Source organism: Squalius cephalus, assembly GCF_949319135.1.
Source record: "Squalius cephalus genome assembly, chromosome: 23".
Taxonomy (NCBI): Eukaryota; Metazoa; Chordata; class Actinopteri; order Cypriniformes; family Leuciscidae; genus Squalius; species Squalius cephalus.
Window position 1 is genome coordinate 15,558,953 of NC_137144.1, and position 144,179 is coordinate 15,703,131.

The window sequence follows — 144,179 nt, forward strand, 5'->3', positions numbered from 1 at the left end:
TTTTCATTAATAAATCTTGTTTTTCAATAAAACAACATTAAAGTCAGAAGCAAATTATTAATTATCGCTGACTTCAGAATAAATCTTAAATTTTCCCATTGGAAAATCTTGTTTTAAGCATAAACATGTCTAACTTTAGTATTATTATTATTATTATTATCAGTATTATTTATTAAATTGTAATATTAACACATTTTAATATTTACTATAATAGTAATACAAATAATAATAATGAATTGTAACCATAAAACTGGCTAACTTTAATATTTACTAAAATAAAAATGAGCTGTAACAATAAAACATGCTATCTTTAATATTTGCCATAATAATATAGTAGATATAATAATAGTTGTTGTTGTTGTTGATAATAGTAATAAAAATTAGCTGTAAACATAAAACATGCTAACTTAAAATGTGCTATAATATTATAGTAAATATAATAATTAAAATAAAATAATAAAACATAATAATAGTATTAATAATAATTAACTGCAGCCAAACAATTGCTAATGTTCACGATGATGATGATGATAAACCATAACCATAAATCTTGCTAACTTTAATATTTAACTAAAATCTTGCTAACTTTAATATTTACTGTAATAATAATAATGATTATTGTTGTTATTTTTATTGAATTATTATTATTTCTTTAGATCTTCATATAGATTTAGAACAACCTGATAAGCCTGAGAGATTCAATTATGACAGAATTGTAATTTGTTTTGGGGTGAACTTACTGAAAGAGCATCTTGTACATTAGGCAACACTTCCAAAGTCTGGCACAATCAGACAAAGTCAAACCTCTACTGTCGGGCGAATGCCGTAAACAATTTTCCTTTAGTTGTTAGGAAGTAAACTATTCTCCGCAGGATGCCTGATGAGAAGAATCCAGGAGATCGTCTCACACTGTGCAGGGGAATGTCACTCACTCTCAAGAGCCAGTTACCGTTCCTCATCAGCATATCAACCACTGCACATAATCTCAGAAACAAAACACATTTACATACTCGTGTGTCAGTCATTCATAATCTTGAATTTAAATAATGGGGAGAAAGGTAAGTGGCAGGTGAAATATGGAAGAGCTGGGGTGTTTATGGGTCTATACGTGATTGGTAATTAAGCTTGGGCTCTGTGTGGGTAATGTGTGTTGATTACTGGGCACTGACCAGTGAGATGTGAAGGACAGAGAGAACGGTGGCTGCTGTGAGGGACCTACATTGAGTGCTTTTAAAGAGCCCGAGTCTCTTGTAAGCACAGAGGCATCCATATTTAGAGCCTTACGGGACACGTTGCATTTTATAATTCGTATGCCAGGGTAAGGTTTGCATCTTTTCTGAAAGAAGCAAGTTATTATTAAAAATGAATCGCAGAACGTTTTGTGCATGTTATATGCAGTTTTACTGTAGAAATGGCCAAAAAATCTGGTAGCAACCAAATTTACTGGTTAAATTTAAGTCAGATATAATATTTAATATGTCTAATGCAACCTAAGTAATTTTGGTGTGATCAGGTTCCTGATCATGAAGATGATATTCAGAGTTCAGTTCAAGTTCCTTTTCACAAAAATCATTTCTACCCATTCCTTGTTTTCTTTAAAAAAAAAATGTGAAGCTTATAATTTTATTAATGAATTTGTCTGTTAAAATTTGTGTATTAACAGTGGTTTTAGGGTTCAAGGTGTTATGTTGTCATGGCAATGAAGTTGTTACATTTGATATAACTTTACACAGAAAAAGTTCTTATTTTTCACACTAAAATCAGCAACGAATCACAAAACTCATAGTTCGGATCATATTATGGTTTCCAACATTCTTTAAAATGTATTTTGTGTTCAGCAGAAGAAACTTGGAACAACTTGAGGGTGAGTAAATTATGACTGAATTTTTATTTTTGGTTGAACTATCCCTTTAAACATAATTTTGATATCATTTTAATGTTTATAGAGTCATTCCATTGACTTATATTGTAAATGCCTCAATGTAACCCAGATTTTTTCCTTTTTTTAATAAATGGAGGGTTAAGCGGTAATTAATTTTGCGGTAATCAACATAATTCCTTTAATGTGCACAGCAATTACATTTCAGTTATAAATTGAATACATTCATAGGGGATAACTGGCGGAATTTTTCAAATGTGCGCTGTAGCGGACTAGCCTTGAATTATCCAAAGGAGCGTGAGTCAAATGTCATCCGTAACCCTTTCCCACCAGGCATGAACTCTCGAGGTATGGAAGTCACAGCCAACAGACTGGATCTCAGCATTCCCTTCCTCCCTTTTGTCCCAGGAGTCTGTCTGTGGCGTCCATCCAGGCCACTCTCGCAGGTAAGCTCATGCTGTATCTCTGCTCGGGACCTATGCTCCCTGCCATCTGGGCAGGTGCTGCTCCTATGTCCTATCCTCCGATTCGTTTAAAATCCCGGCTGGTGGGTCAGTGCCCCGTGTGTGGCGGAGTGCTGATTTCAGCTCTGAAAGGGGCTGGGGGCCAGAAACCCCTCCGTGAGGAGAGATCGTAGCATGACATTAAAAAGGCTTGTGGGTCAGACTTCATCATAGGTCTAATCAGAAGCGTCCTGCTTATTCAAACAAAGGCTGCCCCCTACGTTTTATTTATATATTTGTTGTTTGAGCTTTAAATGTAACTCCCTCTTTTTTTTTTTACATTACCATTTATAAGTTTGGGGTTTATCAAAGTATGGACAGACATGTATAAGATTCTATTTCAAATAAATATTTTTTATTTTTTATCATCATATACAGTGCTATGCATAAGTTTAGACACCCATGCTAAAGTTGACTAAAAAGAGGAATAAAAAATCATCTTTTGGAAATTGAACTTAATGCCTTAATTTAAAAAATGAGGAAAAATCCAACCTTTAAGGACACCAATTTTCTTTGTGAATGAATAATGTATGGTAAATAAATAAATGTTCTTCCTTAAAATACAGGGTGCATAACTTTGGACACCCCTATGTTAAATTCCCATAGAGGCAGGCAGATTTTTAAGTATTTGTAAAAAAAATTTTTTTAGGATACTATGCATCCTGATAAAGTTCCCTTGGCCTTTGGAATTAAAATAGCCCCACATCATCACATAGCCTTCACCATACCTAGAGATTGGCATGGTTTTATTTCAGTTAGCCTAATAGCTGGTTTGATTTGCATTGAGAGATGATCTTATGGAAAGTACTCCATGCCAATCTCTAGGTATGGTGAAGGCTATGTGATGATGTGGGGTTATTTTAATTCCAAAGGCCAAGGGAACTTTATCAGGATGCATAGTATCCTGGATCCATGAAGTAACTGGCCTTTAAAAATAAAACTCTGCCTGCCTCTATGGGAATTTAACATAGGGGTGTCCAAACTTATGCACCCTGTATTTTAAGGAAGAACATTTATTTATTTACGATACATTATTCATTCACAAAGAAAATTGGTGTCCTTAAAGGTTGGATTTTTCCTAATTTTTTTCATTAAGGCATTGTTCAATTTCCAAAAGATGATTTTTTATTCCTCTTTTTAGTCAACTTTAGCATGGGTGTCTAAACTTATGCATAGCACTGTATATATATATATATTATTTAAATGAATAAGTGACTATGAATATATTAAAACAATAAAATTGAAATCTAAAATACTAAAAAACACATAAAATCAAGATTTCTTTTTGATTATATCCAAGCAGTCATATTTACAGTAAAAATTCTGTAAAATGATCTATATCAGGGAGCTGTTGAATATTGTGCTGGAGAACGGGAAGCCACAAAGGTTGAGAAGCACTTGTCTGGGGCACTAAGTGAGCCAGAAATAAAATTGGTTCATGACGCCCTTGGGTCTAATTTACTGTGTATACCGACTTGAATGAAATACTTTGATTTTGACAATCACTTTGCCCCTTCAAACCACTAACCGCTGTGCACTAAAGTGCTATTGTGATTTGATTTATCTACAAAATTCTTTTTCATTTAAACCGTCAGCCAATCCAGAGAGGTAAAATGACACCTTCTCCAACCTTTCTTGGTGGGTAAATTTGACCATAAGAGAGTGCATTAGTGTGCATTGGAGCATTAAAAGTCTGGCATTTTGGCATTGGATTACATTCAAACTCTGTTAAGCGGTTAGAACTAATTGGACTCTCTCTCATTTCATTATCTAATGTCAAACTAAAGAACTGCTTTAATGCACTTAAAGACTTTTTTAGAGACTTAAGGCACGGCGGCTGTAATGCGGCTGTTAATATTCCCACGTGCAGGTCCTTTAAAGACGTGATAAATGGTGTCTAAACCCTCAGCCAACATTAGCGATTAGCTAGCATTCATCAGTGCCCTACTACACCTGAAAAGCAGCTATTAGCCTCCAGGCACCAAAACACATATAATAAATGCACCTCCTGCAACCTAATAATTTATACATTTGCAGAAAGCCAAAATAGCCGACCTGAACAACCTCGGTGTGTAAGCCAGCGGTTTACAAAGAAGTGACAAATATATCTCTCTCTCCATTTGGATACGTCTGCTACAGAATGATCAATAGCACAACATATTTGCCTAAAAGTTCTGGAAGAAAAAAATAAATAAAAGCTAGTGAATAATATGAAGATGTTTGCGAAGTGGTTTATAGCTCGAGCTTTATAAACCGTTTACTTCAGCTCTCCGTTAAAGCAGTATTCCAGTTAAATACAAGTTAAACCCAATTGACAGCACGAATTTTCACACGCACAAAAAGCAATAAAAGTAAGGCATTGACAATGGAAGTGAATGGGGCTCAATCGTAAACGCTAAATGTTTCATTTGTAAAGCCACAAGACTTTAACAATATGTCTGACATTTTCTGTGAACTCGTAATATTCTTTTACGTGTTTCACACTGTAACGGTCACCAGTGAGAGTGGCCGGGATAACCATCAGAGGGCACTCCAACCCGGACAATCACCACACATCCACAAACTACATTTCCCACAATCCTTTGCCCAGACTAATCAGCCATGATCACATTCACCTGTATGTCATTAGCTCACCCCATATAAGCCTGGTTTTCACATTCATTCCCTGCGAAGTCTTGTTTAGTGTCTCTACCGCAATTCCTCTGTTCTTCCCGGTTTCTTGGATTGCCCTTTTTACTTGTGTCCCCAACATGTTTGTTTGTTTGTTTGTTTGGACTGCTTACTTTGTGTGTATGACCTTTTGCCTTTTATTTGGATTACCCTTTCAAATAAATACTGCATTTGGATCCTCAACCTTTGTGTCTCAGAGCAGTACGTGACACATACGCTCTGCCTTCGAATTTTAAGTCCTTTAGATACAAAACCCTTTTTGATCCCAGAGTTTCTAAGGCATCATATTTCTCTTTGCGTCTAGAGTAGCCACCTCTTGTGTGCAAATGGATAATAAGGTGATAATTTCCCCCCAGCCTTGCTCATTGTATGCCAAAATAGAAATTTATTTTCTTGCACGCACTAGGGCCATCTTCAGTAAAGCAGCAAAGCCTCTCATTCTCATTTCCTATTCTTTGAATTGGGCTTGCTTGTCCAATCAAAAGGACTATGGACTCGGTGCTCCTCTCTGTATGACAGTGGATTACGGCTTTTGTCGGTGATGTAGCTATGCTGTATTATGCTTCTCTCAACAGTGGGTTGTCCTCAGAGAGTTTGTCCTTTTTGAGTACACTCGCACACACACACATGCACATATGCATACACACAGTAACACAAGCTCAATAATTGCTGTTTGGCCAGGCCTGAGGGTGTTAATATTAAGCTGGCATGAAGCGGAGAGACTGCCATGAAACAGCATTTGTTAAAGTCAAAGTCCTGCTTTGGTCAGCAAAAAGAAACCCACAAGCCTTTCACATATTTGTCTTTTTTTTCTTCTTTCTGAAGTCAGTTTTGAAAAAAGCTTGTGAATATTCCACAATGCTGTCACATCTTCTACAAAAATGGCATGTATCAAAATGCAACCCTGCCACACAAACATTAAAATTGAAACTGTATTAATAGAATTAAAAATGTGCATATTTAAGTTTGGGGTTGGTAAGATTTTTTTTTATGTTTTTACAAAGAAGGCTCTACACAGCTTCATTTATTTGATCAGAAATACAGTAAAAACAGTAGTATTCAGTATCAATACTCCAGTCTTCAGTGTCACATGATGCTTCTGAAATCATTCTGATTTGCGCAAGAAACATTTCTTATTATTTATCAATGAGGAAACAGTTGTGCTGCTTAATATTTTTGTGGAAACTTTTTTTTTTTTTCATGATTCCTTGATGAATATAACTTCTAAATATTGAAATATATTCAAAAAAAATTCTACATTATAAATGTCTTTACATTCACCTTTGATCAAAATTAAAACAATTTTGAACAATAGAGATAAATTAATGTAATTAATTTAAATCTATGCATTTGGCTGCCATTTTTATCTATAGCAACTTAAATTAGGATATACACTCACCTAAAGGATTATTAGGAACACCATACTAATACTGTGTTTGACCCCCTTTCACCTTCAGAACTGCCTTTATTCTACGTGGCATTGATTCAACAAGGTGCTGAAAGCATTCTTTAGAAATGTTGGCCCATATTGATAGGATAGCATCTTGCAGTTGATTTGTGGGATGCACATCCAGGGCACGAAGCTCCCGTTCCACCACATTCCAAAGATGCTCTATTGGGTTGAGATCTGGTGACTGTGGGGGCCATTTTAGTACAGTGAACTCATTGTCATGTTCAAGAAACCAATTTGAAATGATTCGAGCTTTGTGACATGGTGCATTATCCTGCTGGAAGTAGCCATCAGAGGATGGGTACATGGTGGTCATAAAGGGATGGACATGGTCAGAAACAATGCTCAGGTAGGCCGTGGCATTTAAACGATGCCCAATTGGCACTAAGGGGCCTAAAGTGTGCCAAGAAAACATCCCCCACACCATTACACCACCACCACCAGCCTGCACAGTGGTAACAAGGCATGATGGATCCATGTTCTCATTCTGTTTACGCCAAATTCTGACTCTACCATCTGAATGTCTCAACAGAAATCGAGACTCATCAGACCAGGCAACATTTTTCCAGTCTTCAACTGTCCAATTTTGGTGAGCTCGTGCAAATTGTAGCCTCTTTTTCCTATTTGTAGTGGAGATGAGTGGTACCCGGTGGAGTCTTCTGCTGTTGTAGCCGATCCGCCTCAAGGTTGTGCGTGTTGTGGCTTCACAAATGCTTTGCTGCATACCTCGGTTGTAACGAGTGGTTATTTCAGTCAAAGTTGCTCTTCTATCAGCTTGAATCAGTCGGCCCATTCTCCTCTGACCTCTAGCATCAACAAGGCATTTTCGCCCACAGGACTGCCACATACTGGATGTTTTCCCTTTTCACACCATTCTTTGTAAACCCTAGAAATGGTTGTGCGTGAAAATCCCAGTAACTGAGCAGGTTGTGAAATACTCGGACCGGCCCATCTGGCACCAACAACCATGCCACGCTCAAAATTGCTTAAATCACCTTTCTTTCCCATTCTGACATTCAGTTTGGAGTTCAGGAGATTGTCTTGACCAGGACCACACCCCTAAATGCATTGAAGCAACTGCCATGTGATTGGTTGATTAGATAATTGCATTAATGAGAAATTGAACAGGTGTTCCTAATAATCCTTTAGGTGAGTGTACAGTAAATTTTATATTCAAATTTTATAGTTTAAGATTACATTCCCTGGCAATTTTTGACACCGTTGTTAGTCAAATTAAGTTATATTTTATTCATTAATTATCAATACCACAATGACATAATTTTTGACAATAAATAAATAATTCAATAAATATATTGATTGTTTTATATCATGTTACTTCTCTCTGATACTTCATAGAGCAAACTAACACAAATTTGTGTTGCACTCCAGTATCTATAGAAAGACCAGGCTGGTTTAGGACAAGAGCTTTGGGACTGATTAATGAGATTTCAGTTTTATCTTTGTTGAGCTTGAGAATGTCCAGTTAAAATCAGCTTTAAATTAGAGATGCAGGCATTTAATGAGAGGCTGGAAGGATGTGATAATGGGAACTAAAATATATGTTTGCGTCTTTGACATAATAATAGAAATGGACCCATAATTTTGCATTATTTCTCCAAATGGAAGCATGTAGATTAAAATGAGTATAGGGCCCCGGATAGATCCCTGGGGGACGCCCTGCCTAACAGCAGCGGTGGAGGATTTATGTCTCTGAAAAGGAACAAACTGCTTCCTGTCATTGAGATAAGACATGAATCAGAGGTAAACTGTGCTAGAGATGCCAGTGGCTGAATAGATACGCGTAGCTTTTGTTTAAACAAATGCATCATTATCCTCAGGTTTAACTCTCCAGGGATCACTTTCCTGTGATTTGCTAGTGCACTGCCTACTTAAATGCAACCTCTTTTGACATCCTCAGTGTCTTGTAAATATGTGATAAAAATGTGTCTGCTTACAATTTAGCATTTGCATAAGAGTTTCAAAACAACAGAGGGATGTCATCAACCTTGAAATGACTAATCAAAAAGGATCTTACAGAATCCACATGCATCCAATGCTTTCATAATTGCCTTGTTCAGCACATTAACGTTTTTGTTATCTCTCCTCATCTTTCATTTCTGTTTTTATTAAAGTTGAATTTGTTTGTGCTTGTTATAAAGTACAAAATAGTGTCACACTAAGTCCCCAGAGAGTGCGAGACAGGCCCGCTGTTGCTCGACAGGGTGCATATCTGTAACCTTGATGTCAAATGCTTATTAGCACTTGCTTCTACTGTTGCCCTTCTCAAAGCAACTGCCAGCACTGAGAGCGTTGAATAAATGCACCCTCAATGTGCTCTGACAGCACTCAGCACTCGCTTAACTGTGGCGTTTGATTATGTGCTTATTATATACCAGTAAACAGATGCGTGGACTGGTGAGGCTGAGAAGGCTGATGTGATTTGACAGGCTCTAGAAACAGAGGAACTGAGTAGACAATGGGAGGAAGTGAGAAAATGCATATTTCACAAGATTGAAATATGCATTTCAAGCTTGTGTTTCAATCTGGATTCAAGATTTCACACTGTACGCTGATAAACTCTGAAAAAATTTTCATTTTTGGTTTGACAAATCAAATGCAATAGGTTTTAATAACTATCCATGTGTGGAAGTGTTACTACACTGTAAAAACATTATTGTTGGTTTAACTTAAAAAAAGTAAGTTACCTGGTTGCGTTAAAATCTTAAGTTAATTCAATGAAGGAGATTGTTTTAGTAAATAGAAACTCAAAATTTTGTTATCTGAACCACATTAATTATCTAAGTTGATTTCACAAAAGAAAAAAGTTGTGATAACAAATCATGAATTCATTTTTTACAGTGTACTGAATGTAGATTTGTTCTGCTTGTCTTGTTCTGCTTGGGATAGTTCGTTTTAGTAAATGTAGAGATAGTAAATGTTTTACTTCTTCCATAATTTACTCACCCTCATGTCATTTCAAACATGTATTACTTTCTTTCTTCTGTGGAACACAAAGATCAATCTTAAAAAATGTCTCTGTGAAAATGAAAGTCAATGTTCTACAAAATATATTTTTTGAACGTCATTCAGATTTGGAACAACATGAGGGCGAGTAAATTATGACAGATTTTTCCTTTTTTGGTGAACTATCCATACATTTTCTGAAGCATACAGAATATTAATTTACCAGTTTGTCAGTTTTAACTGTAACACTCTGAATACGCTGAAACTAAAAGTTATTGGGACTGTACAATGTTCATGAATATTTAATGAGTTGAGCACTAAGGCAGTTTATGATTGGTTGTCTGCATGGTAAATGGGACTTTTCTTGAGTGGGAAAGCACAGATGTCACTTATCAACGTCAAAATGTGTGCCTAGATCTATTTTGTATTTTAGTGTCTGCTGTGTTTTTTAAAGAGATCCTTAAACTTTTACCAAACAGTGAAATTTCTAAATAGGTTAGTTTACCCAAAAGTGGAAACAAGAAAAAAAAAAGTCATAAAGGTTTGGAGCAATATGAGGGTGAGTAAATTACAGAATTTTTCAGTTTTGGGTGAACTATCCCTTTAAAGGAGACATATCATGCTTTTAAATCGTTCCTTTTTACATATAAATCATACATTTGTAGTCTATATAAAGCGGAACTGCAATGCTTGGGTCTGAATTCCTCATTATTATAGCTCCACAGGCCCCTTTTCTACCCCTTTTCTGATGTGCGTCTGAGAGCAACTCGTTTTGGTGCGGTCTCTTTAAATACAATTGAGACACTTCATACTCCGCCCCCTCTCCAGGATACAGAGGTGACACTCGGTTCAACTCCACCCCGTTCGGCCATTTTTGTAGTTTGATAGCAGAGATACGATTATCTAGCGGCACAGAAACTTTTTATTCACACGTTATTAACAAAATGTCAACAACGGAAGACTTGTCCAGCCAGCCTTACATGTTCGAGCCAGAGTCGGAGCCGGAGCGAGATGAAAATGAAGACGAAGAACCTGCAGAACAACGTCTTCATATGGATGTATCGCAATGGTGTGTTACTGTATTTACACATGAAACTTTGGTCTTCCGACCTTTTACCACCGTGTCGATTTATTTTGATTAATATGTGCGAGGGAGAGAGAGCAAGACAGGGCCTAGTTTGGAGACGGTGTCTTGTTTACATTTTCGCCTGGCTCCGAAGAGAGAGAGAGTGCGCGTGCGCGACCGGGTCTCTCTCTCTCTGCTCGTTCTTTCAGTTAAACATGCGCCCTGTCACAAGCGCACCAGTTCATCTACATTAGACGGTGTAATGAAGCGTGTGGGTTACTACATTCAACAACCGAACATTTTAACTTGCCCTCTCGTAAATTCTGCATCTTTTAGCTTGGACTACAAAATTGCAGCGAGAAATAAAAATGCCGGATTGCTCGAAGTGTTGGCCTGGAAGTCAATGTCCTTATTTGGCAGTTCCGCTGCAAATACTGTGACGTAATAGTTCACAAAACGTCATAGATAACAGAAAAATCGGAACAGGTTGAAAAATAAGGCCAAAACAGAATATAAAGATATCAACGAAACACCTGAAGAGAATAATTTCAACTTTTCTGTACTTCTAAACACTCCAAATATACAACAAAATGCATTTAAGGGCTAAAAAAGTGGATTTAGCATGATATGTCCCCTTTAAATAATTGACCAAACTCTAATTTATTGACTGTTTATTCCAACGTCCCACCCATTTAAGAGCTCACCCAATAAACAAAAAACAATTTGAAAGCCTAATGACTAATGAATCTCATCTGAGCAGGACTCTGAATGACACATTCAGAGGCTGTTGACCAGTCAACATTGATCTTTGTTTAAAATGAATGGTAAAAGTATCTACAGAGATTCCCGTTGAAGAAACGTTGCCTAACAACTCTAGCATTCTAGATCCACAATGGAAATACTTTCAAAATGTCAAGTGTGAAACATTGCTTAAGCTGGGGTTAAAAATGAGGTTTAAAAAGACATGTTTCCCCTTTCTGCAATCACCATGAGTGGGATGTGATGTTGTTTCCAGAAGAATATTTTCACTCCTCTGTTTTCTGTTCTCTTTGTTCTTTCTCTTTTCTAAAGTCTTAGAACTTTGATGCCCATTTTGTTCCGTCCCCCATTTCCATGTCCCAGGATGATTTGTGGGGCTCACTGAAGGGCGAAGTGGGATTCCACCAGGTTAAAACAATGAGTGGGAAAGTGATAGATGAACCGACTCCAGCCACATTTGTCTTCGGTTTAACATTTTCTTGTATCAATTGTTTCAGGAAAGCTTGCTTAATATGCATTTCTGAGCGTCCTGGTGCTGAAGGAAGGAATGAATCAACTCTGGAACAAAAGAAGAATAGCAAGACGATTTGGGACTTCAAGACTCTAATTACAGTTTTTCTCGATTGCTTAAATACATTTCTTGAAACTATGCCTCGTATTCTCAAAACTATAAACACAAATCCATAACGTCTCACCCAATTCCCCAAACATCCTATTTTCAGGTCAAAATGAAGCTCTCCACTCAAAACCATTCACTCTTGCTGAAAAACCAAACTTTGCCCTCAGACAGGACACACAAGCCCTCAAAATCACACACACTACAACATAGTCTAAGACACTGGTGCAATAAATTCAAAGCATCATTTACAAAACTGGTAAGTTATGTTGCTTGTGGTTCCCCCCCTCACAAACCTTTTCACATGATGAACACAAAAGACACAACCAGTGGATACATTGGCACATTTTTATTCATACACAGAAAACACACACACACAAAAACATTTTTTTTTTCCTGTTTTACTCTTTTTTTTACTCTTTTTTTTTTTTACTCTCTCCTCTAAATTTTTTTTTATATTTACTTACAGTAAGATGTGTGTGACCAACATATGACAGTAAAAGAGCACACACAAACCATATTCTAATATGGAATTCGAATTGTATTGGAATGGTAAAGAGTGTTGGGACGTAACAGGAGGGCCTTCACTCAAGGATACAATATGATGGACACGTCTAAGAATGTTCCACATATGGTTGAAATACCTAGAAAGATAACATTCTGGGAGTCAAGACTATAAAGGAGAAAGGATGCCCTCCCTTCACTGTCACACTCTGCAGCCACTCTGTCTGACTGTACAACTGCTGGCCTTTTCTTGCAAGAAAATAAACCTCATCAAAGACTATTGGAAATGTTTGTCTCTTATTCAGTGATAGAATTTTGTTTGCCACCACACCTCCCTGAAGGTTCTCGAGGCGACGGTAAAGCGACTCAAATTTGGCCTTCCTCGTAGCCCAGCCTCCCTCATAGTCATACCATTGATAAAGACATGGGCAACTAGAGTGGCTTGAATTTCATCTGAGACTGCTTGTCTTCTTGCCCTTCCTCCTCCTCATTCTTATCCCTCTTCCTTCATGTCTTTCTGGATCCATTGTTCCAAAACGCAATAAACTGATTTGGGCCCTTTTATATATCTATTGAAGGTTCTGATTGATGTGTGTTAAATTTTGACTCTTAGTGTTTCCACCTGGGTAATTGTGTGCTAACTGAGCTGAAGCTGTGCTGACTTGAGTGAATGATATTGAATGCTAGTGCTTTCTAAATGACAACATGGTCTAAGCAATGAGAAATGAAGGGATTTGTGTGTAGAGTTTTGCAGTGTCAGTTCAACAAATCTGACTCATGTGTCAAAACAGGGAATAGTGTTTATAGTTTAGTGAAATGGGTGTGCTTTTTGATAAATGGCGTTATGGTTTTGAAATTTTAGTTCAAAAGCCTGGTTATAGTGTTTAAGCAATCGAGAAAAACTGTAAGAACAAGGTACTTCATTCTGTTACCTGTTGCAATGAGAGCTTTATGACGAATCTCTGGCCGTTAATACTATTTAAGATTGCCCAACTAATGTCTCACGTTGAAGTAATTGAAGTAAATAGTCAATTATATTGTCCAGCTCTGAAACTTCTTGAAATATTGCATGACATGTTTGATTTTGTAAAACTGGATTCATTGTCTGTTTATGAAGCCAATAGTGAACCTTCTCCATCTACAATGGCATGAATTAAACTAATGGCTTTGGAATAAGACAAGGGGCATCGGGACAATATGGAAGCGCGCTCGTGTGCAGCCATGTGCAAAATTGATATTTCACAATATCTGATTTATCACGGGGCTCATTCTGTTTAGCGTCATTGTCTGTTTATATTCACTTATGTTTTGCAGTCTGAAGATTGTCTGTTTATGCACAGAGGTCATAGACAACTTTACAATCGGACAGTGTACAGCCGTGATGAATAGTCAGTTTTGACAGTGAAATGGATACTCTAATCTATATATTGACAGGTAGTTGATAAATGGCATGAAAGGCAGGTGTTCACTGATAATGAGCCAGCAAAGCAACCAGCTGATTAAGCTCCAACTTTGATTCCAGAGTTCGACGTTCTTTGATTCATCCTTTGGGATGACAGCATAGATGAATGGAAGAATGTCTCTTGGTAGCTACTTCTGGGTCAAAGATGTATACAGTTTTAGTAGCATCGCTACAAATAGTGTGCAGAAAACAACATTTTACCTGACAGTGTGTCTTGGATGTTACATATTATCTTTTTTTCAATTGCTTGCCCAACACTGGATGTATGTACGTGCTACTTTCCTTATATTTATGATGGCACTCTTGTGGGAAGTGATGTGCTTTCAATATAAACATTATTCTTTCAATCAAATCAAAGCCAGTTATTCACGCTACAAGCTTTTATGGAGGGAAGCGGATACGCATCAAATCTTTCGCCGCAATAGCAATAAAACGACACGGCCGGGAATCCAAACTTGTAAAAACACTCCCAAGGACTATTGCTGTTCCAGAAGGTGCCTGTGGTTCGGTCCTTATGGGATTGCCTGACGAATAAGAAGAATGATGAATGGACTGTCTCGGGGCTAATCTGTCTTCTGAGGGGTTAAACAGCATTCAGTTCAAACCTTGCTAACTGTTCTACCGTTTGAAGACAACATGAAAGTGCTTTGTTGTTTTAGCTGTGAAACCGTGTATGTGGACGCACACAAAGCTCTCTTTTTTTTTTTTTTTGGGCTTTTCTTTCTGATATCAGGGCATGCCAGACATGGCAATTTAAAAGCTAGAGTCTATTACTGTGCAAATGAGCGAGATGGTGCCATCTTTTTGTTTTTCAAAGATATCTTCAATCAATTCCATTTTTTTTTTTTTTTTTTTTTTTTTGCTACTTTACCTCAAAGTACATTAGTACTTTGCATATTTAAAGTGAAACAGAAATGTGTCACAGGTTTGAAAGCATTCCTGATGTTTGAACATTGAAAATTGTGCAATCTCCTGTCTTCTGCTGTCAGTGAATGGACATTTATGTTTATAGTGATACAATTACATTTCCCAAGGCTAAAGCAACACTTGAAGAGCCTTTGCATCAAACTATTATAAATGTAGGCTTTTAGATATAAATGAGGCAATTAAAAGATGTTTATAAATGATATGCCCCGGGGTTGATTTGCACTCTGTGTATATCATGAGAGGTGAAAGTTCTCAATAAAATATAAATATAAACCACTCAAGTGAAGCAGCTTTAATTAAAACACAGCTGCTGCAAGGCCAAAGACAAGCACCGGTGCAAAATGACCAGTGGTGGCTTTCATCACTTCATCTATCATTTGATATAATTATATATTTTAGATTATAAAATAATGAATAGACAGTAATGATTTTTCTCTTACAAGGGGGAGACTTTAGAAATTGGGCTTTAAATAAAAACATCCCTGTAAGACACTGATTTCTAAAGGTTCACTGTAAAATGTTCTTAATCAGTATTTTTGTCTTTTCTTCCCAGTACAAAATATCAAATCCTCCTAAAATACTTTTGTTTTACTTAAGAAGCAAAATTACATTAGAAACGAAGACTAAAAAATAATCATTGATTGTTGATTTTTCTTACTCTATTGGCAAATAGTTTTCAGCATAAATCTGAAATCAGCATCAATTTATTTTACAAATAAGTAATTAAAAAAATGAACAATTTATTTATTTAAATAAAATGTATATTTAAAAAAAATACAATTATATGTGAATTAAAAATTGTGAATACATTTATAATGTTACAAAAATAAGTCTATAATCAAATAAATGCTGTTCTTTTGAACCTTTTATATATATATAAAATATATGTCATATATGTCTAAAGAAACTCTTATAAGAGGTCATCGTACTATAAGAAAATCCTGTACGTTTCAGAACTGAAAACTTCCTTGTTCGTCCAAAAACAGCTTTTATTGTAACCAATAAAAGAAAGGAGAATAAAATGAACGCCTACTTCATCATTGCAACTTTAGCCCCGCCCACTGGTGTGTTAGTGAGATGACGAGGAGAGAAGAGCCATACAGGATCACTGGACTAAAAATAACATTACCTTCCAAAGGATCCTAATGCTAGGAATATGGTTATTTATTTTCAACAATGTGAATGTCTCAGTTGAGCATTATTTATTTGTATTTGGTTCATTTCACTGTTGATTCTTTGGAAAATCAGTCACAATTTCGGTGCAGGGTTTGCAAACAGACTTTTACGATATGGACTCGACAGTATTTCCACAACGTGTTCATTCTAATGCCTGATCTGTGACCAGTGATTTCTGATATGTTTTGATTCATGTACAGTCAGATGTTCTTTGTCTATGTGGCAGTAAATCAAACCAGTGACTAAACGATCAGCTTCAAAAGTACTGATTAAAAATGGTTTTCATCCAATTGTCGATTTACAAGACGACTGCTATGTTTTTAGGAATTCACAATTAGGACGAGTGATATGCATTTTTCAGGTTCCATTTCACAGCCACATTTATTTGTTCAGCCCGTCCCTGGACCCGCAGGAGGCTTTTGTGTTGACTTCCCCTCTGCAGTCAATTTCCCACAATCCCAATATGTGGTTGAGGGGTAAAGAAAGGCAAGCTGTTAATTGATTGGCAGCAGTTTGCATATACAGTACTGGAAAAATGTCACGTCAAGCTGTTTGGGTGACCTAACTGGCTCTCGGTTAGAGTGACTGAAGAGGGTAATTTATCATTTGACAGTCTTTAGAACGGGCTGTCCGTGCTGTCTCGCTATTGTTAGCATCAGCGGTCAGCTGTCACGCATGTTGGATTAGCAAGCATAGATGAGCGACTCAGCAGGATGGACACAAGCAAGGCCACACAAGGAAATGTCAGAGGAAGACAACCATCGCATGACGATCAGAGGCAATGATTAATAATCTGTGCTGAGAATGTTCGAGAGTGGCTAAAAGTGTTATGATTTTGAAAACGATGTAGATTTGTAGAATGTATGGTGTCTTTTAATTTTTTTTTTTTGAAAATGCCATGTCATAATACTGTAGCCTAATTACGAGCTGACTCCGTGACGTTCTACTCGGAAGCTGTTCAAGTCGGAGTTTACAAGTTGTAAAAAAATTCTGACATGGAGTGAATGCACCCAAAGCAAACAAACATTGAACATTTTTGTGGTTTATTTTTTCAACGCTTTGCTAAATTTGTTGTAGCTCTCCTTTCATCCAATAATTGCAATAAGCTTTGTTCTTTATTTTTTATATGAAACAGAGTCTCAGCTAATACATTTTGTCAATTTTATTGTGAAATTCAAACAATAAATACTGCTTTGGTGATTGCTGTTGCCACCTCAGTTCAAGTGAAGCGCCACTAGTTACAGCACGCAATAAACATGAATGAACATCAGAAGGTATGTTGAAAGATACAGTACAACTTTCCGAAATCCGTTTCATGCCTCATGCAATCGCTAAATCAGTGTTTTAACCGTGGAAAGACGTCTTTAAAACAGCTTGTAAACAATGTCACGTAATTTTACATTTACCTCAGAAAAGCCATTCAATGACCATAAACTCTATAGTTAGAATAATAAACTCTTGAAATCAGCATTTTACTAAATATATGCACTATGTTGCATATTTATTATAATTTGACAATATAATTAAACTGTAAGATTCAATTAATGTAGACCACTGTTTAAATGTTTATATTTTAAAAAGCTAACTGAAACGTAATTTTATCACTAAAAAGTTATTATAACATTATTATTGTGCAATTAAAAATGTTTACAAATCAGTTGATAATTTGAACCTTTAAAGTAATATACCAACTGACAGGCTTCCCTGTTTACAGATTCTTTTCCTCGAGAAAAATTGATGTACTGTACCTGATATATATCCAAGTGAATCCATATCGTTTTGAATTCAATTGGATTGCAAGCCTGTGAATCTAAATCAAATCGAATCGTGAACTTTGTGTCAATTCCCAGTCCCATATTGTGCACCCCTAGGCCACTGTAGCTCAGTCGAAACATATTAAATGTCAAATATTGGAAGTTTCTTTAGGGTCATGACAATGACATCGCTTCGGCTTGTACTAAATATCCTGAGCTGGAAGGATGAACGAGGTGAAGAATGTGAGTATGATAGAGAACGAAATGAATACACTGACATCAGGCTCTTATCAGATGTTTCCACCAGGACTTGGAGACTCCTGGAAATGAAGACTTAGAGACCTCTGTAGCAAAATTAATGTTCCCATATCTCCCCGTCGTCAGCTGTGGCATTCGGTGCACCTCCACCCTCGCGCCAGTGTTCCTCTCTGTGTTCCAGCATTAAGTTCATATCTCCCCTTGTCATAAGCATCCCATTCCCTCTCACCTCTGCTCTTTCCAATCACTCTGTGCAGTGAATGGCAGCGATGTGGAAAGGTGACATTCAGGTGTCTGGTGAATCGTAGACGGGAATCAATCAGTTTTGGTAGATTCAGCTCAGAATGACTTGCGGTCAGAGGAACGCCGCCTTGCTGGTGTGCATCTCTATAATCCTATTTTGGATTACCCCTTGCGGTTCAGTGTTTTGCTATAGCGCGGCTGACGCTGGAGGATGCTGTTTTGTAGCATTGTGTATTACAGCTAAGCGCTTTTACCTCTGACATAGATACTGTAATGAAAGGTTTTGGGCTTGTTTTTGTAGAAAAGTCTACAACTACAGGATGTAGGAGTAGCGTGAGCTTAGGTGAGAGTAGACGCCTCTCGCCATTCAAACAAATAGGGCTGGGCAACAAACTCAAGCTCCTCTGACATTTCCCTTTAAAAATTCTCAGTTTAGACGGTGTTTTGTTTTGCTCCTCTTTGCTTCCACGTTCATCAATACGTCATGCGTCGGGTCAGAGGTCACTCTTCGCCAGAACTACATACGGCCGTCACGTACAGCCAGTGATTCTAGTGTATAAAGTTATAAATATGGATATTTTTCTTACAAAAATGCATTGCTTTGCTACAGAAGGCCTTTATTAACCCCCTGGAGCAGTATGGATTACTTGTATGATGGATGGATGTGCTTTTTTTGGGCTTCAGTTACTATTCACTCCCATAAAGCTTGGAAGAGCCAGGATATTTTTTTAACATAACACCGATTGTGTTTGTTTGAAAGAGGAAAGTCATACACACATAGGGCCCTATCTTACACCCGGCGCAATGCAGCGCCAAGCGCGACGCAAGTGTTTTTTGCTAGTTTCAGTCTGACGCAGTTATCATTTTCAAGTCCTGCGCCACGTTGTTTAAATCGCAAATGCATTTGCCTACTTGAATGCCCATGGGCGTGCTGGTCTGAAAACGAGGTGTGTTCTGGCGCATTGTTGACGCGTTGCTATTGAGGCAATTGAAATAGACTGCGCCATTGACCAACTGAAACCTGGTCTAAAGTCAATGGCGCAATATTTTTTTTGTTATTTAATGAGCACGTTAGTAATGTGTGCCTATAAGCGGGTTTACAACGCGCGTACACTCTGCTTATTACACATACAGGGACGCACAGCAGCACACAAACATGCCAAATATTTAAAATAAAAGGATTACTATGTAAAAGATTAATATTGTGAACAGAAAGATATGGTGGAATCCGGCTTGTCCCGTAGATGGTCTGCTTGCGCACTTTAACTCGCGCACGAGCAGTTCCGTTTTCCGTCTTCGGTCTTTCCACTATCAAATTCCGTCATGTAAATAGCGAATCTGCCATGGCACGAGCGCAACTCGCATTTAAAGGGAATGGGAGATGAGACTCTGATTGGTTTAACGCACGTAAATCCCAAAACACACCCATTACTCATTATGAGAATAGGGACAACCCTTTTAGACCATGCGCCTGGCGCACCGACCATTTTTCCCATAGTTAAACTAGCAAAAGTGGATTCGGACACGCCCTAAGTGAACTTGCGCCGTGCGCTTTAGACAATAGGCCCCCTTGGATGGTTTGAGGGTGAATAAATTATGAGATCATTTTCATTTTTGGTGTTTTGACAAAGGCAGGAAGTTTTTTTGCATTAATGCAACATAATAAAGAGCAAAAGATGCACATTAGATGTATAATTGATGTTTATCTGTGTATTTAATGAGGGAAATGTAGTTTGGTCACACAAGTCTGTCCACTCGTAAATCAGCTAAATGAATTTAGAGTTTTCTGGCATGTTGCATTACTATTCTTCATTTATGGTACAGAAAAAATATTTTAACAAACTAATTATGCTGTCAACATTCATAATTAAATCATATTTCTTCAGTAAGAATTTTCTTCCACCACCATGATTTTTAATTGACATGCCCCAAACCCTGTATAGCCTGACATATGAAATAACAGTCAGAAAAATCTAATTTTTGAAATGAAAGAGTTTATTGACAAAATATTTGAAAAATAAAAGGTTTGCATGTGTGTATCATATGTGATGCGTCAGGTTTTATGGCTCATATAGTGTGATATAGTGAGAATATGGAGCTCATACTTTAGGGAGAACAAACACGTCAATTTTATTCAGAGGCCCAAACTGAACAAAAATATGCAATTTTGTGCAGATCCTGTTATTTTTATGGCCAAAAGTAAGATGAAATCCTGATAGCTTGTAATGTAAATCAATAAGATCTTTATAACAGTATAGCAGAAAACTTACATAAAAGGCATATAAATATCAGATGTCACTCTATGATATTTAAATATATGATCAAAGCTCTGTAGTTTTGAGGAACAAATAAAGTTCCTCAAAAACCTGATGGGTCATATTTCATACTCGCATTTTAACATGTTTTTTCTTCAGTTCAGTAAGTGTTCTTCTTGAAATATTACTAACAATATAAAAGTCATTCTTATGTTTACTTTATTAAAAAACATTAAAGATTTCACAGCAAAAAATACACATGAACAATGACCTGAATGTGAACGTTTTAATAATTATACTAAAAGACCTTTTACTTGCAAAAAACGTATAAACTATCAATCAGACGACAGAAAGCATGTAGTAGATCGTGTACAACAGATTTCAGCAAAGTTTTGATCATGTTGATCATTTATGATCAAGTATGTTTATAGGGATAAGTCTATTTATTGGCTTTTATGTGCGCTACAACTTGTACAATCATTCCGACGTGATTTGAATGCACTAATCATTTCTGATTACATGATCTACACCCATGCAGAATCACAAAAAAGCCACGTAAAGACTATGACAAAATATGAGATGTAGCCTTGTTGTTTTAAGAAACATTTCTAGAACTAGTTATGCACAGAATTGTATATTTTTTAAGATATTTATATAATCTTGCCTGGGGGCTCACAAATTCCACGGCCAGCCCTCTAGATCTGTGAAATTCAGTATATGTAGAAAATTCTCCATTCATCCTAAAGATTAGCTCTCAGAAGCTGAATAACATTGACATATCTTTGACCTTTAGTTCAGTAGCAATGGCAAATACGTCATGCTTAAATGAGGGAAGGAGAATCTTTTGTTAGACATCATTTGTTATTGTATAGGATACTCCAGGACTCGTTCAAAGACTGTCCCTTAAGAGGTCACACTGTTATACGCTGCATCCATGCTTCATCGGTCCTGCTTATGCTGACCGTGTATTCAGTGAACAATTCAATTAATTCTTACAAAACATTACTTCATCCTGCGTGACCCTCAAAGAACTTGCCTGAATCCAAAAATTGCCTGGGCAACACCCTTCAGTGAGGAGTATGCTTGGTCCCATCTCCCTCAACAAAGTCACCGCCTCCTCTTCATCTTTATGGTCTCGTATGAAGGACCCCAAGGGGCTGAGGGTGGACAGGGTGACAATCAGGTTTGGAAATTTGGAAACACATTCCAGACCTCTTTTGAGAATGGGGACACTGGCCAAAAATGATTAATGGCGGACGTGTATGACTGCTTGAAGGGCAGACCATAATTCACCACAAGGACCCGGAGGAACTCGAAGCAACATCCGCCTAACTCGTGAGCAAACCGCAACCCTCCACTTCCGTTCATCTCAGGTGCAAAGTTGTCGTCCTTTATGTGTGCAGTTGTTTTTATCATGCTAATACATAATTGCCCACTCGCAATTATCGATAATTGCGGGGAGTTCTCCTTTAGTTTTGCCTTAATCAGAAATTTGCACTATAAAAAGGGTCCTGGGTTTAGATTTCACACAATTACACATTCACTGCTTTTCATCTCTTTTTAATCTCCTGCAAATCTGAAACATGGAGTTTGTTCACAAACACAGCTGAGACCCGACGATTTGCTTTGACATTTTGCTAAACGAATGAAGCAATCCCATCAATGTTGTGCCTCTGTGTCTACTGATTAAAATCATTTGAATTGCAGATGACGTCTTTGTCTAAAGAGTTCAGTAAACAGAGGCATCACGTTGATAGGCACGCCAGTTTTTAATTGAAATAAGATCGCCGTCCGCTTTGAGCCATAATGCACATAATGACGTGTGACCGCAGAAAGACTTTTTTCGTTTATCAAATGTGGCTGTAATGACTGCGATAATCCGGATTATTTTGGAAATCTATTATAATCTGTGTCATTCAAAATTATTTCCAGAAAACTATCAGCCGAGGCGCGGGGTCTACGAAAATCAAAGTGCCTGCCTTGTTGTCCTTTCATTCTTTTTCGAGTCTTTCTGCTTAGGCGAAAAACTGTGGCTAATTTATTCATAGCTCAGCATTTAGTACCTCTAATCTATGGCTGATACTGTTACTGATGCTTGTAATTGTATGATATTGTTAAAGCTGGTTTTCAGGCAGGGTGCTTATCAGGGCCTGTTTAGTGTGCAGCTTGCGGGAAGGGAAGCCCAAATTGAGGAGAAATCAACTGCCGCCTTGGTAAGCAGGGTCGGAATTACCGTGATGGACTGAGGCTGGATTTCTCTCCCATGCATATTTTTGCCCATTGTCACGATCCTCGTCCCTTAATAGGAGCTGACAGAATGTAAATGGGATTTTAAGGGAACTGGCAAAGTCTGTAATTTTTCTCATTTAGTCCATGGATGAGTGAGCCAAGCCGGTAAGATTTGTATGGGAATTTGAGATGGTTCAGTGCGACATGTCAAACCCTGATTATGAACTCAAGGGAGCCTTTTTACCTTAGCCAGTCATCTTCGTTTCTTGCCTCCACCTTCCTTGCAGGTTGTCTAAAAAGGGCTAATTGTTCACGATGACATTTTCAGTGGATAAAGTAGATATCAGCAAAATGACACAAAAGATGACTAGACAACACTCTTACTGCTGAATAGAAAATGGCTCCTTTATAACAGGATGAATCAAATTAATTAATACGCTACAGAGTAAATCCATAATCTAGCATTTTTAAATGTTTCAAAGCAGTAAAAAATCAAACCACACCCTGAAAACTCTGCCATTGGTTAAACAAACTGATTGCTCCGCCCCAAATTCACGTCATTGGTTGAGCCTCTGTTGTTGTGGCTGGCTGGTTGGGATTCTCAAAACAAACTTACAAAAACACCACAGATTCACAGTGTTTACACTTTTTATGGAAATCGACCTACAGATGTCTAACAAATAGATGCACTTATAGATGTCGGACAGAACATCTTCAACATCTTCATCTTTAAGTATGAAGATCCCACTTCGTGTGACATTCAAAAGTTAGGGGTTGGTAAGATTTTTGTATATTTTTTGAAAAATGTCTCTTATGTTTGCCAAGGCTGAATTTAATTGATTAGAAAATACAATAAAATTGTTTTATTGTTAAGTATTATTACCATTTAAATGACCTTTTTTCTATTTGTATATATTTAAAAATGTTATTTATTCCTGTGATGACAAAGCTGAATTTTCAGCATCATTACTCTGTGTCACAGTGTCACATGATCCTTCAGAAATCATTCTAATATGATGATTTGCTGCTCAAGAAACATTTATTATTATTACCAATGTTAAAAACAGATGTGCTGCTTAATATTTTTGTGGAAACCGTGATGTATTTTTTTCTTTGATTAGTTTAGTGCATCCTCACTGAAGAAAAGTCTTTAAAAACAAATGTACTGACCCCAAACTTTTGAATGGTAGTGTATATTAGTCATTTACTTCAATTATAAGTTGTCAAGACCTTCTGAAAAACAAAGAGAACAGCAGCATTCAAACGTTCAAACAGGTCTAGTGAACAACTCTCCCTGTATGCTATTGGTCAAACATGCAGATAGCTCCGCCCCAATCACTGTTGCTATATCAGGCTTGTTGAATTCTCAAACAACAGTTGTTCTAGCATATATTAGATTCAGGTTTAAAGGGATAGTTCACTTTGAAATTAAATTTTGGTATGTTTTAGCTTACCTCAAGGGCATCCAAGATGTAGGTGTCTTTGTTTCCACAGTAGTTTCAATTTTGATATTTTTAGGTCAAACCGTTCTTGTCTCTCAGTCGTATAATGCAGGTCTATGGTCACTATCTCAAAGAGCATGCACAGAGAAGTCCAAATTAAACAATTCCCCATCGTAAGTACACATTGATGGCCTATGACACGAAACGAGCGGTTTGTGTGAGAAAACGAACAGTATTTATATTGGTTTTACCTCTTGTACACAACCACATCCAAGTGATCTGAGGGCGCGCGCGCTTCCGGCGCTTTCTTCTTCTTGTTTTTTTTTTACGGCGGATCGCAAACAAATATGTGCATTACCGCCACCTATCTCAGAAATGGACTATTGACACTTTCCTATACTTCTTTAACCTATCAACCGACATAAATTCCCCTTATTTACCCGCATAGAGGCTTCATAGAATGTCATCCGGCGCTGCGTGTTCAGCTCCTCTGTCCACTCTCAGCCCCCATGACAGGAAAAAAAAAACACGTCCAAGTGATCTGAAGGCGCGCGCGCATCCTGGTGTGTGACGTGTGAGCGCTGCGTAAGCGCCGGAATTAAATGAGTTTTTTTTTTTTTTCCTGTCATGGGGGCTGAGAGTGGACGGAGGAGCTGAACACGCAGCGCCGGATGAAATTCTATGAAGCCTCTATGCGGATAAATAAGCGGAATTTATGTCGGTTGATAGGTTAAAGAAGTATAGGAAAGTGTCAGTGGTCCATTTCTGAGATAGGTGGCGGTAATGCACATATTTGTTTGTGATCCGCCGTAAAAAAAAAAAAAAAAGAAGAAGAAAGTGCCGGAAGCGCGCGCGCCCTCAGATCACTTGGACGTGGCTGTGTACAAGAGGTAAAAACGATATAAATACTGTTCGTTTTCTCACACAAACCGCTCGTTTTGTGTCTTAGGCCATCAATGTGTACTTACGATGGGGAATTGTTTCATTTGGACTTATCTGTGCATGCTCTTTGAGGTGGTGACCATAGACCTGCATTATATGACTGACAGACAAGAACAGTTTGACCTAAAAATATCAAAATTGAAACTACTGTGGAAACAAAGACACCTACATCTTGGATGCCCTTGAGGTAAGCTAAAACATACCAAAATTTAATTTCAAAGTGAACTATCCCTTTAAGTATGAAGGTCCACATTTTGTGATATACAACCAAAGTAAATGATTAATGTAGATTGTTAAGATCTTAAAAGCAACAATAAAACCAACAGCATTAAAAAAGATAGCTCCGTCGAAAACTCGCGCCATTGGTTGAGCCGCTGCTGCTGTTTCAGGCTGGTCGCGACTCTCAAACAAACAGAAAAAAATGTTTTGTAAACACTTTACAGGGAAATCAACCTACAAATGGCTTACTTGGTTGTCTCTGCACATTAAAATGAGACAGAAGAAAGTATTTTAGCATATTTTAGCTTCAGGTTCAAGGATGAAGGGCCACGTTTAGTGACATACAACCAAAGAAAATGATTAATGCAAGTTGTTAAGATCATATTAAAAGCCTCAATAAAGCCAGCATCAGTCTCCTTCAAACCCTCATAAACACTCATGATAGTTTTGGGCCGGGGGGTGATATTGTGGGGCACTGCGGCTGTAGCTGAGAGACGCCGTGTGTAATGCAGGCTGTTAGTGATGTTAAATGAAGCTTGAAGCCTGGCTGACAGCAGCATTCCTCCACAGGCTCGGCGCTGAGAGAGGAGGAGAGGGGCCAACAAGGGCAGAGTAATGGTCTAAGAGAAACCACGCAGGACACGGCGCTCGTTGCGGCGGACGGGCCATTATCTCATAAGGGCCATTATCTTAATGGGGTGACCGTCTCGATATGACAGATATCACAGAAGGACTGACACATAAACAGTTTTTATAAGATGAATTTACCAGTGTACAATCTCTGCGGTAAAACACAATTGACCCATAGCTGTATACTGATGTAAATAACCTTGTCAAGGTGGGTTACAGTTGTTTTTTATGTGTGTGTATATTGTTGAATGTTGTTACAAAACAAAAGTTTACTCACAAATACATAAGTACACGATTTTCCTTCCTATATTCATCCGCGATGAAAGCAATGCGTAAATAACTTTCCAGGACATAACGTTTTTCAATTCACCCTTTATGAATAGGATCACATTGTCAGTGTTAAATAAGGTTTGCTACAAAGGTACATCATATAAAACTGTTAAATATATATATAACTTTATGACTCTGAAAATACATAGGATGGTCTTTCACGAAGCGCAAGTCTCCGCTAGTCTCTTCAGGTCAGGTAGATAATGTTCGGTTCGACAAATCGTCTGCCGCGCTCGCTACGTTTCCAAATCCTGACTGATTTCAGTCCATTACACAACAGTGGTAGCAGAACTGCAATAGAAGAAAAGTCAACAGGTTTGTTGTAAACGTCTATTTTGCGTGTGCTCAGTTGGAAAAACTCCTTACAAAGCTCATGTATGTGTTTTGTTTTTTTGAAGCAGCTGATGTGTGTATTTTGTGTTCATATTGGAAATCCTTCCCCACAGAAATTGTTTGTCCGTATTTCTTTGGTCTGTAAAATTTCAATAGATCCTTGCACTTTTCACGATCCAAGTCGCAAACTATCCTGCATTCGTCATCGCACTGATCACTTGCCCGTTTTGGCATCGGCAAACAAAGCGTTGGCCGGTTCCAACTCTGATTGACAGCACAGGGGGATCCATTCCTCACGGTCCACGTAAACTCCATGACGAGAGGTCCTCACCCCTTATCTTATGAGACTGAAGGACTAATGGAGAGACTGACAGACAGGGCTAACAGGACTATGATGAATGCTCCCCTCCCCCGCACCGCTGTAGCTTTGGAGAATGACGAGGTTCTTCCATACGTTGCACCTCTCTTGGGAAAATCTTCCCCCACTGGCGTCAGGATACCTGGGATTTAACAACACGACAGTTAGGGTGCATAACGCAATCACTTATGTATTTTGAGAGGTTCTGGTGTTGTCCCAAATCCAACCCTTGTTGGACTCTAACCAAGGATAGACAAATCTTCAAGGTGTGGAAAGGCAAAAATTCATTCTTTAATTTGAATAAAAAGCCCTCTTGATGTCAGTGATATTAACGGCTAAATTATTTTTAGTATCTAATGAGAAATCTGTAAAATAGCTTTTTGATTGTAGTCTTAAGCATCAAAATAAACATCTTTCAAATTATCTAACACATACATTTATATAATTAAAACAACAAATATGGACATTATACAATGTCATTCTGTCTGTTATCTTGCTGTTAACAAGCTAAGTGATTAACCTGCTCAGAGAACATATCTTACACAAGTTACTACACATAATCATGGACAACGTTGGCCATCATTCAATATGTTTCTATATAAAGTTGCGAATTTAACTTTATGCGCAAAATGAGAATCTCGCATAAAACATTTGCGAATAAAGCAGCGTTTCCATCCGGTGAGTCGAAGAGATCAAAATCTTCACTTCCTGGTAAACTGCCGCTAAATATATAATAAAAGCTGGAGAAGCCATTGTCTATGATAATTTTTGCATATAATAAATTACTTGAATGTAATAAACACATTTTGGAGAAAGGTGCCTGCGGTTTGGGAATGCAGTCGTGTAAGACAGTTCTGGAAGGTAATCATACCAAAACACTTTGACGACAGACTTTGCTCAGGCATTTCAGAACAACATAAACAGCACTTCAGATGCTGTCCAAAAAGATTGGTTCACTGCATAGACGTAATTTACGGGTGGGACGGGTGGGACATGTCCCCACCACTTTTTGCCAGGGTCAATATTGTCCCCACCTCTTTTTAAAACATCGCGCGGCAGGAATGTACCAATTCTACAAATAAATAAAACATCTCCAGTTAACTGGCAGAGCATTCATTTCGTTCGTTTTTTTAAATAAGAGACTATCTAGAGCTGAAATGTGTTTTTTAAATCAAGTGATCAAAGTGCTTGTTGCCGCTGCGATCAGTGGCGCGGATACAGTGTTTTCTCGTGTGGCTCGCGCACACGCCACACTGTCTTCACTCGGACGCGCGCTTCAATCCATTGCGGATACTCTCTATTCGTTCTGGTGAAATCACAAAACATAATGCACACAAACGTGTCCTTGCTTGATATACAACCACTGATGAACATAACTGGTTTTGATGAGAAAAAAAACGATACGAGTGCGGATTAAAACCCAGAACCTCTGACACGGTTGGCGAAAGTTCTACCACTGGACCATTAAAGTACACGTTGTTCAAACAGGCGGATCTATGTATTTATTCACACGAAGATTCTCGGCACTGACAACATATATTAGGCTACATCTCATTAAATGACAAATTAAACCCCATGTAGCCTACTATTTAAATCCATTGCTGGACATCGTAATGTTATTGTACATATATCTGATTTAGCATTGTATTAGCAACCTCCACCCCACCTGTCCCACCCACTTTTTAAAACAAAGTTACGCCACTGGTTAGTCCAGTTATACTATCCCATCGCAAAGTCACATGATTTTTTTTTTATGTGCATCGAGGAATTTATTCGGTAAATGCGTTTCCATCGTAGTTTATGTGCATGTTTTTTTATCGGATAAAAAATGTATCCGACTCAAACGAGCGCATACGTTTTTTATACGTTTCCATCCAGCAGTTTTTTATGCAATATCCCAAAATGCGCATACAAATAGGTGGATGGAAACATAGTTATTGTTAATCAATTGGGGTATTTGGCATGACATTAGCCTTTTTGACAAGCAAGTCAATGTCCTGAGTTGTTGTTTTGTTTTGTGGCACTTACTGTGGTTGTTTTCACTCGGCCTCCCGGCTGCGCACACGTCCAGCCCGTTCTGTTTACCAATAGGTCACAGCCTTCGTCATCCAAACAAGGCATCATCTCACACCACTGTCTGCTCCTGACAATATGCGCTGTTAAAAGAAGAGGAAAACAAATATAAAGGGGAAGTTAAATACGCAGAACAACATTCGCAACCTATTTTACCTCTGTAAGTCTATAGATTTCTTTGTGAAACAGACACGTTAAATTTAAATTAAACGCAATTAAACAATCTTATTTATTAGCTATTATTTGAATCAAAGCGTGGTCTCTATATGACTGCCAATTGGTGCAACTGAAATTCAAAAGAATTTAAATTATAGTAGAAAGTTTTAGCATTATATATGAATGCCATTAAGGTCAAGTTTAGTTAATAAATATAAAATTGTCATATGACATAGGTCATTCAGAGGTCAAGACATTGTAGAATAAAGACATTTCATGCAACAAAGGAAAAGAGCAATGAAAGAAAAGAGCTCCAGCACTTGGCCTAATATCCTAAGCCTTTCTCTTTGAAACAGATCGCTAAGGTCCAACAGTGAGAATTTTTCCTGAGGTAAGATTGTTTTTGCACTTAATCAAACATAAATGTCTATTTATAATAACTAGGGCACCCTTACATGTTCATTTGCATACCGTGACACCCCAATTGGCCCTTAGAGAGAGAGAGAAAAGGGAGGGAGGAAAGGAGGGAAACTGAGAGAAAATGAAACAGAGAGAGAGAGAGAGAGGAAAAAACAGTACATTTGTGAGGTAGAGAAAATGATAATCAGAGTGAAATATAACCCAGGGAAGCAAAAGTACATAAATATTAGGGTGGCAGAATTTGTACGTTTGGAGAAAGGCTAACAAAGTATTTGGAGAACAAGTAGATACAAATGGATGCGAAATGTCATTCTCACCAAAGGAAAAGGCACGTTCTTAAAGGTAAAAAATAGTTGTAGGGATGGCTTCCAAACTCAAAGTAGTTTGTTATGTAGTGAATGTTTCCCTCACAGCATCTACTCTAGGGACTAGCTTCCGCTACTAATCTCCAGCATTAGTATTCACTGTTATGCCCTGGGCCATAACGACAAATAAAAGAGCCTTTCATGCAAATTTGGTACGTCTTCATTCTGTAGGCATGATTCACAAAACTGTAGGATGCAGCCAGTGGTGCTCTAATCTACGCTTTGAGTTTATCATACTATTTAACATCGGTCTTACATGTATTTTTTTTATTTATAATTTTTTTTTTTTATTCAGGGTTGGGTGCGGGTTGGTTGGCTTGATTGGTTTTATATTGATTGGAGGGCTTGAACAGAGTATGGTTAAAAGGAGTGCATAAAAGTAAAGTTTGTCAAGACAAACAACTTTGTTGTTTTGACAAAGCCTTGCCTGAATGCTTAAAATAGTTTAAAAAGCCTTTATAGAGAGTTGGATAGACAGATGGATGGATGGACAGACAGACAGATGAATAGATAGATAGACAGACAGACAGACAGACAGACAGACAGATAGATAGATAGATAGATAGATAGATAGATAGATAGATAGATAGATAGATGGGTGAATGGGTAGATAGATATGGATAGATGGGTGAATGGGTAGATAGATATGGATGGATGGACGGATAGATAGATAGATAGATAGATAGATAGATAGATAGATAGATAGATAGATAGATAGATAGATAGATAGATAGATGGATGGGTGAATGGGTAGATAGATATGGACGGACGGACGGACGGACGGACGGATAGATAGATAGATAGATAGATAGATAGATGGGTCAATGGGTAGATAGATATGGATGGATGGATGGATGGATGGACGGACGGATAGATAGATAGATAGATAGATAGATAGATAGATAGATAGATAGATAGATAGATAGATAGATAGATAGATGAATGGGTAGATAGATATGGATGGATGGATGGATGGATGGATGGATGGATGGATGGATGGATGGACGGACGGATGGACGGACGGATGGACGGATAGATAGATAGATAGATAGATAGATAGATAGATAGATAGATAGATAGATAGATAGATAGATAGATAGATAGATAAGATAGATTGATAGATAGATGGGTCAATGGGTTGATAGATATGGATAGATAGATAGATAGATAGATAGATAGATAGATAGATAGATAGATAGATAGATAGATAGATAGATAGATGGGTGAATGGGTAGATAGATAGATAGATAGATAGATAGATAGATAGATAGATAGATAGATAGATGGGTGAATGGATAGATAGATAGATAGATAGATAGATAGATAGATAGATAGATAGATAGATAGATGGGTCAATGGGTAGATAGATATGGATGGATGGATGGATGGATGGACGGACGGATAGATAGATAGATAGATAGATAGATAGATAGATAGATAGATAGATAGATAGATAGATAGATAGATAGATAGATAGATAGATAGATAGATGGGTAGATAGATATGGATGGATGGATGGATGGATGGATGGACGGACGGATGGACGGATAGATAGATAGATAGATAGATAGATAGATAGATAGATAGATAGATAGATAGATAGATAGATTGATAGATAGATGGGTCAATGGGTTGATAGATATGGATAGATGGATGGATGGACGGATAGATAGATAGATAGATAGATAGATAGATAGATAGATAGATAGATAGATAGATAGATGGGTGAATGGGTAGATAGATAGATAGATAGATAGATAGATAGATAGATAGATAGATAGATAGATAGATAGATAGATAGATAGATAGATGGGTGAATAGATAGATAGATAGATAGATAGATAGATAGATAGATAGATAGATAGATAGATAGATAGATAGATAGATAGATAGAGGGATTAAGGGAGAGACAAACAGATTGAATTATAGTCCATGCTCTTCATTGGAAGTATGTGGTATTTTTTGATGCAATTTGCTCTCGAGGAAAACCGTAAGTCAGATCCGAATGTAAAGTAATAGCATCCCATGTCAGGATGAAGGACATGAAAAGCTGAAAAGCTCTAGGAGCCGTTACATTTTATAAATGTCTGGTCTTGCATTAGGGATTTGTCAAGCCAACACACTGTAATAATGATGCCCCCAAAACCCTTTATTTCACAGTAAAATACTCAGCTACTCCGAAACCCCCCCCCACATCCCACCTCTAACTCATTCTCTGCTTGTCTCTGGTATTACGTTGGATCACTCCAGCCTTCAATGATGCATGCCACATGACAGATCATCAACATTTTAACACTTTAACGAACTAAAGTCAACAAATCCACAAACAACAGCTGAAGAGAGTCCTGTCAGCACAACACGTAAGCTCTCAGACTCGCTCTCTAATGAGCTGTCCTCTGTCTCCTGGTATTGAGCATTGAGACTGTCACTCCACTGATGGCAAACAGACTATGACAGAGTGCACAAAGTGCCTCTCCGAATCAACACATCAAAGAACTCTGGGAACTTCGTGGTTTCGGTCAAAGGGGCACAAAAGTAATATTAAAGTTGCTTACAGAGAGCAAAAAGTGACATTGTTCAGATAGTATGCTTTTATCTGATTCTGAATGGAAACATCTCATTCTTGCTTATAATTTATATAACTCAGACTATAACAGATTTGAATTACAATTTCCTGTTATTGTTAGATGCTGGAAATTGAATCTGTTGAATTGTAATCTGTATATTTGAAGTATCCACACGTTGGGACTTAAATTAGAAAAAGGCAAAAACAAATATCAAAATAATCCCTGCAATCAATTCTTGCGAGAAGACTTTCTTGCTAACTATTCATGCATCTCTAATGCTGGTACAGATGGCATCTAAATTGTGACAGATCACTGAATACCTCCATTATCAAACCCAAAATTATTTCTTTTTTGTATACATAAAATATGCAGTGTGCCTTTTTAGCCGTGGCTCCGCAATTCACAAATATTTAATCATTAATCAAAATGATTCAATACAAAATGATTTGCATTTTCTGAAGGAAATATCAGTGCTTGAAAGAATAGTATGTTTAAGATGTTTTGTTGGATGTATATGAGAATGAACCCACTAAATGACATGGGTTTTTTTCAGTGTAAAAGCAGATGCACTAATCACAAATCAGTATGCAAATTTATTTAAAGAAAACCAATCACAATGAATATTAGCCTACAGTTAGAAAATTTAAAAAAATAACTAGCTGGAATGTTACAAATGAATCGTTTGATTTAAAGATTTGAATCTTTTGAAATGAATCATTGAAACTGATTCACAGAAATGAATCAAATTTATAATGTCGCTTTTGCGACTTAACTTTAAATCAGAGACACTATTTCAGCATTTATTAAAAAAGATTAAAATCATCACAATAGTGCTTAGTTTTTATATTTCCAGCAACATCACTGTGAATATCATTGTGAATATTAGATATCTTGCCTGACCCTACATGCAAGCAATGTAATGGTCAAATTCTGGGTATTTTTTAAACCTAAATTTGTTTTTTATAATGGGGTCTTCACAATGTTCAGAGGAAAGGTAGATCCAGTCCTCAAGGCCCTGTCATTCCTGCCCCAGTTAAGACTTTAGCTGTGACTGATGACCGATGCAGAGGCCAGACTCGAGATTTATCGGGACAATAAATGAGATGGGCTGCTCATTGCAGCGGACTGCGATTACTCAAACGTTTGGCACAGAGGAGAACATCAAACATCTGTCCATACATTTTTACAGCAGACACTGCTTGAGAATTCTATACGTTTAACAGTCACGGTAATGTCACACACTAGTATTCAGATCAGCTTTGCTTACACAGGAAATGTCCATAATTTACAAGTAGCACATGCTCTTCTTTATAATGAATTCATGAGCTTATTCCAAACAGTTTCTTCACCAAGCCCCTTCTGTTCTCAATGTTAAGCCCCCCACTGTGATGAAATCAGTGAGGGGATTTATGTCATAAATTGCCTAGATAATGAACTGGATGTGAATAACAATTAATATTTTCTATCTATTGTTTTACGCCAGTATTTTCTGCACCGCTTTTAAAGACACTGCTGAATCTTTTATTGCACATTTTCCACTCAAAAACAAACCACGACCAGTGTAATCAGATTCACGAACGAATAAATCTTAGATGAGTTTGACAAAAAGGCTCACAAGTTATTGTTTTAAATCAGCCTGAATGCATCTGAATAAAGAAAAATCTAAATTCTGAATGAGAAATCTGGATGAATCTCTGGAGACTCACAAGAAGCCTGATGAAACCTTTTTGAATGAGCTTACTGGATCAGTCATGGCGGCTTTTTTCCAAAAGCTAGATCGTAGAACCATTGCCATCAATGATCTCTACGATCAACTTAGCTTAGATCCTTTTGGGAAATGCAGCCCAGATCAGTTACTGAATAAACATTCTAAACAAGTTATTACTTTCAGTCATATTCAACTCAAAATCAAGAGACATTTTTTTGTGTGCACTAGCATTAATAGCATTTCTTTGTAATGTGCATGATACAAATTTGCCACAGTTTTTGTAATAAATATTATTTAAAATTCTTATTAAAAATTACAATTACAACATTAAACATAATTTGATTTGAGTTTAATGATAATATTAATACATACTATTTATAATCAAATGTATACACACAATATTTAGTATAACATTTTAATGTTTTCAAAATTAAATGTATTTATTTGCCATAACGAAATTCCAGACAGTGATGTTGTTATGGTAAGTAAATAAATAAATAAACAAATTTGCAAGTTTCTTTGTAATAAATTCTAAACATGATTCATAATTGAATGTAACACATTTGTTAATTAGCATTTTAATGTTTTAAAAATTCAATTTATTGTATAATCTAATATTTTTGTAGTCATTTTATATTTATAGATTTATTCTCATTTCATTACACCATCATAAAACTTGCTTTGATAATGAAATAGAATAATACTTGGATTAATCACCAAATACACAGAAATGTGTACACTGCTAGTTCTCACTTAATTGATTCTAGAAAACACAATTACGGTATTTCTGTGAGAGGACGTTTGTGTAAAGTAATATATGAGGAGTCAAGGCGGAGAGCCTGTGTAATCTGTGTTATCATGGGCACACCTGCAGACACTTCATCACAGGGCATGCTAATTTTTAGAGCATTGTGGAAACACAGAGGATGCATTATATAATTAGTTTCTAGTGGGACCACTTATGTCAAGCCTCTGTATTTATTTAGAAGGTGAGTCCAAATAACAATATATTCTGTGTCCTTATCTGTCCTTTCAAAAATATAAAGCCATGCCACAAACTGCAACCCATATTAAAATGTAAAGAATGTGAATGGCAATTCTAGCTTTTGGTGTTCCCGACGTGATATTCCCAGATGGAACGAGCTCCATCTTGACTTAGGTATCTTGATTGATGGCGTGGAACTTCTCTAGCCACTCCCGAATGTTTTGGGGAGCCAGTATCCCATTTGTAATGCTGCCGCATAGTACCAGCGATGTGAGGCAGATGCTTTGAATTGGCTGCCTGGGGTCAGCCCTGACCTATCACATCCATCTAGGCTGTGTGACTAGGGAAACATTACTAATCCTTGGACTGACATTCCGAATTCGATTGAGGAGTCAAAAGATATGGAATTAATGCAGGTGCTCAGTGAGCGGGACTCGATTATCCTGACACCTGGCTGACGATCACCTTGTCTAATTGTTCAAATGCTCTCCTTCCCCTGACTTTCCGCATAGTTTTCGGGGCATATTCCAGCTGTCGGCTCTCACCTCCTCGCTACCACCAGCTGAGGGAATTGCGTTCTGTTGCTGTCACTTCGCGCCCGCTTCCAGGCAGAATCCGCAGTCCCTCTGAGTCCCAACATGCTGCAGCCGCCTCTCGTTTAGCTTTTTCAGTCTGATTTGATATTGATGCCAGACTTTCCAGGCCACTTTGATTCTGTTCTACATGAAAACTTCATGATGGTTTATTTCCTGTTGGTTTGATGATAAATTCATTTTAATTGTCATGTCGATGTCATTACCCAAGACATCTCAACAGATTCCAGAGAGCAAATGTGTTTTCGGCTCTGCTTTTCTTGCTATTCATTTTACATGGAGGCGGTTTGCAGTTAGAACTGACCTGTCAGTGTACTTGTACAAGTTAAAATTTAATTATGCTACTAACATGAATTAAACATAATTCCAGCCTGGTTTCATGCCAAATAATGTTGTTTTTTCCATGGTTCAGTCTGTTTGTGAGTACTTAATTTTATATTGAACACCACTGTTACACTGAATACAAGGCTACACCTCCAAGTTTTGACTATATATTACCATACAAAAGTTTTTAAAATAAGTTTAAAATTATAACATTTATTTGTATTATTATTTCTGTGATGCAAAGCTGAATTTTCAGCAACATTACTCCAGTCTTCAGTGTCACGTGATCCTTCAGAAATCATTCTAATATGCTGATTTGCTGCTCAAAAAACATTTCTGATTGTTAATATTTTTGTGGAAACTGATTTTTAATTTCAAAATAACAACATTTATATGACATCTTTTGTACAAAGATTTATAGAATATTTTGATCAATTTAAAGCAGCCTTAATGAGTAAAAGTATAGATGTTTTAAACTATTTTTCTGATTCCAAATTTTATATATAATATATTAGGGGTGTAAATCGGACAGTTCGTCACGATACGATACGATATCGATTCTCTCAGCCAGCGATACGATATTTTCCGATACTTCAAAAAATTCCACGATACAATTCGATTCGATTCGATTCAGGGCTATATCGATCGATTAATCGATATTTAGATTATGTTCACGCAACCAGTTAAGTTTTTATTAACTCACAAATGCAATCAAAATATATAACATGAACGTTTAATTAAACTCTTTGAAAATTGCACACCCTCTCCCAATTGGTACATTTATAACAGAAGTGGTCATTTGCAAGTACTCCGTTCTTGTTCATTTTCATAAATCATGTTTTTTATTATTATTGGGCATCCAAGTAATATCAATCAAACTGCAGCTGGGTTGTTTTGATTAATAATAATAATAACTTAAAAAATACAGGTAAATTACAAAATTAAAGTTAATTGAAAGTATGCTTTAATATGTTAAAAGTTTTTTTTTTTTTAGCAGAGCAGATACATTCACATTTCATCTTTCTGAGTCAAACAAAACCAAGTAATTGCTATGATAAATAATACAACACTCGGTTAATCTTCATAACGTTAATCTCCTCAGCTGACATAGACGCCTAACAAACTTTGTTGTTGTGATAACGTACACGCAGTACAGAGAGCTTTTCCCTCACCACTAAACGAGCTGCTTTAGTAAGGTTCCGTGAAAATGTTTCAGGTTTTATTTTCCTTTTACGCCCTGAAGAAGATATCACGAGTTCATTGAAATTATCCATCCTCGATCACTTTTAGTCAGCTTTGACGAAACTCCTCTTAGCCAGCGCGTCTTTTCAAAGTGACTTCTGACCTGAATACTGAGTCGCTAAAACGGATTTATCGTGTTGTGTTCACCAACAAGGGTGCGAGTGCTTGTCTGTTTCTGCTGTAAAACATGAACTCGCGATGCCTTGACAGCGGACAATACCGACTTTTGTGAAAAAAACTTGTTTAGGGTTTAGTCAGACTTGTCAGGCGTCTTTTTCAGATGAGGAGATTAACGTTACACACCGGCAGGCGGTTGGTGAGTAAACGAAAATGTGCGCTTTGGCGGAAAGATGTTACATGAGAATGTGGAGAGTGTCATATATTATATATAAAGAATACTTCAGGTTGTAAAATGTTATATGGTGAAACTCCCAAAAAAATAAGGTTATTTTAAGGTGTCATTGTTACAGTGTAATTACATTTTTAAATACTAAGTAATATTAATTAACACCATGTACTTACTTGTGTAAGTTGTAGGGTTAGGAAAAGGGTTTGGTTTAGGTTAGTAATTATGCATAATTTACTGTTATTACTACAGTAAGTACATGTAACACGTAACAATGACACTGAAAAAAAATGAAGGGCTACCAGAGTCATTCAATTGAGAGTAGGAAAAACTGGAACAAGAACTCGGCATTTTTCCTTCTTTGCCATGCACAACCACTGAGTCAGATGTCATCTAGTGTCATCTTGTTTTACTGGTCTTCAAATGTGCTAAATACAAAAGTCTGCTCACCTTCCATCAGCAGGGCTTGTTTACTCAGCACCTGCTGTCATGCAGCTAAAGCTGGCGGTCTTAGTTCTAATACATAATGGCAGACGTGACGGCTATTCTTTCTCAGTATCAAAACCTGTCTGATTGCCTGCCTTTTATCAGATAAAGCCATGGGGCACAGAACAAGATAAAACAGCCTCTTTGCCTCATTTGAAGAGATCGGGCTATATTTAGCAGAAGCTTTTTTACTAAAGAAACAAAACGATTGAAGAAATCAATAATTCTTTAATAGCTGCAGACATTCAGAGAGCCAAATTACACTAAATTAAAAGCGAGTGGAGTAAATAGTTAAACAGCAAACAAACTGAGGAAATATTGAGGGAGCTGTGTTGTTCAAGAAATGATTGTCTTCACATGCAGGGGGTAAATTGTCAATTGGATACACTGAGATTTTCATTTTAAGGCTTAAATTTATTTCTGAAGAGCAGAATCCATCGGTTGTTAGGATATAACTGCATTTTTGAAAGGCCAAAGCCTCAAGACCTCTGCTCGCACCGATGGAGAAATTGCATCCGGCTACCTTGTTAGAAAATGCCAACGTAGAGTGACTGATTTTTATTGTCAATTTGTAAGCCATAAGACAATTTTCCAATAACGGCAATGAGGAATTACTGAAACACGACATCCACAGCATTTTTTTTCTACGTGCATTGTTCCGTTTACACTAATTTTATTTTTTCATCTTTATCGTTTCCTGGATTCTGTGCTATTTTATCATGCTTTTGCATTTTTACCACATTTTTCCAGCCATGGTTACTGATTGGCATGTGGTGTAGCCCACTACAGGTGATGTAAGGTCGAAGAAACACGGAGGACTGTGTCTTTCAAAAGCAATTACTCAAGAACACCTACTTTCATCTGGCCACGAAGAAACTCCTACCTTACGAAATATGTCTTGAAATTACTCGGGTGTCATAGCAACAACTGAAGGCAAGAAGACATACGACCACATGAAGATAAGTGCAGGTCACGCTGAAAACCAGTCCATGCAAGACTAAAACTAAATTGAGGAAAAAGGGAATGCGACAAATGTACAGTACAAGTGCAAAATATCATTTAAAAAGCTCTCGATTAAGTGCTGCCATTTGCTTCAAGTGGACAAATTCAGTCGAATCACATTAAAAAAGCTTCAAGCTGAAATAAATGTGGTGAAATAAAAGAGCCAGTATTACGTCTTTCCATTGTGTTCACTTTACAGATCCACAAGCTGGTTCTTTTAAATTAAAGATTTGAGAAAGTTACGTTTGTTCATATGGCAAACGGTAGTTAAACATACAATTTGCATTCACTTGTCATTTGTGTTTGCAAAAGTTTGGTACTATAAAAAATAACGTACAGTGCAACTAACATAGTCTTAATTTGTGAATGAATGATTTGTAATGAGCCAGTACATTTAATAAATCATTCAATCATGGCACTTTACAACAACACAACCTTGTTTCTGCCGCGACTTTCAGCATGTTTCCTATAACAATGTCGGACGTTTACATTTTACGTGGCGTGAGAAAGTCACATAAACCATGCGAAATCCGATCAGAGCGGTCAGACAGCGGATTTCAAGAAATTTTCATTTCAAACCACATTATGAATGTAGCTCGAAACGGAAATTTCATGTGACTTTTTTGCCATTCACGCATGCTAAATCTGATCGGATTTCAATCAGATTTGCACAAAAATACGATTTGGACTGACAGTCTGAACGAGGCTTCAAATTCTGGTTCATGAACAATTGACTCAAATGAGCCAGTTCATTTAATGAATAGACTTACTCAAATAGACTTACTGGTTTGTATTCACTGAATCCATTGATTGCTTTAACATTTGACTCATTTACTGAACTGCATGTCTTTCAGTTATGTCTGAATCCTAATGCAACTTTGTTTATTTAAAGATTTTTGGAAACTCAAGTTTGTTCATAATATGACAACATGTAGTCAAGATTCACTTGTCATTTGTGTTTGGAAAAGTTTGCTATTAAATAACACGCGGCAGCTCGGAGCTAATCTCACAAATCTAAATTTCCCCAGCGTCCGCCACCTCGTAACACATTCGGCACACGTGACCTCAGGCACTGATGAAACCTGCGGCAACATTCCAAATCCTGTGACTGACACTTCAGCCACACTCACTGAGCAGTGTAATCTCATGGATCACTCTGGAATCTGAAAGCCCCAGCTATGGCTGCTCTGGTGGGCTTAGAGGCAGTGGCTCCAAAAGCCTGGATGAGTCCCACCTCAGCCCCTCCTCATTCTTACCTTCCACACATGCTGGACTGGCTCTGGTAGTGCCGGCAATCTGGCCCTTCCTGCAGGCACACCTGGCCGTCTGCCGGGCGATGGTCCTTCTTGGCTGACTGCTGTCCCTGTCCAGAGTCACGATTTCACATGTACCTGCCACCAGCTGACCTGAATGAAGGACAAAGAGTTTAGATAAATGTCAGCTGAGCTTTCAATAACACCGGGATGACAATCACATCTTTTAAAGAAAACGTCAGTGGTGCCAAACTCTCCGCCACAATGCTTGAATGCTGTGGCTGGTTGCCAGGGTGTTGCTAATATGTTCTGAGTGGTTTTTAGCACATTTATATGTGGTTGCTAGGGTGTTCAAGGTGGTTGCTAGGTGGTTACTAACCCATGTCTGTAATTCCAGTCCCTAACTATGGCTCAGGTCTAGGGCTGCATGATTAATCAAAACAAAACTGAAATCTTGATATGACTGCAACATAGGCTGCGATTTAATGAATTAAATATATGCGATGCATGTTTCAGTGTTTTCAAGCAAGCAGCTCATGATCTGTTTTTTCAGTGTCTCAGAGCGGCTCAGTTCACAGTTAATGCTGCTCCACATGAACTCAGTTCGGGTCGCTTATAATGTGCATTTGGGAACACGACATGCACCAACCATCTTCCAAAGTTGTATTGTAAAATTAAATTATTTTTTTTTTTCTTAAATATTTCAGATTACAAATACTGATTACAAATATTGCAATTAGTAATATTTCTTATTTTTAATTTTAGCAATAATAATTATGAGTAATTATTACAATATTAATTGTAATATTTATTTGATTTATTAATAGTCACATTAATATATAGCCTATCTCATCCTTTTTGGCCAAATTGTGCAACCCTACAAATAAGCACACCAAACCTGGAGCTCTTTTTCTTGTAAATCACATTTAAAATCCCACAATCATCACAGGTCCCCCCCCCCCCCCCCCCCCCAGTTTGTGCAGCCCTATCAATGCAAGTTCATGCTTTTTTGTTTTTTTTGCTCGGTTTATCATCTACCGGGTGAAAATTGCAAGCCTGATCACTAAGAAAAGTAATAGTACAGCTCTCCTCAGCATGCCGCATTAATTAATCTCATAATTATAGCGCAAACGGTGAGGAACGACTGAAGTAGTGATGTTAAAAAATTGCAGTCATTTTTCCATCATTAAAACTGTTTTAGCCATAAAAAAAATGTATATAGCCATTTTAACAGGACAAAAAATAAGCACAAAAGCGAGAGAAACAGAATCATGACGCAACGCAGGCCAGATTCAAACCAGCGTCTCCCATATAACACCACACCGCACCGCTCTGTGTTTGGAAGTAGCCCACAGCTTTGACAGAATAAATGGATTTTTACGGTGCTGAGCTGTTAGTTTCCCTACTAATATTGTAGACTGAGGCATCACCCTTGTTAGCAGACTGATGGGGACCAAGTTCTGCTGAAGCTGCACACTGCGGCCATTGTTCAATGTTCCTCTATTATCCTGCACCTGCATAAACAGGAATCTATATACACGGCTTCATCAAGCCAGTGCAATATGTTGGATATGGACCTGCGACAGTGAATCATGTCCTAGCAGTGACATGTCAGCGGAAAAAAGCTTGATGCATCAGGGTGGGCTGCAGATCTTCCACAAAGCCCACTGTAAGTCCAGACAGATGGCTAAGAAAGCAGCGTACAACCTCTTGAGAGATCACTTATGTTAGATGATGATTAATTCAGCGACGGGATGCATCAACACCCCAACCCTCATACAAAGCAATGGTTATGTACACAGTTAGGTTATCCTTTGCCAAGCTTTTAACAGGCAGTCTGTCACAATTGCCATAATGGCCTACGCATTACCTGCAAGACAAAAAACATCTACATTTAAACACTACCGCTGATAGTAAAGAGTATGCGTGCCATGGGCAAGGTATCTCTTTGAGGAATCTGATTATTATGTTTTTACTATTATATTATATTACCACACATCCAGCAAGCAATTCCACATCATTTCTTTCTATTAATAATAATAATCATTAATATTAAATGTATAATTAATAATAATAAATAAATAATGCTTTACTAACATGACAGGAATTCAGGGCAAAAATGTATATATATATGTATATATATATATATATATATATATATATATAAAATAATAATATTTATTTGCCTTGAGGTTCTCTCATAATGTAAGTACATTTTTTTCCACCAGAAACAGTTAGATTTTAGCTTTACACTACCATTTCTAGTTTCTACTGCTCTCTCTTAATGTTACTGTAGCTGACTGGTAGAACATGGGTTTGATGCCCAAAAAACGTATTAATAAAAAAAAAAAAAAAAAACACTGCTTCATTGACTGCATCATAATGTGAAAGATGCACAAAATAATTTGCACTAAAATATGCCACATAAACAGTTAAGATTAAAAAGAAATAATCAGGGATGTTGTTAAATGTACACTAATGTTCATAATCCACAGCCAGTAATGAAATAAAATAAAGTAATAAATAAAATAACAAAATAAGATTGTTTCTTGACTGGGGTTGAGTTCTGCAAGTTGCAGTTCATATTAAAATAAGCCACATAAATGTTAAGATTACACTGAAATATTGTTAAAGGTATTGTTCCTTTAATAAAATAAAAAACAAAAAAGTAATTTCTCTTTCTTGACTGGGAAGGTTTGAGCAAGTCACAGTATGTTTCATAGCACTTCAAGCAATTTTATCTCAAAAGATCCAAGAAAATGTGATTCCTTGTGATATGGCTGCAGATATAGAGACAATTACGCTCACTACAGAAAGAAGTGTTCAATCACAGAAGTGTGTCTGAGTATTGCAGTCAGAGCCGATCGGCCCTATACGCACACTACGCAAGTTGCGTAGGGCCCCGCAAATTACTCAAGACCCTGCCTCCCCCTCGTGTCAAAGCGCGTCAATCAAAGTTTACAACATCGATGAGAAAATTAAGCGAATATCCTTCTAACCAGACAGAAACAAACTTGTGTTCTCTCCTCTCCAGGTTTGATGTCAGCAAAGAACAGTAAAGTTAAGTTGATGTGCATCTCTCTCTAGTCTGTCTGTCTAACCCAACTGGGCAGAGCATCTTTTGGTCTGTCTGTGTCTTGTTTGCTAATATCGGCCACTTCCAGGGCTGTGTTCTGTGTTCTGTGCCTGACAAAAAAAGTGAGAGTGAAATACAACTATTTATTACTTTTGATAAACGACAAAGGGCAACGGTGTTTGTTTATAAACTGCAGCTCGGAAAAGATAACCGGCCGTGTCGCGCGTTAACATGCGTTCATATACTTGTGCACGAAATGAAACGTGCACTTTCCAGCAAAACATCTGTGGGGACCAGTACAATATATGGGCGTGATGACACTCCTCATTATAGGCGCACATACTTTTAAAACAAGACAATGATTATCTAGTCTCCAAGTCAGTTTAGTTACAACTCGGCAAGAAAGCAATGTATTGCCTATTGATATATAGGCTATATTTAAAATGTTGATTGGCTGGACATACTGATCAGTATGGATGCACATCCCTCAGTAAATAATAACCTTTATTGCTTTTATCATTTAAAACACAGTGACATGCTATGGCAAGCCATTTTAGCTTTTATTCATTTACAGGATGCATTTTTGATATCAATAATTAAATTTGTATTATTTAAAATGTGAATTCTTGATATTAAGAAGGTACTTTTTATTCTAGTAACGATGTCTATTTCTGATATCGGGAATTACATTTTCATTAGTACTAGTTTAAGGAGGGAGGATTGTAGTGGGAGCACTGGGGTGTCAGGTGTGACTGTGTGGCAATGGCAAATGGTTTACATGGGTCAGGTAGGAGGGCCCCTTAACAGAATTTTGCTTAGGGCCCCAGGGAGGTCAGGGTCGGCTCTGAATGCAGTCATAGTATGCAGTCTTAGAGCAACTGTGATCTAGTGTAGCTGTGAGTGACATAATGAAGGTGTATGTCTATAGCACATGATGGATTATAGCATCTACTTGCCTAGATATGGTGGCCGGTGGAATTATTGGCATGTAAAATTACCTGTGTGTCTGTATATGTATGCAGCTGAAGTTTGATCTACAGTGTGTGAAATGGTTCATCTGACCAAACATGCATGAGCTCCAACACAAACAATGATGGATGGTGCTTCCACCGCCACAGACACAGCGTCAGTGCAGAGGTACTGAATGTAAAACCACATCCAGGCTGGATTGGTTTGGTTTGTATATCTGTTTTATAGACATAAATAAAAAAAATACAGCCTGTTTCTTTTTTTTACATTTATGAGCACAGCTGAAAATCTGCTTGCCCCGGGCGCTAGAGAAAAGAAGCCATAATTTTCAGAGGCTCTCCTCTCCTCTCTCAGCCCATCATCGATTCATCAGGATGCGAAGCCCATCAGCTTTTATTACACCCAATATTTCACTCTACATTTGAAACTGAGAAGAAATTATTGCAGGTTTGTCAGAACTGCCAAAATAAACAAAAGAGTGTGAAGGAAAGTTCTCCAGACAACCCTTGTTGCAAGCTACTCTCGTCATAAAATACCAAGAGAACTTTCAATTCAATCTATTTTTGGCCAACTCAGTTGCTGGAGCGCTTTAGTGATTATTGGAACATTTTCAAGAAGTGATTTGATTTTTTTCCCCCCTCTCTATCTGTTTTTCTCTTCTCCATACATCATTTTTCACTCTCTTGCTCTTGCTTCTCTCTTTCTGCAAAATCAAATATCAGCATACAATAATCAGAAGGCATTGCTATAGTGTCTGCTCTAATAGGTGAACGTCTGCTTTTTCTCTCTTCAAAGACTGAATTGAACTGAAGCTCTGAATAAAGTGGAATCGTTGATATGACAGGGCGGATACTTCATGATTACATCATCACAGAATAAGATGTGAGCGCAACTCACAGGAAATGAGAGCGGTGATGTGGGTGGAAACTCCTCGTTATCAAAGTTGCTCTGAATTAAATAATGTATTCTTCAAAATAAACTCTCTGATTCTCGAGACGTGGGACAAAACGGGTTACGGAACTGAAAAAACAGACACTTATGTACAGAGGAATCATTTGGGATTTCTTGCTTCCATTTTCTTTGCTGTCAAAATAATGTGTCAGGCCATCTGCAGATAAAAAAAAAAACTAATGTGTGCTCTCATGTCAAATATTTCTAATAAATATTTGCAAATGTATATATGTAATGATAGATAGATAATGTTGTAATTTTGACAACATTTTGCTACATTTGTGTTAAGAACCTTCTAGTGGTCATCTCTGATTAATATCAAACTAATATCATACTTAAATCCAATAGCAGGTAAAAATGTGGCTCAGAATCAGTGCACTGCCTTTCCCCTTTCTAAAAAAATGTTATCTTCTCTTCCTGTCATGTTTGACAATACCCAGTCTCTCTCTCTTTCTCTACGGTGCCCTAGAGGTGAGCCCTACTCCAAAGCTGGAAGAAAAAAGCTTCACCATTCATTTCCAACTTCAGCCCCAAATAGGCCGTAATGACTGGGCTCTGATTGATCCCGGAGAGAGGAGTCCATAGAGCCATTCATGGAGGCTAATCAGCATGCCAGGAGCAAAGTCTGGTTCTGCAGTGACTGAATGCAGACTGTGAGCGCCCCTCCTTTAATCTCTCACTCATTAATTCGGCCCTGCCATGGCTTTATGACCCTTTATGACCATACCCAACACGGCCACTGTTTTCCACCACCTTACCGTAGCCTCCTTTCCTCCGCCACCCTTTTTCCCCTCTATGTCCCGTGAGTCAGAGTAAACCATCATTCAGTGTGTTTACATGCATGTTCTTAACCTGATTATGCATAAGCCAACAATGTGTGTGGTCGTGTAAACATGTTAATCTATTTTCCTTTATCAGAGTAAAGTCAATAACGCCTTCAGCATAAACTGGTTGACACTGCTAGATTTTTACCTCACCTGGCATGTGTACACCTTAACTTGTGTTTTGTTGGCTTATTGTAGTGCGTATATCTGGCTGTGTGGTTAAGCGCCCTTAGGGCCAGATTTACTAACAGCTTGCGTCAGCGCAAAACCTTTTTAGGCGTTAAAAAACTACTGTAAGGATTTACTAAAGACACGCAGTGAAAAATTTGCGCTGAAAAGTTATTTTTGTGGCTGACCTTATTGCATATGCATTTGTAGGAATTTCGCTTTCAGGCGCAAAATTTATGGGAGGAGAGAATTTAAATGAATCACACAAGGTGATTTACTAATGTTTTCGCTCGTCAATGTACTGGTGTTTGCGCCATTATTTACCGCTCAAAAAAAGCACGTCTTAAACCAGACGCCATCTGGAAGATTGCGTTGGTCATTGTGGAAACTATTTGACTGCGTCTGTGTTCTTTAATTTCCACGTCGTCAATAGACGTGCAGAACTTTTTCACTCCCATCGGCACTGTTTTGGAATTGCGCTCTCATGCAAATTTGCCCTGTTTAGTAAATCTGCCCCTTAAGGTGTGTCATATTAGCGATACTTCAGCAAAATTTTGTTGTCAAAAAAAGGTCCATTGTCAGTAGCTTAGCAATGTATGAAGCACAACTCACACAGAAGTCACTTTCTAGCGGTGAATTTGCATGACCAACTTTAACATAAGCAAAATCTTCGTGGAGAACTTTTTTTGCCCTCACGCTTAACTTCCAAATCTGCTCCCTACTGAAAATACTGCATTTCACCAGCGAAATTTCACAGAGCAACAGTAAATGTGACTGCACTTTTACTGCAGATTTAAGTGCATCCCTATGCAAGCGAATGTTTGGTTTTCGCTAAATGTGGCACTGTGCATTATGGCCAAACATCTCCACTTTGGTCTCATCTGTCCAAACAACATTGTTCCAGAAGTCTTGTGGTTTGTTCAGATGCAACTTTGCTAACTTAAGCTGTGAAGAAGTTTTCTTCTGACAACCCTTCTAAACATGCCATACTTGTTCAGTCTTTTTATAAGTGTACTGCTATGCCCCTTTTTTAGTTGAGCCTGTTGAGTCGATCTGGAGGGAGTCCTGCCAGGCGGAAGTGGACCTATCTGCGCATCAAGAAACGACACACTGTCCGCTTTGGTTCTCCCTCACGTTTCCAGCTCCACTGGGACTGCATCCTATGGTGCAGACATGCCCGAGGGTGCGTCTGTAAGCCTTTCCCCGATCGCTTTGCTTCTGGGAGTTGTGGAGATTCTGCCAGGACGCGGTCCGTCTATTGTTAGTAGCCCCATTCTGGCCGTCCCGAGTATGGTTCTCTGATCTGGTGTCCCTTCTCGGCAGCTCTCCATGGGAGATTCTGGTCAGAAGGGACCTTCTGTCTCAGGCCCCATCCACACTACTGCTTTTTCGTTTAGAAATGGAGACCTTTTGCTTCGTTTGCACCTCCCGTCCAGACTAAAACGGCAAAAACGAAGACCTAAAACGGAGAAGTTTAGAAACGCTGCCGACCCCGTTTTGAGTTTTGAATCTCCGGAGGGCGCTTTAGTGAAGACGGGTCAAAACGCATGCCCAGTGTTGGTAAATGGTCACGTGATCCGCGTTTTCAGTCGTTTTAATGTGGATGGAGATCAATTCTAATACGCAGCTAAAACGCTGGTGTGGACGGAGATCGTATTCGTTTTAATTCTCCGCTTCTAAACTAAAACGCAGTAGTGTGGATGGGGCCTCAGGCAGAGGGCTCAACCCTTCACCCTCACCTGGGGTTGTGGAAACCAACTGTCTGGTCTCTCAACTGAGATTGTTGAGACCATACTTCACTCTAGAGCTCCCTCAACAACAAAACTATATGCCTTGAAGTGGAGAGTTTCCACTTTATGGTGCGGAAATTGCCAGATGGACCCAGTTTACAGCAGGTTTGTACTGTTCTGGAGCTCCTGCAGGATCAGTTCTCCGCAGGGTTATCGCCTTCCACTATGAAGGATACGTGGCATCCATAGCTGTTTACCATGCACCTTTGGGTGGGGAATCATTAGGGAGAAATCCGTTGGTGTCGCATTTCCGCCGTATTGCTTAGAAGCTTTGCACCTGGTATGGTGAAAGCCTTTCTACACCCTAGACCAGGGTATGTCCCCACTAATGTGGCACAATCTATAGTTTTTCAGGCCTTTTGTCCTCCCTCCTTTCGGACGATGGACCAGGAAAAGCAAAATTTGCTATACCCAGTTATTGGGTATTGGATGTTTACGTTCACAGAGCTGCCCTGTGGCATAAGACTGATCAATTGTTTGTTTGCTTTGGGTCGCCTAGAAAAGGGACACCAGCATCCAAGCAAAGAATGAGCAAGTGGATAGTCAAGCTGTCAGAGCTCATTCGAATAGGATTATGGCGGCTTCAAAAACCGTATTGTCAGGGCTATCCCTACAATATGTGTGTAATGCCAGGTGCTAATGTCTTAGTTGTGCTAGCCATGATTCACAGTAGACAGGCACTTGTCAGTACAACAGAGTGGGTATTATCATTCCCATAGCGTTGCTGTCTATGACAGCACAAGTTCACTTGAAAGGGATCGTCTCAGGTTACAGTAATAAAGTTGGTTAACCATGGTTCCCTGAAAATGGAACGAGATGCTGCGTTGCCCTGCCATATTTCCTGCGTGCCTATGATCGACTGAAGCTGGCATTGTTTGATCAGGGCGCTATTTATATAGAGCTTCCTGGTCGTGATGGCTTCAAGACCCAATCAAACAGAAACGTTCCCATAGCGTTGCAATCTCCATTGCAGAATCTCATTCCCTTTACAGTCGTAACCTGAGTTTTTTGTGAGTTATCAGTAAATTGGTGTGCTTGCTAACGTGCTCATTATAGTGTACGACCATTCAGATAATTCAGAGGAAAACACAATTAAACACACCGAATATGAGACGGGTTCACTCCAGGACGAGCCATTATGACATCATTAACACGGCAAGAATACAAGTCAACATTTTGCTAACGGTCACGGAGCCACACCGCTCGAATAAGCTTCAGATTTGCTCGCATTGTTCTAAAACGCCTCTAAGTGCTGCAGCTTAGACGTGTTAAGCGGCGCAACTTGTGATAGATGATACGCCCTCCCTGTCTGTTTAAATAGCCCCGCTGACAATGAAATGTCTGATTCATCTTCAGCCTCTCCTCTCTCTCCCCAGGATCTCCTGTATACTCCAGTGCATGCGTTTTAGGGATGAAAGAGCTGCCAACCATGCATCGCGGAGATGGAGACTTGCTGGCTGTGCTGATCTGAAATTCAAAAGCTATGCTTTACAGGCTGTCAGAAAAGTGATGGAGTGAAAAGGGAGTCTATCATCAGGGGACCGATGCTGGACTCCACCAGCGCACCACACGATGCTATCAGCCTTCATTCTCATGCCAAGATCGCTCAGTTCAATTCTATAACCGAAAGCTTTATGCTGCAGTTATTGCCATGCAATGCAAGTCAATTGGCCTCATTTAACTGTAAGATGTTTTCATTAAGAAACACCACCAGTAACAAAAGCATATGAATAATGTAATGTTCTGCTACGGTAGTTTTGATAAGACAATTAGGATATTTGATATAGAGACATCCAGTGTCATATTCTGAGTAGGAGTTTAGCCCAGCAGGATCACATGAAGTCAAATTCAAGACAAAAACCAGAAAGGTCATATATGAGACAACACAAAGTCTTTAATGATTTGAAACCATGACTTTTTAACTATATATATATATATATATATATATATATATATATATGACGAACCTATGTGATTCACGTCATCACCATTTCAGTATGTCTCTATGAGTGTTAAATGTTGCTATATTTAGTCTGTCAAGTACATTGTTTAAGCGTTTTGTTTACATTTTATTTCTTCATCCCGTATAATTAGCTATGGACGTTTGCAACTCCACAATTCATATATTCAGTAACATCATGCAAGTTCAATTTCTTTGTTTACTGTTAGCGCTTGCTGAAGTGTAATAAATCACAAGGAGTCTAATGATTTTTTACAGACTGTTTATTGCTAATTTAAACGATAAAGCTCTGTGGTATTGTTTGTGCTTACCCGTTGATTTCTGCTCTGCTCATTCCGGTAGCGCGCGTAACCCGGAACGCGCTTATAATAGCAGCGGTCATACCATTTTTCACAACTGGGGGGAGGCAACCTAGGTGGGGATTGTGATGTTTGTTCTGTTTAATGTTTAATGTATGTTTGTAACGTTACTTTGCTTAAGCTGCACTAATTGTATTTATTTGATTGAGTAAGATGAGGTTGTTTTAATGTCATTGTTGTAATGGACATTATTGAAACAAAGGTTACCCTGTGCAAATGGTACTTCCCATTTCCGTTTGGCGGGAAGTTTGTGTATTTAACCAGAGTGTTCCTTTATTGAAGGGGGGTTGGTGGTTTGCTCTTTTACTAGAGTACAACATTATGGTCTATTGTTGATAGAGCAAATTTTCCTTTGTCTTTAATGTGCAGAGGTTATAGTGCTGCTTCATTAGCATTCATCATGTATTTTTGTATTTCACGGATTATCCTTGGATAATTAATAAAAGATCTATTTTCCACCGAAAACCATCTTGTCATGCCATACCTTTCTAACTCCTCTCTAACTCTCGGACTACAACACCTGGCTTTGGACAGTCAAAAAGGCAGTCCTTTGCGACAGCCTGACAGAACCTTTTTAGGTTCTATATAGAACCTTTTCTTATATGAGTGTTTATATCACACAAAAAAAAAGAAGAAGAAAAAAAGAAAACGGCAGTTTTGATGCCATTGGCTTTTCAGTTCAGACAAAATCTCCTCTGACTAATGAGTTCAGGTCATGATGACAATGACTGCGAACTGAAAGAACTACTCAAAAAACCAATACACAGCGAGAGCATTTCAAATGAACAGTTGGCTACAAAGATTACCATTACTGTGGCCACCTGAACTCCCCCAGCAGTTGCTAATTGATGGAAATAGCTTGAAAGAGGATGGAAGCCAGACTAAAACCATGGAGTGATTAACAAAGTGGAACACTGAGGGCTGTGGAAGGCTTGCGTGTCTTAACAAAGTGTTCTGCGTACGTTTTAAGTATTCTAAATAAATTAGTTTAAAACACTCCCCAGGAGTCCGTACAAGCAGACGTCTTGCAGTCACACTTTGCAGGGGCTTTTTGGAATGATTGGACTGTGGAAGCAAAGATTTTGGCTTCCTGCTGAGCCCAGAGGCCAGCCAGACTGACCTGGCATCAGGTCCAATCTCAGTCTGACTGTCATTACCGACTCTAAAGGAGACCCTCGTCCCCCGCCAGCCCTCCCTCTGACTACTGCTCCAATCTAGACAAGGATAATAGGTGTATAGGATGACAGGAAGGAATATAAACTGCCTAGATAAAGTATCCTTAGCTCTTAAGCAAGTTATTGGCAGTTGAAATTATGATGGCTGTAGGGTTTTTAATAAAAAATGTTGACCTAAAATATATGATATAGGATGTAAAGTCCTCAATTTCAGGTTGCAATAATTCTGTCAACTCAATATAAAAGATGTACTCAATGTTTTTATGGTCTTGGGCTTGCCACAGTTTCTAAGAAGATGGAATCAGATTTGAAGACTTATGCAACATTTTTACAGTACATTCATGCATTTGGCAGTCACTTTATACAATTTATACATCTATGGGAATAGTTTGAATAAAATTAAAACTAAATGTAATTGTTTTCTTCAATAATTACATGTATCTTGATTTTATAAAATATGGTTATTTTACTAAATAAAATACATTCATTTAATTAAATTTTGTAGTTATTTTTTTAATAAAATAATTAAATGGACATTTGTTAAAGCTTGTCTTTTATCTCTCTCAATTCACAACCTGAATTCTGGCCAATTATTTATTAAAATAATGGAATTGTATTATATTTGTATTATATTATATACATTTATGTTTTTTTTACTCTAATCATTCCAGACTGGTATGTGTTGTCTTATAGATGACCTTTCTTTTTTTGTCTTAAATTTGACTTCCTGTGGTCTTTTTTATGCCACAGTCTCTAAGAGATGGAATCCAATTTGGTAACATTGACTTGCATTCAACATTTTAAGTTTACATTTATGCATTTGGCAGTCACTTTTATTTCTTCCCTAAAAACCCAAGACTTACTTATTGCTTTGGCATGTAGGCTACTGTTTGAGCTAGGAATAAGTTTGAATAAAATAAAATGAAATTTTTTTTTTTTTTTTTTAAATAACTTTAAAAATAAATACATTTATTTTTTATTAAAAAATACATCTATTTTATAAAAACATTTATTTTAGAAAAAAAATCCAATCATGTACTTTTATTTTATAATTATTTTATAAATAAAATTAAATAAAAGGACATTTTTTAAGCTTGTTTTCAACATTTGCAATATCTTTTCTTTTTCTTCTTTTATATATATATATATGTTGTTGTTTTTTTATATATATACGAGATCCGATACCCTCGGATTATGCACTACGGACGGGGCCTACGCCAAATGACTTTGTATATTATCAGCTTGCTGAGCTGTCAATAAATGTACGATTTGTTGAAATAACTCTCCCGAGTCTTTCTGGTAGAACTTCAAAAGGAACCAGGTTCTATGGTCAGGTGACACTAAAAAAAAGCTTTTTGGCAGCAAACACACTAGATAGGTTTGGTGCACACAGGGGTACCCCAAAAAATTAAGCATACGATTAAATTTACTGCTGGGTATTTAATGTTGTGGGCCTATTTTTATTCTGAAGGTCCTGGACTTCTTGTTCAGATAAATGGCATCATGGATTCTATCAAATACCAACAGATAAAAAATAAAAACCTGACGACCTCTGCTAGAAATCTTATAATGGGCCATGGTTGGATCTTCCATCAGGACAATGATCCAAAACAAACATCAAGATCAACACAAAAATGGGTCACTGAGCACAAAATGAAGCTTCTGCCGTCCCAGTCCCCTGACCTGAATCCTATAGAAAACTGAAGAGGAGAGCGTATCAACATGGACCTGGGAATTTGAAGGATCTGGAGGGATTTTGTAAGGAGGAATGGTGTCTGATCTCTTGTTCTCCAAACTCATAAGGCATTGAAGAATTGTAAGGAGATTGCAAAAAGTATGCAAAAAGGGTGCAGAGTGTATCAGTAGTACTACAACATTACATCCAAAGCACCAAATGAGACCAAAATGGAGCCTCAATAAAAAAACAAAACAAAAAAAAAAAACATATATATATATATATATATATATATATATATATATATGAGCTTTAATAGCTTCAAATAGCTTGCATTCGTAGACTGTTTTACTTCTATAATATGACATATTTGAGTTAAACAGGATATTTAAAAGAAAAAAAATGTAAGGATTAATTTTTATCATCCTAAAGGAAGAGTGGGTTTATACTACGTTACTGTTAACCGAAATTGTGCTATTAGCAAGATTTTTAAAAAGTGGCATCAGCTAAAAAGGAAAGTGTTTATTTCATTCATTTTAACTGCCATTGAATTGTGCAAACTATTAGCAACATAAAAAATAAAAAAAGTGGCATCAGCTAAAAAGGAAAGTTGTTTCAGTGGTGAAGCAAGTTATTTGTTATGAAAGACAAAACAAAAAAATCTTAACATGCACTGTTGAATCATTCACAATAACACCAGAAATGTGTATTAGGAAAGTAAATATGGTCAGTTTGTATTTCGTGTTGACTTTATAACAGTCAGTTGATTAAATTATATTTTTAAAGCCATTGGATAATCAATTCTAAATTGAGCATAAACAGAACTAGCCTACAGAAAAAAATAAATGGAGAAATGTTGGAAAATGTGAGCTACGGTCTGAGGATGGAGCATTATAATATCAAACACCCAACAGTGCACTAAGTCTCAGTATGTAGGAAATGAAAAGGGTTTGGGCAGATGCCTCCTGTGGTTCTCTCTATCACTATGCTGGAGGTCACTGCTCTATTCCTTGGCACTTTGTGAGAAGCAAACCCATGCATTCTCCAATTATTTCCTTAAAAGCCCAGTTACTGTGGCAACCAGGCCAACATGTTTTGTTTGCCATGGCGGCAGGCCAACTCAAACCTTTAAGCTGTTCAAAGCTAGCTCACACATAATGGGTGACTGCTCTTGGGTTGAACCTGACACCTATACTGATATCGCACACAGAAAGAACTCTGAACTTAATGATAGCATTGGTTCATTTAGAAGTCCATTGATTGCTTAAAACTAAAGACATCTGTAAGGGTTGTCGATTAAAATGATTCAAATTCCAACTTGCCTTAGCTGTATTTAAAGATCTGTAGTTAGAAAGTTCTTGAATATTGAAAAATAATTGTCTGTTCTCTGAGCTAAAAGACACTGGTCATGAACATGTCTGAACTATTTCACAGTGTTCCTTATACTGAGACCCTTATGCAACATGGATCAATTTTATGAGGCAGAATTTTCTCGCTTTTTCTTTCCAAAGCATATAGAAGACAAAAGATGTCAGACTGAGATCTAGGGTGTCACATCATCACCTCTATCTAGCTATCTATCTATCCTCTTAATGAAACCAGTGGTTCCACAATGCTGGTCTGCTCAAGGATTGTCAGATTGGGAATATAGGCAGATGTGTCTTTTTTTAGGTTTCTTTACCACAATCAAGTCTATATGCTATCCACAAGATCATTTATAATAACAATTGATAGAAAATCAAATTGTAAAACCGAATAATTTTGATATCAGCATGCATCGTTTGTCTCCAAACTAGGTTACATGATTGTTATTCAGTTGCAAAGAAAGTCAGTAATTGACATTGATATTAATATGGCATTTCCTTAAGTAAATAAATGGAGTAGCAATTCAAACAGATGGTCCTTGGTTTGGCCTTAAGCTATTTAAGTGCACACGTACATGAAAGGATTTTTTTTTTCATATCAATGCTGATGCCAGATGAATACAGAGTATCACTGATGCACGTACATGGCAGAACACACGCATGCACTATGTGTCAAACACATAAGAAATACATTTATGTGTATGGTAATAATTACAAGTGCAATAAGGAAATACATTATATTCTTTAAAAAGTAATATTCTTCAAAATTACTCTTGTCTCTTTTCCATCTCATTGTGTTTGCACTGTACTGACTTATTGATATAAGCAATATGTGTTATAGGGTTGTCACGATATCATAAACATTTCAACCAATACCAAGTAATATCACAATACCATGTATTGTGTAGTTAATTCATGATTCAAATCTACAAAATGGTCCAAATTCTCATAAATACATAGTTGTAACTAATAACTTCGATTTTCATGTGAATTCTTTATTAATGAGAATTAACTGGCTTTGTTACTTATCAAATGAAATTAGTGTAAACAAAATCTATCTTATCACTGCAGAAGTGGCACAGATGCTGCATCTGGAGTGACATTTCGATGTATTTACACTGACAGTTTAATGCTGCTCAGAGGTGGTATCAAGGCATTTACACTGCAATTACAATTGAGATTATTAATTAACAATACTTTTACGAGATTAATATTTTGAAATAGAATATAGAAATATGAAATGTTGAAAAACATCAAATAATGGGCCTTCTTTTAAGTGGGAAACTAAAACCACCAGTAGGTGGCGGCAAGTCTTAATGACTGAGTCATTGAATCATTCATTCAAACAATTCATTTAAAACGGCTGACATTCATTCAGGAACGAAGCAAGTGACTGTCTTTATGAACAACTCATTGAATCAGTGACATGCCTGAATCATTCAAAAACACGGATTCATTCAGAAACTAAACACCCACTGTGTGTTTCTTAGAGAAGTACAACCGTTCTGCTTTGTTTAGAATAACTATTTTCATAGGAAAAAAATATTGTCTAAACTGTCATTTAATAATAACTTTTTGTTTATTGAACTGTTGTATAAAATCAGTCACATTTGCAATTGTGGTGATATTCGGAAAAACAGCACTCTTCAGGCCTGTTCACACCGGGACGAATTTCGTGCGCGATATTCGTCGACGTTTAACGCCTCGTGACTAAACAAAGGGCGCCAATGTAAGTGTGCACACCGACGCGAAAAACGCCACGCGTAAAAGCGTCATTTTTTTAAAAACGCCTCGGGTTCGTTTTTTTGGTTTGAACTATTGCGTCAAAAACTATCCGACCAATGAGATTGGCGCTTTTGCTCACGTGTCTGGAGCTTCTAAAGTTACAGTAAAACACAACTTGGGGGCCCTCAAACACAAAACAGTCTTGCCGAGCACACATACGGCGAAGAATATATACGCCAAGCGTCTACACTGCCGGGAAGAAATAAGACGAGGAAGATGCAAGGCAATATGAATGTAGAGCTGTTGGTGTCGGAACATAAAGAACTATATGACAAACGCGACAGCGACTACAAAAATCTTGATAAAAGAGAACTGTTATGGAGTGGTATTGCACCTTGTGTACCGGGGTATTTCTGTTTTACATTAAGCGCCATCTAATGTCAGGGAATGAATTTGCATGTTCACTCGGCTCATCGTCAGCGAAAATCGCTTGGGTGTGAACACAAAAAACGCGTTGAAAAACGCTGGCGAATAACGCGCGCCGATATTCGTCCCGGTGTGTACGGCCCTTTCCTCGTGTCATATTGCTAAACTATGTTTAGACTATCATGTTATAACCTAAATGAGCTATAAAGCAAGTCACATTTTAATTACGATTGAAATGATTGCTAAGAAATGTGTGCGAATGCCACTGTTGATGAATTGAATTCCATTCATCATGATTCTAGAAACAAACCACCTGTTACAGAAGTGGTCAAATGAGCATGAATTGAGAGAATAAATTCTTATATAAAGATCTTATGATGTTGAATAGAGATGTTTGAGCTTCTAATTTAAAAAATCTTTTCATACCCTTTCATCTGATAAACCACAGGGCAATCAATGACGTGCAACGTTTCATTGCAAAATGAGCTGGAATCAGATGCACTTTTGAAGGATTACACTCAATAAGGTGCAACATTTACTGCACAGGGGACAGCAAAAAGCCAGTGGCACTCAAAAAGACTCACTTGTAATGTTTTTGCAGCCATTCAGTGTTCAAATGAACGTTTCGAATAGTTGTACTGCCGCAAATACAACATTACTTATGAACGTAAGTAGTGGCATCAGTGACATCGCCAGTATTTTTAAGCTTTGGTATTGCGATACTACCGTGGTACAGGTATACCGTGCAAGTGCAACCCTGATATGTTATATGGCACTCTAAAAATATTACATTTAAGAGAAAAAGAACACCTGTTAAAACATATTAACAATTTCTCATTTTGCATATTCAACAAGGCAGTGTGTATACTTTTATGGTAAGATATTGCTTAAATTATATTTTTTTTAAGTAAATCTTAGAAACTCTGTGGAGAAAGAGGCATTACCATCCCATACGTTTATGTTTTTTTATGTTGTATTTTATGTTATTTAGTTCAAGTTTACTGCATTATTTTAGTGTATGATGGTTCAGTTTGTGTAACTGAAAAATATTTAAAAATTTTTTTTAAAAACTGCTTTTGAAAAGTAAAAATTCTTAATTGTATATTTAACAAGGCAGTAGCCTATGTATACTTTTACGGTAAGATATTTCTGAAATTATATTTTTGTTAGTAAATCTTAGAAACCACCTTATTCCCATCCCACAATTCCCTATACACAAATTTAAGTTTTATGTTGCATTTGTGTTAAGTTTACTGCATTATTTTAGTGTCTGATGGTGTTTGATGTTTGTGTATGTTGGTCTGTCTTCTTTATGTTACTATAGTTGCTGTAGAGGCCAATTTTCATTGACGTATCATCATGTGGCCTTCCATTGTTCCACCTGTACAATGATCAGTAGTAGCCTACATTTCACAGTAACAAACATTTTTTAATACTCAAATAGGTTGGTATTAATATTATATGATTTAATGACGTATATGGGCTACAGTTATGAAAAATAAATAAATAACGCGTAATAGGCAACCCAAAAGTCATCAAGATGTAACATCATCACTATCTGCGGTTATATTTACGGTAAAGTTCTGGCAACCACAACTGCATGTTTTTCTTATGAGCCTAACAATTTATCGTAAAATTAGCACTTTTTTTCAGCATTCAGTTAATTCTGCCAAGTTGACCGTTAGAGTACTGCTTACCTTCGCCGAAGAAATGCGCTTGAATCCAGAAGAGCAGAAAAAAGCCCAGCGCCGCTCCCGCGAGCGCCCACGCCACACGAAGATGCTGCATCTTTCTGAAGATCTGACGCGTTCACAACAGCACATCCATCCCGACTCAACACGCAATAAACATTCCCTTATTCTCAGGAAGAACAGGCTGATCGGTAAGGACACTTTCCATGCGGAAAAGCCTATGTTGGTACGTGTGGAACCGCTCGCGCGACAGGTTTCTATTCGGAGAGATTAAAGTTCAATACGAGTTTCAACGCGGCATCTGACACTTCGTGTCCCATTAACCGCAGCATAGTCTCTCTCTCAATTCTCGTCCCGAAATATTTAACAGGCAATTCGTCGCATGTCTTCACACATCCACGCACGAGCCTCGAACTAAACATAAACAACTTTCGCCCACGGAATTCCGTTAAAGTCCAGGAAAAGACCTCAATATGTCCAGCATCACGCGAGAGGTCTCTAGACTACTGCATTGTTCTGTTGACTTCCCAGCAGAAATTGTGCGGACGCGCGTGCATCCCAAGAAAGCGCGCGGTGCTGCCCGTCTGAGCGTCTCCTATTTAACTGAGGCTGCGGGTCTGCACGCGAGTTTCATCTTGGTTGAAAAAAATCGACGTCATCACTGTTAAATCTGTCAATCTCCGGGCGATTCCACTTATGAGATCGAGAGAGACATACCTGGCTACAGTAGGCCCCCAGTTATACTCTAAACTGCATAAGTACAGTTTGTAGCCTACTTTTTGCTATATTCTTTCTCATTTTTTATTTTCACCTGACAGGAATACATAAGTTAAGGCGTCTTCAATCTTCAATCAAAAAGTCACATTTATTATGCTGTTTAAAAAGGAGAGTTTCCATTAATATTAATACATTATGAAATAGTTTATTTTAATTACTTTCTATTGTGGTTGCCATAACTTTACTGTATAAAGTGATGATATAACAAGCATTTTGGTGACTGCATATTTTATTTTCTAACTTCACAGTTTCTGTAAGATAATCACACAAACATTAACACACCAGGACCATATATAGATAGATAGATAGATAGATAGATAGATAGATAGATAGATAGATAGATAGATAGATAGATAGATAGATAGATTTTGACAGTAAAAAATTGTATTAAAATGTTTTAATTTACATGACTTGCATGGTAGGCTACTTCATAATTTACATATACAGGTCAAAATTCGTTTCTTTCATTTCCCATCTGCTAAATGATATGTTAAATATCATGTTGATGTTCAGATTTATATGTAAATATCAAGCTGTCATTTAGGAGATGCTTTTACCCGAAGCCATTTACAGTACAGGCTATATTTATAACAGTGACAGTAATCCCCCTGGATCAACATGAGGTTCGGTACACACACAATCTAAATTAACATTCAAATTTAATGCATGCATATGCATTTCAGGAGGGAGACTTGCTTTCTCATGGTTTATTAGTTTTAGTTATTTCCTTAATCTTCCCTAAAAATGCTTCTTCATCCCGTGATGAATAGCTCTTTTCTTTGTCTCTTGATGATATAATTAATAATGATCTATTTTAATGCATATATTCAGATTTAAAAGTAATCCATTTTCTCTGCTGTTAATGTCACTTTTCATATTACCCCCAAGTACAGCTGTCCACACATGACATCCCATCATATTCTCATATTGTTTTCACGTACTCCGGCTTCAGAGGAAGAATGGCAATCAATCAGCGGGGACCCAATTAAATATGTTCAGAATACCGCAGCACTGCAAAGTCAAGCTGCTACTGAAATATCCTGCCCTATAATAACATGTTCCTCCTGTGTTGCCAATATATCTCCTACAGATCTAGCATTTTCTCCCGCTCTATCTCTCAATTTCCATCTCGTCTAAGGGGAATATCTATATTTGACGCTGCAGTGTTTGTTAGCGGTACTGTATGAAAAAATGTGCTGGGACAATAGACCTGGTTCCAATTTATTAAGCCGGCTTTCATTTATTTACTCTTTACATTTGTTTTCCATAGTAATTGCAACGTCTCAGAGGAGACACCGGAAAGCAATATTGGTGTGATATATAAACAATATCAGCCAGATGCTGATAAAAAAATCACACCAAGCTAATTCCAGCTATAAAATCTGCGAATGACGACTACCCATAGAAAGTGTGAATATTTATTTCTCAACTGTTTTCGTCATGTATTTAGCAGCTATTATGGTGAAAATAAACAGTGTGCGAATTGTTGAAATTCCAATTTTCAATTCATGGACTTAATCTCTCAGATCAATGCAGGGACAAGCCACTGTTTGCCCTTTTTTATCTAAATCCTTTTCTTGGATTTGGAATCAGAAATCAATTTGTTCAGAGAACTTAAACAGATAGCTATAAGAACATCAGCACCAAACTTTAGATTTGAAATGATAAAGATTACTTAGGCTATACTAAACATTTATCTCATGCTAATGAGAGCATTAGAAGCATCCCCGCATATGAAAACTCTGTCAAGCTCCATAATGACAAAAAGCACCATAAAAGTATAATAAAAGTGATAGATTTATGTGAAGAGACGGAAATTTAAGTCCATATTCAATGACATTCTTCCCCTGCAGTGAGCTGTTAACCGGATCGGTGAATCAGTTGAACTTGAGATCCAATATAAAAATAGTCTGAATGAAATTCAGGGTATTTTAAGAACAGCATGTGCTAATGTGCTTTGGAGGCAGGGTAAATATAAAGAGGGGAAACATACAAACATATTAATGCATCTTGACTTACACAATCTTCTTGTCTGAGAGCCAAGGGCGCTCTCACCTGCACCGTAATGTTATGCAGCATTCCTGTCAGTGTTATCACTGCAACACTCTGGGGGAGCAAAGCACAGACCACCGCTTGACTGCTGAATGTCCCTAAAGCGCACTTTCCACTTCACAATACGCCTGACGACATGGTGTGTCTTGTTATAATCAATATCTTTGTCATTGTCAGGATTAGTCACAGGGCCACCGTCTTCACTGACCCTGGGAACTTGCTACCTGAATGAAAGTCTAGAGGACACACATCAAGTGAGCAAAGCAATGATTCTTTAAAAGTGATAGATTGATCTGCAAAATACTTCTCATTTAAAGAGATAGTTGAGCCAAAAATCCGGTCATCATTTACCCTAATGTCGTTCCAAACCTGTATAGCTTTCTTTATTCTGTGTAAGATATCTTGAAAAAAATTTGACAATGGGGACCAGTGGAGTTGTTTTGGACCCCATTGAGTTTCATTGTATGGACAAAAGCAGTTTCCATTCTTCAAAATGACTTTTTGTTACTCAAAAGTTATGTAGTACAATGATGTTCGGTCTATAATGTGACATTTTTGCATGTCATGAACAAATTCTTAAATTTTTAACAAAAGTGCATTTTGGAAAAAGCTATCCAGATCTCATAAGAAAACATAGCTATTTTACAATTCAGAATGAGATTCATGTCTAATCATTGAAAAAAAACAAATGTACATCAATAATGGTTGCAAAATAATCAAAAGGAATGTTCCCTAAATGTTAAGAAAAAAAGGTTTTAAAACATAAAAAAAACTGGATGTTTTTAACATTCAGAAATAAGAAATTTTCATAACTTAATTGGAACGTTAGCTAGCCGTTCTTAGAACATACTGTATTATTGTTAGCTGGGATAGAACTTGAATATATGATAGTTTAATGATGCTTTTGTCATTTTTGAAGCTTGACAGCTCCAGTCATCATCATTCACTTTCTCTATATTAAAGTGGCCAGAATATTCTTCAATCATATGGATTCAGAACAACATGAGGAGTGTGTAAATAATGACAGAATTTCATTTCTGGATGAACTAGACCTTTAATGCAAGACGAAAGAGCATCCTATCAGAATGCCAATGAATAGGTGAAATGACTCATATCTCTCAAAATCAAACTAATTTCAATACTGATGAGCAGATGAAGACTTTCTGCTCTGACAGGTGTTCGAACCACAGGATCATGGCTTCTACGGTGTGAAACCTTCATTTCAATTCAGCATAATTCGATTTTAACTAAATAAAATACAAGAAACCTGAAGAGGAGAAGAAATTGATACACTTTCCACCACCAGAAATTCCACCACCAACCAAAGTCTAAACTGCACAGCGCATCCTTATTACAGTTTGGGTTATGCAATCCAATTTGGATGAATCCCATTAAATGTGACATCCGCCTTCACAATATACATTCCAGTAAATCTGCTGCATTTTAGCAATGTTTATCCCCCGGTTTCAAGATACGTTGATCCATATGGCATTTAAATCTCCGACTCTTGTTTAGCTAATGTGGAACCATATATATTTAAAGCTACATTGTGAAATTGTAACTGCATCTTTTGATATGAGCGATGAGTGATGCGTTTCTGCTGTCAGAGGTAATCAGATTGGATTAAGCCTCGGAGTTTTACTCCCAGACAGTCCGAAAAAGAAAAGCTGATAGTAGAGATCCCAATCAAAGAGAGGTGGGAAACTGTGACAAGTCCAGATACGCTGAGTGATAAGAAGGAAGGGCTCTTCTTCTCTCGCCTGCCCGCAAAGACTTTTGTAATCAATCTATACACAGACTAATTTGGGCCGGTCTTCACATTGTGTTTCAAAAAGAGGAAAAGTGAGAAATGGTCTCACTTACAGGCCAGTGTAAAGCTGTAGAGTCATGGGTCCTGCAGTGCACTACATTTCATTCCTCTGTCATATACATGTATGGCTTAAAATATTAAACTCAATTTGTATGGTTGAAACATATTACATTGAAATTTTATTGCGATAATATTTAACTCATGCAGTTTAACTATTCATGGTGTCATGGTGTTAAATTAAATTGTCAATCCTTTTTTTCAAATATTCCTGTATTTATTATAAATGATTATTCCGTGCAAATCGTCGTTTTTTAAAATTCATGTGCCCTCATAATCTTTAATCAAAACAACTTCCCTCCCTCTTGCAACGACATCTCTTCTCTTCTCTGATGGCGTGTTTATTGGCATGAGGGCGGGACAATCTGTCACTCACTTGAGATCGACCAATAGCAAACCACAACCATCCAATCAATTCCCAATGGACAAAATCAAGTCCCACCCCACATTTTTCTTCTTCCTCGTATACATCGCAATGCAAAGAAATCGCAACTTCTGTTTGATGCCGACTTTAAGACTTGTGATTTAAGGATTAATTAAACATTTTAAATGTGTTCAATACTGTTTGAATAATTGTTGCCATTAGAGCCATGTTTCAGAGCGTTTTGCACTAATTTCTGAAACAATTATCACAATTAACTTCAAGTTGACACCCTCATGCAAACTATCAATCCTACTCTATTTGTCTATTTCTAAGGCAAATGGGGGGGGGGGGGGGGGGTTCAAAAAGTGCATGAGGATGGAAAGCAGATCATTCTCTAGTTCTGAAGGGTTTTCCATGCAGGGCAGGCCAGTATTATTAAGGACAGTATTGATTTGACTGAACTAACATTTTGTCCATTGACAGTGATGCACCCTTGTTGCTAGTGTTTATGAAATGGATAGCATGTGTGAAATTAATTATTGACAGATTCAGATATGCAGTCCACAGCGGCGTAAATGTTGATAGTAAGCAGTTTTTGACAAACGTTTTGGATAAATCATTCAGACAAGGTGTAGTGTGGGCAAGCAACCGAGCTTAAAAAGGCTTTCATGTGAATGATGCAGGGGTAGATGATCAAGTTGTAATGCTAAATTCACTTGGCTGGTCAAAACAGACAACTTCTGTGACCACATTTCTAAAGTGCTACATCATTCGGCACAGTGAAACACTGCAGATTTCATAACATTATCACTATGCAGGGATTTAAAGGAAACCCTTCAGTCAGATGATTCTATGAGCAATGACTGAAAGAGACTGAAAAAGAGATTGCTTATTAAAATCTAATATCTTGTAAAGGATCAGTAAAATGAAATACAGATTTGACTAAAATATTGTTTAGGCCAGAGATGTAATCACGAGAAGGCATTCCACCGAGGATAACTCTTTGTAAACTGTTGGCGGCATTACCACCGCATTGAGAGAGAGGAGAAAAAAGTTAATGTGCTTGTAAAAGATGGGCCACTTTATGAATTTTACTGCCCACAGGTCAGATGGGAATACATTCATTCTATATTCAGTGCAGAATTTATACCAGTTTCCCGTCGTTGCTATGCAAAGCACACAAGAACATTTTCAAGGCAAATCATAAAGCATCTGCCCTTCAGTAGATGGAGAAAAAATTCTGAAAAGGTGTGTATGTATGTGTGTGTCTGTCCTTTAATACTTCTCTCAGGACATGCCATTTTTTAATTATTTTTCTATATAAAGGTCAGTGACATGATGCTCATTTTTGGTCTGAATCTAGTCATTTAAAAACTTTAACTCTTTCCACCCGCGTTTTATAAAAAATAAAACAATGTTGCCAGCGAGCCCATAGAATATTTTCTTGTTTTAGTATGTAAACACTCAATGGATTTATGAATGTCAGTGAAGCGACGTAACTGACGTTGGTAGGTCACGTGATAAGGGCAACATGGCGAAAATAGTACGTTCAGATTACATTCATACTATACTAGAACATACTTCTTATTCAAAATAAGTATGTATGTATGTAGTCTTTGCAGACTACTGGATGTAGTCTTTGACAAAAATGCGATTTTCTCAGCTTTTTGCTCAAAATGTTACTTTTTTATGAAACTTGATGTTGAAAAGACAGGAAATGATGGCATAGAGAGGACAGGAAATGATGGCATAGAGAGGACAGGAAATGATGGCATAGAGAGGACAGGAAATGACAGGAAATGATGGCATAGAGAGGACAGGAAATGACAGGAAATTATGGCATAGAGAGGACAGGAAATGATGGCATAGAGAGGACAGGAAATGACAGGAAATGATGGCATAGAGAGGACAGGAAATGATGGCATAAAGAGGACAGGAAATGATGGCATAAAGAGGACAGGAAATGATGGCATAGAGAGGACAGGAAATGACAGGAAATGATGGCATAGAGAGGACAGGAAATGACAGGAAATGATGGCATAGAGAGGACAGGAAATGCTAGGAAATGATGGCATAGAGAGGACAGGAAATGACAGGAAATGATGGCATAGAGAGGACAGGAAATGACAGGAAATGATGGCATAGAGAGGACAGGAAATGATAGCATAGAGAGGACATGAAATGACAGGAAATGATGGCATAGAGAGGACAGGAAATGATGGCATAGAGAGGACAGGAAATGACAGGAAATGATGGCATAGAGAGGACAGGAAATGACAGGAAATGATGGCATATAGAGGACAGGAAATGACAGGAAATGATGGCATAGAGAGGACAGGAAATGCTAGGAAATGATGTCATAGAAAGGACAGGAAATGACAGGAAATTATGGCATAGAGAGGACAGGAAATGACAGGAAATTATGGCATAGAGAGGACAGGAAATTATGGCATAGAGAGGACAGGAAATGACAGGAAATGATGGCATAGAGAGGACAGGAAATGACAGGAAATGATGGCATAGAGAGGACAGGAAATGACAGGAAATGATGGCATAGAGAGGACAGGAAATGATGGCATAGAGAGGACAGGAAATGACAGGAAATGATGGCATAGAGAGGACAGGAAATGACAGGAAATGATGGCATATAGAGGACAGGAAATGACAGGAAATGATGGCATAGAGAGGACAGGAAATGACAGGAAATGATGGCATAGAGAGGACAGGAAATGATGGCATAGAGAGGACAGGAAATGACAGGAAATGATGGCATAGAGAGGACAGGAAATGACAGGAAATGATGGCATATAGAGGACAGGAAATGACAGGAAATGATGGCATAGAGAGGACAGGAAATGATGGCATAGAAAGGACAGGAAATGACAGGAAATGATGGCATAGAGAGGACAGGAAATGACAGGAAATGATGGCATAGAGAGGACAGGAAATTATAGGAAATTATGGCATATAGAGGACAGGAAATGCTAGGAAATTATGGAATAGAGAGGACAGAAAAAAACAGGAAATGATGGCATAGAGAGGACAGGAAATGATGGCATAGAGAGGACAGGAAATGACAGGAAATTATGGCATAGAGAGGACAGGAAATGCTAGGAAATGATGGCATAGAGAGGACAGGAAATGACAGGAAATGATGGCATAGAGAGGACAGGAAATGACAGGAAATTATGGCATAGAGAGGACAGGAAATGACAGGAAATGATGGCATAGAGAGGACAGGAAATGACAGGAAATGATGGCATAGAGAGGACAGGAAATGACAGGAAATGATGGCATAGAGAGGACAGGAAATGACAGGAAATGATGGCATAGAGAGGACAGGAAATGACAGGAAATGATGGCATAGAGAGGACAGGAAATGACAGGAAATGATGGCATAGAGAGGACCCCTGCAGAGTCATGACTTACATACTGTATATATATATATATATATATATATATATATATATATAATATATATTATTTTTGAATAATTATGAATATGTGTAAATTGTTTTTGATGATTACACCACATGGCGCTAAATTGAAACTTTTCTTGAAAATGGTCCTTTTTCAAAACCATATGAAACAAACAGGAATACAAAGGGTATGTTTCTAAGATTTTGGCTTGTGTTCTAATCTAGATTTTTGAAATATCAGTACTTTTATTTGTCATTGACCTTTAAACAGCCGTCTCAATTATCCCATTCCCAGAGTTTATGACACTGTGTCCGGTTTATAACAGGTTCAGACAAATCTCGAGACCTCTGCATTCTGTTCCATTCAGTTTTGTAAATTAATGAAATGCATGTCAGGGATTATGGAGGAACATCTCAGGAACTTACAGAACAAAGTGATTTTTCTTGTTTACTTCTGGCAGCGTTCGTTGAGCTTATGAAAAATGAAGGTTGTCATATAGTGGATACGAAATGCAGGGTAATGATACCGTTTCAGCTTTTGACCTGAGGTTAAGGCCGATTATAAACAAGCAGGTAGTAGCGTCTGCAATCAATACCAACAAATACTTGCAAAGGAGGGGTGCTAAAAAAAAAAGATGAATAAATGAACAACATGACCTTGGTGGCAGCCAGGCTCTTTGCATATGACAATTTGTTTTTAGAGACCGGAGAAAGCATTCCAACGCTGCCGCAAGAGCGTTTCCTGAAAGCTTTTCTTAAATTATTTGAGCCACAAAGAGATTCCACAACAAGCAAAGGCATCAGCTGCTTTACATTATTCAAGACTTACACAATGGCACTTCTGGCACGTCTCCTGCTTTCAAATTGTACTTGATTTAGTTAAGCTGGGAGAGCAAGAATCTGAGGATAGAGTGGCCTGCCAGACAGCAGGGAGAAGAGTCACTAACAGTACTCACTGCGGTCTACATGTGGCGTGAAACGCCGTTGACCTTCTGTCCGAAATTGTAACAATGCTTTGGGTCTGAAAGTATTATATTTGCGGATGATGAACCGTGCCCGCTGAAACTTTGGAGGGTGAACGTTGAGAATGAGAGAGATTCTTTTCGATATTGCCACGAAAAACCTAATATAACACATATTAATAGGATTTGGCCGGGACTATATAGTGCCAATACAATCTAACATTTATTGCTCCCGAGAAAAAGAGCAGAAGCAAGAAACCAAGGTTTTAGGAATAGAGCAGTAGAGAGATTTTTTTTTTTCCCTGAGACAGCCAATGAAGCTTAACAAAGCCATGTTTCAAAATGTATGAATGTATCAGCTGGAATTACACTGCTCCAGTTAAATAAATATCTTCAGGGTTTCTCTTCCCCTGTGTCCGTTGAATGAGCTCTTGTAAACACACTTTTCTCTCTCTCTCTCTCTCTCTCTCTCTTTCTATCTATCTCTCTCTCGCTCTTTTTCTCACCCTCAATGGGTTTTGCAAACGGCCTGATTGATCTATTGTTGGCTTGTGTGGAAGTGTAGAAGGTATCTCAATGTCAGTGCATTATTGGAACGGAAGCTTCGGAAAAGAACTACACCATAAACCACATTAATTGAGCGGCTTCATTATCCGCCGCCTTTATTAAAATAGCAGCTCATTTAGTTGTCGTGCACCAGACTTCATATTTCTTTCCTGGCGCTGCTATCAAACTTGTTTATTTTTCCAAAGTAGTTTATTTCATCGGCTACGAATCGTTGGACCTAAAAAAACTCCCATCTACTTTAGTTTGATTGTCTCTTTTTGCTTCTTTTCTCCGTTTCCCCGTTTTATTATTTATTTGTTTTGTTTTTTTGTTTTTTTTTCAAAAAGTGCTTCCTTTAGAGGAAAAAAAGGCTTGCTCTAACCCCACAGTGGAGTAGCCTAGCACCTTGGGCGATTAGTATTTTGCAAACTAAAAAACGTCTTTGTCAAGTCATGTAAGTTTGAATTTTTTCTCAAGGCATACTTTTGTGCTCTCTCATCTTCAAAGTGACTAGCTTTGCTCTTTGTGTATGAATGTATATGTATGTGTGTGTATTCATTTATGTTTCACACTCTTTCTTTCTATGACTATGCCATTTTTCCTCTTGTACAGCGTTCACATCTTAGAGCTACATTTTCAGTAGTTGCATTTGTACCATTTTTTTGGAAAACATGTCAGCTTTTGCAGTAACAAGCGACTTTGTGCAGTGAGTAGATGTGTAGTGTGTCAAAACTCTGCATTGCTGTTTTTAATGTCACTTTGTGTATGCTGTACAACTAACAAAGCTGATTTAGTAATTCAATTTTCCAAACTGCACTGTAAAAAATATTACTGTGATTATCACAACCTACATTTTTTTTTACTATTTGAATAAGAAATAATGTTGTTTCAATTTTAAAAAGTATGTGTTCGTGTTTGAATTTGAATATTAAGTTAATATTAAGTAAAAAAAAAAACTTTAGTTTAGCTAAGTTGGATATTTAAGTTATCTCAGCTAATTTAAAGTTGTTATAACTAATTGCAGCAAAATGTTTTACAGTGTGATCATTCAATTGAATTCAATTTTTTCGGTTCATTCAGATGTAAATGAAAAGATTTTTTTTTTAAACTTCCATCTAGCAGATGCTTTTATCCAAAGTCACTTGCATTGGAGATATATATTTTATCAGTTCATGCATTCCTTGGGAATCAGTTGAGAGAATGATTTGTTTAATTCCTGAATGAATTAGTTGACTAAACAAATCAGTTGACTGAATGATTCAGTGACTCATTCATAAAGCTGTTCACTTGTTTTGTTCAGTGTTTTTGAATGAATCAGTTGAGTAAAATGATTAAATGGCTCAGTCAATGAAAGTAGCTTGTTTTGTCCCTGAATGAATAAGTGTTTTTGAATGAATAGCTGAATGATTCAGTGACTCGTTTATATAAATGGTCATTTTGGTGCATTCAAGTCTTCCAGGGAAATTCGTAATTATGAAAGTCTTAAGAAAGAATTAAGGAATTAAGAATTAAAGAATCTTTAAGTAACTTCAATGTAGTTACCAATTGTCTTTTAGTACTTATTTTAGAACTTATTGTTCAATGTAGTTACCTATTGCTAAAAGCCCTTACCTAGGGTTTTTAGCTTAGCAAGCTAGATTTAAAATAGCTTCCCCAACAGTGCCCTTGTGCTTGCTTCAAAATACTTTATTTGATACAAATGGGAACTATGCGTGTCTGATATTTGCAAATCTCTCTAAAAAAGCAGTGTGAGGAGTTCCTGGATGATGTGCCTCAGTTTTCACTTTGGGGCTGAAGCTCAAGTAATACAAATCTAAAGTTAGTATTATGGCTCCCTAACTGCTCGACTACTTTGAGAGTCTTTTCCACCCTTTGCATTTGAAGAGCCATTTTAATGAATCCCATCCATGCTCTTAAAACTTTAAAGAAGCGACTCCAAGAGAGCTTTTGAACAGTGAGTGCCGTCAGAGGGATAAAATGTCTCATAAGCACTTTAGAAGGTATTGTTCTTAGAAATTCAATTTTTTAAGCTTGCTTGTTTGAAAGGAAGTTTTAAAGAATGCTAGCAGTCTTCATTCCTCATCACATGCATAATAAAGCATATGCCTGCACAGCATGGTAAATGTGTAGAAATACAAACAATAAATGGTTGCTTTTTATGCAAGTACTTGATCATGAGCGGTATATAGATGCTCTGCATAATGAGTCTGTAGGTCAAGAGCCACTCGCACTCTGCTGGTCATCACAGCCATTGCATAACTTGATTTTCAAAAGCCAGAGAACAGTATAGATGGATTAAAAGAGTACGATATGTCAGCTCTGGAATAAAGACTTTTTGAAATCCCATTATTTTGCAACACACCACTCAATATATTGCAAATTTTCAGTATGAATAATTTGAGGTCAATGGCATGCAGAGAAATTGTTGATTCAACTGTTTTGAGCATTACAGTTGCTGGTTAGAAAACATATTTTAGGGTTTTTTTTATGTGTGTTATTTGTATGCACTGAACAGATGGGCTGTCTCCAAGCTTATTCTGAGTTATGGACTCTAGTGTGGTGCTAGTGCAGTCTAGCTTTTAAAAGATAAATAATAGCTCAAATACATGGAAAAAGATTCTTGTTGCTTTTATTGAAATGAGTTTTAGGCCCCCACATTTGAAGTCCTAATATCTGTTCGAAGGTTAAAATGTTGTGTGAATGCTGTCTCCGCAGAGCAATCAATAAAGACTTCCATTTGCTGGCCTGTCTTAGAAAGAACTAAAGATTTTAATGTACTCAAGTCAATATGCAATGGTGACTCAGACAAGAACACAGCCCTTCTGAAAGCTACAATGGGCTCTGGGTGTCTGCTCCAGAAATGCTACATCCCCTAATAAAACTGATTAAGGGGTTTTGCCTATTTGCTGAAAGGCCACTGGGGAGGAAGTGTCTGTTTTTTGCTGTGTCCTCTAACTAAATGCAGTGCTATAGATGGAATCGATAGGACAACACGACGCTAATGAAGACTCAGGCAGTGGGACAGCCACAGTACAGTGGGGCTTGACTCCTGAGTCCCCAAACACCAGACCAGTAATCTAGTCATATAGCAGGAATGAACTTGATTAAGTTAAATGTAGTAACTAAATGGATATTTACTCTTCTCTCTCTCTCTCTCTCTCTCTCTCTCTCTCTCTCTCTCTCTCTCTCTCTCTCGCTCTCCACCTCTCTATCTTTATAGTAGCATAGACTGTAGGAAAGTTGGTTGGTAAAAGTGAGGGAATGACTGTGTAAAAACTATATCTATCTATCTATCTATCTATTTCTCTATCATTGGTAAAAGAGGGGAAGTTAATATCTAAAATCATAGATCTATCTATCTATCTATTTCTCTATCATTGGTAAATGAGGGGAAATTAATGTGTAAAATGAAAGATCTATCTATCTAACTATCTATTTATCTATCTATCATAGGTAAAGAAGGGGAAATTAATATCTAAAATGACGGGAAATTGGTGACAGGAAATTATTGTCTAAAACGATAGATCTGTCTGTCTGTCTGTCTGTCTATCTATCTATATATCTATATATCTGTCTGTCTGTCTGTCTGTCTGACTATCTATCTATCTATCATTGCTGAGATAGGGGAAATTATAGATCTATCTATCTACTATATCATTTGGTGAAATAGGGGAAATTATAGTTACATCTATCTATGTATGTATCTATCTATATATCTATCTGTCTGTCTGTCAATGGTAAAAATGGGGAAATAGACATGGAAAAATGGAGAGAGAGAAAAAATGGAGGAAAGAAATCGGGGAAAAAATAATATGTAAAAACTATTTAACAGCACTTGAGGTTAAATGCTCTAACCAAAACTCTTCGTTTTGATTTGTCCTGTTTTCATATCGAGCTTATCACATAACGAACTCATTATTGCTTCTGAACTCACAATTGCATGATTGTCGACGAATTATGGGAATAAATGAAAGATTTATAAGGCAGGAGAGCAGTTTACTTACCGCAGTACAGGATCAGCAGACCGCTCAACAACACCACAACCCAGAAAGTTGAGGACATCGTCAGCCACGCATTCCTCCGTCTAGTCCTCTTCCTAAAGGGCGAAGCCATCAAAGTCAGCCTCAATTCTCCAGTCAAATTAGCCTCCAATCTGGCTCATATAGCCAGCAGCTATTCACGCGTCGGCTTTCGTCTCAAAGTTGCCAAAGAAACAAACGAGGGAGAAACGGCGCGAACGTATCCGTGAGAAGCACTGAAATGAGACTGCAAAAAGAAGATCCTCTGTTATCAGCGATGCGTTAGAGACTATTCAAGCTAACACTTTAAAGGAAAATAGGCTAAATCATGTCTCGCAGAGCTACTCACCGACAGATAACTTAAAAAAGAGATAAGTTGGGGTAAAAAAAGACTGCAACTGTAAAACTTTAATAAGAAATGGGCTGCTGAATTGGAGAGAAGCGGTTTCATCCGGCGGCTACAGAAAAGTGCTTGATAACTGAAGTGAATATATATATATATATATATATATATATATATATATATATATATATATATATATATATATTAATGATTTATCAATATATATATATATTGTCAAATCAACAAGTTTCTGTTGATTAAGCCAACCTCCTTCGTTGTATTAACTCAAATTTTATTTTAAGGCAACCAGGTAACTTACTTTTTTTAAGTTAAACCAAAACCAACAATATTTTTTTTACATGAGTCAGTGGCAGTGGCAGTATTTTGTTTGCCTGGATATACTAAATAAAATATTACATAAAAAAGTTATATTTCCATAATAAAGGGCAACAAAAAAACATACTTAAAATGACCTCTTTACAAGCCCTAGTAACATCTAGCCTACCTATTAAAATAGCTCAATATAAATCGAATCTGGTTGTTCATTCTCTTAAAATATGGACTCAGCTATGCCAGCATTTGCAGTTAAGACAAGCACTTCTGCTTCACAGCCCAATATAATAATCATGCATTCCTCCCTGCCAAGCTAGACTCTGCATTTAAACAATGGCAAGATAAGGGCATTGCTCAGTTTGGTGATTTTTATATTGATGGTCATTTTGCTAGTTTTAATTATTTGTGTTCCAAATTCAATCTTACAGTAATCAAACCAACCTGTTTCGTTATTTTCAGATACGTCATTTTGTGAATGCCCAAAGCCCATCATTTCCATATATTCCATCTAAGTCTTCTGTAGACTCTTTGTTTGAAGTTCCACTTCATCTACAATGTTTTATTTCAAGAATATATACAATTCTCATGTCTTTAAAAAGAGTAGGAACAGACAAGATTACAGTTTTTCTCAGTCGCTTTGGTGCATTTCTCAGATCAGAAATGAAATTCTCAAAACTACTTGTTCAACCTCCACATCATCTTGTCACTTGTGCACATCATAAAAGCAGTTTCTCATTCTTTTGAACAAGTTGCGATTACTTTGGTGCATTCATGCAAATGATTATGTACAATTGTCTGCGGTTTCCTACATTATCAGTTGCTAATGCCATGTTGCTCAAAATGTATTAAAATGTATTTCTATATCACAATAAAATAGTAATTTTTTTTTTTTTTTTGTCAGACCACTAGTAAAAGTGTAACTGTGAATCCTATCCAGTCTCTTTCAATCAATAACTCACGTACAGTAGTGTGTATATTTGTACTTTTGAAATGGGCATATGGCTTACAGAAGAAGCGCAGCTTTGTACATTTCAGTACAGTAACTGTCATCCAAACTGTTGCCATAGTTTACATCAGGTAATACTAACAGAGGGCAGTGTTTTATTGACAACATGACTAAGCATTTTGACTATTTTGTTTGTGAACAATGACACAAGGACTTTTCATTCTGATGGCATTGACATAAATTCTTACTTTTGAAAGATTTTGTAAGTTACAGGCTTTTGCAGGTAATCCAATGTATGGTGCTGTTTGTACGAATTGTTTTGAGAATGCACATACTTCTTTGCTAATATTAAGGATGTTTTAAAAAATGCACCAAAGCGACTGAGAAAAACTATAAAAGTGGATGGGAGAAAAACTTGGAATAGTATTTTCAGATGATTTTTGGAGCAGTGCGCTACGTAGAGTGAATGGTAGTCTTGTGCCCAATTGAGTTTAATTCAAGGTTTTGCTGTGTGCAGAACACGTATTGCTTCTTTTAATCCTACTTTTGACAAGACCTGTATAAGATGTCACACTGGAGAAGCAGATCTTACTCACATGTTTTGGTCGTGCCCCACACTTACTATTTACTGGTCAACCATATTTGATACACTTTCTAAAGTATGTGAAGTACAACTGAAGCCATGTGCTGAATTTGCTATATTTGGTACTCCAGGTGATGAAACGAGTCTGACTCAAAGACAACTAAACATTATTGCCTTTGCACCCTTATTGGCAGATGGGTTTTATTACATTAGAAATCTACAAACCCACCAAAAGCATCGCACTGGCTTCAGGATTTGATGTTATACCTTCACTTAGAAAAGATTAAATATTCAATTAGAGGTTCCCATAAATGCGTGTGTGTGTGTGTGTTTATGTGTGATTTAAAGAAAATATGTGTTTAGTAATGATCAAGTTGCAAGGAAAGTTTTTCAGTGTTTACTACTTTATGCCACCTGGCATTTTAGAGCCACTAAATCAAGAATTCTGTTGAATATGTCATAAACACTTCAAAAATGTATGAAACCAACATGAATAAAAAGACTCCATTTCTTAAACTTGGCATCTCAAAAGTACATTTTAAAAAGATTTATCCTGTGTATCCTCTCAGACATCTGCATTTTTCATTGACAGGCTATGCATTTATCTCACTGTGTGCATTTTAGTATTCATAACATTACATAGCATTTTTCCCCGCGATAAGCCTTTGAATTCAACATCACCTTAAGCTGTGGACACCAACATAATATCCAAGCAGAGACCAGAGGAAATGGTCTTGATAAAACTTTGATATAGCACTTAGGAAAAGTGCTGTTTGTATTTAATATACAAACCGTTTAGATGAACTTGACTAGTCACAAACATGGGACTCAAATACTAATGCAGGGTGGAAAACTTGCAATTTAATTAAGTCAGCCCTCAGCATTGGTGTCCTCATGGGAAAGCCTTGTTTTCCTACGTCATCCACTTGAGAGATGACGGTGTTTGATGGTTTTATTTATGACATGCTAAGTTTCATTCCTTTGAAGGATCAATAGATCAAGTGTGGGTGAGTTCCTGGGGCAAAGAGTAGACGCTGGTGTTGGGCACGTGTCTATAATTCATAATCCAAGAGCTTGGATTGCTGGGATACTCAGATGATTGTGTACAATAGCAGACAGCCCTCGACCCACCTCTGGTGTCCACCCCTGGCCCCGGGCCACCCCCAAGGGAAATCACAACTACTTCAAAGCGGCCTGCTGAAGGAAAGGAGAATAAATATTTTGAACTGTATAATTTTTCATGCCTTTCGATCACAACATCCTCTCCAAGACACTCAAAGGAAAATGTCATTTCTTTTTAACGACATGGCGATTTCATATTAATTTGGACGATATGAATCATACGAAAATGTAAAAGTTTTAGAAAAAAGTAAGAATTAGGTCCATCCCCTAACCCCACCCTAAACATCCACCTGTACAAAAACAAAGAGATCATATGAATTCGTATGAATTAAAGTGCGGTCACATTTACCGATGCTCTGCTAAATTCCTTGAGCGAAATCCAGTTATTTTAATTGGAATTGGCGCAATTGGAATGTCTGATGCATACGTCACACAAAATTGGAAATACTTTAGGAGTTTCGAAGTCGTCATCTGATTGGTTGAACAGGATTTCTGGGAGACGTGCATTTGTTGCGTTCTTTAACGGTCTGCCTGGCAACAAGGCCGTCGTGATGCCAAACCCCCTCATGGAAAAAGAACCTGTGGTGTTTACAAATGTGACAATGAGTGCTTATCATGCTCAACTAAACGCTGGATTTTCAAAAGGGAGTATGTAAAGTTCACGACAAAGACTCTTTAAAATATGTCCAAGAGTTTTACATGCTAGGGACACCGACTTTATATTTTGAAAAACAACAACAACTGTGAGTGGTTGCTTTACATGTCAGTCAAACTGCCTCAGGGTGGTCCTTGGCCAATGAAAGCTGCTGTATGAATTGTAATGAGATTGTGTGAAATTGACCTTCAGCAGCAAACTTTCCTCTTCTTATTGTTCAGAAACAAGCTGACGGTATTATAATACCATGATTCATCTCTATTTCTCTTTTCGCAGTTGGTAACTGTAACATAGTAATTGAGTCCAGACTCCTTTCTTACAGGCATGTATTTTCTTGTTTTACAGCTCATTAAAGTTTCATTCTGGACACGTATCAAAATTGTTTGTCTATGCGTGCGAGTGTCATGCGGTTTCAGTGAGGAGACAATATACTGCATTTAGTGTAAAGGGGCAAGGAGATGTCATGAGAGAATAACATTACTCAGCCACTTAAGAGGTAGGAACCTTCAAAGCAATGTGTGCCACAAGAGGGATTGAGGATGCACAACACCAATCTGATAGGACCTGAGGGAGCAGTCAAGGTCCTTGTCACTCTTCTTATTATGAGATGGATTAAGCACGAGTGACTGACAGGGAGTATGTCTTCATACAGCCTGTAGAAATGAATCTAACATCCAACATGATTATGTAACCAGTTATTATAAAAGTTATGTTGTTATTATTGTTGTTTAGCATGGACTTAATTGCACTTGCATTCCTTTCTCATTACTTGTTTTGAATTAAACAGAATTGTTTATTATCCTGAGACTGTTCGGAATTAAATAACGCGGAGTGATAATATCGTTCCTGTATCCCCTGTTCATTATTATTTCATAAAGTGCGTTGTTAAAAGCCATTTATATTGACGTAGCGTGTTGGATGGAAGATAGCATAGGCCTACATGATCTGGTTCCCAAGGTTTTAAAGTCTTACCGTTTAAGTCGTCTATTTGTATTGCAAAATTCATGCAAAAACAACTTGGCCTATTAATTTGAGTCCTTGAAAGTAGCACTAAAACTCCCAAATGTTCCGATGTTAAAACTGTTCTCTCTTTCCTAGCTTAATGTAGATAGAGAACTGTAAATAAGCCATTTGTAAGTTGATTTTCCTCAAAAGTGTAAACAATATGGTTCTGTGGTGCTAAATCTAAACTGCTCTGTTTATTTGAGCATCCTGACTAGTGCGAAATATGTTGTCCAAACAATAGAAGACGGGGTGAGTGTTTGATAAATATATTGTGTGTGTATATATATATATATATATATATATACATGGATGAGCCAAAACATTATGACCAGTGACAGGTGATGCGAATATCATTGATCATCTCTTAACAAGGCCACATATTAAGGTCTGGGTAGATTAGATGGTAACAAACAATCAGTTCTCATAATCAACATGTTGGATGCAGGAGAAATGAGCAGGAATAAAGATCTGAGTGACTTTGTCAAGGGCCAAATTGTTATGGCAAGTCGACTGGATCAGAGTATCTCTGAAACGGCAAGGCTTGTGGGTTTCTCCCGGTCAGCAGTGCTGAGAATTTGCCAACAGTGTCCAAGGAGGGATGAACTTCAAACTGGTGTCAAGGCTCATTGAAGCACAAGGGCAATAAAGGTACAAGTCACACAAAATTTTAATGATGGTTATGGGAGGAATGTGTCATAACACAGTGCATCACACTCTGCTGCGTAATGGGATAGCCGTAAACCAAAATAGTGTGCCTATGATGACGCCTGTCCACTAAAAAGCTCTTAAAATGGACACGCGAGTGTCGGAACTGGACCTTGGAGCGGTGGAAGAAGGTCGCCTGGTCCGATGAGTCATATTAGGCTGGTGGTCATAATTTTTTTGACTCATTGGTGTGTACATAATATATGTACATAATGTGTGTATAAAATATATAAAATGGTGTAATCAGTAATGATGCTGAAAATTCAGCTCTGCCATCAAAGGAATAAAATACATTTTAAAATATATTCTAATAGAGATATTCATAAAAGAGTTCTTTCAAAAACATAATCATAAAAACAAACAAGATAATATGATTTTATATATATATATATATTGCATATACTGCTGTTTAAAGAAATGTTTCCAAATATTCTAGACCAATAGCCAAAGGCAAGGTATTTATTGGAATAGCAACCTTTTCATTAAACTACAGTATAGCTACATCATTAGTCTGGTCTTTCTTTTTCTGCCCAAATGGAAAGTGAAGTCAAGTGCAATGGACAAATGACTCAGGAGAACTTTTCAGAGTCCAGAAAATGCTCTTCCTCCTTCCTCCATTTCTTGAGCAGGGTGTCCTTGGTCCTTTTGTAGCCAGTTTTATGGGAGTTTTGTCTTTTGATGGTGAAAGAGACTACACACAATCTGATGCTGTCATCTGTAATTGGTTGCCTGCCCAGAGGACCCTCCTAGCTGCCATTCTTCTTTATCTCTTCACTCTTATCAGTCCTTTTTCTCCTGGAGTGTCAACAGGGCACTAGATGTGTGTTCATACAATTGGAGGGCACAGCGGCAGTGATCAACCTTGGTCTTTGTATTGCCAGGAACATTATTTTCTACTGAAAGGTCGGAAGTAACCTTTGCACCTGAATAAGATGTTAGGTCAGGTGAGCTCTAAAAGAAAAATATAAGACACCAGTTGACCAAACAGATTTATATCGGAACATAAACATCATTCTGATTAAATAAAATAATTAAATTTGTAAGCATTACGCTGTAAAAAATTGTTGCTGCAATTAGTTATAACAACTTAAAATTTGTTGAGATAAATTAAATGTCCAACCTAACTAAACTAAACTTAAGTTAACTAAACTTAATATTTTAAGTCAAGCACGGATACATACTTTTTTACGTCGAATCAACACATTATTTCTTATTCTAATTTTGAAATGTATTTAAATAGTTTTTGCTGTGTAGTGGCTCTTTAGCCACCAGTGCACTGAGATTTGTATCAAGGTACACACAATGAAATTACTAAAAAAATTAGCTAAAATTAACATAAAAATAAATGCTAACTCAAAATATTATTATAACTATAAAAACACTGTATCAGAACAGAATCATCATAATAAATACATTAATACATTAAAATAAAATAAAGAACATAGGCTATATGTCACATATAACATATTAAATAATATATATCATTAAAATTTGTAAGCGTCAGATATATTGACTGCGGATTAAAGAAAAGTGGATTTGTTTGGGATGGAGGAAGTGCAGAAGAGGGCGGTGTCACTGAGGCAGTAGTACCTCATAAATCAGTCATGGCATCTGAGGCCAGCAACCTTAGCTAGCCAGACCCAACTGCTGAAAAATACACTTTTATTTTTTAAAGCTTTTGAAAGAATGAAGCAAGTTCCTTAAGTCATCGTTTTAATGGCATGTCAGATCAAAGTCCTCATTGTGAACTGTCCCTCCCTTACAGTGAAAGCAAGCGCAGGGCTGATTCGCTTTGATGGATTATAGTCATTTTAATAATGGAGCTAAATTTGGAGTTGGATAATGTAAACATAAGTCCCACCCGTACAGTACCGTATTGTGGCCTCAACAACAAAATAACACGATTATCTGTCCCTCATGTCACTTTCTATTCTAGCTGTTACTGATGTTTTACTAAAAAAGTCCAGACTTTGAAGGTGAAGTGCATTTTTGCGCCACTTGCAACTGTTTTCAAATGGGTTTCGCAAACACTCACCCGTCTTATACCCGTCTTTCACACTGAGTGTTTTCACACTTTTGTAAGCTCAGGTAAGCGCAAATCTAATTGAACACGTCATCGCGTCATACATTTGCGCCGCTTAATCACGCTCAGGTGAAAAGGCCCTTTAAGGTGCTGTTACATTGACCTTTTTTAACCCTTAAAGGTGCTCTAAGCGATGTCAGGCGTTTTTTAGGCCGAAACATTTTTTGTCACATACAGCAAACATCTCCTCACTATCCGCTAGCTACCTGTCCCCTGAACACACTGTAAAAAAACACGGTCTCTGTAGACAGCCCAGGCTCCACAAACTGCAACAAAAACAAACTGGCCCAGCCTGGACCACGAAACATAACAAACAGTGTTCCAGCCAATAACCGACAAGAATGATTTGGGGGTGGGGGTTGGGGGGTTAGTGCGCGTGCACATGAAGGGGGGTGTGGGGAGTGGAGGAGAGAGAAGCATGAAGAGGGATGTCCTAGCCAACGACAACGACTAACGTTAGAATTATATTCTCTTGAATTTTGATATGGCCGACACATGACCAAAGAGACGACGTTCCGATGAACAAATAGCAAAGAAGAAGGAAAAAGAGAGAAGGAACGCGCGAAGTCACGAATTTACATCAGAAAAGCACGGAAGGGAGGGGGAGGGGACGGGATGAGGCGGAGGAGGAAGAGGAGGAGGAGGAGGAGGAAGAGGAGGAAGAGGAGGAGGAGGAGGAGGAAGAGGAAGAGGAAGAGGAGGAGGAGGAGGAGGAGGAAGAGGAAGAGGAGGAGGAGGAGGAGGAGGAGGAGGAGGAGGAGGAGGAGGAGGAAGGGTCGAGCTAGCCTTCGTTTTGTTTGACAATACTTCGAACGTAAACAAGAAGTGGCGTCACCCAACATCACTTAGAGCACCTTTAAATGCATGAATTTTTCACCAATCATTATTACATATTTGGGTCTTTAGTGACCCGGATCTATATCTAACATTCTAACATGGATGGATCTCTACCTGTCACAATAGTATTATATTAGAGTAACAATTATTGAAGTATAAAATATTTCGGGTTATATAGGGTTTCGTTTGAGCAGATGTTTTATACCATCATCACTATCCTCGTCAGAGCTCATTTCCCAGTACATTCAGCATCTGGCCCATATTCACCATCTCAACCATATTCTCAAAACTATCATTTTCAACATTTTCAAAATCAATATTTTGATCGCTGACAGCTTCTTCACCAGATCCACCATCAAGTGACAGTGACACACTAATATTTAACTGCGTTCAGTACTTGCTCTGCAGTAAATCACTAAGCCATTTCAAGTTTTGCTGATGATACTTCCTATTCTTTTGTTTTCTGTCTGCGTAACAATGAGTGAAACATCACTTCATCATTGTGTATCAGACATTGCCACCTTGTGGAATAAAGGTGATTTACACTTATTCATTCATCAAAGATTCAATTATTGTTGTGCAGAAAAAAAAATATACTCACAGTTACACACCTCGGGTCGTTAGCGACCCCATACAATTTTTTACAAAAAAATAAATGGGAAAGCAGGCATTCTTTTATAATTTTTTTCTTGTTATAGCCTATTGTTTATAATGAATTGATTAAGGAATACTAAGAAGGTTGATGTCTAACTTTGAAAAATGAATTAGGAGGAGGGTGGTGAAGGACATCCCGGGTCACTAAAGACCCGAGGTATGCGTTTAAGGGTTAAGCAAATTGTCACAGGTGAAATTTCAATAGGAATCATGCGATTGTGAATTTTGCTCAAGGGCGAAAGTTTTCCAACAGAAAGATGGTTGGTTTGAAAGTAAATTATGCGTGAGCTGTGCTACATACTTTGCTACACTATTGGCAGTAGACAGACCTTTCCCCCGAAATTCCCGATCAAGAACAACGGTAACATGACCGTACCCTAAGTCTCTTGGACTTATACTGACACCAAGTGGAGTTGAGGCAGCATCACTCAAAACTGGAGTCATTATCTCATCTATTTTTTAATCTATGATTCGTTTATTTATCTGTAAAACTTTAATGAAGAACAGATTACTTTTTTTAAATCATTTTCAATGAATGTTGCCCCCTATTACATTATGACTAACTACATTTAGTATGATTGACTACAATTATTTCACTAACTAGATTTGTATTCCATAAACGTGAGACAATATGCCAAGCACATTGGCCCAGAGAAGAATATGAGATGACGGAGAGTGACGAGAGCAGAAGAATCACGGAAAGCAGGGAATCGCCAGGGAAACAGAGGTGACAGGGACTGGGAGAGAGGGAAAAGCTGTTTCTGCCTCGTTCCTCAGAGATTCATTGCTCTCCTCATCAATCATGGAGGGCTGATGAAATTGTTCCTGCCCAGAGAGAGCCTCATGGCTCTCATGTGCAGAGCTGGCATAAATCCTGCTGGCAGGGAATAGAAGTGGATTATATTGTGCAAATTAATTGTTCTTTGAATCTGCCACTTTTTCTTCCTGCCCGCAGAGGGCTTGGAACATGAGCAGCATATTGTCTTTTTCTCATAGCTGGTTTTTTTTTTTTTTTGTGCCACCATATTTCCTAGATTCTTACCTTTTGAAAGGAACCATGTCAATAATTTCAATTTGAAAGGGAAAAGGTTGAGGATCAGCCTCGGAGAGCATTTTCTGGATCTAAGTATTCCAAGCAGAAGGTCAAAAATGGACAATCTTTATTATTTCAGCCAGAAACTCATAAATTCCCATAAGCACATAAATATCCACACCTTCACTAAAGAACAAACAAAAGAGCACCGCCTTCACCTGCAGATCAGTCATTAATGTGTTCCGTTTATTTTTAGACCACTTCCCCTTTGTTTGATCGGGCTGGAGCTGTAGACAAGCTTGGAGATGTCTCTCTCTCATTAGTGTTTAACACAGGACTCTTGCCATCAAGGTCAACAGGACCCCTGTGCCTGTTTAGGAGGGCCTTGCCAAAACTAATGAGAGGACCACCGGTCGCAGAGAACAACTTCTTTATTTTCCTGCTCTGGTTCAGACATTCACTGCCCTTTGCCTGACCAAAAGGTGATAAATATTTTTTGCATTTGTTTGCTTGCAATTAGTTATATAATAAGTTAGCACTGTATAGATCTAGGTATGATCTCCAATTGATAGTTTATTTATTTTAAATAGTATTGATTTTATCTAGGCTATTTACCCTACTTTTGAAATTTATTGTGAGACATTTGCAAAATTACACAAATCGGGGTTTTGTGTCTTGGAGATGGAAATTTTGGAGACATGGGTCCTGTAAAATTTATATAAAATAAAACTCATAGCTCATATGTTATTTAGTTTGACCTTCTGAGTCTGACAATCATATTTTATGAAGGTTAAGCAAGCATGCACCTAAATGACAATTTGTTGTACAAAGAAAAATGTGCCCCTTATAAAAAATCCTCTAACACCTGCATACTCATGCTTTCCTTTGAAGGTAGATCGATATTTCAATGGTAAATCAGCAAAAAAAAAAAAAAAAAAAAAATGTATTCACCATTTCAACGTGTTGAGTAACTGTAATGTGCTGAATGCTACTAAAACTCACGAGCAGTGCAATACTGCCCTCTAGAGGATAAAAAGTCATTTCAATGTATTGGCCAGATGATCCTGTTGTTATTGTCAAATCTTTCATTTCATTTCTAAATCCAGTATGCGGATCAGCAGTTCGTCTTAGGAAAAAAAAAAAGCTTACATGGCCTAAAGGAATATGATACTTTTAGGACTCCTTATTTGAACTTATATAGCCTACATGATGAAGATGCTTGGGGATTAAAGAAAACCACATGAACATGATAAATTCCAGTCATGCAGACATGGATGAAAGCGTCCGCATGTTGTTGAACACAATTAAATGTTCGATTAGTGAACAAATAGTTATTTTGATTCGGACGTGTTTAGTGAATCACTTCACAAATTCGGTCTGACTGAATTGCTTTGTCTAACGGTTCTAGAGTCAACAGGTGTATGTGTTCGACTTGAATCGGCGGCTACTTGAAGCAGTGAATGCGGGTTAGAAATTTTGTCCGACTTGAGACAGCCCCAACGCCACGTGACTGTGACGTATGCCATCAAAGTACCGCAAGAGCGATTCGAGAGCAGCCGGCTGGTTCAGCCAGCGCAGCTTCTCAAGAGCGGCTGTTCCACGATTGGCCGAATTTACCACATGACACCAATAACGTGTGTTTCATGTTCTCACACCTTCATCACAAGTCTGACAGTAAAAGCTCTTTTCATGTAGTTGTTGCGATGTTATATTGTGTCATGTTTTTTAAATAAAATTGATAGAAAAAACGTAGACCCCACTTAATTGATAGGCTTTGTGAACTTTATTATTGTAGCCTACAAACAGACGCTGTATTAAGCAGTGGCCTACATGTTGTGTTCGACTTAAAGAGGCGCTGTGCAGACCAATCAGTGTATGACATCAAGTATCGCGAGAGCGATATATTAGAGAGCAGACAGCAGTACTTAGATGTCATACACCAATCGATTGAACACAACTACTTTGACGGAAAAGAATCACTCGAACCGAGCTGTTCAAAAGAACTGCTCCCGGAAATTACTCGGTCCGAAATCGGCCCCAAACCCTTAAATAGGGCATTATTTGAGGGAACAGCCATTTGTAGAGCTGTCCGAAACCATAGCGGACATTTAGTGCACTTATTCAATCTCACAATGCACCGCAATAACGAATGTACGCTCAACAGCTAGAATACCCATAATGCACTGTGAGGGTCGTGCCGAATGAATTCCCGAGCAGAAGATGGCGCCCACAGCTAAATTTTTTTTTTTTTTTTTTTTTTGCGCCCACAGCTAAATAATCCATCCATTTTCCGAACCGCTGGTCCAATGTGGCTACAGCATAATATCATACAGGTATAAATCCCTTTTAATATATTATTACATTGTTTAATTAAGGTTTATACATGCTAATTTCCATGACAGAATTCAAGATAAATCTTTGAATTAATACTACTGGAGCTGCCAGTTTGCTAACTATCAAATGATTATTAAACGGCGAGCACGAACTAATAGTGTGTCCGAATTCACTCACTCGTTTTCATCCACTCCTTCTAGTGGCCGAAATTAGTGGAGTAATGTAGGGAATAGTGAATGAGGGAATAGCTGGACACAGCCAACTACTTTGACGGAGAAGAATTACTCGAACCGAGGTGTTCAAAAGAACCGCTTCCGGAAATTACTCGGGCAGCCGTGCTGTGTCCGAAATTGCCCCCATAAGAACCGTTCAAAAGAACCGATTCCGGAAATGACTCGGACTCACTACAGCACACTTGTTGCATGTGTGAAACAGTTACAGAAAACTCCTCCCATGGACCGCCCACGAGCGGCGCTTCACAGCGGAGCATCTTTCATTCTTGACTCACACGATGAATACTAAGTTGACAAACGGGCTTCTTGAGGGTTGAAGTTTTGTTTTTATGTGTAGCCTATGGGTTTTTACAATAGGCTAGCGTTCGTTCGTCAAAGTTGCATAGAGAGATCAAATGTGTGAGAACTGTCGCGGAAATTACAATGTGGCCAAACTAAACACTCAGTTAGGACTGAGAAGAACAAGCGGGTAAGTGCAACATTTACTCAGAGAAGATTAACAAAACGTGCAGAACTTAATGCCAGCATTTCTTACGTTGTAACTAATGAATAATGCTAGTTAATGTCATTAATGAATGTTATTAGAAAGTGTTGCAGAGTAAAGCTAACTTTTTATGGGATTCTTGGGATGTAGATGATTTCTGAACATAGGTTCCTTCTTTGGCTGTGCCTCAAAAACTACTTCGCTGCAACATTTTTGGCCATTCATTTATAGGCAAATTCGGAGAAAGCATTTTTTCATTTTACTTAAGATTGTTCACACAAAACTAATATAATTTTCTTATATTCTGTGGAACAGAAAATGTGATATTTTGAAAAAATGTCTCTTTGTCCATACAGTGAAAGTCAAAGGGGTCCAATTTTGTTTTGGACAAAAATAATATTCAAAATATCTTCTTTTGTGTTCCACAGAAGAAAGAAAACCATACAGGTTTGGAACTTCTCAAGGGTGAGTACATGATGACAGAATTATCATTTTTTGTGTGAATTGTTCCTTTAAATGAATGAGAAAGGAAAACCTTGAAAGAATGTTTTTCATAACCCAAACAATGCTTTCATTAAAAGTTTTCGGGCTCACCAAAATTAAAACCAAACTAGTCATAGTTGTGATGTGGACTTTCATAGAATTAGAATGATTATTTAAACATTATAGTTATCCTCCTCAGTGTAAATGGGCCTTCAAAAAGTTGAGGCTGACTTTGAGAGTCCGCTTAATGTACTTAAGCCGGGTCAGCAGTTGGACGCGGATGATAAATGAGGCTGTTTACTCTCTTCTGGTCATGCTTTGAGATGCTGCAGCCTTAATTGCATTACCTAACTGCCCTGAGTACTTGCTCATGTCTGTTATTACAAGTTCACCAGTCAACCATCAAACCAGACAATCCAAGCCCTAATTCACCAAAGCACTTGGTGAATGAATTAATAAGCCAGAGCTAAAAGAATTAGATTATTCTTAAGGAGCGTGATGTCTTGGTTAGTGTGATTTATGACCAGATGCGCTCCATAAGCTCAATTCATGCGAATTATGTATGCGAGTGCAGAGAATGAATCAACGGCAGTGGGAGTCTGCAGCATGGCTTGCTTTTGGCCTCATAATTAGCAGATGGGGAGTATGGATGCATAAAATTTTCATTCATAATGTTAGACTGTGAATGAGCTCACTTTCTTGCAGCAAGCGGCAGGATGGAACAGATTCGGTGTGCCATCTCATATGACATCATTACCATCTTGCTGGGTGGATAAAGTACCAATTTAACCCATCATAGGCTTTACAAAGACAGCCTATAATTGGAGCCATTGTTTGCCTTCCCATGGCACCAGAGTTGCCATTGCTGCACTGATTTTGTCAGTGTGGGAACAGACCGAACCTATTATTAGGCAGTTGGGATAAATATGTAAGTTTACAGTTGCTATCTGGTATCAGATGTGTGTGGGTTCGAGTTGTGATGCCGTCAAGGGTGAGTCCGTGAGCAAAGACAGCTTGAGTCACAATTCTGGGAAGCATGCATGCATAGGAAACCAAGAGGAGAGGTGTTTGAACGTGTCAGCATCTGATACAGACATCTGGTTAACTGCATCCTTACAGATTTTTTTTTGTTTTTTTTGCGATTTTCAGATACCTCTGCAGCCATAAGTTCACCAGGAAGTCTCATGTCAGGCTTCTCATCAAAGGAAGCGTGCTTGTTTGTATGGTAGATGTTCTGTGTGGCTTTCACTATGACACAGGCATCGATATAAACGAGTCACCGCAGATGAACCGTGTAAACAACTGCGCTATGCGGTGGTTTTGTGTGTGTGGTTTTTTTTTTGCGTCATGCTTTTGGTGTACCTTGTGGGAGGTTTTGCCTCTAACGTGACTTTCTGTATCTCACATTTGTTCTAGCACGTGCCTGTCCTCATCACACCTGAAGCATGGGGTCATACCGAAAGCCCAGACCCCGTTTCATGAGCTCGCCTGTGCTGTCAGACCTTGCCCGCTTTCATGCCAGCTCGCCAGCATTGCAGCTGTCCAACGCCAGTGTTTGGAACAGGTGGGTGGTTCTCTTTCCGAAGGACGAAAAAGAGAAAAGGCATTGTTTCATCAATTGCCATGAGATTTGAGGATATTTTTATTGCGTTTTAATAGACACAACAGAGATTTTTTACAAAGAAAGTTCATTTAGAAATCTGGTCATTTTGGGGAGTCACACCACATGACCTTTTACGACCTTTACAACACACATGGCAAGAAATGTACTCTTTGTTTTTATATTGGTTCCATATATGTTTTGAAAAACTTTTATACCATTTTCAAGAAAAGTTTATATCTTATGACTCTAAAAATGTCATGTATTGTAACCATTGTTAGATTTTGGAGTATTTGGCCGAGCAGTGGTTTGGGTGGCTCGCCAATGTATTAGATTTCTCCAATACATAAAATAAGTAAGCTTGACCAGAGTTCTTGTGGGGAGAAGAATTTATTGAAGGTTTGTAGTGTAGCAGTCCTTCAGCAGCGATGTTAGCATGTCGCCCTTCAACAATCTTAACCCAAAGTTCTGTCTGTTATACATGAAGACAAAAGGGCTACAAACAAAGGAAAACTGTTAGGACCTCCCACAGGAGATCGATCTAACTTGCTAATCCACTCTGAGCAATGCTGATTCTTTTTATTCATTCACACCAATCAGTTTCTATGGGCCATACATCTGAATGGGCCATTCATATGTATGGGCCATTTGGCACACACCTTTGCAGACACAGACAGAGTGGATTACATCTGATACACAGTCACAATGTAAATGAATCTGATGACTGAAAATATAAAATCTTTCACCGTCAAGTAAAAACTATGACATATTTTCCTTACGCCTTGAATACATGTGAATGTGCGCATCTTAATTATTATTTTACAAAAAGTTTTTAAATATAATATGTATAATAAGTTAAAAAGGTTTCTTTTTACTATTTCAAGATATTATTTGGTTTTTAGGGAGTGGCACCACATGACATTTTGCAGCCGGAACTAACCTTATTTTTCAGAAAACATGGCAAGTTCTTAGAAATGTATTGTTTTTGATTTTGATTTCATATGGGTTTGAAAAACTTTTACACCATTTTCAAGAAAAGTTTATATCCACTGACTCTAAATATGTCATGTAGTGTACACATCAAGTAAAAAAACTAACCTTATCTTGTTATAAAATGTTCACAATTTAGATTAGGGTCCAATTCTCACCATTAACAAACTATTAACTAAACTTTTGCCTCAGTAAACTCCTAATTACTGCTTATTAATAGTTAGTAGGTAGTTGTTAAGTTTGGGTATTGGGTAAGGGATGTAGAAAATGGTCATGCAGAATAAGGCATTAATATGTACTTTATAAGTACTAATAAACAGCAAATATCCTAGTAATATGCATGCTAATAAGCAACTAGTTAATAGTGAGAATTGGACCCTAAACTAAAGTGTTACCCATAAAACTATGGTAATTAACTACTTACTATCTGATATTTTAAAAGACTTACTGATCTTGACACACAGTAATAAACGTCTGCAGGAGTCCTCTCAATGATGCCCTGTATTTATTTTTATTTTTTTGTAGTTTTACCACGTGCATTTGACAGACAAAAGTCTTTCGAATATTTATAAAGTTGTACCAATTTTGTTAAAATATTTTTTCCTAAGAAATAATAATAAAAGATTATGCTTTTAAAAAGTTTTCTTTCCAATTTTATTATTTTAACGGGAAAGGATTTTTTTCTCTTTTCTCTTTTCATTATAGCTGACCACAGTTCCCCCACCCACCCCCCAAAAAAATATCAAAATGAGTTTCAATTCAGAAATAAAAAAACATCCTCATATATTAGAAGTCATTGTAGAAATGCATGAATATATATATATATTTTTTAATCATTGACCCAAATAATGACAGAATTTTCATTTTTGGATGAACTGTCTCTTTAAATTTATATAAAAAAAAATCATTAGCTTTAAAATTAGTTTTCAGGAAGCTACGCACTTTGCATTAAAAAGGGCGATGTTTACAGTACCGCTGACTCAAAACTGGAACCTTGCTTTGTGACTTCTGACTTCACACTTAGCTTGCCATATTTAGTCTTTGGGAAAAACCCTTTAGAGACAGTAAGTTTTTAAGGCATTGGAGAAGGAAGCAGACAGCAGCCTTTGCCTTTACCACTTCCTAATGGAAACGAGACCTCTGCTGCCCCTCTCTCAGGAAGTGTAGAGCAGGATGTTAGTCAAATTTGGTCGGTTGGCAGTGAAAGTTTGCTGGCAAGCAGACAAAAAATGCTGACCATAGATAGGCTATGAACAACAGAGACAATTTCCCTGACACAGATGACATTGCTTGATTCCGACATCTTTTTAAGGCATGTTTTGCATGGAATTTGCTTAGCTTGCAAATCAGCGGCCAGGCCTATTTGAATTATTTCCTAAGTCGTTTCTGTTTTGCAGTGTTCAAACGGCTGTAATTAAAGTCTTCCAAGGTGGGGGGCTGCAGACCAATGAGCTTTACACCCTGAATGAAAGCATACGGTAAGACATCAATACAGAGAAAACCAGCCATGAACTCAATTCACTTTCAGGGCTGACAACTTTTGAGGTCAGGGCGGAGGGGGTGTTTTCTTTTTTTGTTTTTCGCAAGAAGTATTGTGATTGTCAAAACATTTGATAACTGAACAGAATTTAAGTAGGCTTACTGACAACACGTTACAATGTTTACATGGTACAATGACTAGTACTGGGCTGGGCTTTAGTACTGGGACACAAATTTAATGATTCGATTCGGTTTTGATTCATAAGCTTGCAATTCGATTCCAATCTCGATTCAATTCGATTCATTTGAATGTGGTAAAGTACATATTAATGTTTCTCTCTCAGCTGCTGTAAACTAACACGTAACCCTGTCAGTTGGTAGGCTACATGGTTATTAACGGTACAATTAATATACAATCATTAATTAAAAAAATAAAATTTGTATACAATTGAATAAGGCACTTTTCATAATAATAACTTTTTAATGTTACAAGGGTAAAAGTATAATGAATGTGTAATGTAGTGCCTAGAGTTCATTTTTCTGAGGTAAATGTAACGTTACAAGTTGTTTTATTGGCTTCTTTCCTCGGTTGAAATGAGCGATTACATTAGTCATGATACGTTTCTGTAAGTTGTACTGTATTTTACAACACCTTCAGATGTTCATTCATGTTTATTTTATGCTGTAACTAGTAGTAAAGCGGAAGATTGATCGGTTCACGTGCCGGCTCTATCGGTATACATTGTTTGAATTTAGTTATAAAAAGCTGATACTTAGTTTCATATCAAATCATATTCATACATTTGTTGTCTATTTTTTGATCCGCAAAGTGTGAGAATGGTGTAAATTTTGTCTTACACTGAATGTGTGAGAGTTGGCAGCCCTGTTTCTGATCTCTAATCAAGTCACGATCTGACTTTTTTGAATTGAGTAAGTAGGCAATGACCCAGAACAAGCTAGAAACCACATAGAAACACGCTCAACATTTAGCAACCACCCACAACACCCTAGCTTTGTGCTGGTGAGATTTGTACAGAGTGCAGCATCACTCACATTTTCTTTTTATAAGGGCTTGTCTCAGCTATTAAACTTTTTTAATAGGTGGCTTTTGAGGACCGAGTTGGGATCATTCATCGCAGAGTACTTTCAGGTAAAATGATATTCAGTCTTAAAGACATTATGAAGGGAATTTCAAAAGTTACTGTAAAAATTGTTACAATTTAAGTTGTAACAAAAAAGTTATGGTGAGGCACTTACAATGAAAGTGAGCGGGCCAATTTTAAAGCATAAATGTGTGTGTGTGTGTGTTTGTGAATATATTTTTTACAGCATTTATTAACTATTCTTAATATTAATTAATAAAATTGTTCATCCAAGTTCACAGTGCATTATCTAATTTTAACAGATACAACTTATATTATTAAATATATTATTAAATGTTGAAATAAACATTTACTACGAATAATAAATGCTGTAGAAGTATTGTTCATTGGTCATAGTCCTGTTAATTAATGTAGTTTACTAATGTTGATAAATAAAACTTTTTTGTAAAGTGTTATCCACCATTTTTACAGTTGTTTTAGGGTTTACGGCTGTTAGTAAGCAATATTTTTGACTAAAATCGTGTTAAATTGTTTGTTTCTTATGGCTATCCTATTGATATGAGTATTCTAATGCTTACAAATTGTTCACTTCCTTTTTAAGTGCCTCACTATAAGAAAAAAAAAACATTTTTGTGCTAATCAACATTATACCACAAATGCTGTCAATTGAGCTTAACTCGTAATCAATCCAGAATATTAATATTAAAGTACTTGCATCACTCACATTATCCAGGATCAACTCTTGAATAAGGGTCTGATGGATATTTTGGAGAAGATTCAGCTTCATAATGGTGAGTGCCGAACCAGATTTTCTTACTCATTTCATGGCCAGCGTGCGCTTTAATAAGGTTTTTGACAGATGTGTGTAATTCAATCACTCCCTGCATTCTTCTCTCCTTTCTCATGGTCAGATGAAAATCGGCTCCAAGCGCTGTCTGAGATGTGGGTGAGGTTTTTCACAGAGATCCTGCCAACTCTTCAAGCTATTTTCTACCCCGTGCAGGTATTAAAATGATCTCACCTACCATTGGAAGTAGTAGGTCAGTGTCAAGTTACCGCCTCTATGGTGACTGGTGTTTTTTTGGCTGTGTGCGTGTAGGGTCAGGAGTTGACTGTGAGGCAAATGGCTCTGCTAGGCTTCAGGAACATGGTTCTGCTGAAGCTTCCTCTGGAGAACATGTTTCAGGGCTCCTCGTACCCTCCTCCAATCACACAGATGCTGCTGATCCTGCAGGTGAGGTCTCACTATAGCTTATTTCATTTGTACACTTAAAGGAGTATTTCACCACTGGCAAAATGGGCTTTCAATTAAATTTGTCTGGCGAGATTAATTTTGAAATGGGTGCTAAATGACTAGAGAAAACAGAGAAAAAAGACTTTCCTTTTGCCAAATGGGTAGGAAAACTTCAACACCCATAATGCACTGGGCACATTGCCGTCCAATGATACTCCTAGCAGAATGCTATGGACACTCTTACCAGAGTCAAATGCTTTAGTAGGAAATGCTTCTTAGCTAACTTTTAGTTAAAATGGTGTCGACGTGTATTGTTCCCTGGTGTAAGAATTCAAAGAGTAACCGTTTAGCAGGAGTGAGTTACGTTCTGTTTCCAGAGAAGGATCCAGCGCGGCTGCTAAAGAGTTGTATATACGGAGAGAACACTACGATGGAAAAACTGATAAACCTCTGTGTTTGTAGTCAACATTTGCAAACTGGATGACCACTAACACAGTGTTTTATGCCAAACAGATATCCGTTTTCATGAAAGTCCTTAAGCTGTCAAAACTTGTGTTGCACGGACAACAAGTTAAACATTGTTCATTTACATATATTACTCATATTGTAACAATGCAAAGCAGGTTGAAAATCAGTGAAGTTACACTTTAATAATGTCCAAGGTTTTTGAAGTATCATGAACATTTCCACCACATCTCAAATTTTGTGATGGAAATTACATTTTGAAAATTTTTAAGGGGGTATCAGACTGATGTTGAATGACAAAATAACCTTATGAAATTCATACACTACACAGATAAGTACATACTGTAGTGTACAAGTGTATAGGGCGTCATTTGGGACACTTTTTTTTCGTTCTTTTTTTCATTCCTCTCATACATCATCTTATGCTCTTTACTGACACTGTTGTACAGGAACATTTGAAGAAGAAAAAAATAGTCGGAAAAAAGTTGTTGAGATGAAGCCACAAGTGAGAGACAGTTATAATTTGTGTAAAAAATAGATATAAATAATGTTCACACAGTAGATATTGAAATTGGGTTAGGGTTAGGGTTAGTTAGTTATTTTTATGAATATTTTCATGTTTTTAGATTTACAGGCAAGGTAATTTATATATAAGAAAAGTAGCAAAAGTAATGATGAGGGCATCTGATGTGGTCTTTATATCAGGATTGTTATTAGGTAAAAGTATTATAAATCATTTTTTTAATAAACCTGAAATAAAGATCAAGATAAAATATAAATATGAAAACTATGACTGAAATGTTGCCTTGGCAAACTAATTGATATCAAATAATTGTAATAATAATATAATAATTATAAATAATTCCAGTTGAAGTACTAAACTTACTAAAGCCGAATTAAAAAAATAAATTAAAGCTAAATAGAAATACATATATAAAAAAATCTAAAACTTCAACTACAACTGGAAATATAAAAATACTGTAGTAGATTACTTACTCTCCCCTCATTTCACACACATTTTTACATAGAAAAAAAAGAAGAATATTTTTAAGAATTTTCACACAGTTCTATTCCAAACAACAGTTTATAGTTACCTCTAAATGGGTAATATTTCATTAAAAAATATATAAAATTCAACTAAAAAGGTATATTAAAGTCATACAATTATATAAAATATGTATTAAATGATATACTATTTAAATAAATATAAATAATACTACAATAACACTGCTTTATATGACAAAAAGAAAAGTTGAAATCCATTTTAATAAAAATCAACCACTGTTTATGTCCATAAACGTTATGCAAACATTTGTTAACACACAGGTGAGAATAAGAAGCAGAGATATGATGATGAATACTGAACATTGTGAGAATATTCCCTGAGTGGCCGTGTGGAAACATATTCATATCTGCTTTGTGCAGGTGTAATCTCAAACCAGATACCAAGCACTTTGACCCAGCATTCATTTTTAAAATCAGGCTCCTCTATACAAAAGAAATTTGTCTGCTTTGTTCCTGATCAATGCTGAGTACCACAGGGATACAGTGTCATGCTTAAGGGTATAATGGTGATGCATCCTCTGTTCCTGAATTACTCCCACTCGTCAGCTGTCTTGGGATTGAACCCAGATATTTAACTATTCATCTACCAGCAGTCTTTATGTTGGATTCATATTTTCATTATGTTCAGGGCATTCACGAGCCTAACGGACCTACACAAGAGTATTTCCGACTGGAGAGACTGGTGGACATGGTTGTATCTCCTTACCTGAGTAACTACCTCTACACGAGCCCTAGCGATTCCTCTTCAGGTGATCATTCATTTTATGCTTTATCTTCTTTTGCATTGTGGGTCAATGACATGATGCACTTTTTTTTTGTCTGGATCTATTAATTTATTCAAAAATGCATTAAAAATGCAACTAACATATACAACGAACTGAATACACACTATTGCTAAGATGAGCACGTTTTTTAATTTTTAATATAGTTTTTGAAGAAACACTTATCACAATAAGGTCCTATTTGTTAACATTAGTTAATGCATTAACTTACAGAACTAACAATGAGCAATATATTCTTACAGCATGTATTAACTATTGTTAATATTAATAAAAATGTTCACTGTGCTTTATTGTTAACAGATACAACATTTAATCTTAAAAATGTATTAGTTAATGTTGAAATTAACATTAACTAAGATTAATAAATGCTGTAGAAGTTAGTTCATGTTAACTAATGTAGTTACCTAATATTAAAAAATTAAACTGGAATTAAAATTCATTAAGAGTTTTTGAGGGAAAATAGGTACTATATGGTTATTCGGACCACACGTGACCACACGTAAATGTACTATACGGTTAACCTAACCCTAACCCTACCCAAATAGGTGTGGTCCGGATAACCGTATAGTTCCGGAAAATATGTCAAGGTGGTTTAACTGTCCTAATATAATAATGTAGAAAAAAGCCATAAGTATTGTTGCTTAGATGAAAATATTTTAACAAAACTGCTTCACTATTTATTAATATTGTAATAATTTTAAAAAGTTTTCCCAGCAGAATAAAGTCATATGGTGTAACCAGCAGAAAAAAAGTGTTAAGAGTGTTAAGATCAAGAAGACTAAAAAATGTAAGATAGTTTGACCTTTTTATGACAAAGCATGTCACAACAAATGTCACGTGGTAAAACTACCCAAAAACGTAATGATATTTATGAACTAATAATTCATGTTATTTGAATAAATGTCTTTAAAAATATATCTAAAAATGATTACGATGTCTACTCTCACATGTAATCAATGTGTAAGGAAAATTTTGATTTTATTGATACTGGTAGTGTATATTATTCAGGAGAGTACAACACAAGTCATCTTTAATCCAAAAGCACACGGGACAGGCAGGAGAAACTCAGAGAACAGACTAAACATCCACTAAAGTCAACGAGGCAGGACAAGGAAAGGAGGAAACACAGGGCTTATAAACACAGAGCAAACAAAAAAGCTAATGAGATCATTAAATAGGCAACAGGTGAACAGGATCATTCATCAAGCACACTGGGGAAACTAGGTCAAACTTAGGAACAAACACTGAACAGAGCATAATCCTGACATGACGACACCGCATGACGTGTATCATTTTTTAAACCCATATAAACACCAACAAAAGCAGAAAATACATTAGTAAAACTAGATTTATTTTTTACGTCATTGACCCTAGTCTAATTTCTGCTTGTTGAATCTAACCACTGTCATTACGGTTTCCCCCGCAGAGGATCGCCTGGAAGGCTTGGTTAACACCCCACACCTCGCTCAACCTGAGATTATGGTGACACACTTTGCCCACGAGTCTTTCCTGGCACCTCTAATCGAAAACGAAGGCGAAGCCTATTTGGAAAGGACCGGCGGCGTCCGACGCCACACCGTCGCCAATGTGCATTCGGACATCCAGCTCCTGTCCATGAAAAACAGGATGTGTTCAGAAAAAGTCAAGGTCAGGACGACAAAGAGCAAAAAGACACCTAAGAGCTTCTACAGCGAACCGGCCTTTTTTGACTCCCGGCCAGGTGGCGTGGAAATCCTTCGAGGGCAAAGCACTGCAGAGATGAAGTGTGGCTTAACTAGTTAGAAAGCTGTCTCTCTCTCTCACACAAAACGCCCACTGCAATCTTCTAAAGTTATGATAACTGAGACAAGTTAGAACCTGTTCGTTTAACACAATATGAAGTCTACCGCTGTGGAAATATGCAGTGGTTTGTGTGCTAAATACCGTTTGGCCTGTCAGTTTAGCCTTTTGCGTGGAGGTGGATTGAAGAAGTCAACGGTTCAGCCCTTTCTTGTAAAGCGCACCGAGAGTCACACTTTTGTTCCTGCCGTGGAGGTGGTAAAGACGTGTGAAAATATGCCCTGGTGAGCTCATGGAAACCAAACATGCTGATATGAAGAAAAACTGGCATTTCAGTATTTCTATGGATATTTTTTTGTTATAGTTCTAGTTTTATGGAATTTTAATATTATGGTAATTTAAAAACAAATGCATTCGAGCGTGGATGTAAAATAACATTGTATATATTTTGTAGTAATAAATGTAATGAAGAAAGTGATTTTGAACTCATTTTGGCGTTTGTTTGTTCAGTGTACGTTTCTTTGCGGCTTCAGAGTTCCTTTAGCAGATTAGCTGGTAAGGAGCTTTAGGTGCTGTTTTCAAACGTTGTTAGCCTCAGAAAGCCTTTGTGTTTAAGCACGTGAGCGCTGCCAAAGAGCTTTTTGGATCAAGAACATTTGACCTTAGGGAAGGGTAAGGTATGTTTTTGTTGTGGATTTATATCATTTAGACAGAAGTATTGCGGATGTGTCAGATTTGTGAGAAGGTGCAAGATTCACTGAGGAAGTTCCTCTTGTGACTGTCACTGGAAGGAAGCTCAGTGTAATCTTATTTGAGGTGATTAGTTCAGTCCGGTTTTCCTATTAAGAAGATATGAACATTGGGCTGCCAAAGGGCATGATTTTACTGGATGTACGAATAAAAAAGAGAAACATTTACTGATCTTTGATGCCATCTTCTGGCAATTTTACTGGATTGCAGCTCACAGTCAATAAATATAAATTAGTTTCTGTTCTTTTTTGGTGGGGGGGTGGGGGGGTGGGGGGGGGTGACAGTCGTGAATATATATATATATATATATATATATATATATATATATATATATATATATATATATTAGTAGTCATATACAGTGGATCAAAAAAGTTCATCAAGGTTGTCCTAAGACAAGAACGGGTATTGTTCAAAAAATGAAATGAAATGAATCGCATGCGCTAACGGGTTAACGTTGACAGCCCTAATATGTATACGGTACAGGTTAATTAAAAGTTTGGAATCATTTCTATCTTTGATGTTTTTGAAAGTCTCTTATTATCATCAAGCCTGCACTGATAAAAAGGATTTTGTGGTGAAGTAAATAATACAGAAAAAAATAAGAATTAAAAAAACTAAGTAGAATGTACTTAGTTTTTTTATATCAGTACTCAATTCAATCAAGTCCATCAAATGTTACCATCATTGTGTATTGTGTAACAGGTATTGAGGTCTCTGTGTTCAGGAGCTGTGTTGCTTCTGATATGTAGATATGGTGTCTCACACAATATCTATTGTATTATTTACTTAGATGTTTCTAAGTGATATACTTTAAAAGTGTGCAGTTTAATTCAGTGTTATATTGTTTGAGTGAAATATATTGCAAAGGAAACTTCAACTAAATAGATATTACTCAATCTTTTAATGGCCAAGTTAAAATGACTTATTTTCTTTGTTTATATTACTTAACTTAGTTAAGTAGAGTTTACTTAATTCCATATGTACAATTTACTTTAAAAATATGCGTGCAAAACTTGCCAAAGAAAAATTAAGTAAATTTTACTTTGGTTTTTTTTTTCAGTGTCTATTTCTTTGATCAAAAATACAGAAAAAATAGTAATATTTTGCAATATTATTACAAATCAAAATAATGGTTTTCTATTTGATTTATATATTTATTCCTGTGATGCAAAGCTGAATTTTCAGCATCATTACTCTTCAGTGTCACATGATCCTTCAGAAATCATTCTAATATGATGATTTATTATCAATGTTGGAAACAGTTGTGCTGCTTTAATATATTTTTTATAGCTGTTATACTTTTTGCAGGAATCATTGATGAATAAAAAGTTAAAAAGAAGCGCATTTATTTAAAATATAAAATGTATTTAAAATATAAAACAATATACATACTGTTCAAAAGTTTAGGGTCAGTCATTTTTTTCTTTCCTTTTTTGAAAGAAGTTAAGACTTTTATTCAGCAAGGATGTGTTAAATTGATAGTTATTTGTTAGTTAATTGATTAATAAATCATCATATTACAATGATTTTTGAAGGATCATGTTATTTACTTATTCCATGAAAAAGTTCTTTATGAAAAATCGTATTTCTTGAAAATGACATTGTAAGATGAGGGAAAAAAAGAATGCACATTGATCCGTATTTATTTCCTATGAAATTTTGACTCAACACATTATTTTTGGATACATTTTTGTCAATAATAATATTTATTTTCTTTAAACTTTATGGATTACTTAAAAAAAAAAAAAAAAGTGACTTTTTTTGTTGTTGTTTTGCGCCAAGGATTTGACCCAGTGTCTGAATACACAGACCTGTATTGTAAAGTAAAGCGTAACCCACTTTACTATCCATAGACAATGGGAAAGGAGTTGTGAATGGCAGAGAAACTCACACTATAGCCTATAGCTCACATGACAATACTAACATGATCAAATTTAGCACTATTTTTTTCACATAGAGAATGACTACAAGCTAGACAATAGTATGAATGTTAAAGGGATAGTTCACCCAAAAATGAAAATTCCGTGATCATTTACTCACACTCAAGTTGTTCTAAACTTCTTCTGCTGAATACAAAAGAAGATATTTTGAAGAATATGGGTAACCAAACAGTTAATGTTCCCCATTGACATTGACATGACTTCCATAGTATGGAGGGTAAAAACCACTATGGATGTGCCATCAAACACCCAATCCAGCAGATAGCGCTCTCAAACAATGACGCACGTCCCAAAAGCGCGGAAGTGACGTTCATCCCGCCGCCGCACGCACAGAGCAACAAACCCAAGCTGGCGAACCGCACGCTACAGCAACGTTTACTGTGAAAATAACAGCACACCCACGGCCCACATCACATCTGTGCTTTCATAGCGTGACGCGTTTGAGCACATCTCGAGCGGACACAGCGATAATATCACAGAAGGAGCAGCAGAACTGCCGAAGTTCATTGAAACCCCCGCGGTGAAGTCGGACACGCTGATGGCGGCGACAGTGGAGGATCTCTACCGCAACTACGGCATCCTCGCCGACGCAAAAGAGGATCTCAGCACGGTAAACAAAGCCTCGTATATCTGTGCTATCGCTCAATAGCAACAATGTTCTTTTTGGGTGGGATTTTTGTTAAGTATTAAAGACTGGTGTGTCTGCGAGGCCTCCTCGGACTACTGGCTCATCATCAGCCATAATAGCTTGCGATAGTTGTGTGTTCGTGAGTAAATACGCTAACATGATCATATACGTGTGTTTATGGAAGCTGTGCATCCTCGAAGTTTTTATTCTGTATGCAACTGATGAAATACGTTGGTTTCTTTGAGGTTTGTTAAGAGAAAGCCATCGCGTTTATGCTACGCTGTTGGCGTAGCGTGTTTGTGGATCCGGGTTCCCGCTGTTCTGCGCACTGCGATACTGATGAATAATTAACAGGCTTTCAAGAGGAATTTACATAATGCAAATCGTATTTTGCTATATAATAGATATATAACTATATATAGAGAGTTAATTTTCTACATATAAATAATTTTATTTGATCCTTGCTCACCTAGGCTGCATTTATTTGATTGAAATTACAGTAAAAAAACTATAATATTGTGAAATGTTATTACAAATTAAAATAACAATCATCTAAAAAGTAATTTATTCATAAGATGGCAAAACTGAATCGATTATAATTGGTGCTCAGTTAATAATAATTGTTCATCACAGCTAAATATAATTGCCGTCACAGCAATATATTACATTTCAAAATAATTTCTAATAAAATCGACTCTATTTAAAATATCATTATAAGAAATTAAACATTAAAAACGTAATTATTGACCGGTTGTGTATTATTAATCATACCGTAACTCAATGCTTCATGTATTAAAATATGTAGGCCTATTAAACTTAAAATACATTTAAAAAAAAAAAAATTGCTAGTAATTTTTTAATTATCATGGTAACTCTTTACAATAACATTTGATTTGTTAACATTAGTTAACTACTTTAGTTAACATCAACTAACAATGTACAGAACTTATTGTTATTTTAAACATTTTACTATCACATTTTTAGGATCCTTTAATAAACAAGGTACAAATATATTGCTCGTTGTTAGTTTATGCATTAACTAATGTTAACACCTTATTGTTAAGTGTTACCGATATCATTAATATTTAAAAATCCATATTATTAAATGTCACTTATTTTTATGTATTGTTTTTCAGCACAAAGATGCTTATCAGGTCATTCTGGACGGCGTGAAAGGAGGTGCAAAGGAGAAGCGACTGGCCGCTCAGTTCATTCCTAAATTTTTCAGCAGTTTTCCAGAGCTGGCCGACGCAGCCATCAATGCACAGCTCGATCTGTGTGAGGACGAGGATGTATCCGTGAGTACATTTGCATGTTGTGGGGGGGTGATGATATCGGAAAACGCATCTCTGCATTGTTGGTGGTTCTTTTCTGAATTACAGATCCGAAGGCAGGCTATCAAAGAGCTCCCCCGTTTCGCATCAGGAGAGAATTTACCCAGAGTCGCAGACATCCTCACACAGCTGTTGCAGACAGGTAGCCTACAGAGATCTCACACTCACTAACAACATGCTTTTTAGATAGTGCTATCATTCCTGCATAAACTGTTGCATCTGTATGACATGCTGTTTGATCCTAGACATTTCTTGTCATCTCTTCTAGATGATTCTGCTGAATTCAATCAAGTTAACACAGCTTTGATCTCCATATTCAAAATTGACGCAAAAGGTATCCATTTCCGTTATGCTCTGTTAATTCTACATATAAAATAGTGATTATTTTTGTAATGTCAGTCATGGGTTAAAGAGTCTTGTGTTGAAGGTGAAGTTGTTGTCCTCTTTTACCCTGGTGTCTTTCTTTAAAGGAACTCTGGGAGGCTTGTTCAGTCAGATCCTGCAGGGAGAAGATATCGTTCGAGAGAGAGCGATTAAGTTTCTCTCTACTAAATTGAAAATGATGCCAGATGACACGATGACAAAGGAGGTTGAGGATTACATCTTCATAGAGACAAAAAAGGTATCTGCGCTCAATTCATATTTTTATTTCCTGCACATACATTACTCAAAAGTTTAGGGTCTGTAAGATTTATAACTTTTTAAAAAGTAGTCTCTTCTGCTGTCCAAAGCTGCATTTATTTGATCAAAAATACAGTAATTGTGAAATATGTCAAAATTGCTTTTCTATTTGGATATATTGTAAAATGTAATTTATTCCTGTGATGCAAAGCTGAATTTTCAGCTCCAGTCTTCAGTGTCACATGATCCTTCAGAAATCACGTCAGTACAATGATTTGGTGCTCAATAAACATTTTTTATTATTATCTATTTATTTGATAATAGTGTATGTTTCAAGTTATAATTTAAGATGGTGTATTTTTAAACAAATATCATGAATTATAAATGCAGAAAAATTACGTTTTTTGGAGAGTCACGCCACATGACATTTTACAAGCTGCCTTGTCAAATTGGTTGCACCACATGAGTTTTGATGTGATGAACAAAGTTTATTTTGGCCTTTGGACCGTCCTCACACTTGACCCGTCTCTCTCTCTCATCCTCTTAGGTGCTAGAGGACGTGACGGGGGAGGAGTTTGTGCTTCTGATGCGTATCCTGTCCGGGCTGAAGAGCATGCAGACCGTGAGCGGGCGGCAGCAGCTGGTGGAGCTGGTGGTGGAGCAGGCCTTCCTGGAGCAGGCGCTTAACCCCGCAGACGCTGACAGCGTCGACCGGCTCTTACAGTGCACGCGCCAGGCCTTGCCACTCTTTTCTGTGAGTGAAACCACAGCAACGGTCAGCACTTCAAATATCTCATGCATCACACCGTGGTGGATGTGATCAATCAATATAGTTTTGTTTTTCCAATAATCAGCTATTGAATTTTTGTCAGTTTCCGGCAAAAGCTCAGAAGCCTGAATACATTGTTCAGCATCTGAAACTAATGAGGGGCATTTTCTGTTAAAAATGCAAAACTTGAATCCAGACAAAAAGAAAAAAATTGGTGTAGCCTCAATTTTATTTATATAAACAATTTCACACAACTATTTTTTTTGTATTAATGTTTTTGTTTTATAGTTTATTGTTAATGTTTTCCATTCTTTTCAAACTTTTTTTTTTTTTATGTGTTCTTTTTGGTCATGTCTTCCACAAATATATTTTACTAATAATGGTGCAAATCACAATTATTGACTTTTTTTTTTTTTTTTTTTTTTTTCTTGTCTCCTCCAGAAAAATGTGCATTCTACTCGCTTTGTGACATACTTCTGTGAATTTGTTCTGCCTAACCTCAGTCTGCTCACCAGCCCTGTAGCCGAACTGGACATCCAGCTTGAGGTGTGTATCACATGATGGAAATCACAGAAGGATCATTGGCCAAAAATTGTCTGAACCCTACATATAATCTCTGTATATTAAGCTTGTTCTGTGTGAGTATATTAAGGAGTTCAGTATATTGATATTGATAATACACAGTATATTAAGGAGTTCTTTTTTATAATAATAAATGTTTCTTGAGCAGCAAATAAGCATTTTAGAATGATTTCTGAAGGATCGTGACACTGAAGACTGGACTAATGATGTTTCCATCACAGGAATAAATTACATTTTAAAATGTATTCAAATAGAAAATCGTTGTTTTAAATTGTAACATTTCACAGTATTACTGTTTTTTCAAATAAATTCAGCCTTGCTGAGCAGACGAGACTAATTTCAAAAATATATTTCAAAAAAGTTACTGACCCCAAACTTTTACATTATTTGGCTATTATTTTTTATTATCTCATATAATCTCTGTATATTAAGCTTGGATATGAAAGCGATTTTACATGGGGGGGAAATTATAGGCTTTTCTTTTTATAAATGTCCAAATATTCATAGAATGCTTGAAAAGAAATTCTTTTTGCTTCGCAGGTACTAAAGTTGTTAGCAGAGATGAGTCCGTATTGTGGGGACATGGACAAACTGGAGGTCAACCTCAATATGCTTTTTGAGAAGCTCCTGGTAAAGGCATTCATTAAACTCCTGAACTCACACAGGAATTTTGAAAGTTTTTCTCTTCAACCTCTTTGTCATCAAACATCCTCTTATTCTGTGTTTTTGTTCCCTTTCTCTGTCCCCTGATGCCTTCAGGAGTTCATGCCCCTGCCACCAGAGGAGGAGAATGGAGAGAACGCTGCGAATGAAGAGCCCAAACTACAATTCAGCTACGTGGAGTGTCTGCTCTTTAGCTTCCACCAACTGGGCAAAAAGCTACCTGACTTCCTCATCGACAAAATCAGTGCAGAGAAGCTGAAGGACTTCAAGATCAGGTCAGATCTCACATTATTCAGCAGAAAGACAACAGATGTGTTGCTACTGAAAACATTTAAAATCTTGAAACATTTGCATCATTACTAGAATTGTTACAATATGAAGAAATCATTAGTACCAATACTAAGTTTCATGATTCTCAAAACCAATTTCAATTTTCACAAGGAAATTAATACTTCTGTTCAGTGAGGACACATTAAATTGATCTAAATTGACAGTAAAAGCATTTCTATTTTAAATAAATGCTGTTCTTTTGAACTTTCCTGTCATCAACCATTTCTGAGAAAAAATTTATCACAGTTTCTACAAACATATTAATCAGCACTACTGTTTTCAATAATAATAAATGTTAGACAAAAGGGAACTGGAGCGCTGCTGGTATCCCTTGTATCCTCTGGTGCTCATGGAAGGGTTAAATGTTCATGAAAAAGAATTTGGAAAAAAAATCCAGGTCCAGGCACTCAGTAGGATGCAAAAGTTAAAAAGCCTTTATTATTTAAAAGGGCTAAAGCATTAAAACACCAACGTGTATCGGCCCACTGGCCTTCATCAGGGTGTTGGCTGACATCAACACCCCGACACCAATACCCTGATGAAGGCCAGTGGGCCGATACACGTTGGTGTTTTAATGCTTTAGCCCTTTTAAATAATAAAGGCTTTTTAACTTTTGCATCCTACTGAGTGCCTGGACCTGGATTTTTTTCCAAATTCTTTTTATAATAAGTGTTTCTTGAGCTGCAAATAAGCATTTTAGAATGATTTCTGAAGGATCGTGACACTGAAGACTGGACTAATGATGTTTCCATCACAGGAATAAATTACATTTTAAAATGTATTCAAATAGAAAATCGTTGTTTTAAATTGTAACATTTCACAGTATTACTGTTTTTTTTTTTTTTTTTGGTTGTTGTTTTTTCAAATAAATTCAGCCTTGCTGAGCAGACGAGACTAATTTCAAAAATATATTTCAAAAAAGTTACTGACCCCAAACTTTTACATTATTTGGCTATTATTTTTTATTAAACAACTAAATTATATACAGGGGTGCACATAACCTTTTTGGTCTAGTTCTCAAGGGAGCACCTGGAGACGCTGCTTGATACTCACACTTTACACGGCACACTTATCGTGCAAGCTTTCCTCCTGACTGACTTCTTTTCTCTCCAATATGGTAGATCATGATGAACATGTTTTTATTTTATTTTATTAACATTAATGGCACAGACAACAGCAGGAATATTAGGCTGCTGTCACTTTAAGACCGCATGCATATACTGACACACATCCTGTTTCTTTCTCAACTGTTCACTTATGACATTACCGAGAGAATACTTGCCGAGACGGGTATTTTGACATAATTTTGTGTGTGTCCGTTCAAGCGCTCTCTATCTCTGTGTGCGCGAGTCCTGATTTTCCCCTCTTCTTCCGCGTTTAAAATCATTTGAATGTGTAAATTGGCAAGACAAAATACATCAAAATTATAAACTTTCACTCTATGATGGTTAAACTGAGCAGTTAATCCGCGAATCACATGCATGCCGAACCGTGGAGCCATTGCACCCCTAGTAATTAATAAACATATTTATCATCATGATTGTTATCTTACCAGAGATGGATAAAAATCCTACTCCAGTAAGTAAACGTGTCCCTGTCCCCAAAAATGTTGGTACTCTAAAGGGCTTCCCTCCACGTTTTCTTGTACGGGTTGTTTATTTTTACCACGCATGTGTACCCCTGATTATATACATGCTTTGTGAAGGGCAGGTCAAAGTGCATTAAATTATTTATTATTATTATTATTATTTCACAGGTTACAGTACTTTGCACGGGGACTGCAAGTATATATTCGACAACTGCGTGTTGCTTTGCAAGGCAAGACTGGAGATGCACTGAAGACAGAGGAGGTATATCATCACACTTTTTGCTGTGATATTTGGTCTGTAAAAGTAATAGAAATAATTTAAAGCTTCAGGATTTATAAAACCACTGCAGAAATTAAATTCTACTTGGCAAATCCAAGTTGTTTAAAAAAAAAAAACTGGGAAAATATAGTGAAAGTCACATGACAATAGAGCTGCACGATTAACCGTTTAAAAGCAGCGGTCTCATTCCTAAAGGATCACTCGCCTGTGTCTATTAAACCTTTGACAAAACCACACCTGAACATTCAAATCTGTATTTACACTGCCGCTGACCAGAGAGAGCAGTTGTCATGTATAGGTATGAAACAAATTTAGTGTTTTCAACCACATAGTGTCATTATTTTTGTTACAAATATTCATATCACAGAAATACTGGAATAAAAGTTTATAGTTTAACACTGATGTCTACAGTAGCGATCAAAATATTTAGTTTGATATTCAAAATAAATAGTTTGAATTTGAAAGTAACAAGGCGCTTTCAAATAGACCTTTATCACACTTCCTATTTCCCGTAAGCAAAGCAGTGTATCGCTTCTTCCGGTATTATCACAACGCAATCACAACTAATGCCTGAATCCTCTCGCTGCTGTTACTGTAGCCATCCGGCTGCTACAATTCTATACAAAGACACCCATACATCAGTTTTCACGATTTCCCGACACAAAAATAATTGAGTAAAGCATGGGTGGGATAAAGGCTCTTCGCTCTTAGGAGTATGTTCGTGTGTAGTAGAATTAAGCATTTCGAAACTAAGGTTGTTTACGTTAAATCTTCAACCGGCTGAAATGTTCCTCCTATAAATATATTGTGCATTCTGAGTAATAAATAAATTTATTTCCAAACTAACCTGGCGCAGTCCATTGCTCGTCTTCTCATTAAGTGATCATATTTCATACCTGTTGAATTTATATTTTTAACTGAATTTGACTGATAAACACCCTTACGAAAATGAATCATGGTTCTATAGAAAAATCTGGGGGGTTTTTGTGTGTTTTTTTGCGGATTGATTACCATTTGTATTACAGTTTTACTACAAATGCCATGGTTAAACTATGGTTAGCAAAATCATGGTTGATTTGTGGTTACCATCGTTGAACTATAACAAGGTTTTATTTGTTGTAAAGAGTTGAGTTTGAGTTTGGAAAATCCTGTACACAGTAATCATCAGAATATCTCTTCTCCTGACTTTGAAAATGTCCGGATTTTCAAATCATCCTGCGATGCTCATTTTAAGAGGCGTTTATTCAACTAAGAAAATATACATAACCGGAAGAATTGATACACTGCTTCGACGAGCACTTCCAGTAATCAATTCCGCTGTGATAAAGGTCTATAACAATTTCAGCAATTACATTGTTACGCCACCTGGTGGCCACAATTGACTGTTCTGTGTTTGTCATTGAATCATTCAGATTAATCAAATATTTGAAATAGACTGCAGCAGTTAACATTTAGTCAGAATCTCTAGTAAATTACATGTTTTGTTTGGTTGTCTGTTCAGAATCGTGGAAGAATTGGGATCTCTGTTTGAAAAAAAGAAAAGAAAAAAGTCATGATTCTCAATTTATCCAGAATCGTGCAGCTCTAAATGATATCTTTCAATCGCTTCTTTTTTTTTCCTTCACAGAATAAAATCAAAGTTGTGGCTTTGAAGATCACCAACAACATAAATGTTTTAATCAAGGTAACATTGAATTATTCTTATAGAGTTTCTTTGCAGTTTTTATATAGAATTTTGAACATAAGATCTTATTTGTGTTCTCTTATCTTCACTAGGATCTGTTTCATAACCCTCCATCCTATAAAAGCACAGTCACTCTGTCCTGGAAACCGGTGCAGAAGACCGAGGGGGCGGCAGCGGTAATTGGGTACGTCCACGGATCAACTTTGCCATCCAGACACCGCCATGTTAATCTGCTTATTAAAGTTTTTGCCATGATCTCTGTATATCCTACAGCCAGAAGAGGCACTCTGGAGAAGACATGGGGACAACAGCGACAACAAAGAAGCTTCCCACAACTTTGCCCAGGAGGGACGCCCGGCAAATATACAATCCGCCCAGCGGGAAATACAGTGCCAGCATTGGGAACTTCACATATGGTGAGTGTCTAATCAAATCCTATGCAGTAGTACTGTGTGTGTGTGTATAACTGATCTCTGATGTTATCTGTGCCCTCAGAACAACGAGGAGGCTTCAGGGGCGGCAGAGGCCGGGGCTTCGGAGGAAGAGGGAACAGAAGCCGAGGCCGGATTTATTAAGAGGACTGCATATGTTTCTATACCCATGCAACTGCATTACCACAACACAACAGTATCTCTGCTGTGTTGACAGTTTCTCCTCGCTCGTCCTTCCTGCGTCTCACAGACCTCCATCCATTCTGTTCCTCTCCACATTGTTTTTTTTTTGTTTTTTTTTTGTATTCTTGGGTGTGTTTTTGAAAATCCTTACACAGCCTCTTTTCAGTGGTTATCCCTTTGGTTACAAATGTGTGGATTGTTTTTCTTTCTGGATCATCTTTGTGGAGCAAAAGACTGCCAAGGTGTATTTGATTTTTAAGTGTTTTTGTATGGTGACATGCATCCTTTGTATCTTTTTTTAACTTTTTAATTTTTCCGAGCTTTTGTTGGTTCAAAAATCACAAATTTGTAAGACGTAAAAGATATCCTTCTGAATTTTATCAAACTTGTGTGGGTCAAATCTTATGCTATCTTTCTTTTTTTCAGGACATAAATATTTAAGTTTGTATGACGCCTCATGTGACCTGATGTTTGTTTGTTAACTTAATTATATTGAGTTCAAATATAGATATCCATCCCCCTCCCCAAGAGAGAAGTCAAATATTTTGTGGAACTTGTCCTTTTAGAGTAGGAATGCCTTGTCTTTTCAATCAATTACAAAAATAATTGAAGCAACCAAACGTTTTCAAATATTGCTTGCGTAGATTTGAGTTCACTTTCAATTTCAAAAATTGTGCATGCTTAGATTGTAGAAGATATTTCAATGTTTTTGATTTAAGCAGATTAGACAATTATGTATTGCAGCTGTTCGGTTTAATTTCAAACAAGTTTTTTCACCCACATTAAAAATCTTTTTGCATTTTTCAACAGATTCTCGTAGGTTCATTTGTGAATATTGGGGGAAATATTTTTGTCCGATGGTGCCATTATTCTTGCATTCACATATTCTCTACCAACTTTCAAGTGCTTAAGAGATAAACTGCTCCCAAATGCCTTGCTTACAATTATGCATTTGGCAGATCAGTCTAAAGCAGGTGTCACCAACCCTGCTCCTGGAGGGCTACAGTCCTGCAGATTTCAGCTCCAACCCCAATCAAACACACCTGGACCAGCTAATCAAGCTGTTCAGGGTTGCTTGATAATTACAGGCAGGTGTGTTGGAACAGGGTTGGACCTAAAGTCTGCAGGACAGTAGCCCTCCAGGAGCAGGGTTGGTGACACCTGGTCTAAAGGGACTTGGATTACATGCAAGGTGTATTTGCTCAATCCTGGCTTTCCTTGGAAATTGAACCCATGATCTTGGTTTTGCACTCTATTGTTTGAGCTACAGCACATGTAGGCTTACAGAGTTTAATGTGTGTAATACAGACTGGTGTATGTGTTGCAATCTCCATATTTCATGTGTTTTCATCTTAGCAATCATCGAATTTAAGGAATATTAAACAATTTAAGCACAGGTCATAGTTAGTCTGGAAGAATCACACCACTAGATGGCCATCTACGTTCACAGGTTAAAACAGAAAAAAATCACATTACATTCAAAGCGTCGATTTAAGATATTAGAAAGGAAGTTTAAACCGTTTAAGATCATTTTAGTTTTGTGCAATTATTGTTGTTAACTCCAATATGCATAGGATTCATACATGCATCTCACGAGATAAAATTAAACTCTTATGTCAGTGAAAAGTAATGTGTAAAATCTAAAAATGCAAAGGTTTGTGGGTTGGTTCAATATAGTGGTGTAGAGTTCGAGGATAAACAATATCATTGACTTAATATAAAAACATGTACATAGAAAGCACTAGCCTTATTACATAAAGCCAACTTTATTTAAATATAAAATAGCTACCCAAATGTGAAAATTAGTTCACATGATTAAATGAAGTATGCTGACATAACCGCGTCGTGTGAAATGTATAGCAAACAAAACTGGATTTATAGGGTTAAATGTGTCGAGTTGTGTCCGCCAAACTCCAACAGTTCAGCCCTTGACCGCCAGGTGGCGCTATCAGACCACTCAAACACAGCGTGGCGCGCTCGTGACTAGGTATTTCCCAAATCACTCACTGTAGCTCTTCAGCTCCTCACGCGCCATCTCACGCGCTCACTGCAAGAGATAAAGTGACTGAATAAGAAACCTCTTTATGATTCTGATCGTGTTAAAGACGTGCTTTGCCTTTGTCGTTTAACAAGGCCGGAACGATTAAAATCTAGCGCGCCGTGCAACATGGTAGTGATCGGCTATTTTTGTAAGACGTGATAAATCGATGGACCAATCATGAGGTGGGCATATAGGCTGGCACAACAAGCGTACGAAATCAAACAAAATGTTCATGATACTGCAGTGAGCAGGTGGGGCAGCAGTGGCTGTATAGGATGGAGTGGAAAACCACCACAACAAGTCGACTAATCAACGTTATTTGCATTAAATGTGCCACTTTAATACACCATATGTCCTAACTAAAATGTCACCTGAGGTTTCACAAGGCTCACTGATGCTGTGCTTTAAAAAATGATTTAAGAAAATACTGGAACTAAACCAACTGATTTTCGTGACGTTATTTCCGGTAACCGCAAACAGCGTACTAGGTTACATACTCGCGCTGCGTCCGAATATCCCTACTTCTATACTATAGTAGGCGAAAAACAGTATGTGAGCCTAGTAATATGTCCGAATTCACATAAAACAGTAGACGAAAAGTACCCGAATGACCTACTACTTCAGACGAGATTTGTGAGAATATGATGGACACTTATTTGGCTGCGTCCGAAATCGCATATACTCTCTTGAATAGGTACTTATTTTGAAAAAGTAATTACTTCACCCCGCTAAAGAAGTATGTTATATAGTATGAATTTGTGTAGGATGAATGTAAACTATATTCGCCATGATGTCATTGTCATGTGACCTACCAGCGTCAGTTGTGTTGCTTCACTGCCATTCATAAATCTTCTCCTGTGGCCTCATGGGATATTAAAGTGTCCATTGTTTGCACACTTCAGAATCTCACTGGAAGAAGAATGTCGTTCGGTTACTTTTTGTCTATTCTTTCATGAGTAGACTACTGTGAATTCGAACATTCTTTTGTCACATATGCTACTGTTTTTCGCCTTTATTTGAAAGGTGCCAGTGTACATTAATCAACATTAAAACAATGTAAATGTACCCGAGTTAGCTCAAAAGTGCTCATTTTCATCGGTAGTCCGATCACCTTCTATTTAGTAGGGAAGTATGCAGCCTTTAGCTACTATCCCATGAGGCCATGGGAGATGATTTGTGAATGGCAGTGAAGCGACGTAACTGACGCTGGTAGGTCACATGATAATGACAACATGGCGGATGTAGTACTTCCAGATTACAAACACACACTCATACTACTTTTTTAGCGGTCGCGAAGGTCAAATGTAGTAGGCTACAGTATGCGATTTCGGACGCAGCATCGTAAAGTATTTCCTGCACTGCTATTTACCACAACACCGCCACTCAATGTAACATACAGCGCGATAAGAGTAGGCCTAGACGCATTTCCAATTGAATGACTCATATAAACCGATTGTTTTTAATGAATCAAATGCAAATGGCGTTGCTGTTGCAGTCAGATTCCAAAAGAAAATGACTCTTATGAACCAATCCTTTTTAGTAAATAAAAAGCAATCAGCTTGAAAGCAATTTCTCTTGTAAGCCAGTTATTTTTAGTGAATCAAAACCATACAGGGAAACCATTGTAGTCAGATTCCCAAACAAATGACTCATTTTGTTATTGAATTAAAAGCACAGCCTCGCCAGTGTAGTCCGATTCTCGAAAACTAGATGACTCTAATGAATCAGTCGAAGCAGTTACTGTTTTTTTTTTTTTTTTTTTTTTTGGTCGTTCATAGTTGAACATATACATTAAACAGTTCTGTTGTATGGTAATTCCAAAGAATGAATGAAATATGTTTTATATGTTCACATTTTTTATTTAACATACTGTATGTTGAGAACCAATTAATAGTTTGTATTTGTGCCGCCTCTTAAATGTCAATGCAGCTTTTGCAAGAATTTATTTCTGGTTTGTTATGTCTGTTCTGATGAAATCTGAAATAATCTCATCATTGTGCAACAGAACACTGGGGTGAGTAAATGCAATAAGAATAGCTTTTTTTCTAAAAGTTCCTCCTTTCTGTTTCTGCTTCAAAAGTTAGGACCGTTAACGGAACAGTAAACAAATCGATCGTGAATCGGAATCATAACCAGAATCGTTCATTTCTTAACGATGCCCATCCTTATACCTTTATTTTTTTATTTTATTTTTTTTAGAACACATGATGCATTCAACTAAATGCCATACATATTAATTTGTTCACAGTGTTCTGCAGAAGTTGGAAACGAGTTATCGCACCCTGCAAAAACACGCGACAGAAGTATGGCTGAAGAACTGCAAGAAAAGGAACGCTATCCTCTTTTTCATGAAAGAGAACCATCCGCCCCCTCATGTACAATGCCTGGAATAGTAACAGCACTGCCAGGCTTACTAAATATAGCAACCAGTGAGTGTTAACATGTCAAATAGGAACCCGAAAGAAGTGCTTTCCACACGTGTGGCTGTACACATAGTGCTATAAATAGAATATGCGACATGTCTTCAATAACTTATAACCGTAGAAACATAGATCAGTGAGTGCATTTTGCTTGCTCTGATGGCTTGTTGCTCATCAATGTCGCTTCACCCTGCACAAATCCCCTGTCTAAGTTATGTTGACCGTAAATGCATTTTAATACCTTTCTCTCTTGCGCGCAGCTTTGTTATGTAATAGGCCTATGTATGTGAATGGAGACAAGGGGCTGGATGAAACGTGAAGGATCATGCGAGCAGCAGCAGCAGCTGAGAGATGCAAACAAGGCTGGACCCTCGGGGTTTTGGATGCACAAGTTAGTTTGTTGATGGTTCTTCTGCCATTTGCTGTTGTAATGCATCTGGGAAGTTCAGGTCCCAACTAACTCTTGAATGAATTAATAGATTACTAGAGGGGGTAATGCATGAATTAATGAATAAATGAATGACGGCTAGATTTACGGAGATGGTGAGAACGTGCACATGACATTCTTAACATGTTACGCAGGAGGGACATAATGTGACAGCTTGCCCGTTCATAAATATTCACCGTCTCTATTCATGCAGACTCTTCTCTTGAGGTAGTCATTGTGCCTCGGCTCTGAACCATGTGATTCTGATGGGAGGGGGGAGATTCTATAAATAGCTCTATAGCTCGGCTTCCATTGACATCATTTAGGCAGGAGAGACGGAAAAATAAACAGAGAGAAAGGGCTATAAGGGCGGAGATTCTTAATCTGAGCTTGAAATTCAAACAAACCCTCATCAATTCTGATTCCCCTCTCAACTCTCCAATAGAAACCACCGGGAGCAGTGTCTGTTTACTAGAACATCCATGTCTCTGGTCGTAGTGGAACCAAACCGAGGAGATAGGGATGGGTGGTGGTGGGGGGGGGGGACATCAAACAAAGGAAAAAGAAACATGTGACGAAAGGCCAAAGCAAATATTTTGGATTATGTTTGGAGGACGATTATGGCCAAGACTTCCTATGTGAGCACTTGTCTGTCAACAATAAAGATTGATGAGATGCGTTCATCCCAGCATATACACTCACCCGGCCACTTTGTTAGGTACACCTGTTCAACCGCTAGCTACCGCAAATAACTAATCAGCCAATCACATGGCAGCAGCTCAACACATTTAGGCATGAAGACATGGTCAAGATCTGGCGAAGTTCAAACTGAGCATCACAATGGGGAAGAAAGGTGATTTAAGTGACTTTGAATGTGGCATGGTTGTTGTTGCCAGACCGGCTGGTCTGAGTATTTCAGAAACTGCTGATCTACTGGGATTTTCACACACAACCATCCCTAGGGGAATGAAAAGAGGAAATATCCAGTATATCCAGTATCCAGCCGCAGTTGATGCCAAAAATGCCTTGATGCCAAAGGTCAGAGGAGAATGACCAGACTGGTTAGAGCTGATAGAAAGGCAAGAGTAACTCAAATAATCACTGGTTACAACCGAGGTCTGCAGAAGAGCATCTCTGAGAACAACACGTCGAACCTTGAAGCAGATAGACTACAGCAAGACACACCGGTGACACCTGTTTCCTTTGCTGCAATTCACACGGCTAACCAAAATTGGACAGTATAGGATTGGAAAAACGTCTGATGAGTCTCGATTTCTGCTGCTACATTCAGATGGTAGGGTCGGAATTTGGCGTAAACAACACGAAAGCATATATCCATCCTGCCTTGTATCAAAGGTTCAGGTTGCTGGTGGTGTAATGGTGTAATGGATATTTTCTTGGCACACTCTGGGCCCCTTCGTACCTGATCAACGTTTAAATGCCACTGAGTATTGTTTCTGACCATGTCCATCCAGTGTAATTCTGGACTCCGTAAATACTGAACCGTTCATATCTGGTCAGGTAAATGCAAGGATACTGATGGTCAAAGATCACATTAAACATCTGAGCAAAGCAAAACTTGATGCTCATAATTATGATCATTCAACACAACATTGGGTTAATTATTGGCATTTTGTGCTATGCTATGCACTTATAGTTTCTTGGTCGGCATTGAGAAACCCCGTTAAATCTTGCATATAAGGGTGAATGCTTTGTTTGGTCTATAAGTTTAATTTCACTCAAGACTTTTAGTACCACCACTGGTGGCACTTTCTAAAGTGCTCAAATTGCTATTGACTGGCAGCTGCCAATCAGATCAGACTTGAGACAGATCTTAATTTTTTTCTCATTATTTTAGACTTTTATTTTATTTACAATTTATTTTGAATTGAAATGTAATTATAAAATGATATATTAGATTTAATTATATATTAAATTATTATATATATATTTTTAAAACGCCTGAATTGTTGCTCTTTTTTGCAGGTTTGTGATTTTCACTCTTGGAGCCACAGACTCGAGACTGCTGTCCCTGTCAAATTTGGCAAGGTGGGTTCAATGAGTAGAAGCTCTGAGCGAGATCAAGCCCACACAGCCGAAATCGAGGTATTTTTAGATTTAGCGGAGGGTGCAAACGTCCAGCTTCATTGTCAGATCAAAGCCGCCACTCATGTCACTCTTTGCAGTACAGATTTATTTTAAGGGAAGCATGATGACAAATGTTATATTTATGCCCTTGATCTAAATATTTACCTATTTTCGGTTCCCCCCCACACACAACTCGTCACCGCCCGCTCATTCACGATCCTCCAATTTTAGCAGCAGGAGTCCGACGACACTCCGGAACATCCCGTGTTGTCGCGAAGGTAGGATCAGGACATCGCACTGTTTTATGAATAGGAGCTTCTATTCATTCATACACTTGTAGCTAACATGTCAGGGCGATGAAATGGTAAGGGTCGTGCCGTTTTCATGTGTTTAATATAATAGAAACAACCTTGAGGTGCATGAAATGTAGTCTATTATAAGTTCGTGTCTGTTGAGAAAGCTTGATGCGATCGTTTCAGCACCACGGACAGCGACGCCCGAGTCGCAAAACCATCGACTTCGCGTGCCTTTAGCCATTTGATTTTGTTAATTAAACAAATAATTTAATAAATAACCACACAAATCTATTTTAATGCGATTTTTAAAGCAGTTTTAAAGTGAACTACCACTAGTTTTAGCAGCTCTTGAATGGAGTTTGGCGACACCAAGCGGCAAGATGGTTTCTACCGCACTGGTAAAAATTACTTTGTGTTCTGCACATTCACTTTAAGTGGTATGCTTTGCAATTCGACAGGTTTAGAGAGTCATAGTCTTTCTGTCATAGTCTTTCTGTCAGGGTTGCACGGTCGTTTGTAACATTGCATTGACTTAAAGCTGAAATCGAAAATATTGGACGCACATCTCCTCGTGTGCAACCCTATAGCAACACCAACTTTTTACACACGTCTCTCTTAGTGATCTCCCTAAACAATGTACACAGAACATGTGCAAAGCATCCAATGGGACAACTAACATGCTTAAACATCATATATAATCTAGTGGTGCGTTTTTGCCACGGAATCCATTGGCAAGTGAGTTTTTCCACGACGCCAGGCGACTGCAAGGAGTGGTTTCCCTCTCGAAAACCGGAGCTGTGGTCACTTGCAAAGCGGACACTTTACGTCTCTCACCTATTTAGCCCGTTTTCGCTTGCTTCGAGCCATTTTCATTAGCGTTAGGCTGTCTGCGAGCACATCAGGGACGGTTGTAATCAGCAGCCATGGATTGTGAAGTGGGAAAACCTAAACGTGACGTCAATGCCTAGTAACTGACGCAGCCCTTTAAAAAAAAAAAGAGAGAGAGATTCTGCAAGCTTTAATTATCATCGTTTGTGTACTGCTCTCAAGACAAAACATATTCCGCTCGCAGTGCAACTGATTATGGTTGTTTGTGCGCGTGAGCCCGCGTATGTGTCTCTGTGTGAGTGCGTGCGTGTGTGTGTTTTCTTCTTTATGAGCAGCGAATCCGTCCCGAGTTTCCAAGCGAAAGTTGCATGGAGACACACCGCGTAAGACGCGTATAATAAAGAGGATGGTGAGCGACATAAAGGAACGAGGAGAGCGGGAACAACTTGTGCTAAGAAAGAGACTCTCAAGCGAACGTTAGAAATATTTAGCCCATAAGAGAGAAGGGCACTGAGGCAGTTCGTTTGAAAAAAAAAAAAAAAAAAAACAGAAAATCACTGCAGCGATGCATCGGAGGCGAGTCGGAGCCCTCGCATGGAGTTGGAGAGGCAAAATTAATGTACATTACATGCACTCCACGTAACGCTCCTGAGCGATGTCTTTGTGAGTGTGTTTTTTTCTTACTGGGCGCTAAAAATAGCATCAGTGTTTGATCGTGGTCCAGAAATAGGAAGAGTGTATCACTTGTATAAAAAGGACTGCGATTCTGAGAAAACTTGGACGTGTTGCTGGGGATAGATATGTATCAAGGGCAGTATTTGATTTTCATCTTGCTTGTTTTTGTGTGACATGCTCACGTATGCAGGTTTAAACTCATGTCTGTGTTTTCCCTGCTTTCAGCAAGGGCTCGCTGCACTGGTAAGTACACATTCACGGCGATTTTTGGTTCGATTACATGTTTTGTTTTGGTTTTTTTTTTTTTTTTTGCACGATTTGTTGCATGTATTGAGTAACGTGCCATTCCCTCCACCGAGCAGAGTGCAACCATTTGCTTCATGCATACTGTGTGCTCTTGTCAAACAGGTGCCTTGTTGTTTTCATCCACTTGTTAGAAATGCAATAAACCACTCTCTCCTCAGAGCAGGAACCTCGCGAATGGTAAATAAGTGAAGCAAAAAAAGCAAATCCAAACTCCTTTGTCTGACGGCGCTGTTGAGTCAATTTTTGCCTCTTCACTACAGCTGAAAGTGTGACCGACAACACTAGAAGAGTGAGGGGACATATCTCTCAAAATATGTGAAGAGGAAAATAGGCTAATAAATATAGGTGGAAGACGCCGCGCCAAAAGGAAAAACACCAGCAACAGCCGACGAGGGAAACCCTGGTGTGGCGTCAAGGGGTTCCGTGCATCCAAAATCGCCCTAAATGGTCAACCCTTGTTTTGGCCACCACCCGTGAAAGGGATGCCACTAGGCACACGTTCTCAAAATGCGACTTAAGTTTTAGGACTTTTTTATGTGTGTGTGCGCGCAAATGTTCCCGCGTGCGTTGTTTGAACACTTGGCCACCAGATCTGCTCGAGACTGTGTGTAGCTATAGGCGGATTCACATGGATTACTCTTCCGCCCACGTCATTTTCATTATACAGTACTGCAATCGACTGTTTTCTATTGCTGTGGACTATACTACTGATCTTGTGCCAAAACTAACGCGTTCGCGTTGCATTCAACACCATTTGTGCAGTTGCGCAAAAAAAAAAAAAAAAAAAAATTCACGTTAGTGTTGTTTTAATCAAAGCACCTCTTAATAAGTGTCTAATTTCAACCCTCCAGCGTGCACACGGTTTAAACTGTTCAGAGGTTATCTTCCCTGCAAAATTTACATGCGAGTTCGCTTAAATGCTTATAAGTCGTAGTGAGTCCAGGAATGACCGCGGATTTTTTGCAGGAAAAAAAAACTCATTACCTTGACCTTTTCAAAGACACTGTGGCTCTCTACACCTATCCCAGACATAACAAGATCTTCTTAAGTCAATGCTGGCGTTGTAATTTTAGTGGAAACACGGATTTATCCGAGTCGTGACTGCTATAGTGAGTAATATGTGCGCGTTGGCTGCGTCAGGAGATGCAGTCGCTGTGCGTTGCAGACAGAAGGTGGAGAATCGTGACTGACTGGAGACGTCCGCAAATGATGCGATCACTAAATAAAATCCTCATAATGGTGGCATTTGGGCTTGATTTTTTTTTAAATTATCATTATTATTATTCTTATTATTACACCTGTTACATCTCAAGCCATATCTCTTTTGCCTAGCCACTTCAACCTCCCCTTGCACCACGAAGGCGCAAGAAGAATATCAGTGATTAAGAGGAAGGGAGGGGGAGTCTTGGTTCGGGATGAATTTAGTCTGGGGAGGGGAGGGATGTGTGTGTGTATATGTGTGTGTGTGTGTGTATATATGTATGTGTGTGTGTGTGGGGTGGGGGGGTTCCAGATATAGATCGTGACCCTCCCACTTCGTATTGCTTCTTAGTTCCAAGAAGAGACGCTCTTGTGAAATTTGACAAATGATCGCGTGGATGTGGAACTTCACGGGTAAGTGAAATGAAGTCACATTCCACAGCTGGAATTAGTGAACGGCCAAAATATGTGCCAGATGGATCATTGAGAACCCCCTTGTGTGGTGTTTTCGTGCCATTATTAATGTTTTTCACTTAAGTGGTGAGGAATTGACTGCTGTTGATGCATTTGCCAAATGTTGTTGTGTTGTAAGTTGTGGAACATTTGTGTAAAGTTCTTGTGGTGCCAATATAGCTTAGTATAACGCACCATTGTTTTGTTTGCTGTGCCTGCAGGCGATGTCAGATGTGATGCAACTGTAATGTATAGAATTTGTTATGTTCTGCTGATAGTTTAGAGACCCCCGTGTCCTCACTAAGTGGTATCAGCCAGTGAACTCTCTGTGGTCATGAAATGAAATTGCTCTTAGAAGCCTGTCGTGTTGTTGTTGTCGTCGTCGTGCTGGCGATTTGTTTTGTTTTACATGCACGTAAAAATTTTTTAAAAAAACCGACGCCTCCAAAATGTTTGGACGCCTCCGTTTTGAAAATGACCCTAATGTGTATATCTCTGTTTTGAATGAACACACGACGATGCACTTGCAGACGTGATTGCACGACGTGGTGTGTGTGTGAGAGAGAGAGAGAGAGAGAGACATTTTGAAACGTGACATGGCGAACGAATTCGGCTTAAAAACAGAAAACATTAAATGTTATTGTCTTACACGGAATATTTCTGGTCACTTGCGCCAACGAGGATACAATTTGGTTTCCCCTTTCTTTCTTCCTTTCTCTTTTTTTTTTTTCAAAAAGGGGGGTCCCTATATAAGCAAGAAACCGATTGGTGGATGACGATTTTTTGTTTGCGCCAATAAGATCTCTCGCTGCTCTCTATTTATTGCAAGCAGATTACAGACTGCTCTCTCCTCACCAAGAGCGCTTCATCTGCTCAGCTCTCCACTAAACGGCATCACGAACCAGAGGATATATTTCATAGTAGCAACAAAACGGCGAAGCAAATAGAAATGAGCTCAATGGTCGCTGTGTCAAATGTGTGTTTTTGTTTAGATGTAATTATAGCAGCGCACGTCGGTATAGGCACGAGCGACGAGAAAAGCCAGCGAGAATAAAGTACTGGGAAGGAGTGAATTCAGCACCGCGGACAGCGCTCGCACGCAGAATACAGGCATTTGGATGCTGGCTGCTCTCAAAGCTTCCCATGCTCGTAGAATGTGAATGAGTTGGATACAGTTCAGCCACGGAAAAGGGCTTCGCTGTCTCGCTTTTCCCGATGTCTGGACACAATAGGATTGGGAAACCAGAGCCATGCACAAGCCACCTGGATGTCACTGTTTGATGTCACGGACTTCAGACTGCGATTTGTCTTTCGCGAATCTTTTTGCGGTCTGGGCTTGCTGTTCATAAGTATCTAGCTGGGAAGCCCTTACCCCAAAAAGCATTTGCGGAAGGCGCATTCACCGATTGATGCTCCATACGCTGCGTGGATTAAATGCTTGCATTATTATTATTATAATTATTATTATTATTATTGTATTTATTTTCTACAAATACTTTGTTCTTTTTTATTTCTTTTTTTCAAAAATGTCATCACTGTATTGCGGCTCAAATGTAAAGCCGAACTTCTCTCCCACTTACGTCCCCAAAGTCTGAGATCCCTCCCTGTCGAGAGTTATCTGGCGTCTCCATTGCCAGAATATTTGCTCTCGTTAATACGATTACAAAAAGTCACCCAAACAAAACCACAGTTCCACCAACGAGCCTCCCAGTTTGCACGTGGGAAAACACAGTGGTCCATTCGGGGGAGAGAGAGAAAGAGAGAGAGAGAGCGAGAGGGAGAGAGAGATAGGGGGCCATCTCGTTAGTGTGCTATTCACTTAGAAGCCAAACAATGTTGAAATGACCCCACCCTGTTCGCAATAACATGTAATATAACCCTGCCGGACGCAGTTATAGTTCTACACAGGTTTAAAATTAAAATATCAGCCCATTGACAGAGTGTCATGGTGTGTGTGAGTGTGTGTTTGTGTGAGAGAGAGTGTGTGTAAGAGAACACGTCACCGTAGGTGCCCAAAGACAACAAGGTTTCACCCAACCTCCTTGCTTTTTCTTTTCTTTTATTTCTTTTCTCCCTTTCTTACACACACACACACACACACACACACACACACACACACACACACACACAGTATTTTGGAAATATGACACCTCGATGAAATATGACACACCTACGCACACTCAGGATATAACATGTAGACACACTGGGTGATAAAGTTTTTATGCCATGCACACACAGTCCATTGAGAAATTCTCAACAGCTGAGAAGTGACGCGATCCGTGTCACTACAATCTTGAAGTCAGGTCCCCCAAGTGCCTCATAAGTCATTTCCCGTTTTCGGTGACATTCACCTGTCCCCTGTCCTATATATGCAAGAGGAAGTGCAAATAAAAATGCCCCCATTATGTGCTACAGCATTTTGGAAAGGGCTCCTAAGTCCCTTAGTGACGACAACCCCAAATTTCCTCAGGTCAGACAGACTAACAGTAACTCCATCTCAACCGTGTGTGTTCCCTCACACATTGCATATAACAGAGATGCATTGCTTCGATTATAAATGGAGCACTAAAACATGACGTCAAGACGAGGTTCTCCTAAAATTGGTTAATAAATATTAGAAAACTTTAACTTCATGGAGTTTAACATATCACGTAGCCTAATTATTTAATTAGTCTTGAAAAAAGTTGTCCATACTTCAAGAACATTGCGGTTAAAGTTTAAAAACAGTCCTTATTTTAAAACCCTGATAGCTAAAATGTAATATGCAAGTTTTGCATGTTTTTTTTATCCAAATGATTCATTTGATGCTCATGCGAACGAGGCCAGGTGAGCAGCGAAGACTAAAGGGGGATTTACAGGTTTTCGGATGGAAAGAAACGCGGATATTGGTGGTATTATAATTTTATATCATCATGACATATTTGACTGCAGGAATTCATAATTAAATAGGGTTAGAAACATTATAATGGTGTATAAACAGCGTCAGGGGGAAGCTTCTATAGGCCGAGCAGAATGTTTTCTCTTTATGATAAAAATAATCTTTTTCTATCCATTTCACTTGGACCAATAATTCCAACTCGATATCACAAGTTTTATGCACAGTAACTGAATTCCAAGTGGTCAAAAAGTGCAGTGAACTTTCCTTAACACATAATGCCGTCAGTTATTCTTAAGCTTTAAAGTTTCCTAGTTTGAGTTTTCTCACAGTGTTTAATGGCCTGTAGGGTTTTTGTACCGTCTAATTCATTTGACGAAACTTTTCGTGACGCTAATTTTCGTCACTTTAGTACAGTAGAGTGAATCTCTGCGTATGTAAACTTACTTGAAAAGTGCACCAAACGTGTTTTTTGTTGAATGAATGGCACGATGTATGCGAATGGCTTTCCCAAGCTTTATTTTCGCCCCATTATCTACTCCTTTAACTCACTAAATATGTGTTGTATACATTAAGCCGTTCATGTCCAAACCGCGCTTTTCAAACGACCCCACTGGTATTTATGTAGGCTACAACTTTGTGTTCTTGTGTTTGTGCACAGGGCAGGACAAAACTTGAGGGACCCATCATGTCAAGTACAGAAGGTGAAACGAACGGTTCGAGTCACAGAACGTTCCCAAACGGTGTTGATCGTGACGTCACCGTCTTCGTAAGTTCATTCCTTCCGCTTCAGTCCTTTGCGAGAGCGAGAGTGGCCTCTGCTTTTGTCCTTGTTTGTCAGTAACCGTTTGAAGCTGCAGCAGGGATTGAGTTTGTCAATATTACAAGGTTTCAACTGTTGAAGGGTTTTTTCTTTGTTATTATTACGCCTATGAAACTGTTGGAGTCGACGGTTTCAGGCCTTAAGTGCTCCGGTTGTAGTTTACAATAAAACCACCAGAAAGTCACTAAGTTGGGTGTGGCGCCCTGTGTACTGTGTGTTAGGATGATATTTTCATGTCTTTCTGTTAATATATAAGTTTTGATAGAAAAGCATATTAATACTTTTGGTATTGGTTTTGCAGATGGTAAACATGGCATGATGTTTTTTTCTATAGTGAATTGGATCACTACTCGGGTTTGTATGTTTCAGGCTATTTATGTTAAATACACATTCAAAATTTATTGCTGTAACAATTAGGAAGAATACAAAAATATTCTCACAGGTATATACTTGATATGTGCATAGGCACAGGGTCTCTCTCTCACACACACACACTGATTGATTTCACATCTGTATGCATATGTAGATGTTTTTGAAAAGGTAGTTAATGTTTTTTTAAGAAAAACAAAAGGACATGAAAATATTCTATTATTTCTGTGTCTGCACTAAAGTAGCTTTCACTGCATGCCTTTACTTTTATTGAGTTGTATTGCAAGTCTTAAGTGAAATGACCACTGAAGTTATATGTTGAGCTGCAAAATATAAAAAATGAAGCTAGTATGTGGAAAATCTGATATTTGGATTGGCTCGTCAACAGTTTTAGTTAGCGTGTGACATCTAACAGTATTTTGACAGCGCTGCTAAGTGCTGATTGCAGTTCAGTTTACAGTAAGTCCAGGATGATTTTGGTTCATTGTTTTATATTTGTGTGTATCATAAAAATATTTATCACCTACAGAGTAAGGGAGAGTATTAACACAGGCTGGACGGTACGAAGGTACCAAACTTTTTTTTCCCTGTCTTTTTTTTTTTTTAAAGGAATTAGTGACACAATATGTGACCCTGGATCACAAAACCAGTCACAAGTAGCACAGGTATATTTGTGGGAATAGCCAACAATACATTGTATGGGTCAAAATTATCAATTTTTCTTTTATGCCAGAAATCATTAGGATATTAAGTAAAGATCATGTTCCATGAAGATATTTAGTAAATTTCCTACCGTAAATATATAAAACATTTATTTTTGTGAGCGACTGCAGCAAAATCGTGAACATTATTGGACAACTTTAAAGGCGATTTTATCAATGTTTCGATTTTTTTGCACCCTCAGATTCCAGATTTTTCAAATAGTTGTATCTCGGCCAAATATTATCATATCCTAACAAACCATACATCAATAGAAAACCTATTTATTCAGCTTTCAGATGATTTCACTTCCTCAAAATTTACCCTTGTGACTGGTTTTGTGGTCCAGGGTCACATATCGTCTGTTTTGGTCTTATAACTTTTAAAAACCTCTCAGAAGAAATTTCACGACATAACGTTTGAGATGCTGAAAACAATGAGAGACGAAGTGTTTTAATACAGATTACTTAACTGTAATATCACAAATACTATTTTGTTCCTTTTCTGTGTATTTGAGTCATATTATACTGACATTATATTATAATTTAAGTGAGGATAGTGACTTGACACTGGCTACAATGGGATATTTTCATTTAGCAATTTGTTTAATTTGAAGACTTAACCTCTTTAAAAATAAATATAACAAATAGTTTTGTCATAATATCATATATATATATTGTTTTTTCATACCTGTAGTCTGAGATTTGAGATACTTTCAGATCTTCACCTAGGTACTTTTTTTCCCACTCACGTCTCTCCCTTTCAAAAATGAATTCAAACATACACAATTTATTAAAAACATTACTTTTTTTCTATAAATTAGCTATACGTTTATTGATTGATTAACTGGGTGAGCAAAAGACGTCACCCGGTATTCTCACCCAGTCAGTTTTATCTTATTAAAGATGCACGGCTCAGTAAAAGTCCCTATTTTTCAGTTTTAGATTTATAGTGAGCTTAAACTAGTGTTTGTTTTTTCCTAAACAAATGATGTGTAATTGCTTTTCCTTCTCTAATTAATACTATTTAAAGATAGAGTTTTTCATTTCTTTTTAACACTCACATATTAATGTTTAACTATTAATAACCACAATCTAAAACAGGCTAAAAAAGAATTCAAAAGCATGACAAACAAGAGAAACAAGCTTTTAATGTAACAAAGCGCAAAGTTTTTTCATGTTGTTCACTGTTTTCCCCTCTTTTTTTCCCCCGGTCTTTCACATGTTGTGTCCAAGTCATGTTATTTAATCTCCTCTCAAACATTTCATCATGCTATGGTGATCCTAAATAACACATATAGCCTTTTTACCATCTCAAGAATCCTGTGACTTTCCTAAATTGTTTGCAAAATGACATATGAGATAAACTGTCATTCTAATCAGCTTAATTTGTTGTTAACAACAAATAACATTTATCAAATGAAGGCCGGAATATATGCATATGTGCTCCCCCGTTCATTCTTTCCCTCTTTTCTCACATTCCCTCTATCCATAACATGGATGAGTCAGGGAAGGTGTGAGGGATGAGTCAGTTCCGGATGGAATTTTTAGGGAAGGGGAGTGTCCGCTTGTACCTAAGAGGGTGGTCCCGTCATGAGAACATGTCACGACCTCACTGCCGCAGAAATACCCGCAATACACACATTCAATTATTTATATAAAAATGATATGCATCTCATTTCTCAGTTAAATTCAGCTACTATGTTTTTAAACAAGGTGTTATTTTAAATGTGGTTAAAATTGTATCTTTTGATAAAATACATGTAAATCTGAAATGTTCAGTTACCTTAGAAAATAGCACTAAATGGAACCAAAAAATGTTTTTTAAAAAGATATCTAATTGCTGATCATATAGATTTATAAAAAGATCATATAAAGTATGTTGAAATAAAGTGTGTAAGAATTCATTTGATGAAATAAGTAAAGATTGTTATTTGTAATGGGGAAGAAATGTTAGAACATATTCATTTACTCACAGAGCAGTCTAAAAAACGACAGAAACAATATAATACTATAAAATAAAATAAAATAAAACAATACAAAAATATGAATAATTAAGTATTTAACTTAATTTAATCAACCATTTTAGCACAGATAAAGAATGCAGATGCTGTGTGTGTGGGTGTGTGTTTGTGTTTGGCTGCATGTCTGGATGTTTTATAGGGTTTCTTTGGTAATTGTGACTTTTATTTGTAGAAAAACTGTTGATGACCAGACATCTGTGCAAAAGCGAGCTGTGAAGCTGAACCGACATGGAAGGACGAGGACGGCTGACAGAAATGGAAGTTGACGGAGGAAAAAGAGGGAGTTGACCAATAAACGAGGTATCAACCGACACCAAACACACCTACAGGGAAGCATGGGAGTGTCCCGCACTTAGTTATAATGACAAAAACGCTCTTTCTGACATCCATTCACACCTTAGCAAGAATAAAAAAAGAAGCAAAATTCAGCTTTTTGAGTGTGTGATGTCTGAAAATCACATTTAGAAATGTAAATAACTCTCTCTATGTAAAAAATCAAGTGAGCAAAACCTTCAATGCTCACAATCAGTTGTGTCTGTGTGGTCTGCTCCGATTGGAATATCTTCCACAAGAGGAATGATCCCTATTACATGTATTTAAAGAACAAAATAAGGTGGTTGTTAATCATGTATATAATGTTCAAAAAAGCAATATAGATGTAACAGGTCAGGTCTGATAGTGACGCGAGGAAAGTACAGGCACATAAAAAGACGACAACGTACAGAGGGAGACGCTTATTATATTATTGCAGTCTTGCTGACCAAAATTAATACTGTTTAAATAAAGTTACAGCTAGTCTTTTTTAAAGAACATTTGAAAAGTATTAATCAGTTTTATCAAACTCTTAAAACCAGAAATGCAGAATGGATGCATCAAAAACATAGACATAAATGTTGCCTGAACAAACGAGTTAAAATAAACACATTTCTTTGTTAAAGTGAATGCAATAAAAACTAATTCTGAATGTAAGTATTACAGATAACTTACATTAAAAGCTTAGTATGTGTTTTATCTGGTATTAAACTGTTTATCTTTAGTAATGCAAAAAGTTCTATTAAAAATAAGACAAATGGCGTAGTAAAACTAGTTTCATACTAATCATATGGAAAGTTGTAGTGAACTAATCAACACTATCACTCAGTTTCATCTTAACATTGTAAGCCATCACACACGTTTTTAGAGGGTTAAAATAGTTATGTTCCCTGTTTTTGGACTTTTTGTGTGTGTTTTTTTGTTTGTATGAAATGTAGAGCCATGCGACTGATGTGTAATAACATCAGACGTACAAGCACGTAAACTCAGACCATTTTATATACATTTATATGTCTAATTTTACACACACGCACACACATATGTATATACACTGTTTGAATATTGATTCTGTGTTTGATTTGATATCAGTAACTTATACTATATATTGTACCTAGTCAGTTCTTAACTAGTCTGTGTGTATTCAGCATGGGGGTCTCAGGAAACACATTTAACTTTAGTGACGTTGTTTTTATGACTGTCATGAGCAAATTTTCATTGTTCAGGCCAAATCTGTGTGTGTATCCAGTGCCATATATAACTGTGAGATGTGTTGCTTGTGTCATATGTTTGCATACCCACACAAAATGCTCTGGGAATGTGTGTGAGTGTTAGTGTGGGTCAGAATTATTTCTAATAGCATTTTATTGTGGATGTGTGTGTGTGTGTGTGTAAAATGTCTTGTGAATATATATGTACGTTTGTTAGAGAATATAGAGGTAGATGTGTGTGTTTTTGCCAGTATAGACAGCTTATCAGTAAAAATGCATGAGAAATGTGTGCATGTGTTGGTCTGTGTGTAAAACATCTTGTGTATAAAAGTATGCGTGTGTGTGTGTGTGTGTGTATAACTTGTGGTGTGTGTGAAATGTTCACACCATTGTAAAGTTGTGCATTGTAAATCAATGCACTTTTATATATATATATTTTTTTTTTTGTTATATATATATAACAAATGTTTTAGAATACGATGGATGAAGCAAGTGTGTGTGAGTGTGTGTGTGCACATCAATATGAATGTACAGGAATGTGTATGTTAGTGTGTGTCAAAAAGCTTTGTATTATTTGAAGGTGCATGTGTGTTTGCAAAACCTTGTACGTACGTAAGAATACATGCATAGATATTTATGAATAGGTGTGTGTGTGTGTGTGTTTGTAAGTGAATATAAAGCATGCTAATCTTTGCTGTTATTACAGACAGTATGTGTGTGACATTTGCTTATGAACAAAATGTAAGTGTATATCAGAAAGCTTTGTATCATTATCTGTTTGTGTGTGTGTGTGTGTGTGCAAAATGTTTTGTGTGAATATGAACGTACATATGAGTGAGTGTGTGTCTAAAGGGACGTGTGTGTTTTTGTCAGTTGTACTGATATTGTGATTATGTTTGTGTATTTACGTACTGTAAGAGCATACAGGGATGTGTGTGTGTTCCTGTTGTAAGGCTTTATGTGATTGTTTAGAGGCCCTAAAACCGCTTGTGTGTGAATGCAAGCATATATGAGCGTGTAAGTGCAGTGTGTGTGTAAATACTTGCGTTCAATTGTCTGCGCACATGTAAAGGGCTGTGTGTGTGTGTGTGTGTGTTTGTGAGCACATGGCCGAGAGGTTGTGAAACGTATGCATGAGCTTTGAGAAAGAGACGGCAGGGCAGACGAGCCAAAGACATGCAGTTATATAATACAACACATCTGAATGCATTGTTAAAGATAATTTAGCTACATTTTGATTGATTATATTTTCTTTTAAATGCGTTATAAGTCTAAATGTACGGTTTTGTAAATATATTTAATGCGCATCTTATATTTAAGGGTTTGTTGTGTGTTTAGGAAGCAAAGCAACTTGCTTTACAAGTAAATGAGCTAAATTACAGCTTTTTCTATAATACAAAATGATAAAATGACACTATATCATTTTAATCTTAAATACAGATATGCTCAAACTTTAATAGTTTACAGCAGTTATTCTTCACAACATTAATTTTAGATGTTTAAGAAAGCAGGACTAATGTGGAATACAGGATTTTGTATCTTTATATAATTGGTATATGTACAGTTGTGCTCAATATGAAAAGGTTGTTTTGAAATCTAATAAAATGATGCACAAGGATGGAAGTGGACATGATACATGTGGATGTGCATGTGACGTGTGTGTGTGTGTGTGCACAGCATATGTCATGCTTCTCGACTATTTGTGTGAAAAATATGTATTGTTAAAGAACACAGCTTAAGCAAATATTTATATTACTGTAAATGTTCTAAAATCCCTGTTGATATTTGAAAGCATAACTCTTTATCTGTTTTTGCATGCTTTGTCTTTCGAAACCCGTCTAGCGTGGCAAAGGCCTCAGCCGTGATAAAATCGTGATGAGGTCATACGGTTAATCGTCTGATCCAGAACTTTCACATGTGAGAGGGAAAAATAAAAAGGTATGTGGCATTTCATCAGTGTCTATATTTTTTGAACCACATAATGTGGCCTGCGTCAAGCTGACAGTATATGAACTTCTCTATAAATAAATGTTATAGAGGAGATTAGTATGATTTACACCTTATAAACTGATTGATAAAATACTATATTTTCTGAATGAGCAGAAGCGGTGACAAAAATATATGTTTTAAATATATATTTAATGCCATCAGTCTTTATTTTGGTGATACATAAATGATGCATGATTCAGAAGATGTGATATTTTTAAAAATACTAAAACGTATTTTATTTCCCCCCCATAGGATAAGAAAATCTGGGAAAACTTTACCTTGTATCCTGCCCAGAAGATCAACTTCAAACCAAACGTCTGTTAGACTGCTTTACACCTGTTAATGGATATTCAGCAAGTTCATTTCTTTTTAGGAACACAATAACACCGTCAGGTATTTGCAATATTTCTCTGTAAACTATCTGGGTTTTAATAAATGAGCTGGACTTTGCTTACGTTGTCACATCCAGACGCCTGTCACGTGTGAGCTGCGTGAGACCTAAGGGGATATGAAAATGATAATGTATAAAGTGTTTGAGCTACTAAGAAAAGTATACTTGCACATAAATTCATATATAGATGCATTTGTTGGAACTCTTCACCAAAGTGAGGAAAACTATAGACGAAACGTACAAGAGCGCTTGTGTTGTATTAATACCCAAAGAGGCGGAGGGAAACGTAGTCGGATTTAATCTTATTTGTGCTAATTAAATAATAGTCTATATGTAGCTTGAATGGATTTGTTGTGACTCTGGTAATAAGAACGTGAGCGCATTAAACGTCCGCGTCTGTGGAAGAGTATGAAAATTACAGGCGCAGCACACGGATGTTTTTTTTTAAGCTTGTGGTGCTTTATAATTGCGAGGGTTGCATATTTCTGGGATCCTATAGTTTGTTCAAATTGTTGAAGATGCAGACAGTTGAATGGGGAGTTGGAGCTGTCCACTGCACGTGGTGCTGAAACGCGCTGCTGCTGCTGACGTATCACTCACACGGCCCAAGTGAGCTTATGCCCATCACGCTGTCTTTATACGTTCTTTCCCTAGATTAGATTATTATATCGTATATATATGTAATAATGTTTCATAACTAGTGTTTATGGACCATTTTGAGCACAATTAATATGAAAAATGATTTGTTTGAATTGTCAAAGGTCAGAGGGCCTGGGTAGAGCAGAAAAATGTAGAAGCAAATATGTTTGAATTTAAAAAAATAAAGATTATAGGCGTCGAGTTCATCTTAAGATGTCTGTGGTAGATCTGTGAGTGCCGAGGACGGAAAGCATGAATATATAATGTGCTACGTGAAAGACTGAGAGGAAACGTGTGTGTGTGTGTGTGTGTGTGTGTGTGTGTGTGTGTGTGTGTGTGTGAAGTAATGTCGATAATTGTGTTTTAAGGTTTGTATAAGCAAATGATATTAAAGTAAAATATGTAGATTCTGCATAATTTATCAAAGTATTATATTATATCCATTGTGTATAATAAAAACAAAAAAATAACAGTGGTCTATGTATCAGATTATTTGTGCTTTACGTGTCTTATATTTGTATTTAATATATTTTATATTTAATATAATATATTTTTATTTAATTTATATTTTTATACTATTTTTTTCTGCCTTGCTGTTTTTGTGTATCATGCAACCCTACGTGTCTGAAGTTGTATTGTGTGAAATGAGTTACATGTGCTTGCTGGACGACGTTAACGAGTTTTGCACTCCTATGTTTTTGTATATAATTTCTATATAGTGCACTTAAGATAACATATGCTGAATTAACTATTTGACTAATTGTTTAGCTTTTTATTACATGAAGTAAGCTGTACGTATGGTATATGTAGTGTATGGTGTAATTAAAGTGACTGCATATTGCAAAATCAAAAAGCTGGAAGTTTGTTGTTGACGTGACGAAGTTGTGATGAATCATATATTTTGTAATCAGTCTGTATTCTCTGTCCCATGTCAGTAGAAATAAAATGTTTGACGATATTTTAGAGTCTGTTTGCTTATTTTTATATAAGTGTGGGAAAAATCTGCAAAACTGACATATTGAAAACGTTCGTGTATGAGCCTTTCAAATATAAAAAGGCAAAAAGTAGCGTGAGGGCAATACACAGAGAGGGGTTTCCACAGCCGGAGCATCATACAATTCAAAATACTGACATTAAAATGTTTTTCTCCACGATGCCAATGCTTTTTTCTACTAAACACTATGTGGTTTACATGTTTCATGCGTTACTTATATTGTGCTCGAATCGGTGGGCTTATATTTTAGGTTAAGTTTCGGGTCGTGATTGAACCGAATGGCGACAGTAGACATGGATGAATGTGTTGGAGTGGTCCAGTCTGTGTGTTAGTCTGACTGAATGTCAACCTGACAAGCTAGACACGAGCAAAGAGCAAACGCGAGTTTCACCGCGTACAACACTCGCGTATCGCTTTCATTCCTGCATTCGATTAAAAATGTGTTTCACAACAGCTTAAATCATATTTTCACAGGTTGCTCAGCTGCATACCTACTACGTGCCTATGTGTTTACATAACCATCCTCTCTTCCGCGTTACTCGCGCCCAGAGTTCTCGCGATGTTTTGGTGCAGCACTGCTGTGTGGTAATTGTAGTTTCGCGCGGGAGGATGTTCACCTTGAGAATTATAAATAATAAGCGTGTCTACATTATAAAATAAGCAGAGTTTCCACAAATAACACTGTACAAATCATCTTAACTTAGGTTGTACGCTATTTATGGTGTAAAATAACACTATATTTCTAATGTAAGCAACAGAGGTGAACTGTGCTCACTGTATGATAAGATTGTAGATTCTCTCCTTGTCTCAAGTCAACCTCTGTATAAGATGAATACATATAAAGCTAAACCAGGCTGGAATGAATATGTGGAGCAGTTCCTTGCTGAGGCTAGAGTGGCCTTTAAAGCTTGGGTTGAATCAGGCAGACCCAAGTGTGGCCATGTGTTTGAGTATATGAAGAAAGCAAAGGCAAACTTTAAATATGCCCTACGGTTTATTAAGAGTAATGAGAACACTCTCAAGGCTGACTTACTGGCAAGAAAGCTGCAAAGCAATAGCCCTACAGACTTCTGGAAATAGATAAAAAGAATGAATAGCAATAAACTGTTCCTACCAACTCATATTGATGGTGTAAATGGAGCAGAACAGATTACACAGATGTGGCAGAAACATTACTTTGACATTTTCAATGCTGTCAAGAGTAATTCTTTTATTGTTAACAAAATTCAGAAGAGTGAAGATGTGATTATCACTCCACAAGAAGTCTTTGAGATAGTGATGAAGCTGGATTACAACAAGGCATGTGGTGCAGATGGGCTGTAGGGTTGGCGACAGTACCATTAACCACCTAATGTACGCTGATGACCTTGTTATTTTCTGTTCATATAGCGCTGGGTTACAAGAGCTGTTGCATGTGTGCACTCAGTATGGAATAGACTTCGAACTCAAAGAAAAGCATTATCATGATAGCCCGGAGCAGAGAGGACTCCAAACTGGCATTCCCTGATTTTTTTTTGTCAGGCAATAGACTTAAGGTTAGCAATGAATGTGAATATTTGGGGCATTATTTGACTGCAGACTTGTCTGATGACAGAGACATTTACAGACAGTGCGGCATGCTTTATGGACAGGTTAACATGCTGATCCGCAGGTTTGGAATGTGCTCAACACCTGTTAAAATCAGACTCTTTAAGGCGTATTGCACTACCATGTATGCCCACCTGTGGAGGCGCTACAAAAAGAGTAGTATGCAAAAGCTAATTGTAGCGTATAATGATGCCATGCGGATGCTACTGAGGGTCCCACGTTGGAGTAGTGCAAGCCAAATGTTTGTAAATGTGGGTTTGCCAAACTGCCCTGCTGTACTGCGAAATCTTATGTACAGGTGCATGTGCAGGCTTTCGAGCTCGGTGAATTTTTTTTTTTTTTTGTTTTTTTTTTCTTGTGTGTAATATGGACCATTATTTATGTGTCTGAAATAAAGAATAATAAAATATCCAAGCGTGTAAGCCACTTGTTACTACAAAGAACTGGTGGAAAATGCATTACAACTTATTTTGCTGGTCATCATCACCACGCACAGCCAGCCGTAGACATGGAGGATAGATAGATAGATAGATAGATAGATAGATAGATAGATAGATAGATAGATAGATAGATAGATAGATAGATAGATAGATAGATAGATAGATAGATGTGTCCTTTGTCTCTAATGCACTGTGATAACAAGCGGATTTGTACATGTTCTGGGAATGCCCCAGATTAACAAAATTCTGGGCAGACATTTTCAGAACGTTTTCATTTCTATGTAACAAAGATCTTGATCCCAATCCTCTGACTTCCATCTTTGAGGTAGTGCCAGAAGAATTGCAGCTAACAACCAATCAGATAGCTAGAGCTCATAGCTTTCTCCACATTATTGGCTAGACGCCTGATTCTTCTCAGTTGGAAAAAGGCATTGCCACCATCTTACAAACGCTGGGTTACTGAGGTGATGTCGTGTCTTAAACTTGAGCATCTTAAATACACTATCCGAGGTACCTCTGCAAAGTTTTATGGGGTCTGGCAGCCCTTTTTATCTTATTTAAATCTTCATTGGCCAGTATAATCAGTACTATTATGTGTATTATTCCCCCCTCCCCCCTTTTTTTTTTTTTTTTGCTGCAAGGGTGTGTATGTTGATGTGTGAAGTATGTAGATCCAGAATTAATGTTGTATGTGGTTCTGTGTTATTGTGATTGTGGAAAAATCAATAAAAATATTTGTAATAATAATAACAAGCGGATTTGAGGGATTTTAGTTCATTCACAAACGTTGCTATGTTCTTCGGAGAACCAAGAAAGTGGAAAAACCGAGTCATACATGTGCCTGTCGAAGAAAAATGCAGCAAATAAGCATGCCAGTCTTTTTTTTTTCTCAGGGTATGACTCATTGGTGTGACAGCGCAACTGAATGAATGTGACTGGCGTTCGTGCCGACCAATAGAATCGTAGCGACTGCTCAGCGGGGGCGGGACAATATGAGTCCTCGTGGCCAATAAGTAACAACCTTCATTCATAAAACAGTGTGGGGGGTGATCGTTGGACGCGTGGGTTTGGAGGTTTCGTAACCCTGACTGAAACAGAAAAACCAGTTCTGAATCACAACCAATGAAATTATTTGAATGGAGGTTACCGTAATGTTTGTCCAATCGCTTCTCTTGCAGAATAGTTTTTGGTCCCGCCCCATTGAAACAGGCAACCGAATGAATGAGAATGGGCTCTTTGTGATTGACGCGCACGGTGGCCAATAAGCGGTAAGTTTCGATTGACGGACGCGAGTTTCGACCAATCAACAATGGACGTGGGCTCGCATGGGCGGCGATGGAGTATGTGGGAGGTGTGCACTTAAATCTGGATAGACTAGTACGTTAGAGGAGTTGTAGGGGTGTGATGCCACAACCTGCTTATAAAGGGGCGCACACGTTGAAGCTTTTAAAGCAGTGCATAACGACTCATTTTGCAGGTCATCCACCACCACGCACAGCCAGCCGTAGACATGGAGTCGTTAACCGTGGTGGAGACGCTACAGCCTGCCGTCAGAGCGATCTTCTGGGTCGGCGCACTCATCACGGCCTCGCTGGCTCTGTGGCTGTTGTACATGGTCATCACTGGCTTTAGGATATGGGTGCTGGGAAACGGGGATTTGATATCTCCCAAATTGGGAAAATGGGCAGGTAAGTTGAACGACATGCTTTGGGAATGAGCGCCTGCACTGGCAGGACATGGGTGGGATAAATGTAGTGCGCATTTGGCGCAGCCTTAAACTAAATAAAGCTCAACTTCATGGATTTGGGGGGAGGGAACTAATAATTTTAACTTTTTTGCGCATCAGATTTAATACAACACGTTATTGTGATCGTTTACGAAGGGAGGAATACCACTCACGTACATTTATAATCCTTAAGGAAAGATTGGATCAGCAGACTAATTGAGGCATTAGTATTTTATGCGTATGGTCAATGGAGGCGACGTGTGTCTCAGGTTGACTGATTGCGCCATACATTCATATATTATGCGCAGAAAGCATGTCACTATGAGTCATTCAGGTGTTTCAGTCTGACATTTTTTTTATAAGCTTGCTCTTATTATATTCGGTCAAATACCACCAATTAGATAAAAGTTTGTTACAACATTATTTTTAATCTTATATTTTATTTCAAACGCATACTTGATAATCAACCAGATATTTCGCTAAAATCAAGATTATTTTATTCATTTCTAGTTTTTCCTCAATCGTTTATGCCTGGCCTGACCCAGTTATCCAGTTTTCCCGGCTGCGCGTGCCAGTGTTTGTCCCGACAAACGCTCTTTTCCACACTGCTTTCGTGGGTAAAATGCGGTTTAGTCTTCTACTTGATGTCTTTTTTGGCCGCTGCTGTCTGCTTCATCCCCTCACTAGGGCACTGAGGTTGGTTTTTGGCAACATGACGCAGTTTAAAACGCCAATCTTAATTATAATGCGGGTCCATTCCACGTGCGGCATGTGAGGGGAGACTTGTATACAATGTAACGTTACAAAAGCCGTGAGGTTCAGCGCGAAGATTTTCTCCAGACACTGTAATCGCACTTTCAATAATGTTACTTCAAAACTCACCACACTGTGGAAGATTTTGAAATGGCTCATCATGCCATAGTCTTTCACTGCCTAGGATGTTGTCTATATAGGCAGCAGGTGCACCAGCACTCAACGCCCCTAGCGGTCGACACGGTTATTGCACATTCAGAGCGAATTGAGGGTCGCAGTATCTATAGTGAGTGTGCTGATTCTGAACAAAATTGGGTTTTTATTTGGGTATTTTTATCGAATGACATTAGCTCATATCTTTATTTTTTAAAGTACCACTTGTCAGCAGGTTTGAACCTACAACCCTTTAGATTTTGGGGGTTTTCTCACCTGTAAATAAAATGTTCCTGAGATATTTCCCTCCAAAAATAAGCAATTATATTTTGTGTAAAAGTCAGCCTGTTTTGTTTTTTACTGATTGTTTAACTGTTTAATAACCGATATGCAGAACCAATGACATCACCTGTGAGCAATGTGGTTTTCTGTTGAATGTAGGTTAAAGGTAGGTGACTGAACTTACCGGATTTAGAGCCAATTTTCGATAAATATGAAAAAGTGAGAAAATATCGGAAAATAACACTCAAAACAATTATAACTAATTTTGCCTCTATAGAAACAATGAATTGTTTTTTGGGACAGTAACACTTTTCTTATTGTGAACATGAACTAAAAATTTACAATACTTCGACAGCGTTTAGCCTATTAATCTTAGTTAACTTTAACATTTATTAAAATCAAATGTTGTATTTGTTAACATTAGTTCATGCTCTGTGAAGGAACAAACAATGAACAGATTTTTATTAACTAACATTAACACAGATTAATAAATACTGCACCAAATGTATTGCTCATTGTTAGTTAATACATTAATATCAATGAATGAGACCTTATAAGTGTTACTATTAAATGAATGTACTGATTTTACTTTAACTCTCTCTATTATTTTACACTATCATGGTGTAAACATGTTTCACAATTCAAATAACATATTTTTTATGCATTACATAATTTTTTTGCTTGTGAAATTTGCACTGTAAAATATATTGTTGGTTTAACTTAAAGATACCTGGTTGCCTTATAATTGAGTTAATGTAAATTAAAAAAATTAGTTAATACAAGGTAGGAGAAGTGTGTGGGCAAACTGCCTCAATGTCATGGAAATTTCACAATACCAAAAAAATAATTGCTTTCATTTTAAGCTAAAATTTCTTGTTTCTCTTGATTGGAGTGAAATATGACCTGCACATTTCCTCGGCAGGTTGTATAAGAAGAATCGCCTCTTTGCTCACTCGGCGACACCACTCCCTTTTAAAGTGACTTTTTGAACCATTTCCTTTCTGTACATTCTGTAAGTGTGATGTCAAAAATGAAGCTGATGAATACCACTCCCTGAAACCAAAAAAAAAACAGGGTACCAGTCGGACTCGTTCAGGTTAACGTGCGCGGTTTAGAGGTGGCGGTGAGTAAGTGGAGATGGGGTAAACGAGTTCCTCTCCCTGTCAATCCAGAAGCACAGGTCTTGTCAGGTTGTTTGTTTCCAGATCTCGAAACTCAGTCCACGTCAGTAACTGATGCTTCTTTGACACGTTTGCGTTCTCCCCCGCCTTCTCTCTTGCTAAGTGCATCATCTTACAGACTTGTGTCTTTGCATGTTGACGCTATGAGGACACAAAATGTCAAAAATGATGTGTTTTTGAAGATCTAATGTGCTGACTGTGCAGCAGCTTGAAGGTGAGTCATGAAGTGGAATGTATGAGAAAGGCCCTGTGGTGTTCCTGTAGAAAAACCAGGCATTCCTGGCCTGAGACGCTTACGGGAGACTCCTGGTGTCTTTCTTGGGAACTGCACCACCATGGTTGTAAGCCTGTGGTTTAGTTATTGTGCATGATGTGCTTGTAGGATTGAAAGCACTTTTTAAAAAAGAAATTTTTTTTTAGACCATTGTTATTAGTCAGATGTGGCTTCTCTATCTCTTTCTCTCAGCATTAAGTTATACATATTACAGAGGAAACCCAGACAGCATTCTTTTATAAGGAAAGATGTGTTTTAGAACTGTTAAAGCTTAAAATAAATCTATGATGTAACTTTTTTTTATATATATATATATATATATATATATATATAATATATAATATATAAAATAAGCATCTGAGATTCATCAGATATTAATCTGACGGTTTCCAAAGTTAAGTGTCATGCCCCAAAATCATAAGAATTTATATTTTGCATAAAGGACATATATTTTAGGTCAAGTAAGATTTATTTTGCATTATGACTACAAATATGAACATTTTACCCCAAATTACAAAGAATAATTTACATTTTTTTCATTGGCGATTCTTGTCCTCATCTTCTTAATTTAATTATGCATGTCTGTTTTATATACACGTGTGTGTGTGTGTGTGTGTAATATATATATATATATATATATATATATATATATATATATACACACATACACACACACACACACATATAAAATATGCCTTTTTTTTTTTTAAAGTGTATATTATTCCACCTGGACTGAGAAAATAAAATGGCAATTTATTATCATTATTTTCAAGAAATGCATCATTTTCTTTAAGCACCAAAATGTGATTTCTTATTTTTAATTTAGGGTCGACCCATACCTGTTTTTGACAGGATTCGCATTTAAATGTCGAAGAAGAGACATCCATCATAGATGCAAGCAACATAAATTACATCAGTGTATAAGGACTGTAAGAGTCTTAGTATTTTTAGGTTTCTATGGCTGGTGCAGTGTACTGTGAGAACAAGGTAGGTTGGCCTTTCTCTCAGCTGAGTAGTGATGCTGACCGAGCAGTGCAAGGAAGCCAGAATTAGAGCTTCATCCCCCCCCACCCTTCCCCATCTCTCTTGTCCTCCAGTGGCTCACTTCATCCTTCCTTAGAACACTGAATGTTTGAAAATCTCACAGTTATGTAATAGAGCTGCAGTCATTCATGGGGATGGGGGCGATTGTCACACAAACTTGCTTTGACATTCAAATCAAAGGTTTTTCAGTTTAAAATCCGGGCCTTTCCCAGTTTAGTTGAAACTTGCCAGCATGTTGGCTTGTTAATAATATGCTCAACTCTTCTTTTTGCTTGCTGTATATGCACAAGTTTGTGAATAGCAACATTAGCCCATTCATGCTAGCTAAACGGGACAATGTGAATGAAACACATTCGCGTGAGAGAGTGAATGTCGGCTGCGCAACTTGTGAATGTGTGAGCCCTTGCGCGGCGTGAACGATGACAGCGTGTGACTGTTCTTTGAAGAGGCGGGGGTCTTCAAAGAGAACGCTGCCGTTCATGTGACTAACACGCTTGTTGCCACGTGCCGGAGCAGAGGATGCTGGGTAAAATTGCCCCCCTCTCTCTCCTCCTCTCTCTGTCTAAGCTTATCTCCATCCTCCATCTCTTGCTCATCCCCTCAGTAAGAACCCCTTTCCTCCCCTCCTGAATCTGTTTGTTCGCCCTCTGCGAACCCCCACCCTCCCTTTTTCTCTTCTGTCACGACTCTGCTCCATTTATTTATTTATATCCTGGAAAAGGAAATCTTCCATCTGGCGTTTAACATTACACCTACAATTCGCATCCCATTGTGAGCAGCGTGTAGCAGACGTTTATTTGGATCTCTTTGGCTAAAATTTAAAAGACACTAATTTTAACAATTTAGATATTACCACACACACACACTTTCATGATGCAGCTTAAAAACACCTAAAGACTAATTTCATACAGTACTTTGACATTAGTTGTCCATGACACGTGTTACGTTTGCACATATTTAATGCATCTCTTCCCTAGAAAAAGCATCTACCTCTGCACTGGCGTCCAAAATACACCAGGTCTATGTTTAGATGTTTTGAATTATTTCTGCCCTTTTCTGTTCTAAATTAATTTTTTGCAAGGAGGAAACTGTTGCAGGGAGAACTATTGATTTTTCACTTCTTTTTTTTTTGTGTTGGTACGCATGTGGCTTTTTGCTGCTATTTCTGATATTGCACCCTCTCACCCCCACATTGTTTTTTTTTTCCCTTCAATCCACCTTTATCCGAGTATAGATGCTATTTTGGGTGCTGAACTGCTCTGGTGTGTAGTTTTTTTTTTTTTTTCGTTTTTTTTTCCTGCTGGCCATGTGACTGGCTTGTGCTATTTAAAGCACGATGCTGCTTTGGGGGGAGTGGGCGGAGGTGTTATCATTCTGCAGTGCTACCGAGCCAAGAACGAGAACAGTTCATTCATTGAGGGAGAGAGAGTGATGCGACAGATTGCATACAGTAGCGGTCTGAATGTGGATTGCAGAATCCCCCCTCATCCCTCATTTTAATTGCGCTACACTAGCTTCCAATGCCCCCCCCACCCCCCCCCCCCCCCCCTGTTTTTAAAAGTATAGTTCGCCTAAAAATGAAATTTGTCATTACTCACCCACCCTAAACCTGTTCCAAACCTGTATGAGTTTCTTTCTTCTGTTGAACACCAGTGTTATTTTAAAGAATGTTGGTAACCAGATGGAAAAACAAATACTGTGGAAGTCAATTGGTGTCTGGTTCACAACATTCTTTAAAATATCATCTTTTGTGTTCAACAGAAGCAAGAATCTCATACAGGTTTGGAACAACATGAGGGTGAGTAAATGACAATTTTCATTTTTGGGTGAACTATCCCTTTAAGCACGGTTTTCGTTCACGATTGTCCTCCGCTCTGCTGCAAGCATAAAATCTCTGTTCCATAAGAGCCGGTCATTTTTTTTGTTTGTTTTTCATACTGAAGTCTCTAGCTGGGTTGCTGGGGGATGCAGAGAGAGAGAGAGAGGGAGATTGAGGGTGAGCGGGGCAGCATCTTGTTGGTATTCAAGTGCTGCGGCTGTTCAGACGAGGGCAGCTATTTTTACTCACTCGGCTGCTTTTTTTAGCTCTGGAATATAGAGTCGGAGGAGGGCCAGTGCGCCTGTGCGCCTCCATATTTCTGAACGTACTGTTCGTGAATGTACCCGAGCACGACTTTCTCTCTCTCTCTCTCTCTCTCTCTCTCTCTCTCTCTCTCTCTCTCTCTCTCTCTCTCTCTCTCTCTCTCTCTCTCTCTCTCTCTCTCTCTCTCTCTCTCTCTCTCTCTCTCTCTCTCTCTCTCTCTCTCTCTCTTTAACATGGAAAAAAATGTTTCAAGTTCTTTAAAATGGAAAAAATGGATTTTTTTTATTTATTTATTATTAACTGTTCACTGAAAGGCTCATTGGGAAACAAAAAATGGTGTTTTAAAAAAACCCTTTTGAAACTTGGGTTTTGATGGGCAGCGGTCTGTTATGATCTGTCTTCTGCATTAAATTATCCTCTGAATGGTCCTTGTATTTCTATATGTTGATTAGTCTTGGATTTTGTGTACATTTTTGATGGTTGTTGCTGTAGAGAGGCTGGATTGATGGCCACAGTGTGCACTGTAAAAAAAAAAAAAAAAAGAAATTGCTGCCTTAAAGTATACTCAACTTGGAGTTGAATATTGTATAAATTATAAACAAAAGTATAAATTTGCTTGATTTAAGATTTAAAGCAATGTAAAAACATGTTGTTTTAAATTATTGATCATATAATGTTTTTTACAGTGTGGCAGAGCATGTGCTCGCCACCTTCGTGTCTATAACCCATTCATAGCGCTCCTCACTTGGGGACAGTTTGAAGTGTTCTGGTGTATGTGCACAATTGACTTTAAGTCTGGAATTCCTTACGTTTGGGGAAAATGTTAACGCCTATAGCTGATCTTTTGTAAAATGCAGTCCGATGCGCGGTTATTTTGGTGATGTTTGCTTTTTAAATGCTGCTTTGTTAGAGGAACAGAGTTATGTCTTGAAGAATTTACTATTTGTTCTGATATTTTTTTTTTTTCTACAGCCATATCCTCGCAAGCTCTTGCCGTTGTTAAAAAAATTAAATTCATTTACTCACCCTCATGTTGTTCAAAACCTGAATTACTTTCTTCTGCAAACACAAAAGAAATTTGAAGAATGTTGGTAACCAACAGTTTTGGTGCCCCTTGACCTTTCATTGTATGGGTAAAAAAAACAGACATTACTCATATTATCATCACTTATGTTCCACACAAGAAAACCAGGCGGGGTTGGAAACATGATGGTTAGTAATGATGACAGAAATTTCATTTTGGGCTGAACTATCTCTTTAATGTAATTTGTCCCATTGAGACAAACACGAGCGTGCTTCATTCTTGGGATGAATTTGAAAAGGAGCTTGTGAATCACCTTCTTTTGTTCCTTCTCTCTTTCGATCCAGTGCTCTCACTCCCGTTGTCGTGCTCTCTCACTTTCTACCCACATCTGACTTTGCGCAGTCTCCCTCTGGTTTCTATTTTTAGCAGCCCCCAGGATCCCTCCTCACCCCTCCTGTGCTGTCGTGCTCTACAGACGTCATAACCCCCCGTTCTCTCCCCCACAGCCCTGTTCTTGCCAATGACCACTGCCCATGCCACACTTTGATCAGCATCACACATTTTGTCTTATTGCTTGCTTTTTGTGTTTCCGTGTGTGTTTTGTAAAACAAGAGCATTATGGGACATTGAGATGGTCTTGGTTATATTAGTAATATTTCATTGTGCAGGCTTTTAACGCATAATCGTAAATGTGAAGGGTGTCATTTCTGTGCTGCTAGCATCACTAAATGGAATGTCAAATATGACCGTTTATCTGGATATAGACATAGGTTGCACAGATTGCCCCGCCCCCCTACTCATGCGATTGGTTGAGGCGGTGTTGTCGGTCGGAATTGTGAAATGACAAATGTTAGTCACAGTGTTTATACTTTTTGAGAATCAACCTACAAATGGCTTTCTTAGTTTTTTTTTTACTTTATTTATATTGAGCTGTGATATGAGAAAGCATTTTTGATAAGATCTAATTAAAAGCAACAACAAAAGCAACCAGTTTCCTGAACGCTGTTCTTGTCCGCCATTGGTCAAACAGATAGTTCCCTAGACAGCAACATAGTGTCTGCCCAGATCCCAGCCACATCTGGTACATGTGGATTCCCCGCGTACCAGATGTGGGGCCGCATCTGGGCCGGACGCTGTTGCTGTCTGGGCGCCCCAAACCACCACGCCATTGGTTGACCCAGTGTTACCGTGTTGGGTTTGTTAGTATTTTCAAACAAGAGTAATGTTTTGTTGTCAGCGTACACACTTTTTGAGGATGTCAACTTAGAAATGGCCAATTGTTGGCTTTATATTTCAAGTTAATATGAGTATTTTTAGCGTCAAAGAATTGTTTTGAAAATTCACAGTTGGCGCTTACACTTTTCAGGGAAATCAACCTACAAATGGATACTTTGAACAGTCTTTGAATATGAAGCTCAAATATAGGAAGTGTTGACATCAATAAAGTTGGAAGTTTAGCAGGTGTAAGGTTGTTTTGATTTGAACCTAGTGTATCTGAGTACCTGTTTGCCCTGAATGTCCCTTTTGATAAGCTTGTTTTTGGTGAAAAATTTGTAATTGAGCTGCCGCAAACTGATCCTGTCTTTCTTTCTACTTTTTCTAGTTGTGACGGGAGCCACGGATGGGATTGGGAAATCCTATGCGGAGGAGGTAAAAGGGTTTCTCTTCTTATTTATCTCTTCGCTCCACGGAAAGCACAGTGACTCATCACAAGACAGAGGTTTCACTCTGAGGCCAAGAGAAGGAGGGTGACTAGAAGACTACTCCTATGTTACCTCATAACTCGTACAGTTCTTTCAAGTCACTGCTCAC

General features: G+C 37.6%; 5 protein-coding genes across 13 annotated transcripts in view; 4 read left to right on the top strand and 1 right to left on the bottom strand.

Moving 5' to 3' along the window:
* Positions 1-26,053: 26,053 nt before the first annotated feature.
* On the bottom strand, positions 26,054-72,830 carry tafa5b (TAFA chemokine like family member 5b). 2 transcript variants are annotated; one of them, XM_079858551.1, is made up of 4 exons: positions 72,634-72,830; positions 40,493-40,642; positions 28,998-29,125; positions 26,054-27,111 (listed from the first exon to the last, which is right to left on the bottom strand). In XM_079858551.1, the coding sequence occupies exons 1-4, from the start codon at positions 72,740-72,742 to the stop codon at positions 27,103-27,105; spliced, it is 396 nt and encodes a 131-aa protein (XP_079714677.1). In that variant the 5' UTR covers positions 72,743-72,830; the 3' UTR covers positions 26,054-27,102. The 2 variants fall into 2 exon arrangements, with proteins under 2 accessions (XP_079714677.1, XP_079714678.1); XM_079858552.1 differs by lacking the exon at positions 72,634-72,830 and adding an exon at positions 58,649-58,819 and having other exon boundaries at positions 26,311-27,111.
* A 12,884-nt stretch (positions 72,831-85,714) lies between these two features.
* On the top strand, positions 85,715-97,894 carry prr5l (proline rich 5 like). Of its 6 annotated transcripts, none has more exons than XM_079858634.1 (11): positions 85,783-85,983; positions 86,427-86,463; positions 87,631-87,706; positions 87,898-88,045; positions 90,469-90,549; positions 91,652-91,700; positions 92,387-92,444; positions 92,565-92,656; positions 92,753-92,887; positions 95,046-95,166; positions 96,626-97,888. In XM_079858634.1, exons 4-11 carry the CDS (start codon positions 87,927-87,929, stop codon positions 96,979-96,981), a joined length of 1,011 nt encoding a protein of 336 aa, XP_079714760.1. In that variant the 5' UTR covers positions 85,783-85,983; positions 86,427-86,463; positions 87,631-87,706; positions 87,898-87,926; the 3' UTR covers positions 96,982-97,888. The 6 variants fall into 6 exon arrangements, with proteins under 6 accessions (XP_079714757.1, XP_079714756.1, XP_079714758.1 ...); XM_079858633.1 differs by having other exon boundaries at positions 85,788-85,983; positions 87,631-87,805; XM_079858630.1 differs by lacking the exon at positions 87,631-87,706 and having other exon boundaries at positions 85,719-85,983.
* A 2,056-nt stretch (positions 97,895-99,950) lies between these two features.
* On the top strand, positions 99,951-110,159 carry api5 (apoptosis inhibitor 5). Of its 2 annotated transcripts, none has more exons than XM_079858637.1 (15): positions 99,951-100,281; positions 101,436-101,597; positions 101,682-101,775; positions 101,902-101,967; positions 102,104-102,255; positions 102,802-103,008; positions 103,465-103,569; positions 104,146-104,235; positions 104,365-104,543; positions 106,355-106,448; positions 108,094-108,150; positions 108,243-108,334; positions 108,424-108,566; positions 108,646-109,738; positions 109,937-110,085. In XM_079858637.1, exons 1-14 carry the CDS (start codon positions 100,210-100,212, stop codon positions 108,723-108,725), a joined length of 1,593 nt encoding a protein of 530 aa, XP_079714763.1. In that variant the 5' UTR covers positions 99,951-100,209; the 3' UTR covers positions 108,726-109,738; positions 109,937-110,085. The 2 variants fall into 2 exon arrangements, with proteins under 2 accessions (XP_079714763.1, XP_079714762.1); XM_079858636.1 differs by having other exon boundaries at positions 99,992-100,281; positions 102,802-103,029; positions 109,937-110,159.
* Positions 110,160-113,155: 2,996 nt separating this feature from the next.
* On the top strand, positions 113,156-131,012 carry LOC307150919 (uncharacterized protein). Of its 2 annotated transcripts, XM_079858553.1 has the most exons (6): positions 113,156-113,234; positions 113,486-113,616; positions 115,639-115,701; positions 123,035-123,142; positions 126,460-126,587; positions 129,650-129,728. In XM_079858553.1, exons 2-5 carry the CDS (start codon positions 113,516-113,518, stop codon positions 126,551-126,553), a joined length of 366 nt encoding a protein of 121 aa, XP_079714679.1. In that variant the 5' UTR covers positions 113,156-113,234; positions 113,486-113,515; the 3' UTR covers positions 126,554-126,587; positions 129,650-129,728. The 2 variants fall into 2 exon arrangements, 1 of the variants encoding a protein (XP_079714679.1); XR_013819794.1 differs by lacking the exons at positions 113,156-113,234; positions 113,486-113,616; positions 115,639-115,701 and adding exons at positions 117,572-117,782; positions 130,049-131,012 and having other exon boundaries at positions 129,650-129,745.
* A 4,263-nt stretch (positions 131,013-135,275) lies between these two features.
* The window catches only part of hsd17b12a (hydroxysteroid (17-beta) dehydrogenase 12a), a 15,882-nt gene continuing 6,978 nt past the window's right edge, over positions 135,276-144,179 (top strand). Inside the window, 2 exon segments of the mRNA XM_079858541.1 lie at positions 135,276-135,535; positions 143,971-144,017. Coding sequence (XP_079714667.1) covers positions 135,358-135,535; positions 143,971-144,017 — 225 coding nt within the window. The 5' untranslated portion in view covers positions 135,276-135,357.

Bases quoted from the DNA above. Each gene is read 5' to 3' on its own strand.
- prr5l (XM_079858631.1), top strand. From the start codon at position 87,927: ATGGGGTCATACCGAAAGCCCAGACCCCGTTTCATGAGCTCGCCTGTG. The intron at 88,046-90,468 runs GTGGGTGGTTCT...TCTGTTTTGCAG, and splicing joins AACGCCAGTGTTTGGAACAG to TGTTCAAACGGCTGTAATTA. The intron at 92,445-92,564 runs GTGAGTGCCGAA...TCTCATGGTCAG, and splicing joins GAAGATTCAGCTTCATAATG to ATGAAAATCGGCTCCAAGCG.
- api5 (XM_079858636.1), top strand. From the start codon at position 100,210: ATGGCGGCGACAGTGGAGGATCTCTACCGCAACTACGGCATCCTCGCC. The intron at 104,236-104,364 runs GTAAAGGCATTC...TGATGCCTTCAG, and splicing joins TGCTTTTTGAGAAGCTCCTG to GAGTTCATGCCCCTGCCACC. The intron at 108,151-108,242 runs GTAACATTGAAT...TATCTTCACTAG, and splicing joins ACATAAATGTTTTAATCAAG to GATCTGTTTCATAACCCTCC.
- LOC307150919 (XM_079858553.1), top strand. From the start codon at position 113,516: ATGGAGACAAGGGGCTGGATGAAACGTGAAGGATCATGCGAGCAGCAG. The intron at 113,617-115,638 runs GTTAGTTTGTTG...TCTTTTTTGCAG, and splicing joins TCGGGGTTTTGGATGCACAA to GTTTGTGATTTTCACTCTTG. The intron at 123,143-126,459 runs GTAAGTTCATTC...TTTTATTTGTAG, and splicing joins ATCGTGACGTCACCGTCTTC to AAAAACTGTTGATGACCAGA.
- tafa5b (XM_079858551.1), bottom strand. From the start codon at position 72,742: ATGGCTTCGCCCTTTAGGAAGAGGACTAGACGGAGGAATGCGTGGCTG. The intron at 40,643-72,633 runs GTAAGTAAACTG...TCCTTCATTCAG, and splicing joins TCTGCTGATCCTGTACTGCG to GTCAGCTGGTGGCAGGTACA. The intron at 29,126-40,492 runs GTAAGAATGAGG...TTCTTTTAACAG, and splicing joins CAGTCCAGCATGTGTGGAAG to CGCATATTGTCAGGAGCAGA.